Source organism: Rhinolophus ferrumequinum, chromosome 3 (genome assembly GCF_004115265.2).
Source record: "Rhinolophus ferrumequinum isolate MPI-CBG mRhiFer1 chromosome 3, mRhiFer1_v1.p, whole genome shotgun sequence".
Classification (NCBI taxonomy): Eukaryota; Metazoa; Chordata; class Mammalia; order Chiroptera; family Rhinolophidae; genus Rhinolophus; species Rhinolophus ferrumequinum.
Window position 1 is genome coordinate 13,312,403 of NC_046286.1, and position 121,896 is coordinate 13,434,298.

The 121,896-nt window shown below is 52.6% G+C and overlaps 3 protein-coding genes across 12 annotated transcripts; 2 read left to right on the forward strand and 1 right to left on the reverse strand.

Annotated features, from left to right (window-relative positions):
• Positions 1–55,881: 55,881 nt before the first annotated feature.
• Positions 55,882–69,126, reverse strand: MRPL14 (mitochondrial ribosomal protein L14). Of its 4 annotated transcripts, XM_033095929.1 has the most exons (5): positions 67,838–67,941; positions 63,506–63,652; positions 63,278–63,379; positions 59,515–59,606; positions 55,882–56,392 (listed from the first exon to the last, which is right to left on the reverse strand). In XM_033095929.1, the coding sequence occupies exons 4-5, from the start codon at positions 59,583–59,585 to the stop codon at positions 56,026–56,028; spliced, it is 438 nt and encodes a 145-aa protein (XP_032951820.1). In that variant the 5' UTR covers positions 59,586–59,606; positions 63,278–63,379; positions 63,506–63,652; positions 67,838–67,941; the 3' UTR covers positions 55,882–56,025. The 4 variants fall into 4 exon arrangements, with proteins under 4 accessions (XP_032951820.1, XP_032951814.1, XP_032951798.1 ...); XM_033095923.1 differs by lacking the exon at positions 63,278–63,379; XM_033095907.1 differs by lacking the exons at positions 63,278–63,379; positions 63,506–63,652; positions 67,838–67,941 and adding an exon at positions 68,547–69,126.
• On the forward strand, positions 67,407–92,434 carry TMEM63B (transmembrane protein 63B). Of its 7 annotated transcripts, none has more exons than XM_033095859.1 (25): positions 67,407–67,571; positions 73,732–73,914; positions 74,157–74,236; positions 74,464–74,502; positions 75,480–75,570; positions 77,041–77,078; positions 78,135–78,277; positions 78,363–78,414; positions 79,228–79,336; positions 79,946–80,016; positions 83,133–83,213; positions 83,681–83,804; positions 84,367–84,500; positions 84,639–84,776; positions 84,920–85,073; positions 86,303–86,409; positions 86,665–86,751; positions 86,949–87,014; positions 88,258–88,420; positions 88,956–89,061; positions 89,996–90,163; positions 90,416–90,531; positions 90,715–90,795; positions 91,064–91,251; positions 91,835–92,434. In XM_033095859.1, exons 2-25 carry the CDS (start codon positions 73,756–73,758, stop codon positions 92,334–92,336), a joined length of 2,997 nt encoding a protein of 998 aa, XP_032951750.1. In that variant the 5' UTR covers positions 67,407–67,571; positions 73,732–73,755; the 3' UTR covers positions 92,337–92,434. The 7 variants fall into 7 exon arrangements, with proteins under 7 accessions (XP_032951750.1, XP_032951732.1, XP_032951767.1 ...); XM_033095841.1 differs by lacking the exon at positions 67,407–67,571 and adding an exon at positions 68,038–68,181; XM_033095876.1 differs by lacking the exon at positions 67,407–67,571 and adding an exon at positions 68,038–68,181 and having other exon boundaries at positions 91,923–92,143.
• Positions 92,435–102,070: 9,636 nt separating this feature from the next.
• CAPN11 (calpain 11) lies at positions 102,071–112,806 on the forward strand. Its single transcript, XM_033102746.1, has 21 exons — positions 102,071–102,307; positions 102,679–102,748; positions 104,462–104,580; positions 105,399–105,532; positions 105,727–105,895; positions 107,319–107,402; positions 107,501–107,586; positions 107,813–107,887; positions 108,036–108,196; positions 108,386–108,555; positions 109,843–109,854; positions 110,100–110,311; positions 110,608–110,647; positions 110,751–110,816; positions 110,901–110,958; positions 111,074–111,138; positions 111,420–111,488; positions 111,693–111,771; positions 111,851–111,967; positions 112,445–112,503; positions 112,600–112,806. The coding sequence occupies exons 1-21, from the start codon at positions 102,080–102,082 to the stop codon at positions 112,624–112,626; spliced, it is 2,100 nt and encodes a 699-aa protein (XP_032958637.1). The 5' UTR covers positions 102,071–102,079; the 3' UTR covers positions 112,627–112,806.
• Positions 112,807–121,896: the final 9,090 nt, after the last annotated feature.

Below are 121,896 nucleotides of genomic sequence, written 5' to 3' on the forward strand. Positions count from 1 at the left end.
TGAACCCTCAAGGTTCCAAAGCTGTCCAGTAGTCCATGGTAAAGAAGGGAAAATGCATCTCCCCCTTCCATTCCCCTCTGAGAGAATCCAAAAACAGAGCTACTCGTGCCTGGAATTTTGTACAAGTTTAGGAGACAACGTGCAGTGGATATGGTGGACTGGCTGTCAACATCCCTTCTACACTTTGCTACGTGCCTTCCTAGACTGCGGAGACAGGGAACGTTTCTTTAAAACTACATTTCCCAGTATCCATTGCTACTAGGATTCAACATTTAGATTCAGATTTAGTCAATCAGATGCATTTGCGTGAGATCTGGAAGGCTGCGCTTCTGCAGCTCCTGCTGCTTTCTGGGAACAAGAGGGAGGGACAGCATGTGTTTTATCGTTGTTGCTATTGTCGTTTTGCTGCAATGCTGGCAGAGGGGGTCAAGAAGTGAGTACCAGGACATCCATGTACTAGTGTGGATCACAGCAGGTGCAGTGTGGAACAGGGAGCCATAGCAGCTTCCCGATCACAGTTCTGCATATGGTCCCAGAGCTGGTGACCTCATGATTGCCAAAGAGGCCGCAGCTCCTTTGGTGGCGGAGTTCTGCAGTGTGGTTTTGAGAGCTGTTCCTGAAAGCTCAACCTCAAGCCTGAGGAAGCAGTGCACAGAGGCCACTGGTCTTGACCCTCCCAATAGTTCTGTAGCCATTTCATCCTCGGTCATTCCTCCCATTCCAGCTCACCAGAGTGGGCTCTGTCCTCTGTGATGGAATCCTGATACATAGGGCATTGCATTCCACTCCCAGCTCGCTCACTCGCTCTCTCTCTCTGTCTCCCAAATATGATTCTACCAGAGAGTTACCGTGTTTCCCCCAGATAAGACCAGGTCTTATATTAATTTTTGCTCCAAAAGATGCATGAGGGCTTATGTTCAGGGAATGTCCTCCTGAAAAACCATGTTAGGGCTTATTTTCCGGTGAGGTCTTATTTTCGCGGAAACACGGTAGGTCAGCGCAAGTCGACCGACAGTCACCACTTGGCTTGCAACTGCCCTGCCCTTTGACAGTGAAGCACTGTCACTTGGCCAAGATTGTCTCCCACCTTTGGATGAGTTTTCTTCGAGAGTTTCCTTAGACCTTCGTGCAGGCCTGAATCCCAGTCCAGGGTGGGAAATAGATTTTCATTTCATCTGTCAACTCTGATCAATTAGCAGTGATGGCCTGGCCCAGTGTGTGACGGAAAAGTGTGAGGCTGCTTCAGGACTCAGAAGGAGAGAGCTCCATGATCTGCTAGTGATGCCTGCAGTGGTGCAGAAGTGGACAATGGCAATGTGCATGCCGTGTAGTTGCTCACATATCTGAGGGAAGAATGAATGAAGGTGCTTTCTGCTTAAGCTAGACTAGGGTCTGTTCAGCCCCGGAAATAGCCCCGGAGCCCACCCCACAGTTTCCCAGACCTACTGCCACCTCACACGTTCCCGAGACTACCCACTGATTTCCCCAACTCATTTCTTCATTGACCCATTTTACCAACAATTCCTATGGCTTCCCGATTCCTTTCCCCAACTTAATCCCTCTCCAGGGGTTAACTGTAAAATCACAGCCCCACCCAGGCTCCAGTGTTCACACTAGCTCTCACGCTTACCAGGGCTCTGACCTCAGGAAAGAGCTGGAGCTGAAATGGGCTAATTCTTTGAACTGAAAGTAAGTGCACATCTCCTCCAGGAAGAGCCGTAACCTCTGGTCTCCCCAAAGTCCCTCCCTCATGCATTCCTGTGCCCCATCAGTGCTGGGCACTCGGGAAGTGCTCGATAAACCCATGGATCAATGAAAGAATACACAGATTGCTAGGGAGTGACCTCACCAACCACAGGCTTCCCTTTTCCCATCCTTGCCTCCTCCCCATTCCCGTACTCAACTACCTTTGTTGACACTGACATATGGCCTCCCAAATCTCCAGGAAGCCCGAATGCAATAGGGCACTGCATCCTATCTGAGTCACCACTGAACCCAAATCCAGCCTGCTGCAGAAGCTAGCTGCTGTGGGACAGAAAATTGTGCCCTTCAGGAGCCACCAGCCTCCCCCTTTGAGGGAAGGGAGGCAGGGTAGAGGTTGGGGTGGGTGGTAAGTCATTTTCCAGGGAGGAAAATAGCCCCGGAGGCCACCCCCCCACCCCACAGCATCCCACTCTGCGCTCTTGCTCACCAGCCACACTGGTTCCACTAAAGGGAAACAGATGGTGTGGGGAATCGAGGTGTCGTCGTGGGCTCTGGCCCTCATTAAGGCTAAGGGTGGGAACACTGAGTGTTTACCGGGTTGTGAACAGCAGCTCAATGGGAGCCAGTGTCCTCAAGCACACGGCCCCTGAGGACTGAGGAAGCAGTGGACAGAGGCCACGGGTCAAGGTGGAGCCCAGATGGAAGATCCTCACCTGTCCCTGATCACTGGGCTCTGAGCAGAGGCAACCTGGGGCAGGCGGAGCCCAGCAATAGCTCCGGGGGAGGTGGGTTCCGGTCGCTCACAGCTGGAAAAGGTGAACATTGACCTGGGAGTTGGGGAAGGGGAAGCAGGGTGGAGGGTGTCAACCCAGGGAAGAGTGGGCAGGGCTGCTGGAATCGGGGAGCCCCCGAGATGTGGGAAGGAACCTGCCTCTTCCCACCAGGCACCAGAGCCCCACGCAGACAACCCAGCCCCAGAATCCCCCACAGGGGAGAGAAGGAAAGGCAAGTCCATCCCTCTCCCCGGGGCCCCATGCCACAGAGAGGCAGTGGTTGATCCAGGCTGCCTGAGTTCAAGCCCCAACCCTGCCAATCATTGGCTGTGTGCACTTGGCAGCTTCCTGAATCCCTCCGTGCCCCCAGTATCCACATCTGTAAAATGGAATAACATTTCCTCATGAGAATTGCGTGAGTTAATGGACTCAGAACAGTGCCTAGCACACAGTGCTGTTTGGTTTAGGTTATTATTTCTAAGGTGAGAATCCCTGTGAACTGGGTGGGGGGTTCTCTCTCACGCTTCCCACTGACCGCCCAGCAGCCTCTGGGGAGCTTCCCCTCACGCATCCATTTTCCCAACTCAGAATCCCCTTCCTCACCCTACCAGGCTCCCCAAGCAGTGGGAGGGACAAGGGGCCCCAACGCTGCCCAGAGAGTGAATGAACCGGCTGCATTTGAAGACAGGCTGGGTAAATAACGAGGATGAGTACTGTTTATCAGGCACCTGCTGTGTGCCAGGCCTGATGCTGGTGCTTTACCTGTACTTGTCCATTTAGTCTTCAAGGTAGGTCTTGTGGTCCCACTATTCACATAACAACACCAAGGCCTCGAGAGGAAGTGTCCAAAACCACCCAGAGAGCAAGAGGAGGAGCTGGGATCAGGACTCAAGACTTCCTGCCTCCAGAATCAGAGCTCTCCCCTCAGAAGTGGAGCAGGATCCTCTGCCACTGACGTCACAAACACTGAGGGACTTTTAAAAAGGCACACTCCTCAGATCCTATCAGACATAAAGAATCAGAGTCTCTGTGACTAGGACCCAAGGGCCTATATTTAAACACAATAGTTGCCCCGGCTTTGGACCTCCTCCTGCCCAGAGCAGCCCCTATCTCAGACAGTGGGACTCCATAAAAGGAAAGAGGTGACAGAGTTTAACCATCTGCACTGATTATTTCTGGGGGTCGGGGGTGCAAGCATCTCTGCTTCTATACCCCCTATAATCCCAGGTCCCATCTCTCTCTGTCTCTCTTTCTCTCTCCCTCTCTCTCTCGGAATTGGGGTCTAAACAGGCAGAGAGGCACAAAAGAGAGCAAGACAGCATGTCTCCAGCAGGTCCTGGTGTGAGAGGTCCAAAGCATGGGGGGTGAGAGGAGAAACAGGATCATTGGGCCACCTTCTCTGTCCACTGTGGAGGTGCAAGTGGGGTGGAGAGGGGACTGACACCCTGGACAGTGTCCAGGAGCCACATCGTCTCAGGGGGGAGGACTAGCTCTGTGGGGGGGGTTCTTTTAGACTGGCCCCTCTGCCTGCAGCACAATGGAACCCTCTCCCCACTCTGACATCTCCCCCCAAAGCCGGACATGATGGGAGAGTCGCCTCAGGCTCTCTGTGCTGCGGGGGCAGCAGACGCTGGTCTTCAGTGAGAAGTGGAAAGCGATCAGCACACATCACATCACACTTGGCACAGCCCCCATTGGTGGGCACCATGCCACTGTGCAGGCCAGCCAACTCCCTGCAGAACCTTTGTCAGTGGAGGAGGGGCTGTCAGGGGGGTCAGCACCCATCAGGAGTGACCCACCCCCAGGAAGCCCCCTGACCACCACCCCCAACTCCCAGGCCCTGCCTTCCCTGGGCCCAGTTTGTAATTCTTTTTATATTTTTGTGCGGCCATTTGCTTTCAGTCTCTCCTTCTCCAGGCTCTATGAGAGCAGGACTGAGTCTGCAGTCTGCCAGTGTGTCCTGAGCACCTGGCACATTTGTTGAATGAATGAATGAATGAATGACTTGATTGAAAGCTCCACATTGCTGTCCGTACCCTTGCCCCTAAGACAGAACCGATAGGTGCTCTGTGCTCAGACTTGGCAGGATGGTAAAGTAAAAAAGAGCCCTTCTTGCCAGAGCTGGGAGCTCAAGGTCAACCCCAGAGCAATTCCAAAATAGTTAATCAAGGTAGACTTCCTGGTGGAGGTGGGCAGGGAGCAGGGGGTTCCATTCTCACATCTTTCTTCCTATTTATCACCTCTTTCCGGTGGGAACTCCCAGAAGGCAGAGGTCATGTCTGGGTCTCAGGGACATCCCTAGCACATCACCATTGGAGCCGTGCGCACGTGGCCTGCTCCACTGTCAACTGCCAGCTGTGACTCACAACTTACAAGCCTTTCCTCTTGGCTAGAGATGAGGGAGCAGATATTAGTAGATATTACAGTAACATTACTAACCGCATGTTATGGCCGTGACCATGCTTACGTGCAGAGCGCCCTCCCCGACCCCAAGGCCAAAGCAATGACCTCATCCTAAGGGGTCAGCAGCAAGCAAGCACCATCCATCCCAAAGCCCAGGGGATGGCTTGAATGGGCCTGGTCTGCCTGAGAAGCCCAGAGTGTGGTCCCTTCCCCTCAGAGCTGGTTGCACACCCTATCCCCTTCCCCCAAGCAGCGTAGCTGGGGTAGGGGTTCAGTCACTGCTGCCCCGCCCCCACTAGGGTGAGCAAAACGGAGAAAGGGGAAGTGGTGAAGGTGGACGATCCCTGCCCTTCCTCCCTGCTGGGAGCCACCACCAGGATGCTTATGCTGGGGAAAGTGGCGTGTGAGGATGTGGCTACAGTGGTCAGCTCGTGGCACCAGCAGAAATCCCCAAGCCCGTCAGTGGACCCTGTTCAGACATGTTCACTGACCATGGCACTGAGTAAGTGCTGAGGAGACACCTGCAGACTGAGGTCACACCCTTGCCTGCCCTCTCCTCCCAGACAGGCCACTCCTGGAACCCAGACAATTCCAGATCCTCTTATGAGACCCTGAGAGTGCCCAGCACATCCATTCCTACAGGAAAGGCTCAATAGGAAAGAAAGGAACACACAGGAACTGGGCTCATAGCCCAGCTGGGTGCTCCTAGAAAAGTTACTCAACCTCTCTGGGCATCAATTTCCTCAACTGTAAAATGAGATGAAGACTAGATGCCTCCTGGGCTGCCATGAAAATAAATGAGTGCAGTGTCATAAAGCTACAGTGGGCGGACAACAGCCAATGGCAGCCACTCTTGGCATTGTGCTGCTGCCATTAACAGTTCAGTACCACGGAAGAACTGAGGCTTCAGAGAAGGTAAAGAACTAGGGTGCTTGAGGAAGGCAGTTGGGAAGGCCCCACCTACCCTCCGCCAATTGCAAACTAAAGGGAACAAGGTGCTTGTGGCACACATGGTCTCCAAACATCCATTCATCCCTTCTTCCCCAGTTTTCAGCCAGACCCTATGATAGAAAGACCTTATTGACAAGCTTTCCTTGCAGCTAAGGGTGCCTGGGTGACTGCGTGCACCAATGAGATGTAAGCAGTGTGTGATTTCCAGGAAGTTTCCTTCAAGGGAAGAGGTATGTCGTTCTTCAGCCCTTTCTTCCTCCTTCCTGCTGGCTGGAGCTCCAGCAGCCATCTTGAGCAATGATGTGACCTTGGACATGGCAACTAGACCCAGCAGATCAATAAGAAAGAAGGAGGCTGAGTCTCTGACAGCATGTAGCTGTCAAACCAGCCCAGGAATATTTACCTCCAGACTTCAAATACACAAGCAAAAAAATGCAGGTCTATCTTGTATAAACCAAACTTAACTCTGATATAGGCCCCTCGAGACTTCTGTATGGCTGGGTGGGGTGGGACAGATAGGTCCCTGGAAAAGAAGACATCCTCTGGAGAAACACTTCCTTCTGCATACCCTGCTGGGAAGACTTAACTCCGGGGGGAGCTGGGGATGGATGGATGGATGAAAAAAAAAGGAAAGAAGAAGGGGAGTCTCAGATAAATGGGTGAGATGAGAAGAGATATCCCGAAGGAAGGAAATAGCCTGGGAAAAGGCTTCAGCCAACAGCCAGCAGCCTGGGAAGGGTAGGGAGAGCAGGCTGGCTGACCAGACCCACTGTCCACGTCCAACTCTTGGCTTCCCCATTTCCTGCCTCACTACTCAAGGCAGATGTGAAGTGATTTATAAAACCCACAACATCAGCCTGGCATTACGCCACTACTGCCCCCAGTCCCTCTCTGTGCCTGACATTCCTCACCTGTGAAGTGGGGCTAACAATGGACGCCACCTCCCCTGGTTGTCATGAGGATTCAGGGAGCCAACCCCTGCGATGTGTTCTCACAGCGTATGGCACACTGCAAGTGCTCAGGAAACCATCCGAGTCCGTCAGTGCTAATGTTAAAATCCTGCCCTGGGGTGTAAGGAACAAAGAGATGCCATCGCCTGGCCTGTGGTGCAAGTTTAGGGACAGAGCTCTGGGATCCTCACCCCAGATCATCAGCATCAAGCCCGTGGGTCTCTAAAGTTCAAGTGGCGTTAACTCCCTGGGAAAGCCACACCTTCTACTCCATAGGGTCCCCAGAGCAGAGGATGACAGTAGTGGAGAGACCTGGTAGGGTGGGGGTGACCAAGGTGTAGCCTGCTGTCCCACTGCAGTCAGGCCAGGCCCTCAGCAGGTCCACGTTTGGTCACAAGAAGCTGGCGAGAGGCCAGACAGGGCAGCAGAGGCCACGTGGAGGGCAAACACAGGCCCGAGAGGGACGGGAAAGGATTTGGCCTGTCCTGCCTGGGGAAAGGAAGGCAAGGCTCAGGGTTCACCTCAGTGTTATCTTTAGCAATCAGATGAGCTAATGGACAGGGATGCCCTTCCTGAAAGTCCCCAGAGAAAGCGGCAGGGGGGTAGGGGGTACATTATGAGCAAGACCACTGTTAAAGATAAGAAGGGACTTTATGAGGGGAACTGAGGGCTGTACCGTCTCCTTAGAACAGCAAATGAAGAAAACTGATTTTATGTTAGAGTTACCATGATCCCAGGTGGTCTAAGGGGGAGTTCTGGCTGCCCACGAGAAGAGCTTTGATATAGAGGAGCTGTGGACAGAGTCAGGAATAACAGGGTCCTGCAATCCTAAATGCAACCTCCAACCAGTGGCTATACCTCTGAGCCTCTCTGCTCTCACCTCTGCAGAATTAGACCAGGACAAAGTAACGACTCTGGGCGTGGGTCTGGGGCTCACACAGAGGTGAGTTTAAAGCCACCTTGGACAAAATTACCTAATTGCTCTGTGCCTTTGTTTATTCTTCTGTTTAAAAAAACAAAAGCAAAAAACAAATAGAGCTGGGCTCAGAGGGCTTCTGGGAAGATTAATTCAGTGGCTGCCAGCTAAGCGCCTGGCACCCAGGACAAGCTCCATAAATATTCTCTAGTGAGCTGCTATTTTTTTTTCCTGTCTGGGAAGGAATAGGACTGCAAGTGTCTCTTTCAGTTCTTTTCCAGCCTAGAATTCTTTGATTCCACAATCCTGTGGTCCCCCAGTGCGGACTCTGGGGTCTGAGGACTGGGGATGACGTGACGGTACAGCTGTGCCCACGTCGCCCCAGCCCAGCACCTGACAGCTCCACCTGCAGCCACATCATTTTACTTCCACAAGTGGGCTTCGCCCTGCCCATCACGTACCCCTCGCCCCGTGGCAGCCCCGTGGCAGCCCCATGGCAGCCCCGTGGCCACAGGTGGCACTGCCAGCCTCTCTGCACCATGCCCTCACCTGGAGTCAGAGCAGCACGAGCCCTTCGGCTGATGTTCTCACACCTATGGTCCCCTGACAATGTCACATGCTGTGGAAGTTGGCAGGACCAGAGGGGTCACAGATGCCAACACAAACACCATTCCTTTGGAGGGAGAAGGGCCCATGGGGTTATTTTTAACCTGTTGATCAGAGGCCACAGCTCTGGCCCTGGGTGGCCGAGGGCTGGGGGCTCTGAGGAGTGCAGTGAGCTGTCAGCCGCACCGCACTGATTCCCAAGGGCATCAAGCTACAGAGGCCCCGCCCCTCACCTCACGTTGATGTCTGAGAAGGGGACAGGGAGACACAGAGAAGCACATGCCCCATCGGGTCCACTGGTCTCAGCTGGGGTTGAGCTCAGCCAGGAACAGCAAGGGTACCGTAAATCACAGAATACTGAATATGGAGACTGGTCTTCTCCAGTCCCTGTATTGTACAGCTCAGGAAACTGAGACCTGAGAGAGAAGGCCCAAGGTCATATCACAGGTCAGTAACAGCTCCCTGCCCCCTTGTCCACCTGCAGACCTGAAATCGGACATGGATATTTCAATAACTCTCCAAGGCCACATGGAGGGGGTCACCTCGCCCCAGCCCCGTGCCCAGTGGACCCCCTTTCCTCTGCCTTCTTCTTCTCAGTCTGGCCTACCCTGGTGTACTGAGCTCCTGACAACCCCAAGATGAGGCCCCCAGGCCCTGGCTCCCATAGCAAGGACTTCCCAGGTGCCCAAGCAGTGCCCCCTGGAGACCAACAGCAGCATTGGCCAGTGCAGCAGGCAGCGCCATAATGGCTGGAGGCCCAGGGGAGGACGTGCAGGCCAGGGCGTGCCTGCGTGGGGGGAGCAGGACCGAGCTTCAGCCAAGAGCCTGCTGTCGGCTGCTGCTGAGCCTGAGTTTGCCAAAAGGGGGGCAGCGGGCCGACAATGAATGGACCCCATAGCCCAGCCTCCCGGCCTTGGCCCCTTGAGCTGGGCAGGGAGCTGACAGCTGAAGCAGCCGCCTCCGCGGGCCCCTCACGTAGTCCACGTCCTGCCTGCTGGGTGGCCCTTATCACCCGGTACGTGCCAGGAGCCCACATGCCCAGACTCTGCAGTGGAGAGGGGACTAGAATCCTGAGATGGATGAGATCAGTGGGGAGTAAGGCTTTCTGCTCCTCCCCAACCCCCAAAGAGGGGCCTGAGCAGGTCATGTGTACGCCTTGGGGAGTATCCAATCCCCAGAGACTTTAGCCCCATCTTGCCAAGTTCCAACTCTCTACTACTCTTCTCCTCTTGGACTGAGGGGATTGGGGTGGGAGAGAAGAAAGGCCCGACAACTTTGTATAATTACTCTGGGTCACCAGCTCACAAATATCGATTATGCTTCAATATACGGTAATAAGTAGTATTACATTGTACCCATATAATACATGGGGAAAGAGGGGAACAGAGAGGTTGTGTAACTTACCCACAACCACACAGCTGGTAGGGACAGAGTCAGGATTCAAACCCAGGCAGGCCGAGTCAAGAACCAAACCTCTCCCCAACAGCACACAGCAGGAGCAGGACTGGGACTGGGCAATGCTCAGCCTCCTACGCCATGGGAACTATGGATGGTGGGGTCTGACAGACATGGGCTCAAGACTGAGAACTTCTTGCTCTAGGCCGAGTGAAGTCCCTCTTGGGTCCAATGTCTCCTTGTCTATAAAATGAGCACAGTGACATTGTGAAAAATTGCAGTAGCCGGTGCCTCACTTGTGGAAGGTGCCACTACCCTTCACCATCAAGTGCTTAGAACGTCCGCTCTCTGGCTGGTTGGACCCACCATTCAGGTGTCCATTCCCTCAGGCCAAACCCACAGGGCAGCTCCATTCTCTGGCACTCGGGCTCTGCTGCAAATCCCCAGCATGCATCAGCCAGGTAGCCCTGATGGCACGGCTGGCTCAGCTCGAGAACTGTTGTTTAAACCCTCCATGAGCACTGGGTTCCCCATGTTCTCTCCTCAGGAACACGAGCTCCTCAGTGCCTGCAGTGGGGCCGAGGAGAACGGGCTGAGGGCAAAGGCCACATGTCCCTCATCAAATTAGAGGGTCTGAAGGAAGACGGGAAAGGTGACAGCACACAAGTGTGCAGAGCTCACTCAAGCAGGCGCTCCCTCAGACATGGAAACCCCAAGCTGGGGCTCCCTGAGAGCAGAAGCTGAGCAAGCCACGCTGTCTGGGCTGGGCAACTTGGCTGGGCACACGGGCACAAGTCCCAGTCTGCTTCCCAGGGGCAGTGTGACCCTGAGCAGTTCCCTCAACATTTCTGGGCCCTGATTTCCTCACGTGTCAAATGGAGAATGGAGATCGCATTCCCTATCTATATCCTAGGCTGGTGAAGATAAAGGGAAGTCACATGGGTAACACACCCCCTCCTCATGATCTCTGCTGGTGGATTAGGACTAAGGGGGGGGCGGGGAGCAGGAAGGGGACCAGCCTGATCAGGAGGACAGAGGAGAGGGCAGAGTCATCAGAGAAAGGGAAGCAGAGGGGTTTCCCCACCATGATGTGGGGTCTAGTTGGGGGGTGAAACGCCGAGAGGGTTGAGTCACCAGCCATGTCAAAGATGATGGGAATCTGCTGCCTTCCCAGCCACGGGGAGGGAGGTGACCACAGAAGGGACCAACAAGACACACAGGGAAGCCTCAAGGAATGGGGAGGTGGCTGAACAAGATAAGGAAGGGAACTGCAGCAGACCCGTAGTAGCTCCAGGGACTCTGGAGGAAGCAGCCTGAGGGAGGCAGAACCAGCCCTGCCCCCGCAGGAACCCCGGGGTTAAGGGGACACACAGCCCTGCCCCTAGCGAGCCCCAGTCTGACAGGGAGAGAAAAGTGGTCGTCAGCCCTCAGGGGATCCCGACCTGACAGGGAAGTTGTATTGACATCTGCCTTAGGGAAGTTATAGTGTGACAGACGTAGCCTCTGTTCTCAGGGAGGCTAAGTCTTCGCCTCGGTTCTCACCTCCTCAGGACCCACCCCCATGGTGGGAGAGGACTCCTCACGGTAGCTCCCTACAGAAAATCCTTGGTTGAGCCTGGCCGGGGATCTCCCCCAGAAGTGCGTTCTGAGAGACTGTAAGATAGAGTGGAGGGAGACAGAAGTGCCGCCACATCCAGTCTGGGGGTGGCTGGGCTCGCTGCCCTGAGCAGCTGGGCCACATCTGGGTTCCAGACATCCACCTCTTGCTCCATGATTCATTCCAAGCAGAGACATGGGCTCCAAGCTGCACATGGTCTCCCACACACATGCGTGGCCCTAGCGCACAGGACAGGGCAGCCAGGACTGGGAGTCAGCAGACGCCCCTTCTTTTCCTGCCCCTAGAGCTTGTGTTGCCTCTCATACAGCCACTGCTGTCGGCCAGAGGGGGGTCCAGGCCACCCTTGAGTCACCATGACTCAGTCTCCCCACCTGGAGCCCGCACATTCAGGCTTCACAGGCTTTCTGCAGACACAGAGAGCTGGCTTGGAGTCAGCAGGGAGGAGGCGGCAGTGCCGGCCACGAGGGCTGAGGCTGCCCAGTCCTTCCGAGGAGAGGATGGGCTAGGGAGGGAAAAGAACATTCTGGGGGGGGAGGAAATAGGAGCACATGGCATTGCCTATGAACTGGTGACTCCCTGAGGGCAGGCTGGGTCACCCCTTCATGGAAATCACAGGCTGTGTCTTTCCCATCAGAATGGATCTGAACTGCATCTCCTTTCGCTCTAGAACGGGTGACTCACCCACATCTACATCATTGGGGTTTTCAGACTGGTTGGAGGCAGAGGGATCAACTTACCAACCGACTCCCATCCTGAGAGAGGACAATTACTCTCACTGATAAGGGCATCCTCCACGAGCAGCCCGCTCCCATCCACCCACTCACCGCTCTGGGTGGTCCCTCTCACAGGGTAGCCCCAGTCTTCCATGCTAAATCATCAGCTGGGCAGGGCGGGCCCACAGGACGTGCGCGCAGGGCCTGCCTGGGCCTGGTGGGGTGGGGTCCAGCTGTAAGGGCTAGCATTCTCTGGCATCATCATCTCATATCTGGCCACCCTAGATCCACAGCGAAGTGGGTCCAAACTCCATCAGCTCGTCCTTAACCTGTGCACTAGGACAGGGAGGCCACCTGCTTCAGGGGGTCACTGCAAGGAGGCAGCCCCCACCAGGCCTGGGAGTCACCACGTCCTTAATCACCTTTCCATACCAGGAGCAGGGCTCTCCCCAGCCTTCTCCCCCACCCCTCCCTGTCTCCTCCTCACCTCCCGCCTTTCTTTCAGGGAAATGAACCACAGGGCCATACAGCACTGGGGCTGGCATGGCCAGAGCCAAAACAGACTCCTAGGCCCTCCTGGTTCCACTGACAACCCCACCTCCAGGCTGGCAGGGTCGGAGAGTGTGCCTCCCCACCTACCACTAAGCATTGGGCGTCACCATGGCTGAGAGTGCCCTGAGATATCAAACCCACCGTGCAGATGTGGGAACTGAGGCTTGCGAATTTTGGGGAGCCAGGGTAGATCCAGTCCTAGAATAAGCCAGCCAGGCTTGTGGTCAGCACCCACTCATTCTGAGTCAGAGGAGCCCCTCTCCCAGTGAGACTGTGAGCTCCCTGAAGTCAGGGACTGGTCTCCAACTTCCTGAAAGGAGCTTGATAAATGCCCTGTTTCCCCAAAAATAAGATCTCGCCGGACCATCAGCTCTAATGCATCTTTTAGAGCAAAAATTAATATAAGACCTGGTCTTATTTTACTATAAGACCGGGTCTTACATAATATAATATAATACAATATAATATAATATAATACCTGATTCAGACAGGAAACCTCCAATCTCAACGTCGGGATCTCCTCATCAGTGTCTCCTGCCCGAGTACTAGAGAACCCACAGAAGTTCCAAAGATTCTCCCGATCCTCTCCCCACTTCCTGTGCTGGCTGCCGGGCCTCCTCACCTCTGGGTCTCTCCTGGGCCACAAGCGCGCGCGCACACACACACACACACACACACACACACACGGTTCCTGGCATCCCCGGATCCCTGTGCCTGGGGAGGAAAGGGTCTATAGTACACAGTAGATGTGCGTCCAGGCTAGAATGGGCCACCTGGAGAAGTCCCAGAGCCTTGTGCAGGAGCCCTCTCCCCCAAGCCGGCATAAGGGCTGCCAGAAGCCAGTGCGCCTTCCTCTGCCCCTGGGCCCCAGCCAGTTGGCTGTGCTAGGTCCTGCTTCGCCAGTACCCCCTCCCCTTTCAATCCTTCTATCATCCCTCTTTCAAGTACAGTCCTTGCTCCAGCCAGATGTCTGAGCACAGACTTGTCCCCTATCCTGCCAGTTTCTGCTCATCCTGCCCTCTCTCCCTCCTTTCCCCACAAGAGCCATCTCTCCCGAGGCCACTAGGTTCACCAGTCTCTGCAGAGCTCTGATCCAAGGGGCAATGAACGACCCAGCTTCCACTCCACCCAAACCGCTGTCCTATCTGTCCTACTGCCAACCTATGCCAACTCTTAAGGCGGCAAGTTCATTAGGTCTGCTTCCCATTGTGTGGGTGAGGACGTGGTCTCTCTCTTACCAGATGCCAAGACTTGCTGCAACCCAACCAACTCTGCAGCAGAAAGAGTTGTCATCAAGCCCAAGCCTCAAGTTCAACTCTGTAATCTTGAAGAGGGAGGCTCTCACAGAACCTGCCAGCTTCAATCTTTGTACCTACTTTACACACTTTTGGGGGCAGGTAGCTTTGTTTTTTACATTTTTTAAAATTGCAGTAAAATATACAGAACAGAAAATTCACCATCTTAATCATTTTTAAGTGCACATTTCAGTGGCATTAAGTAATTCGTGTTGTTGTGCAACCATCATGTCTATCCATCTCCAGAACTATTTTTATTTTTCCCCACTGAAACTCCGTACCCTTTAAACAAAAAACTCTTCATCCTCCCCTGCCCCCAACCCGTGACAACTACCATTCTACTTTCTGTTTCTATAAATTTGGTACGTCATTAAAGTGAAGTCATATGGTATTTGTCCTTTTATAACTGGCTGATTCACTCAGCATGATGTCTTCGAGGTTTGTCCACGTTGTAGCATATATCAGAATTTCCTTCCTCTTCAAGACTGAATAATATTCCCTCGCATGTATATACCACATTTTGTTTCTCGTTTTGGGTAACTTGTTTATCAACTACGTTTTTAGAATATGAAAGTAACAAATACTCAGGGTAAAAAGTCTGAAGTGTTCAGAAGTGAATAAAGTGAAAAATGAAAGTTCACCTCAGCCCCACCTCATTCTGCTCAGAGTGAATCTCTGAAATTTTCCAAGCAGAGGGCAGATAGATTTATATCCATTTTTTACACAAATAATGACATCCTCTTCACCAGTACTTCTGAAACGTGATGCATCATAGTCCCCTAGACTGAGCGTTAAAACAGACTGCTGGGCCTCAGCCCCAGGGTTCCTGACCCAGTTATTCTGAGGTCACCCAAGATTCTGGGTCTCTAACAGGCTCCATGGGATGCCCAGAGGGCATACCCTTTGTTGACCAGCAGCGTCTAAGCAAAGTCCTGCCGTTTGCTTTTCCTCTTAGTGAATCTCAAGGAGTAAAGATGAACATCACTCTTTTTAACCACTACATACTACTCTGTTCGGACACCCTATAACTTAGCTAATCAGTCCACCATTGATGGACTTGACATTGCTTCAAGTTTTTCAGATTTGGAAACAAAATTGCAAAGAACACACTTGTATGCATGATGTCAGACAATTACGTTGGTGAACTCATCCTAGAAAAGGTGCTACATCCCTCACTGCTGAATATCACTACAGTCACCTTTGAAGTACTCCCCTTGGGAAGCTATGCGCCGATGCCAGTGCCTGGTCCACCCTTCAAAGCAATTTTGGAACTCTTTTTCTGGAATGGCCATCAGAGCTGTCGTCATATTACCCTTGATGTCCTGAATGTCATCAAAATGTCTTCCTTTCAATATTTCCTTTATCTTCAGGTAAAGAAAGAGGTCATTGAGGGCCAGATCAGGTGAGTAGGGAGGGTGTTCCAATACAGTTATTTGTTTACTGGCTAAAAACTCCCTCACAGACAGTGCCGTGTGAGCTGGCGCATTGTCATGATGAAAGAGCCATGAATTATTGGGGAAAAGTTCAGGTCGTCTAACGTTTTCACACAGCCTTTTCAGCTCTTCCAAATAGTGAACTTGGTTAACTGTTTGTCCGGTTGGTACAAATTCATAATGAATAATCCCTCTGATATCCAAAAAATGTTAGCAACATCGTTGCAACAAGTTCATGAACTTGTCAGATCTCATATACTTTGAATACTTTGTCATATTTGTGACTGTATCTGTCACACATTTCTAGATATGGATCCCCTGAGCCAATAGTTTGTGAATTAATTCTTCTCATATATGTATACTGCCAACCCCCATCACAGCTGAAATTGTCTTCCCACCAACTCCAAGGATGCCTGTGTTCGCCAAGTAAGGGGTTGCCCACTTTAGTTGTCAGTCAGATCGGGGAAAAGAACACCTCCTAATTTCTTAATTTTGACTTCTTGCATTCAGACTGAGGTTGGGCATTTTCACCTGTTAGCCATGAGCTTTGCCCAATTTTCTATTTGCTTTTCTTTTCCTTACTAACTTCTAAGAACTCATTTGTCATATACATTGAAAGTATTTTTTCTGGTTTATTTGCCTTTAGATTTTAGGATATTGCATTTCTACGTAGCCAATTTTTTTAAAAAACTTTCCCTTTGTGATGCCTATGTTCAGTGTCATACTTTCCCCAATTCAAGAATATAAATTTAAAATTATTTTGTTAATGTTTTCTTCAGTAAGTTTATGATTTCCTTTTTACATTTAAATATTTTATCCATCTGGGACTTTTTTCAGAGTAAGAAATGAAGTGGAGAGCTGGCTTTATTCTTTTTTTAAACAGCTAGACAGTTGTTCAATTTGATCGAATAATTTATCTTTTCTCCGCTAATCTAAAATGTCATTTTATCATGTATTTATTAATAATTTTCATTTGTTCATGGGTGTGTGTCTGTACTCTATTCTGTTCCTTTGATCCATCCATCTGTTCTTATGCCAGAACCCAACTGTTTTATTACAACATTTTAGTAGCTTTATACAACATTTTAGTAGCTCTGGTCATCCCTGGTAATGCCCTTTGCAGAATTTTCCAAGCTCCTTTTTCATTTATTTCTCCAGATGAAATTTACTATAATTTGTCAAGTTCAAAAGATCTTGCTGTTTTTCACATCTTCTAACAGATGTGATCTTCTGGTTTCTCAGCGCATAGCAGAATACAAACAAGGTGAGAAGAATGAAGTGGGTGGTGGTCTGTCTGAGGCAGCAGAGTGATGGTAGTGAAAGGGACAGCTAATAGGGAGGGAGCTGATAAAGTGATGAAAAATTATGAAAAGTAGACACAAGAACTATGAAAATGTAGTCATAATGGCATGGGCCTTTAGTGTGGGGCCAAACAAAACCTTGGATTTTCACAGTATTACAACCAGGTTACACACTTGTAACCAGAACTCTGAGTCACAGAGACTCACATGTTCTATAAACTCTGATTAAGAAGGCAGGAAAGTGTGTAATGCCCACTAGTGATTTCCATCCAAAATATCTCTTTTTAAGGTCTTAGCTATTAATGTCTGGAAAACCAGTGGGAAATTGTCCATTCTTGGATGATGACAGAAGTATGACATAAACTGGTTTCTTTACAGTTTTCTCAAAACCCACCTCCAAATTCCAAGGAGCTGCCAGCTCTGGGATTTGAGTTCACTCTGTCAGTGGAAATACAGCTGAGGGAAATGCCCCCAGCCTTTCAGCCAGGCCAATAAGCTCTTGCTGAGCATCTGCCTCGGACACATGAGGCATGTTACCTGCAGACTACATTTTAATCCTCAGCAGCCCCACTAGGTTAACGCTGTGCTCCCAGAAGACAGGAAACTCGGGCTCAGAGAGATCAAACTTGGGCAAGTTCAAGTTAACACGTGACAAAGAACCCTCAGCCACCTTCGCCCCCCACCCATATGCCACTGACCAGTCACTTCCACTTCCAAAAGGCAACCACTTCTATTCAGACACCCCTTTGCAAGGCCCTGCACCTGCCTTACGCACAGCACGCACAGTGGGGAGATGCCTCATCCCACGCCTCTGAGTGGCAGGGAGGGTGGGTGAGTGGCAGTGACCCAGCGGCTAAACAGGGAGAGGGAATCAATCTTTCCAGCACCCAGTCATCATGAAGTGCCTACTACGCGCAAAGAACCGTGCTATTGGGGTGGAAGACGAAAAGGGGCCTGGGTAGAGGTGGGGCTAGCTACTGGGGGACAGAATGCCGTGGGAGAGCCTGGGAGCGGCGAGGGGCCTAACGCTGAACATCCCCCACCTCCGCGCGCAGAGAGCCGCGCGCTCCAGAGCTCGGCGCGCGCGCTTTGGGCCGGCACCGCTCGCGCACGCGCACCCGCGGCCGCTCCCCCGCCCGCGCGGCTCCGGCTCCCGCGCGCGCGCACTCGAGGCCTCCCTTGTGCGTCTCCTCCATTCGCTACGTGCAGAATGGTCCGTCGGCAGCAGCTGCAGCGCGGGGTGGGAGGGGGAGGAGGAGGGGAGGGGGAGGCGGCGCCCACGTCTGGAGGAGGGGACGCGGCCGGTCGGACGAGGGAGAGCTGGGGGAGAGGGGCTTGGGGAGAGCCCGGGTGGGCACAAGGCTCCCCCCTGCACTTCCCCCGTCGCCGTCGCTCCCTTCTGCAAGGCCATTACGGCCATTCCAATGTTCCTTGCCCGGGCGTCCTGGAACCTAGCCGACCGAGAGGGTTTTTCTCCGTGCTGTCCCCTCCCCAAAACGCAGAACCCAAACCCAAAAAGGAATCACTCCTGCCGACCCCTCTTCCCGTCCTGATCAAATTCCCAGGCTTCTGTGTGAGATGACCCAACAGGAAGCCCTACCCCACTCCACCTTTCCCGGGGTGGTGTTCCTGAGAGCTTCACTCTCCGTCTCTCTCTTGCCCACCTGGAGGAAATGGCATGGACAGGATGGACGCCACAGCCGATTTCCCAGCATTTCCACAAGGGGAAGGCCAGCATTTGGCCAGACGCACTCTGGACAGGGGAAAGGTTGAGTGACCCTGCAGAGCAGGCTGCTGCCCAGGGCCCCAGGGCCACATCCAAAGGGATGCATGTCCGAGGACCCTCCTACACTGGGATGAATTCACTGCGGTATGGGGCTGTGCCCTGTACACCTGTAAGCAAAGAGCTCCCCAGCAATGGAATGGTGAGAGGCCACCAAGGGGTGGATCTTATATCCCTGGAGGATCCCAAACACATCAGCTCCCCCATCCTGCCAGGAATCCAGCTGTGGCCCAGATGTCCACAGCAGCCCTTTCCACAGGGTGAGATCCCAGCTATTCCATGCAGCTTCTCCCAACCTTTCTCGCAAGGTCTGGGGAGGAAAGCTAGCGACAGCCAGTGCCCCTTTCCATTCTGCGGCTGGAAAGGGGTAGCTAGCTCCCTGGTCCTCTCCTTCCTGCCCCGGGTCACCTGGGTTCACCTCCCAGGCAGCCAAGGGGTTCAACCTGTGGTCTAACCTCTAGCCCTCTGCTGACAGGTTAAATCTAGATCCCGAGAAAGGAAGGCGTCCTGGGTCACATTCATTTCACACAAATAGACCCGTGAGCTTGGGCTTTGCACAGTGCCTGGATCCAGAAAAGTGGACTCTTGCCTTTTCCCTCCCTGGTGCCTCAGTGTTTGGGGCGGCGCCCTCTGCTGGCCACTGGGAATTGCAGGAAACAACAGAGTCCTGCAGATGCATTCAGCAAGGGTCTGGAGACAGGGACGAGAGGCAGAAAAACAAGTGAAAACTGGGAGCCCGCTGAGAGTTGGTGGCTAGCTGGCCAGAAATAAGGGAGGCATGCTGAAGCCTTCCTGAAGGTGGGAGTTTTCAGTAGGCCGAGGAGGGCAAACCAAGCTGGCAGATGGGGGCTCAGGACACCCCAGGGACAACCCTTCCTATTTGCAGAGCCCTGCCCCTGCCCTGGATGGCTCACACGCCCACTGACCCTGATGGCTGCTGTGCTGTGCTGGGTATCCTTGCACCAGCCTCTGTTGGAGTGGGGAGCTGGGAGGAACAGCCAGGCCTGGGAGCCCTGAATCTCCTGGTCATGGCCTGGCTCCTTGGGGCTGGGAGAGAAGGTGACCCCAGAGAGAAGCCTGCAATTAAGAAATCTCTGCCCCCCCATCCTCACCCCACATACCCAAGGATGGCCCAAGCCTAGGTTCTTGGCATGGTGGGGCTCAAGGTGGGGTAGGGGCCTGAGTCACAGCCTGGTGTGGTTCTGTGTCTCAGGAAAGGCCAGCTCCACCAGAGGTGAGACCCAGGTTAACAACCCTTCTCCCTGACTCCAGCCACCAGGCATCTTCCCAATCGTGTCTCACGCTCACGTCTCACACATGGCCAGGGCGGGTCCAAGGCAGTGTCAGCACAGGCAGGCCGTGCTAGCCCTCAGTGCCTTAGGGCCACCAAGGGGGCAGGAGGAAAAGAATGAAGGGGTTCTCACTGCTGCAGCAGGAGGAGCTCAGGTTCGAGAGAGGAGGGATCGGATGGAACCCGCAGGCATCTGGGGTCTCTCCTGGTGGGCCGGGTAACGGAGGCAGCAGGTGCCACCAAGGATCGGCAGCGTATAGAACCTGCCCCTCAAGTTGCTTCTCCTGAAGAGGGTTGCCTTCCGGGTCTCAGCATCTGCACAGGCCCCTCGCCAAGGTCTTACCTTCAAAGGCCGCCCTTGCTTCTGACCTTCACAGGCCCCCTAAGAACCCAAGTCCCCCAGACTCCAAGGAAGGCACAGGGCTGGCTGCCCGGACTACTCCCAAAAAGTACTCTCCTCACTGACTTGAGTAGATTCCACCTTACTGTACAGACCTCCCTGCCAGACCCAGCCAAGGTGAAGAGGACTCCCAGGGGCTGGGATTGAGGCCCAGGAGGGGATAGAGAGCAAGGCAGTTTAATTGGAGGTAATTAATTTAGTCTAAAAGCAATGGAGGAAGGGAGGGGAATAGGTTCTGTGGCTTAATAGGGCTTAAACCCTCACACTCTCTCCGGACCAAAGCTGAGCTGAGTGAACCCACCCACCCCGGAGACCCACTCTTTGTCCCCAGGTTAGAGCAAGGCCCAGACAGACTGGGGTGGCCCTGCAGGATAAAGCAGGTGCCCTGGGGTGGTGGAACAGGCTTTTGTGGTTAGGCAGGTGGAAACTGCCGTGAGGGAATGGGGAGGTGCAGGGGGTTCTGGGAGGGGGGAACTGGTTTCTCTCCTACACCTGTAGTCAGCCCTCTGGCCCTACATATCAACTGCAGATCAATATTCTAAAAAAAAATAAATGTTACCTTGTTGCTGATGGTGGTTAGGCTTAGGATGGTTTCTCTGTACTAAACTTATACAGACTTTTTTCCTTGTCATTATAACCTAAACAATACAGTATAACAACTATTTAGGTAGCATTTACGTTGTATTAGGTGTTATAAGTGATCTAGAGATGATTTAAAGTGTACAGGGAGGATGTGTCTACGTTTTATGCAAATACTATGCCGTTTTATGTAAGGGACTTGAGCATCCATGGATTTTGGTTTTTCCAGGGGTCTTGGAGCTAATCCCCCCCCTCAGAAACCCAGGACACCCAGAAACGACTGTACTTCCATCCTGCCCAAGGTTATTGTCACCCTCCCCCCAAAGTAGGGGTCCACCCCCTTCCTGTGGTCAGTGACCTCCCAGGGCTGCCGTCCTAAGGGAAACGGGGCCTGAAGGCTAACTTCATTTCCTCCTGCTTCGAGAACCCATTCCAAAAACCCGAGAAAGGGGCTCCAGAGGATAGAGACCCTGCAGGGCCCCAGGGGACGTGTGGTCGGCCCAACGTGTTGCCGGCTGGCGGTGTGGCGGGGACTGTGGCCGGGAACCTCCGGAGCCCCATCCGAAGCAGCTGACCGGCTGGCGGCTGGCCAGGTCGCAGCAGGGAGGCAGCAACGTGCGGCGCGGCATGTCGCGGGCGCAGTGCAGCGCAGGGAAAAGTGGGGGCGGGCCGGCGCGCTGCCCCACCCCCCACGCAGGCCCATTCATAAAATTCGCAGGCACTGCCCGGGCATGACAGCCTCGGTCTCCTAATTGCAAACTCATTAGGGAGTTTGCATCTCATTTGCATGGAAATTGTTTCCTGGCCCCAAACAGAGACACTCCCCCTTCTCTCAGCCCCCTCTGCCCTGCTCTATCCATCCACAGTCTGGGAGAGGACAGGGGGCATAGCTAGCTCTGCCTGCACCCTTTTCTGACCCGTCACCACCGCATCCCCCTGGTGAGGAGTGGGGGAGGGGTTGGCACAGCACCCACCGAGCTGAAAGCCGTGCCTGTGCCCGAGGTGAGCTGGCCCAGCCCCAGTGGCTACAAGCAAAGGGAGGCACCCGACAAGTCATTTGCCCCCTGGCCTGACCATGCCCAGGCAAGGGAGGAGGCAGACCACGGCGCAGTCACAGCAGCGGGTTGTACCTGGTAGCAGTAGGGCTGGTACTTGAGGCTGTTCGTGCCCAGCCTCACGTACATGCCCAGACACAGGCTGTGCCCCCACCCCCCACCCCCCTCACCCCACAGAACAAGTGCCCAGTGACTGCAGAAACAGACACCCAGTCACTGCACACAAAGGCACCCACACCGCCCGGCCATCATGGCTGCCGCCCTGGCAGCCACCCTGGGAGCAGACAGATGCCTTCACAAGCCATTTGGGCTTTCTCCAGCACCGTGCCATGTTTGGGGGGAAGGGGCTTCTCCTGAGACTTCTTTGAGTAAGGGGGCCTCTTAAAGGGGCTCCCTTCTATAACGCAGATGCCGCCTCTGGCCCCTCCTCTCTTGCAACCCACATTCATGGAGGCCCCCTAGGGCTGGGCCCTGCATGAGGACCTGCCCACACAAGGGGGACACAGGGTCTTCTAACCCAGGAGGGCCGCAGAGGAGGAAGTCCCCGAGGAGGGGCACTAAGTGCCTCCACAAGGCAGGCTCTGTCCTTCCCGCCCCAAATGTGTGTGGTAGGGGGTGTCATCCCCAGCTTCCAGGAGGGGGGAACATTTTAAACTATGGCAAATGCAATAGAACTACTTCAAGTACGTGAGATCAGATACAGGATATCAGGGACACGATATCCTGGTTCTGTACGTGCTGGGAGAGTATAAAAAGTAATCACAAAACGTTCAGCAGTAGGGTCTGAAAACCTGCGTCTTGTACAGGTCACCTGTGTCTCTCCCCACACAGGGCCCTGCTTGTGCCTCCTGCCTGCCCACACTCCCACCTACTGTCCCTGAAGTTTCTCCCTTCCACTGCAAGGGCAAGATGGGGTGGGCAAGAATGTTCTGGAACATGGACCACACATCCATCCTGAGGGGGGTTGAACTGAGTCCGCCCTCCCATCGCCTGGTGCACTTGGATATATGCATGTGTACAGGGGTGGAAGAGGAAAATATCAGGACATCTTTTTTTTTTTACCTCATCTTTTCTTTTTCCATTTAGTGGGAGTGTGTTTTATAAAGTAAACAATATTAAAATATGCTTCTATTACAGGCACATGCTCAAAAATTTTTTATTGCGGGGGGCATGATCAAAAAAACTTTTGGAAACCACTGGTCTAGCCTTTAGGTGAGACAGCTGACGGTTGTGGGTGGGGAATGGTTTGTCTCGTTCATCTTCGTATCTGTCCAGAGAAGTGGTCAGCTCAGAGCCTGGCAGAGGCAGGAAGAAGGGACAGTGTGGAAGGAACAAAGTCTACCCCTAGAACTGACAGATGAGGAAACTGAAATGACTGTGGGGTGGGGAGTTTGTTCAGAAGAGCACATGGACGGGTAGAGAGAGCCTCTCATTGCTGCTATGTCTGCAGCCTACCCGTTCCCAACATCCAGAATGCACTCAAACCCCATTTCCACCCACCCCAGGGTGCATAGCTTCCACCTCTGCCCACTGGCAGCATGGCCTGTCTGAGCTCCTCACTAGTTCCTGATTAGCAGAGCCAGGCAGGGTTGCCACCTGCTATATCCTCTCCCAACATAGTGGGAAGCCTATTGCATGTTTCCTATTCTAGAATGCTCTGGAAGTTAACCTGATGTAGAAGAAAGAATTTAGGCTCTAGACAGGCCTCAATCCTCGTCCAGCTGGGTAACCTTGGGCCCAACACATAACCAATATGAGCCTCTGTTTCCTCATCTGTAAGATGGGATTAATTATCGTACTTACTATACAAGGTTGTTGTGAATTTTGAATGGCCTACTGTGTGCACAGGGTCTGGCACATACCGTGTTTCCCTGAAAATAAGACCTAGCCAGACAATCAGCTCTAATGCGTCTTTTGGAGCAAAAATTAATATAAGACCCTGTCTTATATAAGACCCGGTAAGACCGGGTCTCATATTAATTTTTGCTCCAAAAGACGCATTAGAGCTGATTGTCCGGCTAGGTCTTATTTTCGGGGAAACACAGTAGTAGGTGTTCAATAAGATTCTTACACGCTACATGCAGCAGGTGCCCACAAAGAACCAGTTGAATTATGATTTGCCGTCAGCATGGGAAGGAGAATTCTGAAAGCAGACAAATGAACCATAGTAGATCACCTTCCTGAAAAAATTAGCAGCCACCCTAGCAGCCTTGGGCCTTTTCCAAGTCACTCACTCCTTGGAGGAGTGTCTTCCCCCTTTTTCCCATCGAGCTTTTTTCGTTTCTGCTCTGTCTTCATTTCAAGTATGAGCTGAGGGTGACACCTGGTGGCTATTCCTGGATCTGAAGGACCCGGACTAGTGACACCTTCCAAAAGGAAGGGCCTGAGGTCTGGTGGGAAAGGGAGCCATTCTTTCCAGCACTTTCCCTGAACCTCCCAACTCCCTCTAAGAGCCCAAGGAACCTCCAGGACGGCCACGCCCCACTCCACCTGGGAGAAGCTCCAGCCCTGAGGGCCGCACCTACCTGATGGGCAGGATAATGAAAGATGCCCTTGTTCAGACCCTGCCCTGGCCTAGGCAGAAGGCAGAGGCAAAAGGACAATGGCTACCCTCCTCCCAAGTGCTACTGGTGCCTTATACGCACTGTCTCATTCAATTATTATCACTAAGGCCTATTATCACAACAGGGAGACAAGGCACAGCAAGGTTAAGCAACTTGCTCAGGGTCACACAGCTCCGAAGTGTCCAAATAATGACATGAATGGAACACCCGGCAAGCGTCTGGGGGACAAAGGAAGTGTCCTCTCATGGGGCTAGAAGCCTTGTTCCAACCCAGCCTTGCCCAACTAATAGAGTGACCTCGCTCAAGGAGCTTCTGATGGCTGAGCATTAGTCTCCTCTAGGGCACTGTGGGGTGTTGGATAGAGCAGTGATTCTCAAAATGGCTGTCCGTGAGAATCACCTGGGAAGAATTTTTAAACTACAGATACTTGCCCCAGACCTGGCTGATGAAATTAAAATCAGTATGAGTGTGGTTGAGGTATGGGTATTTTTAAAACTCTTTCTAGGTGATTCTCCATGAAGCCAGGGTTGGGAAGGGGGCGTTTGGGAGTTTCCCATCCGCAGACTTCCCTGCCCTCCAGAGGTCAGCTCCTCAGGGCTCCCCTGGCCCTGAGGGCTCTCCATAGCAACCGCCCCTACATCCTCTAGCATTCCCTGGACATCTTAACTTGTCCACCATGACCCCAGGGACAAGCTGCCTCCCCACCCACCCTTGGGTCCCCCAGGGAGAACACTGGCCCTCAGCCCTTCCCAGAAGGGGTCCAGCAGGCCTGAGCCTCCTGAATCTCTGACCCCAGGCCCTGCCTCTGGGGTGGAGGCAGGGAAGGCCAAAGGGAGCTTAACCCCAACAGGATGGAGGTGCCATAATTAGGGTCAGGTGGTTGGCTCAGCCTGCGGAAATCCCCAGCTTAGTAGGGCTGGGGGGGATTCAGCCTGGGAGGGAGTTCAGAGCAGAAGTGAGGGGGCAGGCGAGCCCAGGCACGTGGAGATCCCAGGGCCTAGCCCCAGCCACCCCTTTAGAGGGCCCACTAGAAACCCAACAGAGTTCACCCCCACCCTGGGGGTCTGTGACCCCCAGGGAGGGAGAGAAGGACTAACCGGCCCCTCCACCCCAGGGGCCCTGCTGCTGCCTCAGCCTGGAGTGTGCCAGGATCACTGCCCCACCCTGGCCTTTGGCGGGAGGAGGACGGCACCAGTGGGAGCGAGCGTTCCCAGGGCAACGCAGGCTTCTCTCCCGCCTGTAATCCTCAGGCCTTGAGTGAGGGATCACTTTCCTCTGTGGAATGTAACACTGAGGGGACAAAATGGGGCAGAGAGACCTGGAGAGGGAGTGGACGCCAGGGAGTGAACTTTGCTGGGGATTCTTTCCAGCCCCCTCCAGGAGATGGCAGCTGCAAAGAGAGAAGCCATCCCCACCCCCAGCTCACCCCAGGGCACCAGATTTCCGGCTGGGCTGACCAGGTAGCTCCCAGCAGACCCCCACCCAGAGTCCTTACCCTGGGGGGTCTGGGTGATCACCTTTGCTAACCACTTATTTGCAGAGGAGGAAACGGGTTCTGAGAGATTAGAACTAGTCAAGGTCAGGCAGTGTCAGAACCACACCTAGAAGCCCCAGCTTCCCAAAAGACTCCCCAAGGGAGCCAACAAGAACTGAAACCTGAAGCCTCAGGAGTTCCCGTGCTTTCCTGGGCTGGAGCCCCTCTGCCCCCCAACGGGACGCTCCTCCCTCCCGTCCTACAGGGTCACGGACTGGGCATGATGCGGCAAGCAGAGGGCAAGAGCATCCTAGTCACAAGCCTGTGATGGCTGAGCCCTGGGGCCAGTCCAGAGGCTCCCACACTGAGATTCTATACCAAGTCCCCCGGGAAGACTTCTAGGCTGCTCCACAAAGGGTGGGCAGTACCCACACACGTACACCCAGCCTTGACTTCCCAAATGATATCCGCCCCTTTCCTGCCTCACGCCTGGCCCATCACATAGGTTCTGCTACCTGTGGGTTCTCCCCATAACTTGACCCCAGAACCCCTGAGGGCAGGACCATGTGGGCACAGAAGACACTGTGCTCAGCCCAGCACCAGCCACAGGGAGGCTTGGGAGCAAGAAGTTCTTAGAAAAGGTGTAGAGCTCAGTTCAAGTCACGGACCCTGGAAAGGACCAGCAGGGGGAAGTCACCTCAAATGTCATCTGGTCCAGCCCCCCAGGACTTCTCAGTGGGGAGCAGCCTTCTGCCTCAGCACCTGCATTGACGGACACCTCTTCATGTATTCATTCACTCATTCATTTATCCAGTGAACTTCCCCTCCAGTGAACTACTCAACCCATTTCAAGGGTACAGGCTAGATCCATAACAAGTGGAGTTGGGGTCCATCAGTCGGCCTTCCCGGGCCCGGCCCTGCACTCAGGGAAGTGAAAGATGCTGGCCAACAGCACAACTCACATTTATGCTGTACAGGGACATTTACACATAGTTTGCACACCCTGGGTTTCATTTTAGACTCATAGCAACCCTCCCAGGTGGTGTTGGCCCTCCTGGATGGAAGCTGAGGCTCAGAGAGGTGGAACAACTTTACAGCTGGAAAAGAGGTAGAACTGGGGCTTGGCCTGGGTCACTGCACTCCCAGCTGGCTTTACGTGCCCACCTCCAGCCCTCCACGAGCTGGGATTTCATGTGGAAAACAGGCTTTGCCGCGGGGGAACGAAAATGTGATTTTGACTACAATTATAAATATAATATCAATGTAGACAGGTCAGAGGCCTGCTGGGTCCCAGACACTGTGCTGAGTTTATTAAATGCAGGAGAGTTGAGTGTTAAACCCAGAGCTCCCACTACCGTCCTCTGGGCTGGGCCTGCAATGCCCTGGGCTAGCAGAGCAGGCATATGCAATCGTGCACACACACACAGCCCCAAGCTGGCATGAGTCCCTGCACGTCTCAGGAGATGGGGGTTTCCCAGCCCCCTCATTCCCCTCTGATAACCCAGCAGCTGCCAGCAGGATAGGCACGTACCCTTCAGGCTGGCCACGTCTGGCATGTGCCAGGCCAGCTGCAGCCAGCCCCACCCCCTGGGCCCTCCATGGCTGACCCTTCTCAACCTCAGGAAGGGTGGTGACTCCTTGGGATGTGAGGCCCAGAGCCCCCACCCAAGCCCCTCCTCAGAGCCAGTATACACTGCAGGGCTGGAGCTTAGTGAGGAGCCTCAGGGATCCCCCTGGCTTTTTGTGGGCACCCAGCCCCTGGTGCCTCCAGGGAGATACAGAGCAACAAGGCTTAGGAGGGGCCATCAGGGCTCCAGCAGGAAACGGGGCGATGTGAGGGGTGGCAGACGGGAAAGTCGGAGGGAATCTGGGAAAGGTGATGGTGTCCATGTGAGGTCACAGTTTGGAATCAAGAAGGAGGGAGAGGGCTTAGCCAAGGAGTGCTGACATGGCAGCTGGAATCTAGGAGAGGGAAAAGCCATGGGGGCATGGGAAGAGGCGACTAGGAAACGGACTCTGGAGCAGGCAAAGCTGGGATTAAATCCTTCTTCTGTCATGCATCAGCTGGGTGACCTTGGGTAGGTGGCTTACTCTCTCTGATCCCCTCGGTATCACCTGCAAAATGGGGATAACAGTAGTCCCCACCTCACAGACTGTGGGAAGTCAATGAGGTCATGGGTGTAGAACACCAAGCACAGTGCCCGCCACGCAGGACCTGCTCAACTCACCGGAGCTGTTATGTGGACAGTGCAGAAAGGCTCTGAGAGCAAACCCTGAAAACTAAGTCAAGCCTGCCCTGGGGCTGGTAAAGGGTTTACAGAACAGAGAGGCAGGGAGAGCCTGGGGCCATGGGCCCAGGACAACCTGTGCTCTATGCCTTTGTCCCAGGAAAGGTGTGAAGGGACAAAGAAGAGGGGAAGACAGCCACTGCTGCCACGCTGGCACCCTTCCTGGGGGTTCCAGAGGGTCCTTGGGGAGCTTCCCTCCACCCTATGCCCTCATCGTTCACACAAGGGGGCAGAGGTCCAGAGAAGAAAAGGGACTTGCTCAAGGTCACTCTGTGAGTGAGGACAAAAGGCACATCTGCCAGCCCCCAAGCCACCCTCCTCTTCCCTGCGATGCACCCTGGCCCCAGTCCAGAAGGAAAGCCAGGGGCAAAGACTCCTCAACTCCATGAAAAAGAAAAACCCAAAGAGACCTACAAACCACATTGGTGGGACTGCACATCATGGAGTACGATAAAACCGTTTGAAACATCAAGGCTGGTTGACTGGAAATGGATGTGACAAGCTCCACTTTTCTTCCCACTCGAGGTTTTCACTAAGGCCTTGCTGAGGCCTGCAGAATGCTCGTGCTTCCTGCAAAGCCCAGACCAGAGGCAACTCCTCTGGGAAGCCCTCCCTGACCAGCAATAGCCATGGTACAAGCTGGGTCCTGCAGTGCCCTTTCTTAGGCCTAGCCGCCTCCGTGGTCAGTGGACTTACTGTTTCCTCCCACCAAGCTAGAGTTTTTGAGGTCAGGGGCAGAGTCTTAGTCAAGTTAGAGACCCCAGGTCTGATACCACGATCCAACCTACTGCTCGTGTGTGTGGAATGAAAGAAGCCTGGCCAGTTGGACGCAGACCTGCTAGGAGCAAGGACACCCAATGGGTAGGCACAGGGCTCGGGATCAGCTGCTGTCCCGCCCTGGCCAGTCTCTCCCTCCCCCTTGCTTGTGCTCTGCGCTAAAAGCAAGTTCCTGGTGCAGGCTGTACCCTGTCCTGGACGCCTGGCATTTACCGAAAGGGCAGAGACAGTGAGAAGGGCCTCACCTGTGCCATCCACTCAGAAAGGAGCCGGTTGGCAGGCAGGAGGGAAAGGACTTAGGTTTCAAAGTGCTTGAAGAAGACAGAGTGATGGTGGATGCTCGCCATGTCAAAACTGACAAAGGATTAGTCTCTAGCCTAGAAGATACAAGGAACATCTGCTGAACAATAACAGGACAGCAACCTGACCCCTAAATGGACAAGGGATATGAACAGGCAGTTTAAAAAGACTCCAAAAGCTAACAAGCATGAGAAGAGGTGCTGAAAATCCAACTTACCGCTAGTAGATGGGCAAAAATGAGAAAGCTGGATAAAACCCAACGCTGACAGCGACGTGGGGACACACAAGCCAGGCAGCCACACGGTTTAGCCGTGCTTAGTGAAATGAAATACCAGTGTGTCCTGTGACCCAACAACTCCACTCCTGATTACATCCTGGAATCTCAGCCCGGTCCCCACCATCAAGGCAGGGGGGTCATGCAGCTCGCTCATGGTGGGTGGAGTGGGCAGAAATTTGTGGGGCTGCCCATCATGGAGTATGAGAAAGGAGTTTGAAGCAACAAGGCTAGATTTTTTTTAAAACACTGCTGAGAGGATATCTATCACACCATGATGACATTCACCAAATTAAAAAAAAAAAGTTTATAAAACAGTAATACCCATTTGCATGAAACATACAAACAGAAAAAAACTTGGCATCAAATACTGGGAGGAAAAGGGAAGGGTGTGGGAAGGGGATGAAAGGGAATAAACATATAAATAAAACAAGAAAGTCCAGTGATGCTGGAAAGCTTGCCATGAACTGAGTGAGACTAACTCTGCACCTGAAGGCCACAAAGGGTGACAGTCCCAGAGGACCTTGGCACAGGCTCACAGGTGGAGCCAGGAGCCACGTGCGTGAGGGTTAGAGCTAGGCTGACCTCAGAGGTCGCCTCCACTGGCAGGGGAAGGTCTTGGCCAAAGTCAATCTGCTGCACCCTTAGCCCCAACCAGCTCGCGCAGCCCTCGTGCCCTGGAAATGGAAGCAGAAGGAATCTTAAACCAGAGCATGGGACTTGCCTGAGCCGGATGCAAGGAGGAAATGAGAAGCACGTACTTGGCTTTGCAAGTCTCTATAATTAAGGGTGTTGTACTTTTTTTTTCCCTTTTCTTAAAGAAGAGTCTTTATCTCCAGACACATTCAGAAATATCTGTGAAATGACATGCTGTCTGAGGTGTGCTTCAAAATAATCTAAGGGTGGGGCCAGGGAAGAGAGGGTGGGGATTGATGAAACCCGATAGGCCACGAATGATAGCTGCTGAGTCTGGGAATGGGTGCATGGGGATTTATTATGTCTTGGTCTCTACTTAGGTGTATGTGTAAAACTTTCTAGAATAGAATCTTTACAAAGATCCCAGGAAGAAATTCTCCCATGTGAGGAGACGTCCCTGACCTCAGGAAGCCCCCACTCTGACAGGGGAGACGCAGCCCCCTGCCTTCTGTGTGGCCAAGGTCTCCGTTCTGCTGCATCTTCTCAGCCCACCCGGCTGGCCAGGGGCCACATGTGGGACAGAGGCCTGGTCCCAGCACGAAGGCCTGAGCCTCCGGATTTGACTCTTGTTGCTGAGGCCCAAGGGTTAAGCTCTGGACCCACATCTAAGCAAGTCTGCTTCCGGTTCCGGCACTACCTGCTCATGGCCCCAGCCTCCTCACCTTACAGCACACGTGCCTGGCACCGGGGAAACGCCCAGTGTATCCTGCTTCTATCAGCGGGAAAAAGTCTCCGCTCGCCCCGCCCCGCCCCGCCCCAGTCTCTCTGCTGCCTCTGCAGCCCTGTCTGTACAATGAGGAGCAGAATCACCGGTGAGTCTGAGGATTAAATGAGGCCATGTTTCGTAAATGCTTCTTCTGTCACAGGACCAGGGGAGGGAGCTGGCCAAGGTCACGCCGCCAGGTAGTGGCAGAGTTGGCTTCTTCACAGGTGTAGGACACTGAGCCAGCTGCTGACCCCCACACACCCCAGGAGGCCTGTGGGCTGGCAGACAGAGTGTCAAAGACCATGGTGGGACCCGCCCCTGCAGCCCCCAGTCCGACTCTCCTACATGGGCGAGATGCAAGCCAGGGGGAGGAGGGCTGAGGAAAGAGGGAGGCAGAAGCCTTCACCCTGCTCCCCAGGAACATAGAGGGGTCAGAGACATTTGTCCAAGAGAGTATGTCCAGACTCGGGCTTCTCAGGGGTGCTGGTGACTCCTAAGTCAGGAGTCCTAGCCTGGCCTGGGCTCTCCTTTCGTAATAGTAATAAGCACAGCCAGCACTTGTAGAGTTCCTGCTACAGCAGTGCCCCTTCCTCCGTGGTTTTGCTTTCTTCGGTTTCAATTAACCGCAGTCAAGCATGGTCCAAAAACATGCAGTGGAAAATTCCAGAAACAAACCATTCATGAGTTTTCCATTGAATGTCGTTCTGAGCAGGGTGCTGAAATCTTGCTGCTTCCCGCCCCCTCCCACCCGGGAGGTGAATCACCCCTTGGTCCCGCGTCTCCACGCTCCACACGATCCCTGCCCATTAGTCACAGTGGTTATCAGAGCATCTCAGAGCTGCTGTTCAAGACACCCTTATTGCTTCATTTAATAATGTCTCACTCGCGTAACTTGTATTACAGTATATTTATTATTCGATTTGATTATTAGTTATTATTGTTGTTTCCGACTGTGCCTAATTTATAAATGAAACTTTATCATCAGTAGGCATGGATCGGAAAAAACATAGCATATATAAGGTTCGGTACCCTCCCGTTTCAAGCATCCACTTGGGGTGTTGGAACGTATCCCCTGTGGATAAGGGGAGACTATGGACAAAGGAGCGTTCTATTTGCTTTATGATAGATTATCTCAAAAATGACAACTACAGCCCTAAGAGGCCACTGTTATTACTGTCCTCACTTTCCAGGTGGGGGGACGGAGGCACTGGGTGGGTAAGGAACTTTCCAAAAGTCACTCAGCTTATCAATAGTAGAGCTAGGATTTGATCCCAGGCCGTCTGCCATGAGTCTGTGCTCGTAACCACCCCAATACACTCTCGGAGAGCAACAGTCTGGCTTCTCCTGAGATTATACCTCTCATTTCTCAGGGGTCTGGTGCTTGTTGACAGTGAGGAGAGGGTGGTGAAACGGCTTTATCACAAAGGGGCACAGATCAATGGCCACACCTCCTTCCCCCGTGAGCCTGAGGAACCTACTCCCCACCTGCCCCCTGGGAGCTCCGATGGTGGGGAGACCAGGCAAGGCAGCAGCGGTTACCCTGTTTACACCACAACTCGTGGGATGAGGTCTTTACCTGGGGCAGCCTGCATCGGCACGTGGGCAGGACCTTCACTGATCTCTTGCTCAGGAAAACAGAGTGGAAGGGAAGTGAGCAGGCAGTGACAGTATCAGAAAGATGGGCTTGAAGTCACTCTTTTTTTCCTTCTAATTAAAATTTCACAAAGTTAACCAAAGTCAGTAACAAGTGACTTGTGAAGCCGCCTCACAATCAGTCATAGTGCAGAATCTCTGTCTTCTGTTGAATAGGAAGATCTGGAGCATCCTCCTCCCCTACCCCCTGAAATCTGTCCCTCTGAAGAGAAATGGCATGTGGTACAGTGCGCAGGAGCATGGTCTTTGGAAGCAGACATAGCCGGGGCTCAAGGTGAGTGCTGCCACTTCCGAGACCACATATTAGTTAACCTCTCCGGGCCTCAGTTTTCTCATCTGTAAAGTGGGGATAATACCACCCTCTCACAGACTTGTTACAAAGTTTAAATGAAGTAACGTATTCAAAGCATTCAGCCTGGGGCCTGGCACATAGTAGACATGCAACATTGGCTATTAGCAATTCTACTGCTGTCAGGCCCAGCCCCAACCAAGCTGTGAACTCCTTTGGGGAAGAAGATGCATCTTGTCTATCTTTGTCTTTCTCACCATTTTGCACAGGGCTTGGCACACGGTAGGTGCTCCGTGTCTTAGGTTGAGTTCCCCAGAAGCAGACCCTGAGATGGGGATTCCCAGAGGAGTGAGTTCCCGAGGGAGTTACTCCGGAGACATGAAGGGACTGGGGGGAAGCAGGACAGGAGAGGAAGCGGCAACAGGTGCAGGGGATGCCCTCAGCCTGTCCTGCAGGGGACTCAGTGTGAGTAACACCTCAGGGTTGTCACCATCGGAGGTTAGGGAGCTGGGACCTCACTGTCCTGCACCCCAGTCATTAGCTAAGGGCTACTTTGAGGGATAAACTCCCAGGCACTTATGCTGTGCTCCAGTAGCTGCAAGCAGTCGGCAGAGAGAGCACACACAGAAGGGAAGGCACACAGAGGGCAAGGAGCATGCACAGAAATAGAAAAGGGGTTTCAGGGGCTCTGCGACACTCCATAAATGTCTTCTGCGTTGAATGGAAATCAGTCCTGGCCCAGCCTCTGATGGGTCTGGTTCCCTGAGGAGAGCAGTGGGTGGGGCAGTGGAGGGGGTGTTCACTGCCAGGCAGAGGGGAGCAACTCCAACTTACTGGGCAGTCCCAGCTGGTCAGAGCCAGGAAGGTCCGTGGAGTGGCCAGCCTCTCCCCTAGCTGCGCAAGAGTGGGCTGGGCTGCCTGAGATGGTCTTGAGAACCCCATGACAGATGCTAAGTTCTTTACATGGTTGACTCATTTCATCTTCACAACAACCCCACGTGGTATCCTGATTGAGACATGAGGAAACTAAAGCAGTGGAGCGAGTGAGGGATCTGCTTGGGGGCCCCCCCAAAGAGTTAAGGACAAAGATGATCAATGTCACCAGTCATTTTAAAAATGCAAACAAAAACCACAATGGCATACCATTTCACACCCACTAGAAAGGCTATAAAAAGAAAAATAAGTGCTGGCAAGGAGGTGGAGAAATTGGAACCTTCATACACTGCTGGTGGAAATGTATAAGGATGCAGCTGCTGTGGAAAACAGTTTTCTGTTCCTCAGTAAGTTAAACATGGAGTTATCATATGATCCCACAATTCCACTGCTAGTATGTACCCAAAAAATTGAGAACAGGTATTCAGACAAAAGCTTGAACAGGAATGTTCATAGCAGAGCTATTTGCAACAGCTAAAAGGTAGAAACAACCTAAATGTCCACCAACTGATAAATAGGTAAGCAAAATGTGGCATATCCATGCGATGGAATATGACTCAGCCATCAAAAAGGAGTGACGTGCTGAGGCACGTTATAACATGGATGAACCTTGAAATCATCCTGCTGAAGAAAAGAAGCCAGTCACAAAAGATCATATGAAATGTGATTTATACGAAATGTGTATGAAATGTCCAAAATAGGCAGCTCCACAGAGACAGAAAGTAGATTAGTGATTGCCAGGGGCTGGGGGGAAGGAATAAGGAGTGCCTGCTTCGTGGGTACTGGGAGTAGACAGTGGTGATGGTTGCACAACACTGCGAATGCACTAAATGCTACTGAATTCAGTATACGCAGTGTAGTGAGTTATACACTTTTAAGTGGTTAAAATGATACATTTCACGTTACATATCTCTTACCACAATTTTCTACAAAGTTGGGAGTTTGTGTTTTTTTTAAGTGACTTAAGGGCAGAGCCTGAACCAGACCGGTTCTCAGACTTCCCTCCAGGGGCCTGAGAATGGCCGACACAGAGTCAGCCACATGGTTTTGGGATGGACAGAATGAATAAAACACAAGTCTACCAGACGCTGTGCTGCATAGATATGGGACTCTAGCTATTTTTAGACATTTGTGGGCCTTGGCCCACTGGAGAAACAAAACCTCTGGTCCTGAGTTCAGACAGACTTGGATGTCAGTGTTGGTGCCACCACTGACTGTGTGACCTGGGCCTCAGTTTCCTCATCTGGAAAACGGAGATAAGAAGCAGCAGCGCTCCATGTCTTTGGGAGAATTCAAGGAGTTAACGTACATGGAGAGCCCGAGCACAGGCCCTAACGCAGTGGGGCTCAGCCATGCTTGGTCCCTTTTCTCCCTCCTTTACCCACACACCCCCTTGATATTTTTTCACCTGGACAAACACCTTCCTGGAAGCTGTGCACACAGGGTCCCTGATGGAGCCTGCCCATGGGATATTTGTACTTTCAGAATTAAAAACGAGTTAACCCACAGAAAGCCTAAGTGATAGAGGGAAGCAAAACATTTCTGGATTCACCCAAGAAATATTTGGGATGGAGGGGCACTCCTTTGTCCCTTGGATGTCATACACTTAGGCAGCTGACTGCTTCTATACCACGTTCCTACACACACACACACACACACACACACACACACGCCCTAAGCCAATTCCCAGGAGCTCATCCCTGCCCATGTTCTCACCTGTCCACACCTCAAAATGTCAGTGTGAGAAAGCCTATCAACACTTTCTCGGGAAAGACTGACTAGTCTTTATTTCTTTTTTGGTATTACAATGTTCATTTTTTAGAATGTCATCATAAGAAATTGTTTTTCATTGTCCTGCCTGTACTTAACAAAATAAAATGCCAGCAACTCCTATATCAATTCCCAAAATGACTTTTTAAAATGTTATTGGTAAACCCTCAACTCCGAGGAGCATGGCTCTACCTGCCCGCCCCCCAAGCCTCCCTCTTCAGGCAGGGGGTGAATCCTGCCTCACTTGCTCAGGGGGTGGGTGGGGGATGGGGCCCTGGGGTCTGTCCCTGCCGGGGTGGCTCTCTTCAGGCCCTCCTTCTCGTCCCCATAGCAGTTAACTGATTCCAGGCTGGGCCATAGCCTGAAGGCCAGCGTCTGCATGCCAACAGGCTGATTCTCTCCTCCTGGCACAAGAGACCCATCCTCCAGCAGCAGAGTAGGTGACATAGAGCCATGGTATTCTCCCATTTACCAGACATCCAGTTTAGCTTAAGAAAGGACAAGCCATGTTCAGGGAACAATTTTCCTGCGAACCAAATGAGGCTTCATCAGACTATGTGGACCCCACTCCCCCTGAGCAACTCACGGCCCAAGCTCCCCTACTTGAGAGGGGCCCGTGGGCATCACGGGGATCTCCTGGCTTTCTCCAAGTCTCTCAGGTTAGACCCGACCATTCTAGGTCACCGTCCTGCCACCTAGGGTGATGCTGGCATGGCCAAGGCCTCTGTACTTCAGTCAGGAATGTACCCCCAAACTGCTCACTTAAAATCCTGTCTTTGGCTTGGAAGCAAAGTCACTGGCAGAGACCTGGGGCCTGCCTGGCACGCTCCCACTCTGGAGATGCCAGTCTCAGCCTGGCATGCACTAGAAGCCATTAGTTGACCATGAGGAGTGTGGGAGGGAGAAAAGGGAGAAAAACCAGGATGAGAGGGCAGGCAGCAAGCACAGAGGAAGGGCCCACTCTGGGCCAGGCCTAGCGCTCGGTGCTAAGAATCCAGGCATGAAAGGGAAGCAGCCCTTGCCCTGAGGGGCTCCTAGATGAGCAGGTAGAAGAGGTGAGTCCAGAACCTACACCGACCAAGTCTGTTCATCACCCGTAATCCCAGAGACAAGAACGCCATCCTCATGGAGCTGATAACCAAGTGAAAAAGTAGGAAAAGTGCCGGCTGGGGTAAGGCCTAGAGGAAAAGAAACAGAAGGGGAGACGAAGCAGAGGAGGCTGGTGAGTGGAGCATGGTTGCAGAGGGCCTCTGAGGAGATGACACTGGGCATAAGGTGGAGGAGGATGAGGAGAACGTTCTAGGTAGAAAGCAGTGAGTGCAAAGAACCAGGAAGCGAGAAGGCCTTAGCGTGTTCAAAGAAGAGCAGGGAGGCGGGCGTGACTGCAGTGTGGGAACCACGGGGATAGAGGAAGGCAAGGCCTTGCAGGCCGCGGTAAGGAATGTAGGTTGTATAAGAGCCTTATCCCCATTTAGCAGATAAGAACACCGAAACTCAGAGAGGTGACCTACTTTGCCCAAGGTCACACAGCTGGTGAGTGGCCAGGCTGAGATTCCACCACGCAATCTGACGGCAGAGCCTACATATTTTCGTCCCTCTACCCACTGAACAGGCACTGGACTGGCTGTCCCAAATGTGGTAAATGGTGACTGAGTAATGACAACAGATTTAAAGACAGGGGCAGGAGGTGGCCAGGGAAGTCTTTGTAGAGAAGCTCACAGCTGAATCGGGCCTTTACGGATGAGAAGGACGACTTACCAGGTGGAGAAGTGGGATGGGGAGAAAGTGCATTCAAAGCGAGGAGAGAGCAGAAGGGAAGGCAGAGATGGGGAGCACGTGGCCTGTCTGGGGGCTGAGAGGTGATGAGCTGCACGGTGTGGAAGGCACGGGAGACAGGTGTGAGAAGGCAGGCTGGGCCAGATGACAAGGGACCCGCCACGCCTATCAAGGATTTCTGAATTCACTCGCAGGCAAGGAGAAGCCAAGGAAGGTTCTCAAACAGGCTAAGCTATTCTGTGCTTTAGGAAGCTGCCTCTGGAGCAGGAGCCAGGAAAGGCTGAGGCTAGGGGGAAGGGATGGCTGAAATAAATGAGGAAAGGAGAGAGGAAAGCGGGAAGGGGTGAGTCATGTGTACAGAGGGAGGTGGGAAGATAGGGCGGGCCCCCCAGACCCAGAGATAACCAGCATGGCTGGTCCTCAACTCGGACAGTGGCTTGTTTATCTTGATCACACTTAACCTCACAACCAGGCTGGGGGGTATTTGAGAGCAGAGGAGCTCAGGAAGTAGACAAGGAGGTATTTTTGCAGACCCCAAGAATGGGGTGCCACAGCGCAGACCCCACCCTGCTCTACTCCACCCCTCTAGGCCCGGCCTAGGTCCCTGGTGCATTCTGAGGCGACAGCCCCAGGCCCTCCGCCAGCGACCGCCATCAGCCTAGGGCTGTCTGTTCATGCCCCACAACCCCCAGGCCCATCGTCTTCCCTCAGGGCCCTACCTCCCTTTATCTGGGGAGCATAAAAGGTGGGGTGTCAACTCCACATGACCAGGTAACTCTCAGATACTGATACCAGCCAACCCTTAACTGCCCTCACTCTGAGAGGGGCCCTGCTCTAAGTGCTTTATTTTTACTTATTTTATCTTCACGACGTCCCTACAGAGTAAATACTAATTTGTTCCAAGGAGGGGAAAATGTGGCACCAGGGACTTGCCCAAAGGATTTGAACCCTGGCGATCTGGTGCCAGGGTCTGGGTGTAGACTCTACTCTGTGTTGAGTCTCAGTTAGTCATTGTTCTCCTTTGGCTCTGAAGGTCTTTACTCTGATCTCTTCTCAACACTCTTTGCTGTCATGACAATGCCGCCAGATGCCCCGATTCCTGCCAGGAGTGAGGGCTGCTTGTGGAGACTTGGCCTCTGGGCCTCAGCCTCTGCCTTCTCAGGAACCACCTGCCTGCCTGCAACAGTGCGGGGTGGGGTCGGGGGGGGGGGTGGTGAGGAGCTTGCCCGATGTCAGAGGGCCCCTCTGGGGGAGGCAGGGCAAGCCCATCTGACCCTCCACACCCTGCACCAACCAGTATGGGGCCCGCCCAGACCTGGCAGCCTGCCCACAGCCAACCCCAGTGTGCTCTCACCCACCCCTCTGCTCCAGAGGCCCAGCTAGGCAGTGCCTGCTCAGGGTGCCCTGGCGCCAGGCGTGTACCAACGGAGACCCAGGGAGCTAGGAGCCCTTGTGCCCACTAGATGGCGAGATGTTCACAGAAGTGTGGGTTTGACCGTTGGGCCTCCCCTCTCACCAGAAGAGGGACTGAATTTTCACCACACACCCTTTGTATTTATCTCACTTTTATCTCCATTCCTCACCCCCACCCCACAGCCAATCATTTGTATGTGTTTTTGCAACACATGAGCATGCATTTTTCAGTTTCATACTTAGTGTTTGTAAAACCCGTCCATGTTGCTAACGGGCAGTTAGTCACTGTGAGCACACCATAAATTTATTTCCCCGCTCTGAGGGTGAAGGACGCCCAGGTTCCCTCCATATCCAGCTATGAGTGCCATTGCACAGGACCCCTGTGGCTCTGTCAGAGACCTTAGGGAGAGGAATTGCCAGGTCACAGGATGCGTGTCCACGTAATGTGATGTAACACCACCAGCCAGCTCTCCACTCACCCTGTCTTGGAGGGTTCCTGGGGAAAAGCCCACCGGCCTCCCGGGACAGCACAGACTGGCGTCCCTGCCAAATCCTTCCCACTTGGACAGAACAAGATGTCAAGAACATCTTGCAAGTATCAGACCTTAGGTCCTTGCTCTCCCCACCTTTACTGAGTGCTCACCGAGGTCACACTGGACCATTGAAAGCCCCTCATCTGTCTTCAAGAGTCTTTCTGGTGCCAAAGCCCATTCTTTCGCTCTTCTCCCTCCCATAAAATCAGCCTGGTTTCCTGCATTTTCCCAAGTTCTCCTCCTCCGCTCATTCCTTCCATGGGGTCAGTTTGCCGTTCCTAGCTATGGGTTCACAGGCAACTTATTTAGACTCTCCAAGGGGCCTTGTCTGTGATGTTCCTCCTGGCCTTTGCACACTGCCCTCTGTCTGACTCGGATGCCCTGCTTCCCACACATTCAAGTAGCTCAAGCTCCTCCTCCTCCAGGAAGGCATGTCAGATTGAACCAGACATGGTCCCAAAGTCTTAACCCCAGTGTCACCCAGCAAGAGCTCAAATATCGTTGGGGCTGAAATTTGAAATAACGATCATGGCTATGAGTCATTGAGCCCCTGCTATATGCTAGGAGTTCTGTTTTCCTATTTGATCCTCACAAGAGCCCTGGAAGGCAGACATCATCTTCCTATCTCACAGCTGAGGAAGTTGAGGCTCAGAGAGTTCAGCCTCAAGCCTCATGACCTCATAGTTCAAGCCTAATGACTTGCCCAAGGTCACAGGCAGGTAATTGTCAAGGTCAGGACTGAAATACCGTCTAACATGAAGGCTTTTCCCTACCCCACATCACCTCCTTCAGAATCCCTTTTTCCTCCCTCCTTCCCTCACTTACGCAGTACATGTTCTGCATTTAAAAATTAGTTTTAAGTGCTATATAAATAATACAAGGATATATTCTCCTTATAAAAAATTAAAGCACTGTAGAGAGGGCTGTGTCACCTGTGACCAGGACCTTCTACCCTCCCCAAAGTACCCCCATGTTATCAGTCCTGGATAGCATTCTAGCCCTTTACACATGCATTCACATATGTTTCTACATGTGTAGGAAACAAGCAATATTGTTGAGTGCTTTTATTTTGCATAAATGATGTGTGTATGTCATCAAAAGCATCTTCAACATGCTTTTTCCCACTCAACAACATGTCTGGGGAGTTATACCTATTTAGACCTATGCCATCCGATCTTGGACCTGCTCCGTTGCAGGCAAGGGCTTTGTTGATTGAACCAGCCCACTCCTGGTGGCCTTTCCATTTGTTTCCAGCTCTTGCTATTAAACATGGGGCTGAAATAAATGTACACAAATAGACCTCCTTTTGCACTGTGACATGTGTCCTGTGCAGGGCATGGACTGTCACCTCTTTGTGTCTGTCATATTGTTAAGCCTCGGGGACCTCAAACCCTGGACATTGTACCCAGTTATCTATGTGTGCCTCTGCATGTGTGGGCTCTGCTTGGAGAGGGTCCATAACCCTCACCAGGTTTCAGGTTTAGCTAATGTTAATGTTTGTGCAGGGTGTCCTGCGGGGTCTCAGCTCCCACTCCCCACATAAGAACGCAGGACATGGTGAGGACTAAAAGGAACGCCCACGGAGCCATAGATAGGGGAGTCATACCACTATAGTCTCGCTGGTGGCTGGGTTGGAGATACAGGAAGCAGGAGCCACATGATCCGCAACCTGCTTTTCTCTGCCAACCAACCTCACTTGCTAACTGCAATCCACCGTGCTAACTGCAATCCGCGCTTGCTAGCTCAGCCACCACCTTCTTGCTAGCCCCCATTTTCTGCTAGCGTAGCCACGGCAGTTATATTAGTGGCCAATGGCTCACTGGTTACAGCTGACGGCCAACTAGCCACAGCTGATGGCCATCCAATCACACTTGATGGCCATTTACTACCTGAGCCAGCACCTTTCCACGTGAGGCCGAGAGCCTGGAAACTGCACTCCTGGCTCTGTCCCCACAATTGTTATGTGCTCAGAAGACAAAGAGGGCAGCGTAAAGCCTCTTCCTCCCCCCGACCTCCCCGCCAGTGGTTTTGCCAACAAGGATTCCATGTAGGGCTGAGAGGACCTTTCAAGCCAGACCTAGGCCAAAATCCTGGCTCCATCCCTCACTGTGGGCAACTGAGCCTCAGTTTCCACTTCATAAAGTGAGGCGAGTAATGCCTGCTTCCTAGGTATGAAGAGTGAATGAAATCACCCGTGCAAACATCTAGCACACCAGCAAGTACTGCTACGTGTCCCTGTCCTTCACTTCCTTCACTCCTGGCCAAGCCCTTTAGTCAACAGAACCTTCTCCACGGCAGGCACCGAGGCTCATCCAGAATCTACCATCCACTTAGGCTCAGAGCCTAAATCTGCCATGGACAAACGGAGGAGCGATTGTGCTGTGAGCGGAATCCCCGCCCAGCCTCCCTGGGTCACACACCAGTGGGGTACTGGGAGCCCCAGGACAGGCCCTGCACCTAAAGAGGTCCTGCTCAGGGGCAGTGGGCCTTCATGTGAGTGTGAGTTTGTGCGTATGTGCGAGTATGTACAGATGTGTTGGGAGAAGCAGAGACCAAAGGGGGGCCAGGGTTTCCTGAGAGGCAGGAGCCCGGACCCCTTTCCTTGAGGAGTTTCCAGGATGGTGGAGCAAATATGCAGTCACCTCCTAGGCGCCAAGCACGGCTCCTGACCCTGGGGAACTCACAAGGGACGAAAACAAGACAGTTGGGTTCTAGCAATATTTCCAGGTGCCAGCATTGTGCCAAGTGCTGGAGACAGAAAAAGACGCATCTTTTCTTCCTCTTCTTTTGCCTTCTAGAGTCTGAAATGACATTCCTCTGCAGTTAGATATTAACTCCTCTGAAGAAAGACACGTAATTCAACAAGTACAACCCTGTGCGTGGCACTCAGGAACAGAAGTGTGTTCAAAACCCAGAGAGAGGCTAGGAGGGTGGAGTTAACTCTGTCCTGGGGCCACAAACGCACTGGGGGCGAAGCACTTCCCCCTGCCAGGCCCTGCTGACCCTGACCCAGGACGACCCAGCTACCTGCTCTCCTCCGCCACCCCACGTGGCCACTGAGCCTTGCTGGACAGACCCTATCCACTGTACAGACAGGGAAACAGGGGGGCTCAGCACCCCCAGGCACTGACAACCCTTTCTTCATCCAGGGTTCTCCCTCCCTCTGGCAGCCTAGCTCTGCCTTCTCCACACGGACCCTCAACAGACAGCCGCTCCCCCAAGGCCTTCAGGAGTGAACATCTTCAACATCCTGCCCCCCCATGGACCTCCCTGAGCACCCGGTGTGCTGCCCAGCTGGGCACGGAGGCTCCCTTTGCATGTTCAGGCTCCCCTGCTTCTCCCTCTGCTGGAACCTCCTTCCATCAGGCACCACGGCCTCCTCTCACCTCCAGCAGCACTGCAGGGCTAAGCACCCCAGCGCTGCCGTTTCCTGGCCCCGGGACCTTAGAGAGTTACTTATCCCCCCAGTCTGAGCTACGCTTCCCGCATCTGCAGTACAGAGCAAAACCCAGAGAGACCCACAGGGCCTACCTCCTAAGGCGTTGGGAAGACGAGATGGTATCTGCACGGAAAATGCTTAGAAGGATGCTGGCAGGCAGGCAGCGCTCACTAAATGAGATTACTGCTGCTCTAACCCACAGGAGACACCTACAATATCTGAAAGGGCACAAAGGCACCACGCAGTGATCTTCAGGTGATCAGAAATGCAGAATCCGGGGATGGCACCAAATGGTAGTTTACTTTCCCGAACATCAAATCATCCTTCAGTCCAAGTCAGAGGAACACTCAAATCCATCCCTCCTAGGGTCTCTGCCCACCTCCACCCAGGGTCCGGCTCTCCATCAGGCAATTTTGTTCCAAGATCCTTCCAGGGGTCAGCCTGGTCGGGCGTGGGCATCACTGGAGGGAAGACCTTCAGAGTGAAACACAGGCAGTGCTAGCGGGTCTTCTTGCGCTGCTAATATTGACCTCTGAGCACTTATCCCGTGTTGAAAGTTCAGCAATAACAGAAGTGAAACCAATGAACAGTAAAGTAGTAGTCAGTAAGAGTTTATTGCACACACACCAAAAAGACAGTTTGTAAACTGGGAGCGCTCAAACCAAAACAGAATGAGGCTCAGGAGTATATTGCTGTAAAGCAGCTCACATTGTGACCAGGCTCTAACTGCTTATTCTTCCTAGAGACTCGTTATAATATTAGAATGTTCTTAAAGGATAGGGAATTATTCAGTGGATACCTCTTCTCGACCTTGGGAAACATCTTCAATTTTGCTTGTGATTTCCAGAGGCATAAGCAAGAAATGACACAGGTCAAGTTAGTCTTGCAAAATAAGCTACATTAAGCTTTGCCTGAGTGACTCAACTGGTTTTGTCTACTCGGGATTTTCAAGGTTGGTTTCCATTTGTTTTTTATTTTAACACATGCTAACATCTTACCAAAGACCACCGTCGCAGCAAGGGGATGGAGACACATGTCTATAAAAAGATGCCCAGGTCTCTCTCAGGCTAAAACACACCTTATGTCACCCTCTAGCTATGGCCCACCTCTGTTCTTAAAGAAGTCCTTCACACTCCCAGTGACTGTCCCCTTGTGCCACCCCCTTCTCACCCCACTGTGGGCTGCCTCTGCCCACTTCGCCAATGACGGCCGTGTGCTCATATCACCCATTCTTCTGCAGACCTCACTTAAAGGGCCCGGCCACATCTGACCAGGCTGCCCACTTCTTCCTCAGGCTCACCTCCCTGCCTCTAGGACTCCGCTCCCCAGCCCTCCCCCCACCCCCCTGACCATCTCTTCTTGATCTCCTGCCCAACTTCCTCCTCCTCCACCCGCCTCTTAAACACCAGTGTTCTCCATCAACTCTCTGCCCTTGGCTTACGCTCCTCTCTCCCTCTCTCCTTAAGTGACCTCATGGTCAAGAACCGTTCCGTCCTGAGGCCTTTGAGATCTCCTACTCTGTTCTCTCCCCTGACATTGTGTTCAGTGTAGTCTCCTGTCCACAAACACAACTCAACAACCAGAAAAGAACTCCCTTCCTCTTCTCCGCTCCCCTCCCAGGATCCCCATGAGGAGCCGCACCAGCGCCCCAAGCCGGAAGACCAAGAAAGAAGGCACCCTGGCCTCCTTCCGCCTCCACTCATTCACCAGATCTGGCACATTCCACCTTTGGGGCAGTTTCACAATTAGGTGGCCTAGCAGCTTTAACACGCAAGGTGCAGGGTGCCTGGATGCATTTTATTTCAAGGACGTGGCCCTTAGGAGGGGCAGCTCCTGAGTGCCAGGGCAGGGCCGAGAAGCTGCCCAGGGCAGCTGAGGGCCCCATCCCAGGGATGCTGCAGGCACGGCCCCTCCCTCCTCAGCCCAGGCCCCACCAGCACCACCTGAGCTGGCCAAGCTTCCCTCCACGGCCTGCCCTGCCGGTTTCCCCATGTGCAGCTCTCCCCTCCCCACCCACCCTCCTTCACTGTTTCCCACCACACAGTCCCTCTGAAAACAAAGCTCACCCCTCAAAGCGTATCCCCACATAGCGTGGTTGTGCTAACTTGAATTTCTGGACCCCTGCCCTGTCTCCCAACCTGACTTTCCTCTATGCCAAGCTATCCAAACCTGCTAAATACCTATTTCCCCCCAAATATTTCTTGAACTGCCATCCTCCCTCCCTGCCTTGCCTTGCCCTCCTGTTCTCATCATCTCGTGAACTTACAGATTCCCTGCTGCTTGCCTGGCCCCTCACACCATCCCCTTAGAGGGCAACTCAGCACAACAGCTGGGCAGTCATGACAAATGCACATCTGGGATGAGAGCCCCTGGGCCTTTCATGGGAGGACAGTGACGAGATCTAAGTCTGGGCCCCTGGTGTGACCTCCACCTGCCTCCTCACTCACTGCCGCCCTCTAGGAACCCCAAACTGCGGGCAGGTCCCCGTACATCCCCCTGGCTGTCACCCTCTGGCTTTAGCTGGGATGAAAGGTGCTGGCACTTCCGACTGTCACTTGAGTAACTCTGACTAATTGTCCAGCTACCAGGCATCTCCTCAGGAAGCCTGACTCTCCCAGGCTCAGGGTGGCCATGCATACAGACACGCTGACACTTACCATAGAATGAACCGATTCTGTTACCTTCTGGGAGCTTCTTCAGGGCAGGAACCATATTTTGCCCAGCTGGGTCCACACAGTGTTTGTATTAGGTGGAGTCCGAGCACGTACAGGTGGGCCACTCAGTACAGTTAGGATGATTTAAGGAAGGTTTAACAAAGGGACTATTTGCAAAGGTGTGGGCCAGTGCAGTGGGTACTGCAGTGTCCTGGGGCCACGGCTCCTGGAAGGAGTGTGGTGACATAGGCTATTCCTGCAGGGAGAAAGCGAAAGCAGGAAGTGGGGGAAAGGCGGCCCTTCCAGGAGCAGTGATAAACACCCCAACACTTTTTTTCAAGCTCCCGCTGGTGCCTCCTACTGGCCACACCCAATCGGAGGCCAGAGAGCACGGGAGCCCCCAGTGCAGTCCATACAGTTCAGTCTCCTGGGCATGGAGCAGGGTGGAAAGGGGCAAGAGGGGTCCTGAAGAGCAAATTAAGATGTCAATCCGGGGGCTCAATAAATGTCAGTAGATCAGAATTTTTTTTTCTCTTCTTCTGCCTCCCTCCCCCGCTCACTCCCGCTCCCCGGTTCAAGCCGTTGTTTCTCAGTCTAGTTGTGTAGGACACAGCTCCCGGCCCATGCTGGTATTATGAGCCTTGCACTCCCCCCGGCTGAGGCAGTCGGTCAGCCGGCTGCTCACCGCCGCTCACACTGGCCACCAGCTGCTCCTGCCCGCGGCAGCTGAGTTGTTGTTCACAATCTTAGCTGTAGAGGGTGCAGCTCACTGGCCCATGTGGGAATCGAACCGGCTACCTCGGCATTAGGGGCAAGGCGTTCCAACCACCTGAGCCACCTGAATTTCACTGATGAGATGTCTGAGCAGGGTTGCACAGGATCAGTGAGCGACTCTCCAGGACAAAAGGACATTCCAAGCCAAACATATGCAAAGGCACAGCTGTGGGCTCAGCTTGGCTGGTGCTGGGCATGGAGGCAGCAGCAGAGCGGACAGGGTTGGAGAGACAAAGTGTGAGCAGAACAAACCCCATCACCACACTGGAGGAACCAGGTGAGCAGAGCTGTCTAGCTGGCCTCTACAGGACTTCCTTGGCCTGGGTTTTCCAGCTGAGGGATGGGTTTGGAGAAGCGGAAGCAGTCTGACATGGGGGCGGAGAAGGACACAAACAGTCAGCAAACATTGAGAGCCCACCCAGTACTGGTGCTGAGTGTTGTACAGAGAGCCGAGAGGAGGCGCCCCAGAGAACCCACAGTCGGCCTGGGCACACAGAGTGGAAGGCGGAGGCCCAGTTCTTTGGCCAGAGTAGATGCTCAAGCTGCAAGGGACAGGAAACAGTGCTGATCAATAAGGCAGGGAGCGTGCCTCCAACAGGAAGCACTGCCCTTGGCTGGCTGGAAGGAGCTGACCGAAGAGGCAAATGGAAGCAACTGTGAATATCTGCAGTGGTCATCCAACTGATGCTTCCGGAAGATGATTTTAATAGCTGAGGGACAGCATGTTACTGAGAATATTTCCACCACAGGTCAGTACAGCAGAAAAGAGCAGGAGGTATGAGGTCAGAAAGGCCTGACTTCAGATCCCAGCCTGCCACTTACTACACATCCCCTAACTCTTCTCAGCCGGGATTTCTCACTCAATCATTAGTCACAGCAGTGATCTCACGTCATCGTGAGCACTATTTGGAACAGAATGTGCAAAATGCCTAGTACCAAACTGGAACAAAGCAAGCCCTCAATATATTGGTTTGTATTCTCGGCTCCTACAACCATGTGCTACAGACGCCAGGCTGAAAGAGATGCGATGTCCACGTGGAGAGAGGCCTCTGGTGGGCAGCTGGATTGGCACAGGAACTCGGCAGCATGTGCCCAGGCTGGTCGGGCCCTGGGATGGAGGATGATCGCTTCTACCGCTGGCGAGTGGGCAGCGCTTTGTAAAAACTAAAAACGGACAGGGAAAAGCGGGACAAACCCAAAAGTGACTCTCAAGCTGTAAGACTTATAAGTAGGAAGGTTGTTGGTGCTACTGCTAGGACAGTCATGGATACAAGTGCAGAGGCAGAAGCCAAAGTTCTGAGAAAAGTGACTGGCCGCGCTGCCCCAGCCCTTGATGAGGAAGTGGCTGAGCCCAGCCTCCAGCCTTGACCCCAGCCTGACGTCTCATGTGGACCGCGTCCCTCCATCTGCACTCTGTGAGCCAAATGTCCCAGTCTGCTGGTGGCCTTGACTCTGTTGTGACTCTGTTAGTGCATTTCTCAACTCTTCAGTAAGCTGTAGCCCTTCTAAAATCCTCATTACCCCTCCAGCTTCAAGGCTCAAGGCAGGGCAATGGGCAGATAAACAGTGGTCAAGTGCGGTTTCATGGACTTCAGTGTGGGTTTCATTCCTGTACCTCTACAGCATTATTTAGGAATCAACAGTTTACTGTGACTCCCGATGCCCTGTCCCCACATACAAAAGGTCCCACCTAGTCTTACCGCCAGGGTTTCTCCCCCTTGGCACCATCAACACTGGGGGCTGGATGGTTCTTTCTTGTGGGGGCCTGTCCTCTAGGTCACAGCATATCTAGCAGCATCCCTAGTCGCTATCCACTAGGTGCCACCCCCAGTTGTGACAACCAACAATGTCTCCTCCAGACATTGCCAAACGCCCCAGTCGAGAACCGCTGCCTTATCCCTTGCACAGTTCTCTTTTCTCCTAAACATGGGGAAGATTTTAAAAACTCTACTTTAGTCCATTAGCACCCATGTTTATTCAACATCCTTCTGGGTGGGGAGGGTGGAGGAAACAAGATGGAGGAAGGTGGGAAATTTGTCAACAAGAAGTAACCAACAGCCTGGGCACTGAAGAACACTGAAGCCAATTTACGGTGACACACTGTCACCTTCCATCACATGCATCTCTTCCTATTTCCTTTCCACTCTTACTCCCTTTCTTTCTGGCCCCTGTGTAAGCGCAAGGACTGCTGATTGCTTCCAAGGACATCATTTAAACCCAATGAATGTGAGCCCAGGATTGAGCTGTTTCAGTTCACCTTACCCCTTCCATCCATCACACCTTCACCCAGCCTGAAGGGATTGCTGCCCTCTGAACCCCTGTAGAAAAAAATGCCTCATAACCCACCTGTAATTATTTTTTTTATCGTTGCCGGAAATTTTTGAAGGTACTACTATTTTTGTGATTGAAAGTAAGTTTAGGTGAGGATATCATATATTTGGAAAAGAAAGAAACCACGTTCCAGTTCAAGGTTCCCTTTTCATCCTGGCTAGTCCTGGACAGACATCAAAGGTATGGCCCAAAGCCACACCTCACCAGGGGTTCTCTCCAAGAAAGCACACATTGATTCTTTGACCATGAATGTGAACTGCAGTTTAACAGGGTTGTCGGTCTACGCCTGGCATGGAAAGGTATCCTATGAGCAGGAAACACTGGGCACCCAGCCAGTGTGAGCAAAATCCACTGGGTAAGGATCTATATGGAGATATGCAAGCCTGTCCAGCACCAGTTTTTGGAAATACTCTGTAAATGTCTTCACTTTTGCCAACTCCTATACTCGACATCTGTACATAGACTTCTCAATTGAAAATCCCAATTTGAACTTTGGAGACCTCAGTATTTTTTGTGCACCTACTGAGCACGAGGGCACAGCAGTGAACAAGACATTGGACCCTGCTCCTGAGCCCGAGGGGCTTGCCCAGTTGCAAAGGTGTGAAAGTGCTATGGTGGGGGGTGCCGGGCACAGCAGGGACCCCACAGAGGAATGAGAAGAACCCTGGGCCCAACTCCACTGAGTCCTTACTCAGTTTTCTCTCTATGAAATAAGGACCTCAGTCCTACCAACCATGCAGAGTTGTTGCCAAGGCTGGAGTCACAGAAGTTCAAGGCTGGAGGAAACCTTAGCAGTAGGCCTGAGGGGAGATCACAGAGGTGAGAGCATTTGGTAGAGTGAAAGCATTGCAGAGGGAGGGGTTTGCCAGCAGCGGTATTCAGGAACCACGGGGACCCCCAGGAGGGAGCAGCTGCTACTCAGGAGAAGAGGAGCAGTGAGGTGGGCTCCGAAGCTCTGGGACCCAGTGGGGAATGAAGGGGTCCGAGGGGAGGCTTCAGCCATCACAGCAGCACAAACGTCCTGCTCCTCCCCAGGCCATCACCGTCGCACCCCCAAACCCTGTCACCACACCTCGGGAAATCTCATGCTCGCCAGGGCCGCTAAGCTTCTCCCAATTCCTCACCAGCAACGCTCTTTTCCACCCTGACAGCCCGGGGTGGGTATGGCCCCATCCATGAGTGTTTTTCGGGAAGTTCATCATAGTTTGAAACTCAGTGGTGAAAATCAGTGCTCCGGTACACTTAAGAGAACTAGACTGGGGCCCTGAAAATCCGAATTCTCTTCTTGAATCTCCTACTTTCATCTGTGAAATTCGGGGACCTCCCCAGCCCCCAAGTCTACACGGTCACAGTGAAGGGTTCAAACCGTACCAGTTTTGTTTTGAAATAAACTCAAGCCGCAGGTGGCTTAGCTCGACATGCCTTTGCCGTGGTGCGACAGGCACCCTATGCGTTCCCATCCACGTCACCAAAGGGAAAACTCAAAGTACACGCTAGACAGCAGTGGTTACTTGGGAAACACAAAGTTCTCCTTTCCTTTAAAAATTCACCACAGACTTGAACATAAGTAATTTATTAACTCGCCATTTACTGCATACCTACTATGTGGCAGGTGCTACGAATGCAGAGTTAAAAGAAATACTATCGTCACGTTCTTGAACTGGAAGGAGGGAAGAATACACCCCAAGCCAGGGCGACGGGGAAAGGGGAGCTGCGGTGTGAAAGGCCGAGGCAGAAGCTAGAGCGGGGGCAGCAGTGAGTGAGTGGACGAGTGCAGGGCAGCCCCAGCCCGGCTCCTGCTCCCTGAACTATCCAGGCCTCCCACAGCCAGGGCAGAGCCCCAGGCTCAGGGGCCCCGCCTGAGCCCGGGCCAGCAGGACTACATTTCAATCACAGGCTTGGTTTTATCATCAGAATTTTAAAATAAAAAGGCAATGATTCCTTTTTATTTCATTTATCCCTAACATTACCTTGAAAATGTGCAACCTAAAAAAAAAATTGAAAGCATAGTACAATCACCACATACTCATTTAGGGTCATCACTTGATAATTTTTTGCAGACATCATGACACTTCACTTCTAAGTACTTCAGTATCAGGCTTTTAAAAAACAGAAATACATGAGCGTATAAAGGGAATGGGGAAGAGTAAAACTAATTGTTATAATATGTCACAAAACAAACATATATGTACAGGGTCTCTCTGCAAGCAGTTAAGTACCAGAAAACAATTTAATTAAGTATAAAGGGAAGCCTATTATAAGTATAAAGGAAATCTGTCTGCAGCAAAGGCTGTATAAAATAGAGAACTATATAACTCTCAGTTTGTATATTGTGGGAACCAGCATGGAAAACAAAATTCAGACAACCCTAAAATCTCATTTTAAGCAAAGGTTTCATTCTTCTTCACCAGCAAACCTTTAACCAGAGCTGGCAGCAAAATGATGAGCTAACTGTTGGCTAAGGACAGTGCCCGTGAGGTACATGGACAAGTGAAAACTCTGCTCCCTGGCCCATGTGTGCCAGACAGCAAGGGCACTGGGTTAGCCTGTGGGGATGGGGTGACACAGCCCACTCCCAGCCCAGGAAGTCCACCGGAGGACACGCAAAGCATCCTTGAAAATCTCAGCCGGTGGAAGAGGTCTCTCTTTCTCTCCCCTCCCCGCCCTCAGGTGGCACAAACCAGCAGGGAGCCAGCAGCAGGTGTGGGGAGCAGAGAGGGCAGCTCTAAGCACTCCCAATTGACCAAGAGTTGCCTCTATTTCACATGTAAATATTTGGCCAAAAATCAACTGCCAATCAAGGTTTCATAATATCCAAGGGCATCCCAATTATTCAAGAGCTCTTGTGAAATCCTTCAAATAAAATGTTTAAATCCACTTTCATTTTAAAAAAATGCTGTGATATGTCTTATCAGATAGCCTATCATATCGAGCAAATAACAACAGATTATCACTGTTCCTGGATCTGGCTGGAAACCACTGGCTTTAAAAAAATCATAAAGAAGATGGCTTGTGCCGAAAGTTGAGAAACAAACCGATGACCGCTTTGAGTCCAGGAAGCCCAAATACTTTGGAAAATTATTCATATTTGGCAAAACAATGCAGCAACAGTCCACAATGCTGAGAGGCACTGAACTGTGGTGTTTAACCGTCCTCCAGGTGGGAAAGAACAAAACAAAATCCTGCAACTTTGGGTTCAAGATCTAATTTCAAAATTAGAGAAAGGAAAAACACAAAAGCGGCTGGGACAGATTTGAATTTCAGTTAAGTATTTAATTCCAATATCATGCAATTTTGGTCACAAACAAGAATTCTCAAAGAACATGACAGAACGCAAGAAGCCAAACAAGGCAAGGAGAGGATGGAGCAGGGACCTCAGGGAGGTGTGCCGGCTGCGCCCCCGGCCCCTCCGCAGGCCCCAGCCTGGCCTCAGGGCGCGGTCCCCCGCCGAGGGAGGGGCTCCCCTCCCACTGACTTGGAAGGAGGCCTGCCTGAGATGACTGCTGCCTCGCAGTGCGCTCTCACTGCCCTCAGCTGCCCCGCTAAAGCCAGGCTGAGCTTGAGTTCCAGGAAGGAGCTGCCTGTCATCCAGGAAGTGGCCTGGCCACTCCTGCCAGAGGTGGTTGGCTTCTCACTGTTTTTCCAGGAGTGTTGATGGTGACAGGATGATCTCTGCACATTCTTTGGCCAGGTCTCCATGTACAGCCAAGGGCACGCCCTTCAAGGTTGCTAGGGAGAGGGCTACAATCAGAGCCATGCCTGGTCTACTGCAGAGGCACCCCACTGCTGGGTCCCACGTACCAGGCCTCCCACCCCCAAGGCTGTGGCCTGCCCGGTCACACAGTTAGCAGGACGGAACCCAGGTGTCCCGACCACACTACCCATCTACAGCCCTCTGCCACCGCAGTTCTTCAGCAGTGGCGTAGCAGAGGGAATCCAACCCTGGGTGGAGCTGGACATGGCAGCAGTCACTGTGATGATGTGTGTGAACCCAGAGAAATGCGGCTCTGGGACCCGTCAGGGGCAGCTTCTTTAGGGCATGAAGGGAAAAACACAAAAGCAAGTTTATACTCCTAGGGAAACAGAATCTGTGATTATAAATATTTCATGAGCAAAGAAAGCAGCACTGGCTGAGAGACTGGGGTGGGGAGGGTGGACAGCAAATTAGATCCCAGTTTGCAAAGTGATAGGGCAGCTGGAAAAGCAGCAAAGCTGAGGCTATTCTGGGCTGTGTGCTGCGAGGGCCTGCGTCACAAAAGGAGCGTGGGCTGTGGCCACCAGCTTTGTGGAAACCACAGCCTTCCAGCGGTCGGCAAGAACACCTTGGGAGGAGTGGCTGAGCCCAGGGATGGCCAGAGGAGGGGACAGCAAGGACAGTGATTGGAATGACTTGGATAAACCTCGACAGCTGGGAGCGGGGTGAGGGGATTCAGCAGAGCAGCCAATACCCTGCGAACTCATGACACTTTCTGCGGATTAAGGGGAAAGGGAGAAGTTAGCCCGGCCGCAGAAGGCAAGTGACCTGCACTTAGAGGGTCGCTCAGCTCAAGCTGCCCCGGTCAGACCCAAGGCCCAGCCCGAGCTGGTGGTGCCAGGCTGGAAATACCAATTCCACCTTTCCATTACCTCAGGACAGGGGTCTCTTCCTCCCACAGCCTTTGGGGAGCAGCCCAAAAACCCAAAAACCCGAAATGAAGAGCCTGCTGGAGACCAGCTGCTACAGTGGCGACACCACAGGCAAAGCAGGCCTGGTTTGGGCGATTCCTCTTCCTTGGCCACAGTCGCCACTGCAGCAGAGCATGTAGCCATAGATTCTACTGGCCCTTCCCGAGGTCAGATGCAGAGGGATACGAGCTCCGAAAATACCCAGAGGAGCCCTGGGGAGAAGTGCACTCCTCAACCGGGAAGACAGAAAACTAGAAGCTTTCACTTCCTTGCAATCAAGGCTGAGCAGGCAAGAGGCTCCAGGGTGTACCCACCGAACAGGGAAAATCGGATCCTTTTCCTCCAGGAGCACAGCCAGGGAGCACCAACTCAAGATGGCGAGGACTCACCCACCGCCAAGGACCCTGCAACGTAGGAAGACCTGAGCTGGAAGCTGCAGGATCTGGCTGAGACCAGCCTTACCATCTATTAGTTGGATGACCCTGAGAAATCACGTCACCTCTAAACCTTTGTGTCCTCATCTAAAAAGTGGGACCAGTGCCTGCCAAAGCTAAGGGCTGCGAGGAACACCAAGAATACGCGTGTACATAAATGCCTTCAAAATAGATACCAAGTGCTATTCCAGTTGAAGAGATTATTTATATCCGGCTACCTACTAGACATCTGTTGGTGTCTCAAAGGCACCTCCAATCAGATGCCCCCCGCTGCTTTTCCTCCCCCACTCCCAGGGCTCTCTCTCCGTACAGGCACGGAAGCCAGAAACCTAGGCCCCATCCTTGCCCCCCCCCAAACGCCCAGTCAATTGGACCTCCCAACTGTACCTTCTGAAGGTTTCCACTCCCTTCCATCACTACCACCCTAGGCCAACATGTCACCATCTTGCACATCACCTCCCACAAAGCCTGCACCAGCCATCCTAGCCCCCCCCAGCCCCTCTCCACAGAGCAAATCTAACCGTCTCCCCTCCCACCACGCCGACCTGCTTGCTAAATGCCCTACAAGTCTCCCAGTGCCCTCCAGACAAGGAAACCCCTTCCCGGGGCTCACGAGGCCCTGCAGTCGGGCCCTGCTCCTCCTCCTCCTCCCGCCTCACCCCACACCCTACACGCTCCCTCTGGCTCTCCCTGCTCCAGCCACACTGGCTTTTCCTCAAGTCCCTGGTACTTACCCCATTCCCTCCTGCCACTGGGATTTTGCACATTCCTGGAACTCCATCCCTCTACCGGGAACATTTTCCCTCCTCCCGCCTCTAGCTAATGCCTATCCATTTATTTTAACTATTATATAACGTACATAAAGTGCACTCAAGTACACAGCTCCATAATTAGTCGCAGATGTATGCACTCATGCATTTCCCAGCCAGATCTAGATTGAGAACAGTTCCAAGACCCGTAAGTTTCCCTCTTGCCTCTTCCATCTACACCCCTCCCCATCCCCAGGTAACCACTGTTCCGACTTCTATCACAACGCCTGTTCCTTCTCCAGAATGCAGCTGACACAACGCTTTCTGGGAAGCTGCCTCCAACCCCACAGAAAAGGTCTAACCCCTCTATCACAGGCACTTGTTCCACTTGGGGATTTGCATTTGATTAATGCCACGATTTGTGTCAATGTTCCCTAGGACACTAAGCTCCACGAGGACAAGGACCGTGTCTGCTGATGCTCACCTGCTTCCCAGTCCTGGCACATGCTCAGTAACGATATTAGAAAACAGCTAATACCTCTCGAGTGCTTATTATCACCAGGCGCTTATAGGTACTAACTCATTTAACTTCCACATCAACCCTATCAAGTACCATTATTATATCCCCATTTTACAGGTGAGAAAACTGAGGGACAGAGAAGTTAAATAACTTGCCCAAAGTCACTAGTAAGTGGTAAGGGGTGGAGTCAGGATAAGACCCCAGGCAGTCTGGATATAGAGCATGCTTTTTTTTTTTTTCAATTTTATTGGGGATTATTGGGGAACAGTGTGCTTCTCCAGGGCCCATCAGCTCCAAGTCGCTGTCCTTCAATCTAGTTGTGGAGGGCACAGCTCAGCTCCAAGTCCAGTCACTGTTTTCAATCCTTAGTTGCAGGGGGCGCAGCCCAGCATCCCATGTGGGAATTGAACCGGCAACCTTGTTGTTGAGAGCCCAGGCGTTAACCAACTGAGCCATCCAGCCGCCTACAGCATGCATTCTTAATCATGACGCTATGTACCGCTCAGAGGCCACTGGAATAGTTAATTAAGTGCCCAGGATATTGTGAACAAGTGAATTCATAGATGAAATTCCATGAAAAGAACTAAGGGAGACCCCAAACTCCCTAAGGATACCAACACATAAATGGAAGATAAACTGGCACTGAATCACCTGCACAGGCCCAAGATGAGGTCATCTGCAAAACTCAAGGGCTAGTTCATTTCCCCAGCAGTCAAGGGCGGCAGCTTTGTGCTCTGGGCACAGAGGAAGGCTTTGGTCCCCAGCAGAGGGTACTCCCCAGTAGAGAAAGGATTACTGTCTAGGAGCTGTCAGAGCCTAAGGGCAACGTTCCATTAAACCAGTTACTGTGCTCTTAGCCATGCGAGCCCAGTAATCTTCATAACCATTTAATATCTCAAGCCCTCTGACGCAGGGAGGGGATACTTTGGATGTGGGGGGCGGGGGAGGAGTTGGCCTGGTTAGAAGTGACAGATTCCACTGTACATTTACAAACAGGCATCTGGTCTGTACCTCCATTTTCCAGAGCCTAACACTCCTGGAGGAGCTCAGAGCCTACTCCATGCAAAGCCTGTCATCTTGTGTGACCACACATAGCCATTTCTAACTGCTTCAGTGCCACTGACCTCACAACCACATTCTGCAAAGCTCAGGAAGAAAACGTACGCGAAAATGTTTATTTCTCACAGGACACACAGTTTCCCAGCCACAGGCCCCCAGCTTCCCTTCGGCAAAGGCGCACTTCTCAGAACTGCTCCATTCGTGAGCCCCACTGCAGCCAACAGCCTGGGCTCTGCTCACACGAAGTTCTGAGCAATGGCCAGCACCTTGGAAAACTCGCCTTCCCTCTGGCGTAGGCTGGTGGGGATGGGTGTCTTAATTCGGGTCCCCACAGGGTTCCCATTGTCCTCAATGAGGACCACATTGTTGGAGTCGAACCTGGGGGTCATCCGGGGACCAGGCATTCGATGTCCCACAATGAGTGCCTTCTTCTTCTGTCCCTTGATGGCCAGCAGTATCCGGTCGCCCACCTTGCCCACCCCGTTCTTGTTATAGACGTGGATGCAACGAGGAGGGCGATGATATGGGGTGTTCCCCAGGGCACTGTTGTCCACCACACGCACCCGCGTCATCTTCTGAACTGCACTGAGGCTCCCGGCGGTGCTGGTGGGAGAGAATCAAGTTTGAGATCTGGATCTCTCTTGGTCAGGGTACAGAGGCCTCCGAGGGCAAGGTTTGGGAGACAGCACACGTGAGCAACAACATGCTGAACAGAGCACAACCCAGGGCCCCGACACACAGTCAGGTGCTGCTCAGGAGGACTTCTCTGTACCCAACAGTTTCCTTACAGCCAAAAGCTTCTGCTGCCAGGTCAAGATTGGGTTTGGACGGGTTTTAAAGAGAACACAATTTTCTGTTACAACAAACTTCGTGGCACCCTTAATTGAAAGCCTTTGGTTTTCAAAAGGACTCTGAGGATTAAGAGAATACCGTATGGGTCAGGCCTCACCCACTGCCTACCCTGCAAAACCTGCTCTCCCAGAATACACTGATTCCCAAAGTTTCTCATCTATGAGGTGTGATCAAACAATATGGTGTGATATTTTTATGTGACAGAAATTGCCATACCAGAGGTGATGTGTGACACAAAGTGTTGTCATGATGGAGAATGACTGATGGCACACTTTAAAACACACCTTCTCTCAACCGTAGCTCACACTCGACTGACTGCCCTGAACAAGTTGAAACTTGTCACACACTGTTACTAAGGTTCGACACGCCACTTCCCATATTGAAGATCCCTGCCTTTCCGTTGGATGGCACTCGGCAGCAGCAGTCTAGTTTGTGATAACAACAGAAATGCTCTGTGTCACACACATCGCTTCTGCTACGGCAATTCTGTCAAATAAAAACATTACAGTGTGTCCTCATCCACCTTATTCACCGGATCTGGCACCATGCGACTTCTGACTCTTCCCCAAAGCCAGAATGACCGTGAAAGGTAAACGTTTTGAATCGATTTGGGACATCAAGGCAGCCAAGACAGCGCAACTAAAGACACTCACAAAAGAGGACTTCCAGAACTGCTCCAGAAACTGGCAAGAACGATGGGATAAGTGTGTTCAAAGAGAGGGGGAATCTTTTGAGGGGAAGTAATGGCAATGTGTCTTTTACTGTAATAAATTCCCCCTCCCCCCCGCTTCCGCCTGCCCGTCTTCACTCCGGTTCAAGCCGTTGTTTCTCAGTCTAGTTGTGTAGGACACAGCTCCCTGGCCCATGCTGGTATCATGAGCCTTGTGCTCCTCCTGGCTGAGGCAGTCGGTTGCCAGTCGTTGGTCGGCCACTCACAGCAGCTCAGGCTGGCTGCCGGCCACTCACGCTGGCCATCGGCTGCTCATGGCAGCACAAGGTAGCCCACAGGAGCTCAGCAGCCTGTGGCAGCACTGAGAAGCCCACAGCAGCCCAGCTCCAGGGAGAGCTGTTGTTCACAGTCTCAGCTGTAGAGGGTGCAGCTCACTGGCCCATGTGGGAATCAAACCGGCGACCTCGGCGTTAGGAGCACGGGGCTCCAACCACCTGAGCCACCAGGCCAGCCCAATAAATTTTTTTTATTTAAACATTCACTGTAGTGTTTGATCACACGTCATACATGTTGCTGGGAACCAGAAGATATGAGTGAGTAGATTTGCTTAAGGGAGTCCCTTGACACAACAAAGCAGAACTAGAAATAAGTCAAAGTAATAATCTTTTGTTTTAATGCATTTTTTCCCATTAGAAAGAAATTATTTTTTTAAAGTGTCCTATTAAAGGCAGATAAACTATTCTTTAGCGATCTGCTGACAGTGGGATTTTGCTTTTCTTTATAGCACCTTAAGTGCTGGTGTTCTCCAGGGCAATCCCAGGTCCTCTCCTCTCATTCCGCACCGCTACTCTGGGCAATCTTATCTATTCCCGTTACTTCCAACTAGTAAATTCCATCTCTAGTCCCACGTCTCTCCTGTATCCTAGTCCTGTATTTCCACTCTCAACTCTCGACGTGTCCTAAAAATACAGCAAACACTGGATATCCCATGCTGAGCTCATTGCCGCCTCTTGTAATCCTCCTCCTGCAGCTGCATCCTATCGAGATGATGGCTTCTCCAGAAATTCCAGCTCCCAAGCCATACACATTTCTCTCCATCAACATCCACTGCTACCAGGTCCTCCTGACACCCCCGCCTAAGCACCTCTGTCCTCTCCCTCCGCCCCATCAACACTTCTGAATTCGGCAGCTCACTCTCTTGTACCACGACTGTTACACTGGTGTCTTCACTGATTGCCCGTGCACCTCACTCTACCAACCCGAGCGCTTTCTAGAATATAAAACCGAGGCTACCCCCCGGTTAGCATTGTCCAGTGGTTCCCCACAGTCTACACTGTCAGCAACCCGGCCACAATGTACGTACCTGCCTTCTGAGGCCCGACCACTCACACACCCACTCTGCCCCCGGCCGGGAACCCCTAGAGCTCTCCAGGCACGCCGTGCGCTCAGCCCTCCCTGGAGGCCTGGACAGGGCCTCCTCCCTCTTCTCTTCTGGGAAGGCTGCCTCCACTTCCCTTTCCTCCTCCTTCTCCTCCTCCATTAGCAGCTCTGGTCTCAGGCCTTCCACAGCACCATACAAACCTCTATTATTACACTTGTCACATTTTCTTAGAGTTATTTGTTTCCAAGTTTGCTCCCGTGGCCAACTGTGAGAACTCTTTCAGGGCAGGAAGCAATTCTTATTCATCTCTCTATGACCAATCCCAGGCACAGTGCTCAGCAAATGCTTGTGAAATGAGTGTACGAATGGGGCCGAAAGGCATGTTTGCCAACAGGAACGCAACCCATGCTCTCCCCCTGGCTTAGCATCTAAGAGGAGCTTGTCACACTTCTCTGATGCTGGAGTTTTTGGTGATAAGCACGTACTTTTTTAAAAAAATGATTCCCTTCTTAAAAGAGAAGGTTTTAATGCACTGGGGGTCGAGAGATGTCAGATTCACTACAAGTCTGGCAAGGGCTGCAAAGTTTCATCTTCTACCATCTGCCACTCCTATCCCTCCTCTTAGCAGCAATGTCACCTCCTAACCTGTGCCCTCACCTAACCGGACAACATTATGACACAGCTCCATCTGGTTCCTTTAGCCTCCCTGACCCCAGGCCCACGTCCTTGGGTTTCCACTCCCGTTCTAATCACCATAATATGCAGCCATGACGGGAGGTTTAAGACTCAAAGACAGCTTAAGGACTTCATGGGAAAAGTTACCTGAAACAGCGCTGGCTGAGTGCTCTGCTTCCATGGGTGAAAGGGCTCCAGAGCCCAGTAAAGGAAGCCATGGGATCCCACGAGGGCAAATCCTGCAGGAAAAAAGAGGGGGGAAAGGATTTATTTCTAAGTCTGTGCCCTTACTCAGAGCCAGTGTTTTGTTTTGTTTTAATAAAAGACTGTCGGGCACTTGCATGGGAGATGGCACTTCTCGCACAAGATCATTAGTCACTAAATATAAATCTTAGTGGTTAGAAGATACGCAGGTGATTAGCTGGAACTCCAGCTACAATTCTGCTGATTCATATTCGAACTGGGGTCAGGGAGCTGGAATGACCCACAGGAGTTCTCAGTTCTCGCTCTGAGGACTACAACAGCACAGAGAACCCTGCATCAGCTCCTCATTACCACAGGCAGGAGGAAACATGCGTCCTCTGGTACATACACGGCCGGTGACCCCCTTCCAAGCTCTCCAAGAGGACAACCTGCACACTGTATTGCCCTGGTCGACACTCGCGGCCTCCTGAAACCAGAACGTTTACTCCCTGAAAGAAAGCAGATTCTCTGAGCAACTTCCCAGGTTGTCTGTCACCAGAGCACCTTTCCCCCAGGTAAAAGCCGGAACACCTGCACAGATCCAGGCTAGCAAAGCGGAGCCAGAGGAGGCCTTGCCAAGCCACTGACCAAGGCCTCCATGTGAGTCAGTCTCCCAAACCACATTACACCTCAGGAACACGACCGACCCCAGACTAGAGCTAAAGGCGGGGTTTGGGAGAACACGTTGGAGAGAAAGAGCAAACAGGGGCCCAACACAGATGACTCCAGCTTGCCGTACCTCAACTCTGTGGCTCCCCAGGACCAACAAATACGGCAACCCTCCGTTTCCCGCAACACCTGGGAATGAGGTCGGGATGGGTTTAAGAAAAACCGACAGCCACCTGGTATTTCCAGCTGCAAAAAATGCTGTTATTCCAGCCAAATGTCTGGCTGCAAAGGGCCTCATTGGAGAGCTCTGCTGAGAAAGGCCTCTATCATTGTAGTATTTACACACAGCTTTGACTTGCGTAAGTTCAAAGCACCTCAGATAAGTTTCTGTTTAATAAGGATGGGGGGAAACTCACTGTTTACTTCCAAAGGAATATCTAGACACTTCAGAAATGTTTGTGAACTATAATAATTTAGCCTCAAATCACAAGGTTACTCTCCAGTGTTTTCCTTATGACAACACAGGAAGCATCGCCCAAAATGTAATTATGATCAGAAAATTAAATGCAAAAGAAGGCAGCTAACCTGTAGAATGACTACCATCTGATACACAGAACCTAAGACTATTAGACGAGGCCAGCTTTCCCTTCATAGCTAGGTAAGCCTAGACGAGGAACGCCGAGCGCTGGTTTTCACATCTGTAACACGGGGCTTCCCATCCACAACAGGTTCCCACAAGGTGGTCGGAGAGAAGCCGCTCCAACCACAGAGCACAGCGCCTCGCACTCAAAACCCATTAGCTGTCTTCATCATTGACGTCACCTAGTCACAACTCATTTCACAGATTAGGAAACTGAGATACAGAGAAATGAAGTGACTTCCTGTAAAGCCTCATCACTGGCCACGGGTAGAACCAGAAACAGAAGGAGATCCAGCTTCTGTCCCAGGCTTTCTCCACACTCTACAACCTCACTCTGCACCACAAAACTCACTTCACATGAGGGAGCTCAGGGTAAGCAGCAGCTGGAAGGGTCACCTGGTCGTCTTCTATTTCCTTTCTGAAAATATATTGAGTAGTTTTACTGGGTCAGGCACTCGACTAAGTCCTTCTACATTATCCTCTCCTTTAAGCCTCACAAAAACTCTATGAAACGGGCATTATTAGCCCCTTGTTATTCATGAGGAAATGAGGCCCAGAGGTGAGATAACGTCCCCAAGGTCACACAGCTGGGAGGGACAAAGCTGCAGTTTGAACCACGGTAGTGAACCCATGCTCCTAGCCTTAGGCAACAGTTAGCATGGTAACTTTAATTTAAATATTAATATTTTCCCAACTGTTAAATCATCCTTGCTCCACCAAGAATGCCGATACTGCGTGCACATTTTACTCATACCCAACTCCATGTCTGCTGAGCCAACTGAAATGTACGCGAACACCAGGTGGACAACATTCACTTTAATCCAGTTTAAGTTTTGAAGACGATCTGTAGTGTAGGTGGGTGAGAAGAGCTCCATACTCTGAGCAGTAACTGAAAATTGGCTTTAACAACAACAACAAAAAACCATAACTCTGAAAAGCACTCCTCTGGTCTAGGCTGCAGTGACCGCCAACCCCAGCCAAGCTTTCCCACCTGATGTGGGTGGGCACTTGCTCTCGCCCCCCAGGAGAGAAGAGGCTCCTCAGCAACTCCACAGAACCCTCAAGATTAGCCCAGCACCGCCCACATGTCCTCTCCTGAGAAGGTGACACCCTGCCTCTCCACACAGCCTTGTGGCCTCAGTAACACTCTTATGTTCGTCCAAGAACTGCAGCCATGCCTGGGGGCTTCCCAGAACTTTCCTGACTGGGATAAAACAAACCCCACCGAGCAAGGCACCTCCCCAAACTCTGCGGGGCCCTCTATGCAAAAACGCAAACCCGGCCTCCTCTCACACCTCGCTCACCAGCCGCGCCCCCAACCTACACCATCTCTGCCGGCTGACGCTGACCCGGTGGAAGCCTGTGAAAACTGCAGCCTCAGTTGGTACCCCTCCTGTAATGAGGACACCTGGGCACCCCGTGCCAAAGGAACTCTCATTGCTCCCACTTTCACTACCCAAATTCAAAAACGGAATAATTTACGTACCTTTTCTGAGACAAGGCTGATGATCTCCCTCAACCGGCTAGTTCTTGCCACTCACTATCCCAAACACAGAAACCACAGAAATCTCGAGAACCCGGCACCTGAACTCACTGCAGGAACTCAGGAATCCCAGACTCAGCTCATGAGGGTTATTTGTACCGCCCTCAAACGCAAGACTCACATGTTCCTGTCTCCAAGGAGCACTTCCATTTTCACAAGAAAGGAGCCGATTCAAAGCTCTTGGTGGATCTCCAGACCCAAAGGACGTAAGACATCAAATGCACAACAGTAAGCCTTCCTATGAACTTGAAAGCATGCACGCACACACACACACAACAAATATATTCACTTATTGTATATATATGTTCCTTATTTCTCAAAAATACCCAAAACACAACACACCTGTGGCCCCCTCCACTCCTACCCCAGCAATAGGCCCCAGCAGGTCCTCATAGAGTAGGAGCACAACAAACACTTGTTGAACACAACCAATGAGGGAGCCACCAGGACATCCCCCACGTACGGCTCCACACATACTGCAGAGCTCTCATCTATCTGGAACCAGGGCGTCACACACAAACGTGCTTTGGGAGAACCATGTGCTGGTCGTGGAAGGATTAGCCCAGGCTGTGTTTACAGGCCCCTGGAATCACTCCCCAGGCCTCCTGCCTACACTGCCCACTGTGGAAAAACACGTCATCCAACCACCAAATAACTGGCTTGAATCAGGGAAGAGTAATGGAGGCAGCAATTTCCTTCAAAGCAACTTTGATTGGCCTTGATGTTATTTCCTAGCATAAATCCACCCTGTAGACACAGAGTCTGATTCACTTCGGATGTAGTCTGTATATAATGTTTTGTTTCCACACTGATTCTCGTGTTTGCATGGAAAGTGACCCCAATGATATTTCCTCCTCTGTAACACTCTCACTCACAGGCCAGGTGTTCCGAAGATTCCAGTGCCAGAGATGGTTTTTAATGCCACTTCCTGGTCAGCACTGAGTGTTGCCCTCCAAGTTTAGAGTATGAATCACAACCTGGGGGAGCGGGGGGAGGAAGGAAGGGAGGGAAACGACTTCATACAAGCCAAGAGCCATGCTCATTTTCCATCCTGGTTTAACCTGAAGATCTCCGGTCGTTGTGGAGCCCAGGCAGAACTATACCTTTCCCGTGCACACAGGTGAGTGTTTCACTTGGCATCATCTCATAGATCCCACTGGAAGGACGCTGCACGAAGGCAGGGGCCGTGCCTGCCTGCAAGCTCAGGACGCAGAGCAGTCCCTGGCACACAAATGCAGCTCAGTGAGTAGCTGTTAAATGAATAAAATGAATCTGTAATTGCAATTCAGCCTCCAGCTCCAGAGGCTCCATGTTGGGGGGGGAGGGGTTCTTGGGCCCTTCTCCCAGGTTCCCAGAGACGTGAGGGAACCTCCTACACACTGAGAGCTCATTTTTAAGCTAATTTTAATACACCGAGACTGAGCTGAAAAAACAAATAGAAAGAGCCTACAGCGCTGATGCTTTGTGGAAAGCTGGAAAGTCTTATACCATTCCGGGAGCTTTGAGGATCATAGAAATAAATGTATTTACTATCACAGACCTAGACATAATTACACATTGTTTCCACACGAACAATTTCCACCCTTAGGTGCTGGCACCTTACATACATTTCAAATGCCTTTCAGGAGGAATGCGCTAATATAAAAAAAGAGACAAAACAAATGAAAAGTTCCACAGTCGCAAAGGAGTGCTTAAAGGACGTTCTGTTAGTAACAATAGGGGAAAGAAACACTAAGGGAAATTAAATGCAATGCCCAGCCACAGGCGTGAGGACCTACACATCTTTCCTAGTTAAAGCAGGAAAAAGCAGAGGCCTAGCAGCTTCAAGGAACCAAGAAAAGGAAATCCCAGGACCCCATGCTACCCTGCCATCTCCTGCAGGTATCACCCCAATCATTCTTGACCAATAAGTATTCATGTTGTTACTTCAAAACTCATTACTGTTTTGTTGTCCAAGGGATCCTCTTTCAGGAATTTTTTTTTAACCTCACACAAGTATAACATGTTACAAATTCTCAAAGTATTTTCACACAGACCATTTTCTTGGATGATTTCACTCCTGAGCACCCAATGGAAATACAAAGACAAATAACAAAGAGCAACAGTCTGCAAGAGGTTCAATCAGCTAAGCATTACAGATCGGTTCCGGGGCTCCATAGACTAAGTACCATTTTGCAGACTAGAAATGAAGTCCTAAATGATAAACAACTTGTTGACTTGTCCAAGGTTAGAAGGCTGTTTCTATTACATCCTGCACAATACCTGTGCAGCTGAGATTCTGCTTTAACCACTTCACCGGGGGAACTTCACCGGGGGAAAAAACACACCCCACGCAGGACAAGTATTCTTTCCTCTCTATGGAGCCTCTCACATACTCTTTAAAGACTCAGGAATTAAAAGCTGTCGTTTCAGTAAACACCTGCACTACATCCACCACAGCCTACGATAAAAGCTGAAGCTGATCTGAATCACCTGCCAAGGTGAGTCTTCCCCGCGTCACTATCAAGAAGCCGTATCCCTCAGTAGCACTATGGGCTGTTTCTGCCCTGGCTGCCATTCAGGACCCCATTTTGTGAATTTGATTCACAAAAGAAAAATGTTCCCAGGGCTTTTGCCCTATATTTGTTTATTTATTCACCTCATGCCCCACCTTGTTACGGAAGTATTTAAAGCAGTGGTTCTTAAATGCATCTGACAATTCTCAGTTATTCAAGCTGGTTTTTCAATGTGTACATTTTACCTAGTCTGGCTTTGCTCCCTCTCCATCTCCAGGTCACAAGTGTGCAAACACCTATAGTCCAGAACTGTTTGCAATAATCGGTATGGTTCAACTCAGAGAAACTGCCCAAAGCAAAGTTCAGTTCTATTTAATCGTGTTCATATTTCCTTCCCAGTACCACCTCTAGTGGGCCCGTGGCAAGGAGCCAGGCTTCTGGAGGACTGTCAGGTGGGCAGAAAGGCAGCGAAGGAAAGGAAGAGCTTCGGGGGGGTCCCTGGACTCAAACATGAAATGCTACTTATGGAGAGCCGTATCTCCTCCACCCCACGATCCCCTCTTCTCCTGCTAAGTCTGTGACCTTGGAATCAACTTCTGCAGGCCCCAAAGCCCTTAGGCCAAGCAGGGGTAATTGGGAAGAGCAAAGAGGCAAGGACGTGAACGTGCTTTTAGCTTCACTCCTGTAAGTGGTCGTTTTAAAGTGGGGAACCCCTTTCTGAATTAACCAGTAGGGACCCGATGTGCAGGAATAGCAGTGAGTTTCCCAAGCCTGACCGGGGACACCAGCCTCACTCCCTGATTCTCAGGGCAGCACTCTGAGAGTCTCTTTCAGACCAATCAGTCCTAACAGTGTTTTTCAGCTTAAAGTAGACATGGAAAAGTGCTCCCTCTCTTTTGTAAAGGCATAGATGATTTTTTTAAAGTTTTGACAGGGAGACCTTCCAACTCTGAGTTGTTTCCCTGGTGAATAATCAGCAATCGAGTACCTTTCTGAATAAGAGAGCATATTTCCTGACCCAGAGCAACATTTCTGAGATCTGAATCACAATCCTCCTTACATGCTGGTTGTCATTATTAATACACATGTAAAATCACAGTGTGAGCTACAACCCAAAACAAACCATCAGCCTTTAAAAAAGAAGGCTAAATCACAACCTGGTTTCTGAGACCCTCCAAAGCCCACACATGGTCATAAAAACTAAACAACAGGAAAATCCATCTGCTGTGGGTCCAGATGTTATAATCCACCATGACAGCAGTGGGACAAGATAGGCTTTAAGGACTCTTGCATCATCTAAGATTCTAGAAGCTGAGGACGAGTCTAAGTCATGTTCACTACCCAACAGAGTACACCTCCTGAAATATGGACTCCAGGGAAAGTTTTAACATTCATATTCAGGGCAATAATACATCTTTCTGGCCACTGTTCCTTCATGGATCCCACAGTATACTTAATTCTAGGCTCATTTCAGCCTTTCTGAAATGTTTCCTCTTCTCTGTCTGTTAACATGTGGTGACCCTAATTATGCACAGGCAAAAATAGGTCAAGAATTCACCACATGGTCAGATTCATAACTGTATTATTAAAAATCATAATACATAAGAAATGCCTTCAACTCAATATATATGTAAAAAGCTCCATAAGAAATACACATCCAAGAAGCTCTAAGGGGAAAATGAGCAATTCCAACCAAGACAAAGAATAACTAGAGCAAATCCTTTTTCATCTAAACTGCTTGCTCCTACCCAAAAACAACTCCCAGAATCCCAACCCACAAAGACACTTCCTTCCCACCAGGCAGTCTACCAAAGACAGTTCTTCCTAGGTAAGCCAACCTACTTCCTACCCCAACAAAATCCTTTTCTTCAATTGCACGTTTCCAAAGAGTGAAGAGTGAACCGTCTTCCTTCTTGGGCAGTATCCTCCCTGAAGAAAGGGACCCCCCTCTGTTCTTGACTGTGTGTTCCTGGTGTGCTAACTGCACCCTCGTGGACAGTTTTAACAAAGTGAAAACTCAGACTCAGGAAGGAAAGAGGGCAAACAGGAAGACCTAGGAGACCAATGTTCCGAACTTTTCTGGGACACAGAAACACGTTGTCTCACATCTCTTAACACACTCACACACGTGAGTATACGTGAAGCAAGTGCCAAGCAGTAATGCTTACCCTTACAAAGGATCATGCACTCTACTATCTTCGATTTCTTTGTTTTATAAACGATGGCTGTGATCCACTAAACTGATTTCCAACCCATGGGACTCAGTTTGAATGGAAGTTCAGTTCACCGTCTTTGTGGGGGTGACATACTCCTGTATCTATGTACGTGCGCGCGCATACACACACCCCACCCCACCCTCATCTTTCCCTGCTTAATCGCTGGCAGATGCAGCCTCTGGTGAAATGAGAAAAAACCGGGGAACCCCCTGAAGCGGGGGGGGGGGGAACCACTCATCGGCACGACAGTGAAAGCAACAGACTCACTCTTCACACCAGAAGCGCCTGACAAATAAGTCACAAAGTCATCTCCAGACCCAAGCTGGGAAGGGGAGGGAGGACAGCAGAAGCAGACACACTCGAGGAGCCGCGCCAGAGTGAGCGGCCGAGGCCGCCTCGCGAAAGCCTGACCGCAGGCGGCCCCGGTCCCGGCCGGCCCCACGTCCCTCCGCAGGCAGGTGAGCGCCGGCCGGGGGCGCGGGGGCGCAGAGGCCACGGGAGCCCCGCCGCTCGTGGGAGTGGGAGTGGGAGTGGGGGAGGGACGGGTCAGAGGCCTCCGCCCAGGTCGGGACCCCTCCCACTGCCCCGAAGAGTCCACTGTCCTCCCACTCGGGCCTTTCTTCATCCACCCTGGCAGTGCGCCTCCCCTACTGCAGGGGAGAAATGGAGAGGGGAAGTGGAGAGTTAGGAGCCGGACGCCCCCGCCCCCACCTCCACTCCATACCTCTCCCGCCGCCCTGGAATATCCCGCCGCGGGCCTCACAGGCCAAGCACCGCCTCCCCGCGAACCCCACGCGGCCTCTCCCCCTGCGCCTGCGCGCCGCACCCAGCTGGGCGCGCGGTGATCTGAGAGTGCGCGAGCGCCGTGCGTGTGCTGGCGTGGGGGGTGGGACCTGCTCGGCCCCGCCCCCTCTTACCCTCCCTCCTCCTGCTCCCCCTCCCCCGACACTGCCGCGGCCGCCGCAGGAGCCCGGAGCTCGAGCAGCCCTGCGAGTCCCTTTCCCCCTCCCCCAGCCCCGCCCCGCCCCAACCCGGGGCTCCGAGCCGGAGCCGAGTCTGCGCCTGGGGGTGAGTACGCGACCCTTCGCAAGCCTCATCTCTTTTCTTTGAGGATCCCACCGCTATCCAAAAGAAAACCCCCGGACTCAGCTGCGCGTCCCCTCCCTTCAACCTCCTGCGGGACCCAGAGGTGCCCGGGCCCGCGGGACCCAGTGGTGCCGCGCGCTGCCCCCATCCCGAACCATCCAGAGCCAAATGTGAGTCATCAGACCCCTGTCCCCACCCCTCCGGAGATCCCGAGGGGTGGGACCCCCGCCCCCAGCCCCCTAGAGCCACTCTTCTCCCACCTGCCTGGTCCAGGTGCGCGTCACCTCCGCGCCCCTCAGGGGTTCCAGCTGCGCCCCATCTGCCCGCCGCCGCTGTGGGGAACCTACCGCCGCCGCCCCCGCCTCCGAGTTTTGAATTCCAGGGTCGCCAAGTCCGATGGCCTCGTTCTCTTTTATATTTTCTCCTGCTCCCGGGGCCGAGTACCGCCGAAGCCCGCGCAGGGCAGGGGGTCGAGCTCGAGCAAGGGCAGGTTTCGTGGGTGCTGGCACGAGGCCGGCCGCTGTCCCCAGCCGGTCTGAGGACTGCTCGGCGGGCTGGGAAGGCGACTGGCCCCGGGAGCGTGTCCTCTTCTTGCGCCCCATACAGTGCAGTTCATTCATGAGCCGCCCGGGCCTGCGTTGGAGGGTACGGTGGGGAAAAGATTCAGCGGGGAACCGGGAATGGGGCAAAGGCCCTTTTGGGGGGAGGGGGCGCGTTTGTGCCTCCTGGCCTTCTTGACCACCTAGGGAAGACAGCCCCAAAGCTTTGGCGTCTTGTTCCCCAGAAGAGAAGGAAGCTTGGGAAGTGGAGAGGAGAGGTCAGAGGGGCGGGCTGCCCTTGGGGCTGTGTGCTGCCATCTGCCTGGGTCCCCTGGGCGGAGGTCTGGCCGCTCTGCACTCTACTTCCCAGGTGAGTTCTCTACCAGTACAACTCTCTAGCTTCATCCTGGGTCTGCAGCACCCTAGGAAGAATGAGGCTGTGCCCAATCCCTCCTGAGGAGGGGGCCCCCAGCGCTGCCTCCCAGGCACATGTGAAAAAGGGAGTGGGAGTGTCTACGAGGCTTCCAGCGGGGGTGTGCTGGCAGCTTGACTGTCCTCCCTGGCACCAGAGGGTCCAAGCTCTGGCATGCCCCAGGTGGCACATGCTGAGGCCTGCTGTTGGCTCACTCAACTCAGTCTTGGTCCATGGGTGGGTGGGTGGGGATGTGGCAAGGCAGAGGCAGGTGGTGGGTAGCTAAGAACCCCCTTTTGGACATCCTACAAGTTCCCTCCAATTATAACAGTCTTGTAGACCTTGGTTCCAATTCCAGCTCTGCTATTCTTTAAGCTGTGTGACCTTGACGACTTACCTTACCTGTCTGAACCTTAATTTCAATTAAAGGTGTGTTTACTATCACTTCCTTTCAAGATTTATCATGGGGATCAAACTAGACAACACAGGTAGAGACAGGCACCGTGCCTGGTAGTTGATCAATAACAGGTTATCTTCTCTGAACTTCTGACCCATCCTGGCATAGCCTCACCCTCCGGTACCCCCAACTCCCAGGCTGCTGCAGATGGATCAGGTATAATTGAAGAGTTTGGGAACATTCCCTGCCTGTGAGTAGCAGAGTCCCGAATGCAGTGTAAACCATTAGATCTAAACAGGAAGCCCATCCTGACTGAGGGGCTCTATCATATTAAATTCTATAGTTTCTTTTATTTTGATTTTTACCAGTTTTCCTCCACTAAACCAACCCCTTTTATTCCACACTTCATTAATAATAGTAGCTAATTTTTTGGGACCCATTATGTGCCTTGAACTGTATGAAGAGCTTTACATAAGTCATCTTGTTTAATCCTCCAAACCACACAACTGAATTATTAGCCCCGTTTACAGATGAAGGAACCGAGGCACAGGATGATGAAATAATTTGCCCAGTTCAGAAGCCAGATCTGTCTCATCCTAACCACAGGCTCTGTTGCCTGTCCCCTACACTTGCCTCAGAACCTAAAATTACAAACCCATGGCCCAAGTGTAGGGTCTGGGAGCTACAAGCAGGAGGCGAGGGAAGCCAAAGTAGAAAATAGGGTGTGGCATTTCTCCAGAGTGGTAGCTGGCAGCCCCCAGCTCCCTGGTGGAAGTGGCTCCTCTCTTGGCCCAGGCAGCAAAGTGCAGTGGTTAAGAGCATAGACTCCAGCCAGGCTGCTTAGGTCCATATCCAGTTCTACCACAGACTGGCTGTGTGACATTGGGCAAGTTTATACCCTCTCTGAACCTCACTGTCCTCCTAGGGTTATCTCGTGATGGGGAATAAATGAGTTAATATTTGTAAAGCCTTTAGCACAGTGCCTGGCACAGGATAAGAGTTAAATAAGTATTTGATAAGTGCATTCTTGTGCTACACTACTTTTATCCTCATTTGTAGATACATTTTTGCCTATCCCTCTGAAGTGTGTAGGCATAGAGCGAGGATATTAGTATCTATTACAGACTGGAAGACTGAGGCCCAGGTTACATAGGAACAGAGCTAGCCCCCATCTTCATCTCCTCCCATCAGACCACATCGCCTTCCTGTGATCCCTAAGTTAAACCTTCCCAGGTAACAATAAGAAAAAAAATTTGTAACTTATAATTCCCCCACCCCTACCGTGCACACACTTCTTAATGGTAACATACCAACCTTCAGTTAGCTAGAAATAAAACCCTCCATCACTCTATCTACACACTTCCAGCTAAAAGCCTCAGTGTCAGACTAGAGAAATTCCGAGATACAGCTGGCTCTGGCAACCCTGTGGAGTGGAGGAATTGCTTCCCCCTTCCCTGCTATCTACCCCCCCCAAACAAATTTCTGCCTCATTCTCTTCCCTCTCAGCTGCTCTCAGTGAGGGCTTTGAGAGCAGCTGCCCTTGGTGAAACTCAGCCCAGCAACCCCGCCCCCACAATTCAGAGCTTGGAGTAACCCTGTCAGCAAGCAGAGCCACCAGCCTGGCTCCACCCTTTACCTGCCCTCTGACCTCCTGCCAGTTGCCTCTCCGTGGGTCCACGAAAATGCGGATAGTGATCTGATCAAGCCTGCCCTGCTTTCCTCAGGGTGCAGGTGGGAAGATCAATGCAATTGTGGCGGGGAGAGTGCTTTGCAGCTGTTAAAGAGGAGGCAGCCGATGGACATGGTGATTCGACCCTCACCCACCCCACCGGGTCCACTTAATGTACAAGTTCCCAGGACGTCCCACCTTTCTTCCAAGCGGAGAGGATGGGAAAGGGGGTTGGTATTCCAGGGGCTTGTACCCATTCCATTGTGGCCTGGTGGAGCCTTGGAGTTGGGGAGAGAAGCAGGCAAGGAGTGGGAATGCGCTGTCTTGATTTCTGAAGTGCGTTGGAATTGGGAGTTAAGGGGGGCTAAGTTAGAGGCCCCCCAACTACCACAGACTCAAGATTCTTATAGCTATCTTTAACCTCCCCTGGTGCCCCAAGGTTCTGAATGCCTTATGTTTACATACCAAGGCTCCCAGACAAACCCACATACACACCCCCACTTAGAGACCAACAACTCACTTCATTTCTGTGGACTGCCATGCACACACGCGCATACACACATCAACATGCATTTACACACCTAAACACACACGTGCCCACAGTGTTCTAGTGTTCTTTAGCCAGAGAACATTTAATGAGCTTACATGAAGCTTCCATGATCTGCAGACCCTGTTCTGGGCACATGAGAAAACCATTGTGGTGCCCTGAAAAGTGTTCTAGGTTTAGAAAGAAGTTGACCTAGGTTTGAATCCTGGGTCCATCATTTTATTAACAGTGTGACTTTGGAAAAGTTACTTAACCTCTCTGAGACCCTGTGCCCTCATCTTAAAATGACAATGGCATCCAACTCAGGATTATTGAGGTTTAAATGAAATCATGTATTTATTATTCTTGAAACAGTGGGCACTCAATACATGGTGCCTGCTACGATTACTAAATTGGTGGGTTTTTAGTTTTTGTTTTTTAAGGCAGCTTGGGCTGGGAAGGAAGATGGAGGCATAACACACAGGGCAGTTCTTTAGTCTTCCTAACACAGGCTTTTCAGTGACTCCCTGGGACCAAGTGAAACACATAAACAACCCCAGCTTTCTCCTCAGTCTGAGAGCTGGTGCCTCTTGCCCAGCAGTTGAAGTGTTACCAAGGGGGGTTGGGGATTGGTGGACAGGAGAAACCCTCTGAGTCACCCCATGGGGCTGGGGGAACACTGGCTCCCAGAGTTGCAGTCACTGATTCTGGGTTTGTTGTTCTTTCTCTTTGTCTGGTTTCCTTTCTTCCCTGGAGACTCCCCTCCCCCAAAGGCAGAGCTTCGGTATAGTCAGCAGAGGGGGCCCCCAGGGGCCCTCCAGTAGGATAGGGGTGGGGCAGCGATGCCACAGCCACACTTCTCTGCCCTGGGAGCCTCCCCAGAGCCCTGCTTCACCCCATCCCCAGGCACTTCCAGAACCCAGGCATCTGGGCCGCCTGTCCCTTCCCTCCCTCTACCCACCCCATCCACATGGACCATCTGACCATTGAGGGCTAGACGACCCAGCAATAGCAAGAAACCGGCTAGAGGGCAGTACCCTGGTGGCAGGAGGCTTAGGCGGGCTAAGAGCCCCCCCCCCCCCTTCCTTTGCCAATGGAAGAGCTCGATGGAGAAACGACATTCCCAGCCTGCCCTGCTCCGGAGGCAGGAGTAGGGCACTCTGGGAGTTGTAGTCCTCAGACCACTCAGGTGATTTCTATGCAGAGATAATTGGAGAGAGGTGAGGAAGTCGGAGGAGAGAAAAGTATAGGTGCTGCTTTAGCAGAGGAAAAGGAATGAGGGTAAGCAGACGTGACTGGGTCCAGGCAAGTAAAGCAAATCCAGAAATCCTGCTTTTTAACTGACTTCCCATTCTGACCCTACTCTCAGACCCCTTACTCTGAAGCTGAACATGTTATCTTATTTTGAAGCCAATTATATTGGGGAGGTGATTAACAAAGTTGAAAACTCTAAGTAAATGGAAACATGCCATTTTTCTAATAGGGGTAGAAAGAAGATCAGGGTGAGGTAGCTGTCTCCTAACCCATCCATTTTGGCCCAGAGACCCCTCCTCTTAGCCTTGGATCCTCAGACTTACGACCCCTCCCCATTTTCCCTCAGGCTCAGCTCCACCCCCTGCCTGAGACTGGGAGAGACAGACTGTAAGTTTGGGGGGTGAGAGAGAGAGAGAGAGAGAATGAGAATACAGAGGTGGTGGGAGACAGACTCACAGACAGCTTCCACTTTAGAAAAACCCGTCTCCCCAGTCCAGATCTGGGCCGAGTTCCCCAGACCCAGGGTGGGGTCGCAGCCCGAGTGCCAGTGAAGGTAATTCCATGTGACTCAAACCTTCCCTCCCCAGGCCTTATCTCTGGAGGCCAGAGCTTCCACCCACCCAGGCAGCCCTGTGATCTGCAGCTGCCCTCACCGCCCCCTCCTCTCACCCACCATACCAAAGCCGTGAGGGGCACAGGGGCTTAGCCCAGCTGACCGCTCTGCCCTCTGCCCAGGAGGACCATGCGGCAGTAGCAGCCATGCTGCCCTTCATGCTGGCCACACTGGGCACCACGGCCCTCAACAACACCAACCCCAAGGACTACTGCTACAGTGCCCGCATCCGCAGCACCGTCCTGCAGGGCCTGCCCTTTGGAGGCGTCCCTACCGTGCTGGCTCTCGACTTCATGTGCTTCCTTGTGAGTGCCCCCGTGCCACCCCTCGCCCGCAGCTCTAACCACTCTCCCACCGGACCCTGACTCCCTAGGCTTCACTGCAGACGCGATCCCCATCGCCTAGCCCCAGCCTCTCCTCGCACCAGTCACCCAGGCCAGGGCCATCCCCTACTGAGACGAGATTCTGGCCCCTCTGCCCCTGCCCTCCTGGTGAGTCCTGGGGGTGAGTGGTCTCTCCACCGGCCAACCACTCCCTCTTCCCTCAGGCATTGCTGTTCTTATTCTCCATCCTCCGGAAGGTGGCCTGGGACTACGGGCGGCTGGCTTTGGTGACAGATGCAGACAGGTAAAGCTTTGGGACTCTTCTTCACCCCACACACGCACCTTGTTCCACACTCCTCAGGGATAGGGAAGAACCAGCCCTCTCTCATCCCCCTGTCTTGGGGGGATGAAGAGGGACCAGTCCCAGAGTGGCCATGGGGGGCAGGAGAGCCCGCAGGGGCCTTTGTTCCTTGTCAGTCCCCTGGGACCCTCCCTCCTACCCTGCTAACTTTGTCTGTTCTCTGTCCCCAGGCTTCGGCGGCAGGAAAGGGACCGAGTGGAACAGGAATAGTATGTGGGGCACCAGCCCCCTCATCCCCACTGAGCTGGCTTTCCCCTTTCTTCTTCTCTCATGCTTCTCTTCTCTTCCTGCCAAGTTGCTGGTTTCTCTTTGCAGTTTTCTCCTCTGCAGGCTCATGTTTCGGATTAACGCAGGCGGTGTGCTTTGCAGAGCAGGGGGCTCCCCAACTTGTCTCTGCCTCCCCCTTCCCCCATCTCTCTCTCTGGCTCTCTGCCTGGGAGAAGTCCCTCCCTGTGCTGCCTTCAGGGCGCTGTTAGCTGGAGTGGAGGGGCCGTCCTCCCAGAAAATCACAGTACACTCGCCCTGTTGGTCAGAGACAAGATTGGGCGTCCCCAGGGACTTCTTGTGCCCTAACAGCTAGTTCTTCATATTTCAGGCTTCCCTGCTCACTTCTTCTGGAGGCAGGGGAGGGGGGTGCTGCCCAAGGAGCCCCGAGTCGGGCCCTTTGTGTCACATCACGGTTTCTGTCTGTAGGACTGGTGTTGGAGTTGCGGCAGCTTCTGGGGTCAGAGAAAAGGGAGGGTAGGGGCGCATCTGGGAGACATGCCCCATCCCCTCTTACCACCACCCTTCTGGGGCTCTCCTCTTCCATCCCTTCCTTCCCCTTCCCCTTCCCCTTCCCCTGTACATAATATTGGATCTGTTGCCCCCGGTCCCCCGCTGGTCAGCTCCGGAACTGCAGGGAGGGTTCACATTCTTACTTCAACCTCCAGGGAGCGATGATGGAGACACCTTCTTCCCTTTCCCTGCTGCCTGTGTCTCTGCCCCCAGAGCCCCCTGAAGAAGGGAAGAGGCGCCGTTAAGGGAGGCAGGGAGAAGGCAGTCATTCCTCCTCGCTTCAGCCTCTCTGCTTTCTGTGCCTTGTCTGACCCCCGGAACTCTGGAGGGGAAGCCCACCCACTTCACCCCCGCTCCCCAGGGCCTTGGACTCACCAGGCTCTTTCATCTCTCATCTCCCCACCCCCAGTGTGGCCTCAGCTCTGCACGGGGACAGTCATGACCGGTATGAGCGTCTCACGTCTGTCTCCAGCTCCGTGGACTTTGACCAAAGAGACAATGTGAGTGCCCTCCCCGGGTTTCTTAGCCACCCTCTCCTCCTCCAGAGCAGGTGAGCTCAGCAGCCTCTAGCTTGCAGCGATACAGAGTCAGGGACCCGTGGCGTGTAGCCTTCTCCTCAGCAGGGACTGTGCTTGTCGGAGAAGCACAGGATAACCACCCAGACCCAGGACTCATGGCTCTGCCCTCCATGTCTGCCTCCCGACGAGCGCTAGCCTGATGGCTGTGATTTCAGACTTTGTTCCACCGTCGAGTTCTGTGCCTGCCTCTGTTGATTCATTCTATGGACCCCTTTTTCCTTATACATGGTCTTAGAAGTAGTAATGAACCTTCCACGCCACCTAGCAAAACATCCAGAATCCATTGTGTTGCTCAGAGGTCGCGGGGGTAGCCCCTGGCGGGCTGGGTGGGGCCGCTTGACCTGCTTGTGTATTGAAGCTGAGTGGCAGTCGCCGCGGTAGCAAGGCTTGTACCTGGTGATTCACAGCAGTCCCCAGACCCTCTTTCATGTCAGAAGCAGCACTCTGGTGTAACCTGCCTGGCCCCCTGTCATTCTGCCAGGGTGAGGGTCCTAGGCAGAAGTCTAATCTTTAGGCCCTAGGGTGGCCCTGGTCAGTCCGGCTTAGGCTGGGGGTCCCAGGGTGGCAGCTCCTGTAGCAGTTGTAGCAGAAGCCTGTCAGCTTCCTGAGCTGGACTCAGACTGGTAAGTGGCCAAGCAAAGATATCACCCCTGCCAGCCGGAGGCATCCATGTGGTCCCCAGACTCAGGTGATATTGACAACAAGTAGCATAGTCCTGCATCGGGGCCGGAGGGCACCTCTCCACCAGCCGGTGTTAAACCCGGACCCTCTGGTAGGAAGGTGGGGGAGGCTTCTCCCTGCCCAGCCCTCCCCCGTGTGTCTCCACCCTGCTCTGAGTGGGGTCTCTGCCTGAAGCCAGGCCTAGGGGCTTGCGGGTGGGAGATTGCAGCTCACAGTGACCCAGGGTTTTGGTCGTTCTGGGGTGCACTTGAAGATACGTGGCAGGAACCTGGGCAGTATGGCCCACCCCTCTGCTTTGGGCAGCCATGTTGCAAACTCTTATTAGCTACGGGTCTGGAGGTCCACACTGCTCTTCTTAGAACCCCAAATCACACACTCGTGGGAGTAGTGTGTGTCTCCACCCTGGCCCACACTACTGCAGGGCTGCCTCTGGTTCTGCTGCTCTGGCGGGTGTTTGAGGGGTCTGCAGCTCTGGGCATGAGAGTGTACAGAGAACCCCCTTCGGCCTCGGTCCTGTTCTTCTGCGAGGGCTGCCACCTTCCCTCTCCCCCTCTCTGGGGCGAGCTAGTTTTCTTGGGGGGTTGTAGTAGCTCCGCCAGGGTGAGCCACAGCCTGGGGTGATTATAAGAATGGAGTGGGTGGGACTTGAGGGGGAAGGGAGGTTGGGGCAGTGAGATAGGGGCTCCAGCTGATAGCCCTCTGTCCCCCCAGGGTTTCTGTTCCTGGCTGACAGCCATCTTCAGGATAAAGTAAGTGAACGGTCTTCAGGCTCTAAAGAAAGGAAGAAAAACAGAAACTTCAGAACCGGTCATCTCCCCACAAAATGCAGAGGCCAGCAGCTTTGAGGGCCTTAGCGCTCCTAGCCAGCCCAGCACCCTCCTCCCTGCTCCAGGAGGCCAGGCCTTGGGGACCTGGCCTCTGCTGGCCTCTGAACTGGCCTCACTTGACCCCCAACAGTCTCCTGTGTGCCCCCCTATGTGGGGGGGCCCACTCTGCCCACAGCTCTCCCTGCCCCTGCTACCCTATGAGAGCAGGAGCTGGAGCCCCCACCTCAGCCTCGTGCAGCCAGCGGGTGGGGGCAGCAGGCAGGCTGGGAGCAGCCAGCAGCAGCAGGCAGGAGCCAGTATCCAGCAGGCAGAAGTCAGGAGATCAAGCCAGAGTGCGACAGGCAGGCAGTGAGCGCTGAGAGGCAGGAAGATGGACAGGTCAGCACTGCCACTGCCCACGGCCCCCCAGGGCCCCTCCCCAAGTGTATCATGGATCCTGCTGCACCAGCACCCATAAGGTGCTGCTGCTTCCTGAATCCCGGCCTCAAACCCCCATCCAGCCTCTTGCTTCTCCCTCTTCCTGTCACCATTCCTCGTCCTCTTGCCTCGTCCTCACTCTTCCCATCTTCCTCTTCTCCTTTCCCTTTTCTCTCCATTCCTCATTTCTCTTCTCTCTCTCTCTCTCTCTCTCTCTCTCTCTCTCTCTCTCTCTCTCTCTCTCTGCAGTCTTCCTTGTTGTATTCCTCCCTGGCTCCTTCCTAACTTCCTTCCTATTCGCCTCCATCATTTCTCTCCTTATCTATTCTTCCCCTTTCCCTCCCCTTTTCCCTACATCCTCCTTTTTTTCCTTCCATTTCTCTCTCCCTCTCTTCTCCCTCCCTTCCCAGAAAATAGGGGACCGAGAGACCCCATTTCGACCCCGCACTGCTGGCAGATGGGAGAGGCTGGGGTGGTGGGTGGGGATGGGCGAAGGGCAGGCACATGGTGGCCCCTCTGCCGCCCTGGCTCCCACCTGATCCCTCCCCTGCCTCACCACAGGGATGACGAGATCCGGGACAAGTGTGGGGCCGACGCTGTGCACTACCTGTCCTTCCAGCGGCACATCATCGGGCTGCTGGTCGTCGTGGGCGTCCTCTCCGTAGGCATTGTGCTGCCTGTCAACTTCTCAGGGGACCTGCTGGGTCAGTGAGGGCCAGGGTGGCGGGGGTAGAGAGAGGGAACAGGCCCTGACCCCACCATCGTCCTCTCCCCTTTCTCACCCCCCAGAGAACAATGCCTACAGCTTCGGGAGAACCACCATTGCCAACTTGAAATCAGGGTAAGTTTGGGAAGCTGATCAGTGAGGCCAGGGTCTGTGCCCGAGTTCGGGCCCTGATGAGGAGGGTAGGAAAGCGGGAGTGTTCAGGGGACAGGTGGCTGAGGCTGCAGAGATGGCTCAGGGGCCCTGAGGGCTTGGGTTGGAGACAGGAGAGGTAGATCCCTGCTGAAAGAATAACCAGATTAAGAAGAGCAGGGCTCAGGTGGTTGGAGCGCCTGTGCTCCTAACGCCCAGGTCGCCTGTTGCCAGTTCAATTCCCACATGGGCCCATGAGCTGCGCCCTCTACAGCTAAGATTGTGAACAACAGCTCCCTGGAGCTGGGCTGCCCTGAGCAGCCGGAGCTTGGTGTAAGCTGTTGTAAGCTGCTGCGGGCTACCATGTGCCCCTGTGAGCTGGGGGGAGCGCAAGGCTCTTAATACCAGCAGGGGCCAGGGAGCTGTGTCCTACACAACTAGACTGAGAAACAGCGGCTTGAACCGGAGTGGGGAAGGGGGGTGAGGGAAGTGGGGAAGGGGGGCGAGGCAGAAGTAGGAGGGGGAAAAAGAGGAGGGTGCAACCTCTGGCAGGCGAGGCTGACTGGGGGCCGGCCGGTGGCGGGTAGGGCAGCCAGTGGGTAGGGTATGAAGACATGATCTTTTGAGACTTCAGTTGGGATGGAACAGCCTTAGGGATGTCTAGATGATGTGGAGTGTGGGGCCCGCCCTGTGGGGTGTCAGTGCCAGGGGTCCTCGACACTGGGAGGCTGGGTGAGGTAAGGGGTGTCTGAGTATGTCCCTAGTCCCCATGGCTTCCCTACGCTTTGCTCCTCCCAGGAACAACCTGCTATGGCTGCACACCTCCTTTGCCTTCCTGTACCTGCTGCTCACCGTCTACAGCATGCGTAGACACACCTCCAAGATGCGTTACAAGGAAGACGACCTGGTGAGTGGAGCAGAGCCCAGGGGCGCCGCACCCCCAACCTTCCTCCCTTCCCCCCAGGCCTCCCCTGCCTCAGCACTTCGGGGTGTCAGCCCCAGGGTCAGGCCAGCTGAGTTTGAATCCTGACCCAGCAGTTCAGGAGCCCTCATCTTGCAAGTTAGTTACTTCCTCAAGCCTCGGTTTCCTCATCTGTCAAATGAGATAACAGCAGTACCTCTCCCAAGGTTGCTGGGAAGGTAACGTGAGCGATGATGGGAAGGACGCCGGGCTGTGCCTGGCGCTTGGAAAATAGTTGTGATTGATGATATGGTAGTGAAGTTCCCTCCACTGCCACGCTCACTCACTAAGCAAGTAATGAATGCCCACTCTGCTGGGTGCCCGTGGCCTGAGGATCTGAGACTAGTACCCGACTCTTCCCCCACCCCGCATCCCTCAGGAGCAAGGGGCCAGATGGCTCTTTCCTTAGGCTTCCTGCTGATTTCTACTAGAAATTCTCTGGGACCTGGCTTATTCCTCAGGCCTCCTCCTACCCCGTCTGTTCCTCTCTGCTCGCCCGTTCCCCACACGCCCTCCCTGCATCCTCCGGCCCCTCTCACCTGCCTCTCACTCCAGGTGAAGCGGACTCTCTTCATCAACGGAATCTCCAAATATGCAGAGTCAGAAAAGATCAAGAAGCATTTTGAGTGAGTAGCCACTCCTACCCCCCAAGCCCAGGTGTCTGCGAACCCTGCTTTGCCTTTCAGCTCCCGAGACCCTCCTCACACACCTCTCCTCAGAGGTCTCACTGCAGTGGAGGTGGAGGTCAGACGAAGAATTCTCTGACTTCAGGGCAGGCTAGCAATTGGGCTGGGTGATAGGCCCCTCTAAGAATACGAGCGAAATACTTGCAATACTGGAGAAGAAATACTTGAAAAGTGAGTCCAGTCTGCCCTCACATACCCGCCCGCCCTCTTCTCCGGCTTGAACTGGGTCATGGGTTGGTGCCCCAGGGTCCATGGTGTGTGGCTTCTTCAAAAGTCTATGTGACATGCTGGAGCTTGTGTGCAGACTAGCAAGGAGAAGCTCCTTGGCTTTCAATGGATCATCAAGCAGCCCAGCAGAACGTGAGGCGCTGAGGCTTTTTCCACTCTGGAAGTCTTTCTTGGGGGGAAAGGAGAATATACACCCCAGGAGTGCCCGGTGGCCCGAATAGTCTGTGTCCGGGATTAGGGATCCTAGCGTTTATTCATCGGTCTACTCAGCAAACTTTCTCAAGTGCTGTGAGGCATAAGTCACCGTGGCGGGCCTTGGGACCGTAAAAGTACAGAAAAGATCACCAGAGTCTCAGAGGCTTCACAGTACAGAGGTCAGTTTTAGGAGCCAGTCCGGGCTCTGATCTGAGCTTGGCCTAAGGTTAGTGTGTGGTCAGAATTCGGAGTTGGCCAGTCGTCCTCATAAGGGACATTGGTGGCCTGGATCAGGGCTGTCTCTGGTCAGCGTTAGAAGTTTATGAGGTCTGCATCGACTGTCGGGTGGCCTGGACAGAGGTCAGGCATTGTTCGGGGTCAGGACAGCACTGGGGGTGATCAGATTCCAGACTCCTGTGAGACAGGAAAAGGACTGGTTTGTGATCAGTATTAGTGGACGAATACTCATTCATTCAACATTTGTTGGCCACCTTCTATAGTCCAGGTAGAAATCAATGAGGCACAGGCCCTGCCCTCATTATAATTGACAGAGCAGCAGTCAAAATGAGATCTAAGTTGTTTGATATGAGAGAACGACTTGGGGTCCTATCTGGAGTTCACGCTGTGCTCAGCACTAGGGGGCAGATTGGGTCAGGATTAAGGACAGTGTGTGCTCAGAATTCTAAGTGCCGTCTTAATATTGCTGTCCAATTGGAATCCGCTGTCAGCTTGCACTGACCAGTCCTTCAGTAACAAAATCCACTGAGCAGCTGCTCTGTGGCCACGCTGGAGCAGGCGCTGGGGAAATAGGAGTCAACAGAGAAAAAGCCCCTGCCTTCATCTGCTTACCTTCTAATGGGCCGAGGCCGACAAAAAGATGGGCTGATACTAGACACTGTGTCAGGTAGGGGTAGGTGCTAAGAAGAAAACCAAGGCAGGGGGAGGGACCGAGTGAAGGAGTCAGGAAGAGTGTTTGGATGGGATGGCGGTGGGGGCGGTACACTGACAGGGTGACGTGTGCGCAGAGACTTGCAGGCAGGGAGGGGGTGAACTCCACTAGCCAAGCATCCATTCATTCAGCACACATTTATTGTACACCTACTATGTGCGTCATACCAGGGAGACAAAGAAGAACCAAACCGGATGCTGTCTGTGGGGAGCTCACGGTCCAAGTTGTCTGTTTTGGGGATCAGTCTGTAGTTTCGTTTAGGAAACAGTCTGTGATTAAAATTGGTGGTTAGCCTGTAAGCAGGGTGTGGGAGACGGTGGTCCTAATTGGAGTTTTGGGGATCAGTGAGGTGAACATTACCGAACAGCCATTTCATTGACCCAATCATTGAGTTCATGTCTGTTGAGCACCCACTATGTGTAAGCTCTTGGCTCAGGCCTGGCTACATAGGGATGCACAAAAGGCAGCCTTGTCGTCATGGGGTTCCGGGGCAAGGTGACAGCACTGGGCTGGCCTTGTAGTCCAGGCCTGGGATGTGTCTGCATTGGAGGACTAACCCAGCAGAGTTAGGGAATATCCTGTGTGCAAAATCTGCGAGACTGTGTGGTGGGGCTAGGTGATTAGAGATTACAGGAGTCACGTGAGAATGAGGCCTCAGCCTGCCACAGAGGCGAGGCGCTTCCAAAGGGGAACCTTAAAATGATTTGAGCAAAAACAGTTCCGGGGGAACGTCTGTAGCCTCCTGGGAAGTGCATTTGAAGGACCCCATCCCAGATTTCTGTTTCCAAATTCTCATGGGTTTGTGCAGTCCATCATGTTACTTTAAAACCATATCTGTTTGATATGGTTTTAAACCATATTTAAAACCATAAAACCATATTGCCTGTTTGACACTTATCGGTCCTTCATTCATTTCTTTTTTTAAAAAAGATGGGGCTCAGTCTAGATTAGGGATTAGGATCAGGAAGCAGCGTGTAACCAAAACGTAAAAGGAACGGCTCCTGCACTCAGTCAGCAGGTATCCCTCAAGCCCTGCCACCTACCAGGTACTGAGTCAGGCATGGCCTATCTTTGGTCAGTCTCAAGTCAAGGTTGGGTCACTTTGGGGTCAGGTTAGAGGTCAGTCTTGGGTCTAGGTTATGGGTCAGTTTGGGTCAGGGTAAAGGATCAGTCTCTGTCCCAGGTTAGAGGTTAATCTCAGGTCAGGGTTCAGAATCAGTCTTTGGTTGGTCCAGGGGCAGGGTTCGTTCTGTAGGCTGGGCTGTGGCTTGGCTGGAGTCTGTCCATGGTCCAGACTAACTGTTGGACTGTACCCAGATCTGGGAACAGGTAAAGGGAACAACCCACGACTAGAAACAGTTTCTCTCAACTTCAAGTTGACAGCCCGGGACAAGAATCAGACCACAGGCGTGGCTTCCCCAGCACCATGCTGTGTGCACCCCCATCCCGGGCCACTGGCTCAGACTATGCTCACACGGTCCCCATGCCGCTGTGCACACACTCCCGTCACTCAGATAAGCATGAGGAGGAATGTCAAAGTTTCATTCTTGGGTGACTCTCATTTTTATAGCCTAGAAAAACAAAAGGGAGCTGCAGTTGGGGATGTGTGTCTTGGTGATGGGCTTAAGTGCGAAAGTTGGGGGCAGGTGATCCCTGCAGAAAATGACGGCGGACTGTGTTTCAGGGAGGCCTACCCCAACTGCACGGTTCTAGAAGCCCGCCCATGTTACAACGTGGCTCGTCTTATGTTCCTCGATGCAGAGAGGTAAGGGGGCCGGGGACGGAAGGGGGACGTGACACTAGCGGGCCCCCTGCCCATTGTGGAAGGTGTCTTGGCTGCCACAGAGTAGACTGGCTCCCCTTCCAGGTGTTTCTCAGGACATTTGGTTTTAATTCAACCTCTGGAGAGAGCAAAGCCTGGAGGTTAGACTTGGTTGCAAAAGGAAAGGGGCCCACCATCCCCGCCCTATCTGAGGACAGACCCTTCTTCAGCTACAGTATGAGAAATTGAAGCCAAACTATAAGAAGAATTTCTGGCTCTCAAGGGATGGGCAGGAAGACCCTGGGATGGGGACCTGTCTGAACCGTGCATCCTAAACAAACCCAAGAGCAGTATAGCTCCTGTCTCTGGGGCGTAGACTACATGACCCTTGAGTTGGGCTCCCTACCCATCCTCCCATCCAAGCCCAGCCCCAACTGGGCAGTGGGTGACTGGGCACCTGGGTCCCGCAGAAAGAAGGCCGAGCGGGGAAAGCTGTACTTCACAAACCTCCAGAGCAAGGAGAATGTCCCCACCATGATCAACCCCAAGCCCTGCGGCCACCTCTGCTGCTGCGTGGTTCGCGGCTGTGAGCAGGTATGGGGTGGGTTGGCCATGGGGTGTGCCCAGCCCTGGCTCAGACCTCAGGGCCCCAGTCCTGATGGTGTGGGGGGGGGGGGTTGGAAGGTCCTGGACAGACAAGTCACAAACACCCAAAGGTAAACAGACTCCCAGAGGAGGCAAGGCCAGGGCTGGGAGCAGGGCCAGGAGCAGGACGCAGCCCCTCCCTCAGAGGGTCCCCACCTATTCCTATATTCCTCGAAGTCCCATCCCCACTGTTGGGTTGTTCCATATCCCTATAGTAACCAAATTTTCCAACCCCAAATCAGAAGAGCTCAGCCAAAAGGACAGTGTTATGCTGTCTTTACTGCCTTTGTGGCTTTAGGCAAGTTTCTTGACTGCTCTGTGCCTCAGTTTCCTCATCTGTAAGATGGGGCTAATGGTACCTACCTCATAGGATTCTTGTGAGAGACAGAGAGAGCTTAAAGCACTGCCTGGCCTGTAGGAAGCTCCAGGTTAGTGTTGGCTGGTGCTGCAGGCCCCCGCCCAGCTCTCTGCCCAGAGCCTGCCTTGCCCCCCCTCCCCCCGCCCCGGGCAGGTGGAGGCCATCGAGTACTACACAAAGCTGGAACAGAAGCTGAAGGAGGACTACAAGCGGGAGAAGGAGAAGGTGAACGAGAAGCCTCTCGGCATGGCCTTTGTCACCTTCCACAACGAGACCATCACCGCCATGTGAGCCCCTGCCCGCCTGCCCACCCTGGCCTCGTCCCCTAGTCACCAGCTGTGGCTCCCGGGTCCCTGGGCTCACAGCCCGCTGATGGCAGTGGGGTCCCCAGCGGGGGCTGCAGTAACTGGTGTCCATCCCCTCAGCATCCTGAAGGACTTCAATGTGTGTAAGTGCCAGGGCTGCACCTGCCGTGGGGAACCGCGCTCCTCATCCTGCAGCGAGTCCCTGCACATCTCCAACTGGACCGTGTCCTATGCCCCTGACCCCCAAAACATCTACTGGTGAGCAAAGGGGGAGCGAGGGGCAGGCTCCGTGGGGTTTGGGTGGAGCCCAGTAGGTGGGGGGGGGGCGGGGAGGGCCTAGGTGTCACTGAGGACCACTCAGGTGTCTGGTCCCCGAGTGACCACCTCCCCTGCCATCCCAGGGAGCACCTGTCCATCCGCGGCTTCATCTGGTGGCTGCGCTGCCTGGTCATCAATGTCGTCCTCTTCATCCTCCTCTTCTTCCTCACCACCCCGGCCATCATCATCACCACCATGGACAAGTTCAACGTCACCAAGCCTGTGGAGTACCTCAACGTGAGGCCATACCCCACCCACCTCACCCCTCCAGGCTGTGTCGCAAGACGCAGAAACCAGGCCCTGAATCCCTCCTCCGGGGGAAAACCAGAACGCCCCCGCCCAGTCTGGCTCCTGTTCTACCTTCAGGCCGGCTCCACCAAGAAGCTCCCACAAGACCACGGGCCGCAAACCCTTCTGTGCACTTCTCTTGGACTCCCCACCTCCTTCCCCTACAAGAGGCTACCCTTGGGTGTGCACACACCTAGAGAGACACCCAGGGAAGAAAGAGGGCCCAGGCCCAGTCCTAACTGACCATGTGACCTCAGAATAGTCCCCTCTCGTCCCTCGCACTCCCCAACAGAAGAATGGAAGGCTCAGATGAGATCATTGGCTTCCAAACTTAGAGTCTGATGCTTTTATCAAAAGGAATCTGCCTTGAAACCCAATGTGGAAAAGCCCAGCTGTTCAGATGGCAGTAGAGTGGGGGCCATTTTGCCTGGTTTCTCCTCACCCCTCCTGCCACATACACAGTGTACCTCCTTAGCGCCTCAAAATTCGAAGAATGACAGTTTGAAAATCACTGTGTGATAATAGCATAATAGATAAGACCCAGACTCCCTGGGTTCAAATCCCCACCCCACTGCTCACTAGCTGGTTAAGCTGTTGAATCGCTTTGTGCCTCAATTTGCTCGTCTGTAAAATAGGATAATATGATTGTTGTGAGGAGGAATGCATGTAAAGTACATGATCAGTGCTTGGCACAGAGTAGGTGCTCAGCAAATGCTAACTAATACCGTGTTTCCCCGAAAATAAGACCTAGCCGGACCATCAGCTCTAATGCGTCTTTTGGAACAAAAATTAGTATAAGACCCGGTCTTATTTTACTGTAATATAAGACTGGGTCTTACATAATAAAAGACCGGGTCTTTTTACTATAATGTAATATAATATAATGTAATGTAATATAATATAATACTGGGTCTTATTTTAATTTTTGCTCCAAAAGACGCATTAGAGCTGATGGTCTGGCTAGGTCTTATTTTCGGAGAAACACAGTGTTATTCACCCTGGGGTAGTACATATGGCCCTGGCCCCCACCCTCAACCCTTGCCCTCAAGATGTTCTGGACTTTTGCAGGGGGTCCCGAGAGCCCTGAAGCCCAGGACTCAGTGGGGGAGGGGCAGGTAAGCAAAGTAAGCTGAGGCCAATAAAGTGCCCCCGCCTGACACTCCCCCCTCCCACTGCAGAACCCCATCATCACCCAGTTCTTCCCCACCCTGCTGCTGTGGTGCTTCTCAGCCCTGCTCCCCACCATCGTCTACTACTCTGCCTTCTTTGAAGCCCACTGGACACGGTGAGACCCCTTCACACACTGGCGCCTCGCTCGAGCCTCCTAGGGGTACACCGTGTCATTGGGCAGCCCTTTGCCATTCAGGCTTCCTGCTCCGGAGGGCCTAGAACTGGCAGGGAGGGGTGATGCCCGCATCCGCACCTTGGGAAGTGCTCCCTTTCCCAGGGGACCCTCCTGGGACACTGTATTGGCTGGGGGAGCAGAATGGGAGCTGGCCCACCTGATCTCTGCCCCTATGCCCTGTGCCCTGTGCCCCAGCTCCGGAGAGAACAGGACCACCATGCACAAGTGCTACACCTTCCTCATCTTCATGGTGCTGCTCCTGCCCTCGCTGGGACTGAGCAGGTAGGTTTTGGAGGAAGGGATAGAGGTGGAGGAGGTGGAGGAGGGGGAGGTGGCAAGAGGGGGGGAAAGAGCAGTTCAGGCTGCCACCTGCCCTACCAAGCCGAAGGCCCCATGTACAGGGGGGCATCCCCAGAGACTCTTGGCAGGGACTTCCCCTCCCCATTCCAGCCCCCCACCTTACCTCTCCTCCTCTCCAGTCTGGACCTCTTCTTCCGCTGGCTCTTTGACAAGAAATTCTTGGCTGAGGCAGCTATTCGGTTTGAGTGAGTGACTGGGGCCCCCAAGAGAAGAGACTGGATGGCGGGGGTGGGTATGCCTGAGAGACACTTCATTCCCCGTGGGAGGCTGCAGTAAAGCTCCCCAGCCCTTCTGCGGGGAGGCAGAGGGACTACATCAAGGGCTGGCATAATCATTCTGAAGGACACAGGATGTCTCAGGTATACCTGGGAGATGTCCCCAGGGTCTAGGTTGGAGCTGTCTCTCGGGAAACTTCTCTGGATTCCGAGGTCACCCTCAAGGTGTACTGGGGGCCCCCTTTCTGGGAGTTTCTATGAAGGCTCTAGGCTTGTGTTCTGGGATGAACTCTGGGGGTCTGGAACACCACTCGGGAGGTTTGGCTAGGAGTCTGTAGTGGAATCTTGGTCATACTGTGAGAATGACTTGGGAGTTCCTAGAGGTATCCCTGAGGGTCTCTGGAGCCCACACTTTTGAATATCTATGGGGGACTCTGGGGTTCACACTTTGGAGTGCTGGCAGGGCACAAGTTCTGGGAACACCTCTGAAGTTTCAGGCTCCTCTTCAGAGGTGTGACTGGAGTTCTTTCTGGTGCAACTTCTCTGAGAATCCCTGTGAAGGTGTCTTAGGGGGCATGTACCCCGGCTGAATACTGGGGTGCACGCTCTAGGAGTCTTGCACTGGGCCCTCAATGGTAACCTTGGATTCACACTCGGGGTGTCACAAGCATTGACAAATGTTCCTAGGCTCCCTCCTCTGAAGATTTCTGGGGGAGGGTCTCTGGAGCTTGTGTTCTGGAGGTGACGGAGGCTCCTACTCTGGGGAAACGGGGGGTTGAGTTAAGGTCTAAGGAAGGAAGCCTTCTGGACGTTCCTGTGGGTCATACCCTCCGGTCTTTGGAAGTCCCCTGGGGTTGTCTGAGGCGGTCTCCAGCAGTCATACCCTGAACACTGGCGGCCTTAGGGGTCTCCAGCACTCTCCATGAGTCTTTATGGAGCACAAGTTCTCAGGGTGCCTCTGGGCTCACACTGTCAGATCGTGTTTACGCATATTTGAGGGTTTGGGAGGTATCTATTGACACTCTGGTACCTGCCTTTGGGGTTTACATTCTGGGGGGACTGGGGCACAGGTGCTTGAGGGCTGAGCTGGGAGCTGACATGGGTGACCACAAGGCACGTTGGGGGTGAAAGTGTGGTGCGCTGTCATGCTGGCAGCGGGCAGGCAACCACCGAGTGCCCAAGAGGGCAGTGCTGGAGCACCTGGTGCCCGCAGGTGCGTGTTCCTGCCGGACAACGGCGCCTTCTTCGTGAACTACGTCATTGCTTCAGCCTTTATCGGCAACGCCATGGACCTGCTGCGCATCCCGGGTCTGCTCATGTACATGATCCGGCTCTGCCTGGCGCGCTCAGCCGCGGAGAGGCGCAACGTGAAGCGGGTACGGCCGCCTGGGCCGCAGCGGCCCGCACAGCGCCCCCTGGTGGGCCCAACCAGAAACAGCGGCAGCCTGCTAGGCTGTGGGGCCCAAGGGTGCTGGGACTTGGGGAGCCCAGTGCCATGGCCCCTTCCTGTCTGGGCCTCAGTTCTCCCATATGTACAGCGATGAGTCCACATAGGTACCCTGAAGGCCCTGGCCAGTTCTGACAGTCTAGTGTTCTGTGATGGGAGTTGGGGGCGGTCCGGGTCCCTACACCTAGGATCCCTGGGCCCTAACCCCACAGGAGGGCATCCCGTTCCCAAGCCCACCCCCTGCCGGCCCCTGATCCCTCAAAGGCCCCTCATGTCCTGTGACTACCCACCCTGAGCTCCTCCTCAGCACAGTCCCTCTTTCCGTCTGCTTTGCTCTTCCCTACCCTGGACGTGGGGTTCCTTTCCCGTGGCTTCTTTCCCGGCCCCTCCCCCGCCCCCCACCTTCCCTGCGCCCTGCAGTATGCCCTCTCCCTGAGCCACCCTCCTGCCCATCTCCCCCCCAGCATCAGGCCTACGAGTTCCAGTTTGGCGCAGCCTACGCCTGGATGATGTGCGTCTTCACGGTGGTCATGACCTACAGTATCACCTGCCCCATCATCGTGCCCTTCGGTAGGCACCGCCGCGCCGGGACCTGGGCCCTGCTCGGGGGGACCCAGGACCTCCCCGGCTCCACTCTAGTAAGGCAGGCCACCCCGAGTGGACAGGGCCTCGGCTGGGAGGCCGGCCCCTCGGGCCTCCCGCCCGGTCCCTGGCTCAGTCTGGGGTCTGGTCTGGGGGGAGGAGGGGAAAAGCCATCTCAGCCCAGGCTGGACCCCTGAGCAAGTCATGCCGACATGGCTGTACTCGCCCACACCAGAGCTTTCACTCCACTGGATATACCAGGACATACATCACTTACCCACTGAGGTGATCACACACACGCTCTGCTACCCAGGATCCAAGGGCACACTTGTACACAGCCCTATAAACTCAGGAGAGACCTTTGGATTGCAGGGTGGGGTCGGGTCCTTGCCACTCATGGAGATGCCCTGCTATAGCTGAGCTATGTGACTTAGGCAAGTCCCTCTACCTTCGGAAATTTGGCAGTTTCTCTTCAATCCTTGCCCCCACTAGTGGTCTCTATATTCCCCCTGAAAACATCCCAACCTCTTAACCACCCTCCCTGGTTATTGAAGGCTCCAGACTCCCAAACTAACCTCCTTGTCCTTGTTTGAAAGCTCCTATTCCCTCAGCCTCCAGGAAAATAGAACTTACCACTTAATTTATACTCATGTTTAGGAATGGGTAGAAAAAGCGGTATGGGTTTTAAGGGATGCTCACTGACGCACGTGAATAGATTTCTAATAGAATTGCTAGTGAGGGGCTACAGAATCGAGGGGTTGCAGCAGAGGAAGCTGTGGTTCTCTGGTCCTGCTGGGGGCTGGGGCAGGAGAAGGGAGGCCAGCCCTTCAGCGACCTCAGGAGCACTGGGACAACCTGTGACAGACACGTGGAAGTCGGGCGGCACTGGTTCCGAAGTCAGGGCCCATGTGGCTTCCCCCAGGGCTCATGTACATGCTGCTGAAGCACCTGGTAGACAGGTACAATCTCTACTACGCCTACCTGCCGGCCAAGCTGGACAAGAAGATTCACTCGGGGGCTGTGAACCAGGTGGTGGCCGCACCCATCCTCTGCCTCTTCTGGCTGCTTTTCTTCTCCACCATGCGCACGGGTGAGGGGCCCCTCTCAGGGTGTGGGGGGTGGGGGCAGAGAGGACTTCCTCCAGAGTCCAAACAGAGCAGGCACACCCCACCCCCCCCCCGGCGGTGAAGGGGGAAGTCTGTGATGGCTGGGGGCCACAGACAAGGTGACTGGGAGAGGCCACGGCACATGAAGTGTGGGACTGCAGAAGGTAGTACAGTGGGCCTCAGAGGGGAGCCCAGAGAAGTAGCAGCCCCACTTTGTGTCCCCTCCCCCACACCAGGGTTCCTCGCCCCCACGTCCATGTTCACGTTCGTCGTCCTGGTTATCACCATCGTCATCTGTCTCTGCCACGTCTGCTTCGGACACTTCAAATACCTCAGTGCCCACAACTACAAGGTGTGGGGCAAGGGGGCGTGGGGGGTGGCTGAGGGCAGAAGCTCCAGAGGGTACAGCAGGCCAGGGAGATGGTTGGGACCTGAGGGCAGGGGCAACAGGGATGCCAAAAGGGTGTGGGGTCACGATCGCAGCTGAGGGCAAGGGCATTACCCCCACCCCCTGACTCATTCTGGGCCCCTCAAGATTGAGCACACAGAGACAGATGCTGTGGACCCCAGAAGCAATGGACGGCCCCCCACTGCTGCCACTGTCCCCAAATCTGCGGTGAGTGCTCTGAGCCGTCGCTGAGGGTGGGAGGGGCCTCTGAGACTCAGTCCCAAAACTGGGTGTCCCATTATCCTCCAGAAACAAGCCTGTTCCCGACCCCAGGGACTGGGGAATGGGCAGGGAGAGACCTGGCTTCACTGGGGGCTGCCCACCTCCCCTGGGCAGAGGCGACTGCCCCTCCCCCGTAGGTCCTGTGACTCCTCATCACCTCCGCCCCACAAAGGGCAGCTGTCTATCCTCACGTCCCACTCCTCTTCCCCTTCAGAAATACATCGCTCAGGTGCTGCAGGACTCAGAGGGGGACGGGGATGCGGATGGGGTTCCTGGGAGCTCGGCGGACGAGCCCCCATCGTCCTCATCTCAAGATGAGGAACTGCTGATGCCGCCTGATGGCCTCACGGACACAGACTTCCAGTCTTGCGAGGACAGCCTCATAGAGAATGAGATTCACCAGTAAGGGGAGGGAGGGGCCCTGGAGGCCACGCCCTGCCCCACCCCACCCGCCCCCCACGGACACTAAAAAACGCTAATAATTTATTAGATCTAAAGTCCCTCCCCATCCCCTGCTTTCATTAAGGTATTTAAACCTGGAGGTTTCGCCACTCCCCCCACTGTGGAGGGAGGGAGGGAACCCCCTAACCTCAGTGAGGAGAGCCCCGAGCAGGACCCGGGGCAGAGGGGTATGGACACAGTTTCCCCAGATCAGTGCCCCCCAGGCTAGTAGCATGGTCAGGAAAGGGTTAATGAGAGCCAAGAGGGGTACCTGGTGCCGTGGCTGGAGACCTGGAGGGGCTTGCTGATCAGGGCAGCCCCCCCAGTTCGTTCCTCCCTCTAAAGTCCCCCTGGGATCTGGCACTCCAGGGAAGTGGAGCCTCCAGCCCCAATGGGTTGCATGAGAGGGGAGGGGTGCTGAGTGGGAGGAAGAGTCAGGCCTGAGCCAGGGGGGTGACCTGGGGTGGGGGGTGGGCATGGCTGACACTGGAAAATGGGTTTTTGCACTGTTTGGTTTTTTTTTTTTTTTCCTTTAAAATAAAAGTGGGAAGAAAAGCTCTGAGGCAGGTGTCTGGTTTGTGCTGCTGCCCTGGACTCCCCTGGGGTCCAGCCACCTTTCTGTGGGTCTGCAGGATCTCTGGGAAGAGGTCTGCTGTGGTCATGTTGCCCCTCCGCCCCCCAACCTACCCCTGCATCTGCCAGCTCTGCCACCACCCACTGCCCTGAGGAAACTCTGGGACCACTCAAACCAAGGGACGGGGACCCAGGCCCACACTGAATCCCTGAGAGCCACACGAACAGGACAGAGATTCAGGAGAGAAAGACCGTGCAAAGCCACAAGTTCCACACTGGTCCAAGAAGGCTTCCTGGAGGAGGAAGATCCCAGGACAGCTGCTTCCAGAAAACAACTTGTCAGGCTGCTCTGGAGGGAGAAGAGGCAAGAAAATGGGGCTGCAGCAGTTGACAAAATTGCATCGTCATTATTTGTTGTCATTGTTCTACAATGTACTGAGTGCTTATTATGTGCCTGGGATTATGCTAAATGACTTCTGTATGCTTTAAAGAATTTCCTCAGAGAGTTTGCTCAGGTCAGGTGTGTGTTTGCTGTGAGGATTACGTGAAATAAATATGTCAAGTGCTCCCTTGGCCCAGATCCTGGCACGTGGTAAGTACCCAGTAAATGTCAACTATAATTAATACTATGATCATTAATAGGCCCTACAAAGCAGGTGTGGTTTTCCTTTTTGTGCATGAGGACACAGGCTCAGGGAGGGTATAAGGTTTGCCCAAGGTTATCAGCTTGGGATGGGTCTTAAAAGGTCCTGCTGAGTAGCTCTGTGAGCTGGCCCCCAGCCTGTCTGTCCCTTCCCCTTCAGAAGTGTCCAAGGCCCTCCCCAAAGAGCCCCATCCCTGCCCTCAGGTCAACTCTGACCCATCCTCGGAGACCCAACACAAAGTCACCTTCTCTAAGAAGTTTCCTGTGATGGCTCCAGCCCACCCTCCAGAGGCCCACAGGATGTGCTGTGTGCAGCAGGGGCCAGGACACCCGGACCTCAGGTCTGCCTCTGTCACTAACTCGCTGTGCAACCCGGGAAATTCACCTTTCCCTTCTGGACCTATTTCCTCATCGGTGTGACCAGGTGACCTGTAAGGCCCTGGGGCATCCACCCACCACCCACCAGCAGACCCCAAAAATAAGAGAGTCACAGAACACCCAAAGGGGAAAAGAGCCTGGAGGAGGAGAAACAGGTACCATAGATGCCTGCAGACTGTCAGCTAGAAACACCTGCAGTGGGGACAGCAAACTCAGCACAAAGCCTGATAAAAACTGCCCAGGTGCCACCAAGGGGCAGGAAGCAAATGGTGCCTGAAGTGTGAGATGCCACCTGCACTACAAACGCAGCTTGGAGGGCCAGTGTTTCCTGGTGGTTGGCTGTGGGCGGAGGGCGGCCTCAGCCTTCATATGTAGATCAGGTCTGCAGACTTGGGAAATGTGGTGTCCCCAAGTCCAGGGCTGCAGGAGCTGCCAGGGCAAGGGTGGGGGAGTAGAGTACCAGCCAGTGGGTGGACAGAAATTGGCTATTTCGAACAAGGATCTCACACAGCAGGCCCCTGACGCCCCAAACAGCCGTCTCACCCTTGATCCTCCATCGAACCCTCCTGAGCACCTACTGTGTGCTAGACCTTGAGCTGGGTGCTGATGACACAGTGAGGACCAAGGCTGCCCCCTAGGCACCCACAGCCCAGTGGGCAGGAACAGACAGATTCAAGCATTTGTTAGGTCCAGCGCTGTTCTCAGCACTTTCCGAGTTGACTGAACCCTCACAGAAGCCTTGTCCCAAGTTCGTAGCTGTGAAACCTGAGGCACGCAGTGGTGAGGTCCCTCGCCCCAGCTGACACAGCTTGTACCCAGTGGGGTAGGACAAGGGTGAAAAAATCTTTTGATGTTATGAGACCCCAAAGGTAAGACATCTTGCCTCATTCAAACTTTTTACTGTTCAGCTGAGAAAATTGACATCCAAAGACGAGGAGTGACAAGGACCCACAATCCTTCCCCAGGGTCATTGGGTTAAACCAGAATCACTCCCATCACCTCCTCTGAAGCTGGGATTGGGGGTGGGGCAGTGAGATGACCCCCTCATCAGCTCAAACAGAAAAGTCCAGAAGGCCAAGTGAGGCTGAGGAACTGGGGGGAGGGGCAAGGACTGAGGGGGGCGAGGATGCCAGGTCAGGGCTGGCTGGTATTGTCTGCGGAGGCTGAGGCCACTAGGGAGATGTCCTGGGGCCAGGGACCCGGCTTCTGAAGGCTCTAGATCAATTAATCAGACACAAGCAGAGGAAGGGAAAAAACAGTTGTGTTCAGGAGACTGACCATCTAGAAATGACCACTGGTTTTGACTAGTGTGGCACTAAGCAGGGTCCTGGAGGATAGGCTTTAAGAAGCAGCCAGGCGCAGTTTTGAACTGAGAAGCGTGTCTCGTGAAGGCCCCTTGGGCCTCCTAAAGCCTGTTTCTATTTGGGCAGGCCGACGCACTATTGCCAGTTGCCTAGCAAGACCCATCGTCGGTCTCCACAACATGGTCTAGACAGACCTCAGGCTGGGCCTCTGGTCAGCTTAGACCCCTTGGTTCCTCAGTGCCCGGCATGCTCCCCTTCCCGCGGGAGAGGGTCTCCCCTAACCCCACCTCACAGGGTCTTCTGGAAGGGCCTGAGCTCAAAGCAAGGTCTGAGTGTTTCCAGCTGTGAGGCCCCAGGTACTCCCCAAATAGCACATGAAGCGAAGGCCTCAGGGAGAGCCTCTCAGGGTGGGAGGCTATAGTAGAGGGGAACGCCTGAGCTCCCCCCAACCCTGCCTGATGCGTCTTCACCGGCAGAGCCCAAGTCAGCAGGGGGAATTACAACACGGCCATTCGACAGACATTTTCTGAACAGGGATTGAGTATCCAGCTCTGTGCTGGGTGCTTCAAAGGATCCAAGGGGTGCAGTGGTGGAATCGCGGAAGGGAGAGGAAAGCCACGGGGAGACCCAAAGTGTACCTCACTTGCTCTCCTTACGGCTGGGGCTAGCAGAAGATAATCCATAGGAGCTGAGGCTTTAGGTTCAAATCCCAGCTGTGTGACTTTGGAGAATTCCTGCTGTCCTTTACACACAAAGTACTTCTGACACCAAATGCATGGGCTTTTCCCACACCAACCAATTCTCCAGACCTCCAGAACCAGCTGGGTGTCCTACAATCCAAGTCAGCCCTGACACTGTCTACCTGGAGAGAGCGTCACATCCCACAGGTGAAGGGCTCAGTCAGATGCCAATCACAAGTCCTAGGTAGTCAGTCACCTGTACATTTGACAGACCAGCTATAAGCAGGGGTTCCCACAATCCCCTTCTTAGATTCAGTAATTTGTTATGTATGACAGCTCACAGAACTCGGGGACACTCTTAGTTACATTTACCAGTTTATTGTAAAGATACGATAAAGGGTGCAGGTGAAGAGCCAGATGAAGAAGTACACAAGGTGAGGTCCAGAAGGAACCACAGAGCTTCTGTCCCTGTGGAAATGAAATGTGCCACCCTCCTGGCATGTGGATGTGTTCACAGACCCAGAAACTCTCTGAACCTGGTATTTTAGGGGGTTTTATGGAGGCTTCATCACGTAGGCATGGTGGATTATTGACTCCATCTCCAGTCCCTTTCCCTTCCCTGGAGTATAAACGTTGCGGCTAAGAGTTCCAAGCTTCTAGTCCTGGCTTGGACGCCACCCAGGAGGCCTCCAAGAATCACCTCATTAGAACAGAAGATGCTCCTAGCCCTTAGGAAATCCCCAGAAATTTCAGAGCTCTGTGTCAGGAACCGGGGGCAGAGACCAAATAGATATGGCTTATCATGTCACCTCTGGACTTCACTTTTCTAAAGTGGGACCAATGAGGGGCAGGTGGGTGACTCAGTTGGTTAGAGCGCAAGCTCTGGGCAATGGGGCTACCGGTTCGATTCCCACAGGGGCGAACTGTGCCCTCCGCAACTAGAATGAAGTCAATGAGCTGCCGCTGAGCTGCCGGATGGCTCACTTGGTTGGAGCGCGTCCTCTCAACCACAAGGTTGCTGGTTCGACTCCCTCAGGGGATGGTGGGCTGTGCCCCCTGCAACTACCAACAGCAACTAGAATGGACCTGGAGCTGAGCTGCACCTTCCACAACTAAGAGTGAAAGGACAGCAACTTGACTTGGAAAAGTCCCGGAAGTACACACTGTTCCCCAATAAAGTCCTGTTCCCCTAAAACAAATGTTTTTTAAAAAAATGGGACTAATGATACCATGTCCTCGAGCTGTTTTAAGGATTAAAGACATGGAAAGTTCTCAGCTCAGTGTTTGGTACATAATAAAGGCTTAATAAACTGTAATTGATATTCTTGTAAATGAGGAAATTGAAACCCAGAAGAGGGGGCAGGGAGGACTTGCCCACGGTCTGCTTAGAATAAGGCTCTGGATTCCACTCAGTTGTCTGAGCAGCTGCTCTGTACCCAACGCACCAGCTGGCAGGGCTGAGGGGCCCAGGATGACCCTACAGTCCCCGTCCTCAACGGCCCTACATTCTGTCCTATAAACCTGAGCTACCAGGCAGACTTCCCAGCTCGGAGTTCACCCTTTCTCCTGAGAGGCACGACCCTCAGGCCAGTGGCCTAATCATGCCAAGGAGAGTGTTATGGGTTGAACTGTGTCCCCCCAAAAAGATATGGTAAAGTGCTTGCCCCCAGTACCTCAGCATGTGACCTTATTTGGAAGTAATTAGTTAACATGAGATCATGCTGGAATAAGGGGGGAGTGTGTGTGTGTGTGTGTGTGTGTCTTTGTAAGAAGAAGAAAGGGACACAGAACGCCCCATGTGAAGACACAGAGACACAGACAGAATGCTGTTGTCAGTAGGAAAGTAGCTTTTGGAGATGAGGAGGCTTTCAGGATAAAATAAAACGTCAGGTTGGGGTGTCAGGGAGAGCCCCTGCCTGGAAGCCTTGTGCTGAAGGAGAGGGACTCCGACACGTCCTGATTGGCTATACAGTGAGGACAGCCAGCCTGGAGGAAGCCACCTGGGGTGGGGGTGCTGAGTCTCCCAACTCTGCAGGGAGATGGCCCTCAGGCTGGTGGGTGGGGACTGGGCAGAGAGAAAGGGGCTACATTACTGACAGTGCCCGCCTGTGGGGGACAAGTGGGAAGGAGAAGAGAAGAGGCAGCTGTTAAAATGTGCCACCGACCTAGGAATCCCACTGCAAGTGGAGAGTTCTGGGTGGGGGTGGGGATCTTCCTACCCCTCCCCCCAGAACCTTCAACTGTCAAACAGCGTACTAGCCACCAGAAAACTGTACTCTGCAGGTAGGCGCTGATGGGGGCTTGTCCCACTCCTGTACCAGGACCTCCCCCCACAAAAGGGCCTTTGTCCCCTTGAGGGTGACTCTTCCATCAGACTGGATGCTATCTAGGAGCAGGAGCTGAGCCTTCTCCTCAGACATTTGGGAAAGAACAGGCTGCTGGTGTTCAGACCACAGGAGCCTTTCCCCCTCCTCTCCACTGAGAGGTTGGAGTCGGGAGAAGTGAGGGATGGGTTATCCCACTGTCACAGCGCCTTGGCGAAAAGGCTTGCCTGAAGGAGGTCCCAGCAGAGTTAGAGAAATAAAGCTCCGGGAACAGAGAGAACCTCTCCCCAGGCCCCTCGGTGCAGAAAGCCCAGATCTTAAGAAGGCTGCAGGAACAGGTTACATATGCAGGCCGGGACCAGACCTCAGGACCTGCGGGAGGCAGCCCTGAGGGGAAAGGAGGGGCTGGCAGAGCTGAGTTGTTCTGTGGGGTGGGAAGTAAGTGGACAGAGGCAGCTGACTGCAGCCGGCGAGGGGCTCAGCCCTGCTCCTCAGCCGGCCGAGCAGGGCAGCTGGCTTCTGCTATAGGGGCACCCTAGACCCAGCCTCCTGGCTGCTTGGACCTCACATCTGCCTGAGCCCTGGAAATATAGGCCTAGCCCTAGTAGAAGACCCCAACCCAGTCCCGGCTCTTCAGAAGTTTCCTCAAACTGAACATTCTAGACAACATCTTCATTTCCTCCCAGCTCTGGAAATTTAACTGTCCATAAATGTACAGGTCCTTTCTGATGGGGCAGGGTGGGGGTTAGGGGGCTGCCCCTAGCCTCAGAGATGACTCCCAGTCTACTGGGGAAGACAGGATGTGCACCAGGGACAGAAAGCTTCCTATCCATTCCTGCTCTGGCCATCTGCCTGTTCTCTCCTCAGCCAGCCTTATCTGTCTGTCTCAGCTTGCCCCTGCCCACGTGACAGGGGCTGGGGCCTGTCTCCCTCTCTGGAAACATAGTGTTGATAACTACGGTGGAGTATGTGCGTGTGATTGTGTGAGTCCCCCTGCCAATTGGCTGAGTAACAAGCTCACACCCAGCGGCCTAGATATGCAGGATCTCAGGCAGGTTTTGGAATCAGGACGGTGAGCAATGGCTCCTTGGGCTGGGTGGTGACCAGCGGACGGAGGGCCCCAGGGAAATGTGGGACGTGAACTTTAACCTTCATCGCCTTGCCTGCCCTCTGACGTTCTCTTGGCACCAGCACCTTCTGGGGTCCTTCCAGACCCCCAAGAGAGCTCTGCACACTCACTCCCGGGGACAGGCCGGTCACAGAGCAGTTCCCCTCACCATCTGGGCGCCCTTAACCCAGGTTTTTCAACCTCGACACTCTTGCCATTTGGGGCAGGATAATTGTTTGTTGTAGGAGCTGTCCTATGCACCATAGGATGTTCAGCGGCTGTCCTGACCTCCCACCACGAGGTGCCAGTAGCACCCTTCACCCCACTCCCCAGTTATGACAACAAAAACTGGCTCTAGACATCGCCAAGCGTACCCTGGGGCATGATCATGGTCATCCCCAGTTGGGAACCCCTGACCCAATTTCTCAGGGCGGGCCCTGCGTTGCAGCTGGGTCAGACGGCAGTCATTCCTGCCCTGCCAGCCACACGGGGGAAAGGACCGGGCGATGACACAGAGTTCTCGGTTCTCCTCCCTCTCGGGGATGTTCTTCACCCTCGTCCCTGGGCCCTCTTCATCTGAAGGGGTCTCCCTAGCTTTTCCACTGGCTCTTAGGGCAAAGAAATAAGCCACACACACACACTCCACAGACACAGACACACACACTCCACAGACACACAAACACTCCACAGACACATACACACACACTCCACAGACACACACACACACACACACACCACAGACACACACATTCCACAGACACACAAACACTCCACAGACACACACACACTCCACAGACACACAAACACTCACAGACACACAAACACTCACAGACACAGACACACACACTCCACAGACACACACACACACACCACAGACACACACATTCCACAGACACACAAACACTCCACAGACACACACACACTCCACAGACACACACACTCCAGACACACACACACAACACACACACACTCCACAGACACACACACACTCCACACACACGCGTGTGCACACACACACACACACACTCCAGACACACACACACCACACAGACACACACACTCCACAGACACACACACACCACAGACACACTCCTTTATTCCTTTCCCCCTACTCGGAGGGAGTGGGAAGGAGCTTCATCAACCATTTCTAAGAGAAGCCCAGAGCGTTTGGGTTGGAAGAGAGAGGGTGGAAGGAAAAGGAGGGGGAAGAAATCCCAGCTTCCGACTTCACTCACCCTTTTCCCTGCCCCCCAAACCCCAGCTCTTCCAGAACCAGGAACTCATGGTGCACCCCATCCTCCAGGGAGCGGGGTGAGCTCAGAGCAGAGAAAGGAGGTAGTCATTCCCCCAGAACTCCCTGATTATCCCAGCCTCGGTGGCCTCTTTCCCTGGCACCTTCTCCCTGTCTCTGTGGCCGCGGAGCTGACCCTGAGGAAGGTCAGCCTGGGCAGGGTCCTCTCAGAGCTCCACACAGGGGACTGTTCACTTCTGACTCCTCAGTGCCCAGCACAGAATAAATGCTCCCAAAGGGTGGCTGAGATGAGCTGGGGCTGGCTCCTAGGAGCTCAAACCTAGTGACAGAGAAAAACAAGCCCACAGATGTTCCCAATATGTTAAGTGTGTTTGCTGCTTTCCTGATGATCATGAAGCCCTTGAAGGAGGAGTGGGCAGGAGGCCATGTGATCCTAGCAAGAGCTCAACACATATTATTAGTCAACCAGCCAGGTCAGTGGGGAGAAGGCAACCAACAGTTGCAGTGCTCCTGCTAAACTCCAGTCTTTTTCATGTATGTTGTATCATTTAATCCCGAAACACCCTTCAAGGTAGGGTATAGCAGCCTCTTTATATAGATGAGAAAACCAAGGCTCAGAGACCTAAAGCAACTTGCCCCATGTCACACAGCTACTCACTCTGGCTTGGTGCAGCCCAGGGCACTAGGTCTGCTAAAGAGGAATCGGCTGCCTCCCTGACCCAACTTATCTACCCTCAGTTGCCCCTCTCAGCTGAGGGGAAGTGGTTTAACAAAAACCACCTAGAGGCTGGAATAAAACTGAGGAAGGGACGGACCACTCACCCTTCTCTCCAGCACAGTCTCTGGCCCTGCACCAAGGCTCCCTCCCAGTAAGACAGCGAGTGTGATGGGTGAGAGCATGCACCAGTCTGCCTAGGTGTGATCCTCCCTGCCTCTGCTGCCTGCCAGGTGTGCGGCCTCGAGGAAGGTCGCACAGTTCTCCCTCTGTAGCAGGGGCCTCAGTTTCTCCCTCTGTAGCAGGGAGACAATAACAGCAAACCTAACCAAGAGGGTGTCGTGAGGATTCAATGAGTTAATACACATAAAGTGTTTAGAACCATGCCACGCATGTGCTGAGTTTTCAAACGCTGTTGACTCTTACTTTTATAAATGCTACGTAAGTGCTAGTTATTTTTCTAACGAAGGGAGGATTCCTAATATCTTCTCATCACAAGCGACAGGCTGTGTGGAAGAAGCAAAGGACAGAATCCCAAGTCTTTCTCCAGCAAACTCACCCTAATCCTTATGACCAGTAAGTGGGGCTGGGCGTCTCCAGGCCTCAGGACCCCGAGGGGACCCCAAAGAGACCCTTATCCTCTGGCCAGGACCTCTGCCCATCGCCCATACCAGTGCCCTGGATTCCCTGGGTTAAGCTGAGCCCTTTTTGGTCCCCAGGCACGGCCTGTTGGCAGTGCTGGGTTAGAGTTTGCAAGTCCCACCATTTACTGGGCACCTGCTCAACGGTGTGGGGGGATCTCTCCGATGGAACAGAGGGTCCCGTGGATGAGCCACACACCCAGCTACCCCTTCACAGGATCATTATTGAGCCCTCTTCCTGTGAAGGAGCTAAGGTGCACACCCTTCCTCCTTTCCAGGAGCTGCCAGGGAACAGCATTCAAAACATTCATTGAGCACCTGCTATGTGCTCTATACAACAGCAAACAAAATGTGCAAAACTCCCTGTCCTCATGATCTTTCAATCTAGTAAGGGAGGAAAATAATAAAACATATAGCACATCGGGGACTAGAGTGAGACAGAGAGTTGGGGGGCCGGGCAGGGCAGGAGAGAGAAAATGTGGATTTGCAAACTACAGTGCAAGGCAAGGCATTCGTTCATTCATTCATCCATCCACCAAAAGCTTTTCTGAGCCCCTGCTGGGCCAGGCACTGTGTATTCCTCATTTTTTTTGTCCATTCATCAGCGGATGGCGTTTGGGGTTTTTTCTCATTTTTTGGCCATTTTAAATAATGCTGCTATGAACATTTGTGTGCAACGGTTTTTTTTGTTTGGTTGGTTGTTTTTTGTTTTGTTTTGTTTTGTTTTTTTTGTGTGTGTGTGTGTGCAAGGTTTTGAATGGACATACATTGTCATATCTCTTGGCTATATACCTGGGAGTAGAATTGCTAGTTTACATAGTAACTTTCTGTTTAACTGTTTGAGGAACTGCCAGACTGTCTTCCAAAGTGTCTGCACCTTTGTACACACCCACCAGAAGTATAGGAGGCTTCCAATTTCTCCACATCCTCACCAACACTTGTTATTATTAGTCCTTGATTAGAGCCAAAATAGTGAGTGTGAGGTAGTTTATCACTATGGCCTTGGTTTGCACTTGTCTGGTGTCTAAAGATGTTGAACAGTTTCTCATGTGATTAGTGGTCATTTGTGTATCTTCTTTAGAAAAATATCTATTCAGATCCTTTGCCTATTTTTTTATTGGGTGATTTGTCTTTTTATGATTAAGTGGAGACCATGTTCACCGAGAAGGGAATGGCGGCTCATATAAGCCAGAACCGACTCAAGGCCCAGGGCGTGGGCCAACACCACAAGGCCCGGAACTACAGTAACCAGAGCTTCGAGGAGCTGCAAGCACTCTGTCTGAGGAAGGGGGAACTGTTCCAGGACCCCATATTCCCTGCCGAACCCACTTCACTGGGCTTCAAGGAACTGGGCCCCAACTCCAAAAAAGTGCAGAACATCTTCTGGAAGCGGCCCACGGTGGGTACCGGGAGGGAAGGCGTGGACTCCTGGGGTGAGGGGAGGATTGTGGTGATGCCCAAGTCACTTCGATAATTTCCAGTCCCCCATAGCCCTATCCTGGCCTTGGCACTAAGCTGCCCCTCCGTCAGGGCTGGGGACAGTTCTGGACATGCTTAAGCAAAACATCTCAGGTAACCCCTGGGAAAGTTCCTTACCAACCTTTGCCATTCCAACCTGCACTTGTAACAACCTGGTCCTGCACTCTCTCCCCTCCCTTATCCATGTTTTCCCCTAGAACTTGGAGGTGGGCATCATTCCCCAGGAAAGGTGGGAAGGAGATTGGGGAGGGAGGTCCTGGGCTCCCTCAAACCTTTATTCGTTCCTTGCAGGAAATCACAAGCGATCCTCACTTCATTATGGATGAGATCACCACGACCGACATTTGCCAGGGGATACTTGGTGAGTGGGGAGCAGAAAGCCGGTCTCCACTGGGGGTGGGCAGGGGTGAATTGGGGCAGAGGGCTGAGGTGGGGGGCAGAATGCCAAAGTGTCTTTGAAGGCTGGGGACCTGGGACCCCTAGCTTCAGCATCCCCTTCTGAGGAGATGGTAGTGAGAGTGTCAGGTGGGTCTTTCTGCTCCCCCCCTAATCTGGATTCCACCCCCACCTGCTGCAATCTAAGTTTGGGAGTAAGCTGGGGTGATATATTAGTTATCGACCACTACACAGTAAGTTACCCCAAGACTTCAGTGCCTTCAAGAAACAACAAATGTGACATCGTCTCACAGTTTCTGTGGGCAGGAATCCGGAAGCAGCACAACCGGACGGTCTGGCTCAGGGTCTCAGGAGGCTGCAGCCTACTCAGGGCTGCAGTCACCGGAAGGTTTGGTGGGAGCTGGAAGATTCACTTCTAGGGGTGTGCTCACATAGCAGGAGGAGGCCCGAGCGTCCACACCACACAGTAGCTGGCTGTTCCCAGAGTGAGCCAAGAGAGAACAAGGCGGAAGCCATACTGCCTTTCCCACCTAGTCTCAGAACGCACACCCACACACACACCCACACACACTCACACCTCACACATACACACACGGTAAAGAAACCTCCACCACATTCAACTTGTTAGAAGCAAGCACAAAACCTGGCCCACACTCAAGGGGAGGAAAAGGAGGGGAGGCATGTCAAAGAACTTGACGTAGGAGTGTTTTAAAGCCACTGCAGGTGCCAGAACTTCCTCTGTCTCAGGCATCAAATAAAGAGGCATTGGATCCCCTCCGCCTACTCTCCCACTGGCTCCTATGGGCAGTCCCCAGAGATATCTTCCTCCCTAAACCTGGTCCTATTCCACGGTTTCCTCCAAACCCCTCATTGCCTCTTTAGGAAAAAGGCCAGGATGGGCTGAATTCTGTCGCCTATGCGGCAGAGAAGAGGGCAAGGTGTGGGCATGGCAGAGGCCAAGGAGAGCTTAGTTCCCACAGCTGCCGCTGAGGCTCACTAGGCTGGAGAGCCCTGGGCTGGATATCAGAGGAGGTGCCCTTAACCTTCCTTTCCTCCCTCCTGCCTCCCTCCTGCATATCTCAGGCCTCCAGAGGCCAGAGGAGCTTTCCCAGTCCCCTCAGCCTCAGCCTGGCTCAAAGTCCTCACACCAGGCACCACCTGCCCCACAGCCCCAGCCCGTGGGGTCTGAGATCCCCAAGAGAGAGATGGTAACAGATGACCTCAGACCAGGCATACTGCCCCTGAGCCCCTTGGGTCGCCAATAGTATGCGGGTGATATCAGGGAGAGACAGCTTGATTTTTACACCAGTGTAATCATGAGGTACAGGTGGGGGGCATGGGGGAAGGTGACCGGGTTTGTGGAAGGGATGAGAGACAACTGGCTCCCTCCCAAAGAAAGCAAGTTCCAGAGTGAGGAGCAAGACCAAGGCCAAAAATTCCTCCCCCCCAAACCCCCAAACAAAAGCATCTGGCTCTGCTTTGTAAATCCCTCGCCTGACAGAAACGGTAGAGAGGCTTACCCCCTCCGCAGGGCCTGTCCCTTCAGCCCTCCTTCTCCATACTTGCTTCTGTAGCAGGAGGTCCTGCCAGGGAGGGGCTGCTCCTCAAGGGCTTGGATTCTGGGACCTACATACATAAGGGAGTGCTCAGCGGGGGGAGCCCCTGACTGTCTTTCCAGGGGACTGCTGGCTTCTGGCTGCCATTGGTTCCCTTACCACATGCCCCAAACTGCTGTACCGCGTGGTACCCAAGGAGCAGAGCTTCCAGAAAAACTATGCTGGAATCTTCCATTTTCAGGTGAAGGGTGATCTGTGGGGTGCATGGTGGCGGGGACAGAGGGAGGGAGAGAGACAATTAGTATGTGCTTTGAAGTTTACCTTTTTTCTTTTTGGAAAATGACATTTATTAGGGTGGGGTTTTGCCTATTATCAGAGAAATATCTGCTCAGTAAAGAAATCACTAAAAATCTGTTCACCACTTTTTTAAACCCGCTCCCAAAATAATTGTTATCGGTCTGTGGCTCTCCTTCTCCTTCTTTCTCCTTCTCCTTCTCGTTCTCGTTCTTCTTCTCCTTCTCTGCTTCCTCCTTCTCCTCTCTCTTTCTCTCTCTCTCAGTACACACACACACACACGTACATATACATGTGTGTGTGTATGTGATTTTGGGAGTCTGTGTCACATAAGTTTTGCAATCTGCTCTTTCAATTTAGGGACATGTGGATGAATTCCCCATATCATAAAATATTTCTGAGAATCACAGGGGTTTTTAAGACCTCAGAAATCCTAAAGTCCAGCCAAAGTCAAAAGATGGGTGGGGTCCCTCTGGAGGCCATGGCAGGACCTGGAAATGAGGTGGGGGTGCGGTGTATGCTTTCCATTGCCTTTCACTGTCTGTTCAGCCTTTCTGGAGCGTGGGCTCTGTAACACTGGTGTGTCACTGAACGTGGCCACCAGGAGGCGTTCGTGTAACAGACTTCTCACACAAGGAGAGTGTGTGTGTGTGTGTGTGTGTGTGTGTGTGTGTGTGTGTGTGTGTTATATGCATGTGCTTGGAGGGGGGTCCTGGGGCAGACAGATGCCCCATGCCCCGCTGAGGTCCACCTTGCTGCCTACAGATTTGGCAATTTGGGCAGTGGGTGGACGTGGTGGTGGATGACCGGCTGCCCACAAAGAATGGCAAACTGGTGTTCGTGCACTCAGGCGAGGGCACTGAGTTCTGGAGTGCCCTGCTGGAGAAAGCATATGCCAAGTGAGTGACCTGAGCCAAGGAACTGGATTTGCCTCCAAACCTGCCCCACCAGTTGGCAGATATGGGGGCAGCTGGAATCAAGGGAAGGGGCAGGGGGTAGGCAGGGCATCTTTCCCTTCCCTCACCACACCCTTTGATGTCCAAGCTCACATCTCTATCCCAGAGTCCGAACAGTGCTCTCTCTGTGCCCACAGGCTGAGCGGGTCCTATGAAGCACTGTCAGGGGGCAACACGGTAGAGGGCTTTGAGGACTTCACAGGGGGTGTGACCCATAACTTCCAACTCCAGAGGCCCCCTAAGAACATGCTGCGAATACTTAGGAAGGCCACACATCGATCCTCTCTCATGGGCTGCTCCATCGAAGTAAGCCATGCTTGGTCCTGCCTCAGGGCCTTTGCACCTGCTGTTGCTGTCACCAGAAGGTTCTTTCCCCAGATACCTGCATAGATAGCTCCTTCTCATTCACGTTTCAATTCAAATGTCCCTTCCTCAGACTAGTCTTCCCCGCCTTCCAATCTAAATTAGCTACTGTCTACTTTGAAATTATGATGTGAAACTGCCTTACTTATCTATGTATTTATTCATAGCCTTTGTTCTCCAGACAGTTTTCACATTCCATGAGGCAGTGACTGTTTTATTCACTGCTGGATCCTGAAACTTAGCATGGTGCCTGGTATGCAATAGATACCCAACAAATATTTGTTCAAATAAATAAGTGAACCTAGAGTGCTACCGTATGACCTGGCGATTGCAATCTTGGGCATTTAATCTTGGGGGATGAAGACTTATGTCCACACAAAAGCCAGAACATATCAGCTTTATTTGTAATAGCCAGAAACTGGAAACAACCTAGATGTCCTTCAAAGGGTGAATAGTTCCACTGTGGTGCACACACTCAGCAATTAAAAAAAAAAAAATGAACTATTGACACACGTAACAACTTGGGAAAATCTTAAGGGAATTATGCTGAATCAAAAAAAAAGCCAATCCCTGGCAGCCTGTTAGCTCAGTTGGTTAGAGCCTGGTGCTCTTAGCAGCAGGGTTGCCGATTTGATCCCCACATGGGCCACTGTGAGCTGCGCCCTCCACAACGAAATTGAAATAACTACTTGACTTGGAGCTGATGGGTCCTGGAAAAACACACTTAAATAAATAAAAGTTTTTTTAAAATGGGGGCGGGGGAGGGAGGAAAGTATTCAAGCACTTTTGCTTATGACTAGCAAAATGACTTAAAAAAAAATCACTTAAAGAAAAAAAAAGCCAATCCTTAAAGGTTCTGTATTATATGATTCCATTTACATGACAGTCTTGAAATGACAAAATGAAAAAACAGGAAGCGTATTAGTGGTTGTCGGAGGTGAGGGAGGAGGGAAATAAGAAAGAGGTAGGTGTGGCCATAAAAGGACAACACAAGGGCTGCCTGTGGGCATGGACATCTGTACCCTGACTATGGTGGGGGGTACACAGACTTACCCATGTGATAAAACCGCACAGAACACACACACACTAGTAAAAGTGGGGAAGTCTGGAAAAGATTGATAGATTGCATCCACGCCAACACCCTGCTTTTGATATTGTACTAGTCTTTGCACAAAGGGGGGCCCTGGATATGGGGTGCACGGGATCGCTCTGCAGTATGTTTTACAATTGCATGTAAGTCTACAATGATTTGAAAATACAACGTTTCATCTTAAAGAAATGAGCCCGTAGCGTCCTCCCCTCTGGTCAGGCGTCGCAATCCTTCTGACCAGGTCCTGAATTCCTCTCCTTCCTCTCTGTTCTGTAGATCACCAGCGACAGTGACTTGGAATCCGTGACCCCGAGGAAGCTGGTGAGAGGACACGCTTACTCAGTGACTGGACTTCAGGATGTGAGTCTGACAGCTGCCCCCTGCCCTGAGAGGCATGTGAAGCAAGAGAACTTCCTCCCGCCCCCTTGCTCCTGACCTTTACGGCACACCCCACCCAGGTCTGGTACCGAGGCAAGATGGAAACTCTGATTCGGGTCCGGAATCCCTGGGGCCGGATTGAGTGGAATGGAGCCTGGAGTGACAAGTAGGTGCCCCTGCCCAGGTGAGAGGCAGAGCACAGGGCAGGCCCATGAGCCAGGCCGTGCCACAGAGGGACCCAGGGGTGTACCAGGTTGCATTCCTCCCCTCTAGATTCTCCAGCTGACCCAGGAACCCCTGTAGGCAGGTATTCAGGGGTGAGGGAATGTCTTGGGGAGAAAGGAGGTGCCTCCTGACCTACAGCCCCTCCCCCCCACTTGTCTCTGCTCTAGTGCCAGTGAGTGGGAAGAGGTGTCCCCCGGCATCCAGAAGCAGCTGCTGCACAAGAGGGAGGATGGGGAGTTCTGGTCAGTGTGGCTTGGGTGGGCTTCCTTCTCCCCCCACACCCCATCCCCCCTCCCCTACCCCCACCCTCCCACCTGTGCCTTGGATGTGGAGGCTCCTGGGAAGGGGTGTGCCGCTGAGGGGCGCGAGCACCCACGCCCTGCATCACAGGATGTCCTACCAAGATTTCCTGAAGAACTTCACATCCCTGGAGATCTGCAGCCTGATGCCGGATGCGCTCTCTGGGGACTACAAGAGCTGCTGGCACACCACCTTCTACGAGGGCAGCTGGCGGAAGGGCAGCACAGCGGGGGGCTGCAGGAACCACCCTGGTGGGTGAGGGGATTGAGAGGGCAGGGCGCCTGGGATGGGCCACTGACTCACCACACAACCCTGTTTGGGGAGTCAGTGTCCATGATGGGGTCAGGGGCCATTGGGCTCTGCAGGGGAGGCAGGCTTGTGGCTGGGACGCCGGTGCACCCTGGGAAGGGCTGAGTCATCCTGACCCACTTCCTCCACAGACACATTCTGGACCAACCCCCAGTTTAAGATCTCTCTCCCCGAGGAGGACGATGACCTAGAGGATGAAGAAGCCGTCTGCACCTGCCTGGTAGCCCTGATGCAGAAGAACTGGCGGCAGGCACGGTCCCACGGAGGCCAGCTGCAGACCATTGGCTTTGTCATCTACACGGTGGGCGCGCCAGCTGACCCCTCAGCCACTCTTGCTCCTTCTCCTGGCCTCACCCCCGGGGCCACTGCCCACTCGGGAGCGGCACCCTCTCCAACAGGCTCCACAGCCCTGGCTCTTTCTTAATTAGTGCATTGTGCTTTTGAGACAGGCCCGCAGTTTGCTTTTAACAGACTTTTTAATCTAAAACACGTAGGTAACACTTCCTTTGTGCCAGGCATCGGTCCAAGGGCCTTGTGAATAGTAACGCCTTTTCTAAAAGAGATTGAGAGCCAGAGAGGTGCGGTCACTTGCTCAAGCTCACGCAGGCAGGGGTCAGGAGCAGAGCCTGTGTCCTGATTCCCAGACACTCCGAGATTTCTGCACAAGCCCCCACCACCAAGCCTCCCCCCAGATGTCCCGCCAAGAACCTGGACTCCAGCGGCCAAGAGAAATCCCCGACAAGTATTTCCCAAACCATGCTTTGCAAAATCCTAGAAATAGCCGTTTGTTCATTCTCTTCTATATTCAACGAGTATTTATGGAACAGCTACTGTGTGCTGGGACCCAGTCCAGTCTCCGGGAGGTCAATAGTGAACAAAACAGATACAAGCCGGGCACTTCTCCTAGGCCATGAGTCCCCCAGGCTAACTTAACAGACACGCTTCAAAACATTTGCAAGGTTAGATGCACTCCTGGGAAAGGCTGTGTTCTTTCCCCGCCACAGAGCTCTCCAGTGCCATCAGCATATTAACGGTTCTGGTCATTCCCTCAGGACAGCAATCTATGTATCTTGGTTTCACTCTCCTTTCTACAAAGGTAATTGTGCTCAATCCTCAATTTCATAATCCCCTATTAGATGGCTTCCTGCAGGGTATGAGCGTCTCATGGAAATGCTCATGTGTAGGAAAGTGCTCTCCTAGATTTTCACCCCAGCTCTTTTCTTTTTTTTTTTTTTACCCCGCCCCCACTTTTCATTTTTGAGCAATGTGAAATGGGGCACGGTACCTCACCTTTTCGGGAGTCTGTTTCCTGTCCTTAACCTGCAGTGGTAAAAATCTCCCCCTGGCAAAACACTGTGTAAACTGTACTTTGCTGCCCAAAGCTGAGGAATGATTAATTCTAGGACTTTTAGCTGTCAGAGCCCACACCCCACCCCACCCCGTCACCAGTGTCCCAGTGCCTTAATACACCCCCGCCCAACACACACACACACACACACACACACACACACACACACACACACTATGGACATTACAGGCCTGAGCCCCTTCTCCATCCTGGTGATCCTCCTCTCTCTTCCCTTCCCAGGTTCCAAAGGAGGTACAGAGACGTTGGAGTTGATCGTGGCCCGGATCCCTGTGCATGGGAAAAGGGTGGAATTTGGCAAAGGGCTCTGGGGGCCCCTTGGTTAGGATTCCAGCCCCCTTAGGCCCTGGGTGGGAGTCGGAGAAAGAAGAGCCCACACCGGGGTTACCTGCCAGCTGGGCGATGTCCAGTCAGTTTGGGGGTCCCTCTCTCCCAGCCGTCCCAGGCCAGCCTTGAACCCACCTGCAGGGCACATGTAGTTGCAGAACATCCAGAATATCCACCTGAAGAAGGACTTCTTCACGAAGTATCAGGACAATGGCTTCTCAGAGATCTTCACCAACACGCGGGAGGTGAGCAGCCATCTCCAGCTGCCACCAGGGGAATATATCATCATTCCCTCCACCTTTGAGCCACACAGGGATGTTGACTTCCTGCTTCGGGTCTTCACAGAGAAGCACAGCGAATCCTGGTGAGGGGCCCCTCCTCGTTGCTCCAAGGTCACCTGCCCAAGAGCTATAAGATACCAAACTCAGGGAGCAGTCTTCTGGTCCTCCCCTACCCTATCCCTGTTTTACAGTCAGGGAAACTGACGCATGAGGAGGGGAAGTCCCAGTTAGTAGCAGAGCCAGAACCAGAACCCAGATGCCATGGGGCCTTTTCTAGATTGCTTCAGATATATGACATGACAAACCCCCTAACCACCCCACTGAAATCCCTGTCTCTCTGACCTCTGGGAACCCCTGAGCTTCATTCACTTTTGCCCAGGGAAATGGATGAAGCCAACTGTGCTGAGCTACTCCAGGAGGTGAGAGAAGGCTCTGGGGTTGGGGAATCGGAGGGAGCCTCTGGGGGCGGAGGTGTAAAGGGACTTCCTGGCCTGGGGCCGATCCCCACTCCTTTCCCTCCAGGAGAACATCTCTGAGGATGATATCGAGGAAGATTTCAAATATTTGTTTGAGATGGTGGCAGGAGAGGTGAGAGGTTGAGAGCTGGGCGGGGAAAGGAGGTGGCCGGGAGCGGAAGGGGCCAGAGCAGGGCTTTACGGTCCCCCTGCCTAGGGCCAGGAGATAGGCGTGTACGAGCTACAAAGGCTGCTCAACAAGGTGACCTTCAAACGTGAGTGTTCCAGCCCTGCTGCTCACAGCTTTCCCCCCCTGCCTTCACCGCTCCGCTGCCCCCACTCTCCCCCACTCATCCCTTCTCTTGCTCCTGCCTCTTCCCTCCCTCACAGTCAGTAACCTTAAGAGCAAGGGCTTCAGCCTGGACGTGTGTCGCGGCATGATCAACATCTTGGATGTATCTTCCTGTCCAGTGGGTGGTCCTGTCTAGTGTTCTCCGCCCCTGTCCCCCTACCCCTCCGCCTGGCCGAGGGTGTCACCTCTCTGGCCAGCCATGCCCTCCTTCCTGACGGGGAGTAGACTCGCGGGCAGCAAAAGACGCCAGGTTTTCTGGCTGTTACCATAGTTACCAGCCAGCACCGCGTGGTCTTGTCCCCCTACCCTGTGAGTCCCTCTGCCTCCCTGCCCCCACAATGACCCCTCACTCCTCCTCTGATATCCTTGACCACGCCCCCCCAGAAAGATGGCTCTGGCAAACTGGGGCTCCTGGAGTTCCAGATCCTATGGAAAAAAATCAAGAAATGGACGGTAACGGGCTTCGGGGAAAGGGGGCAGTTCCTGTGGGTGAGACAGGGAGGTGCTCAAGAGGGATGGGGATTAGTGAGGATGAAGCTAGAACTGGAGCCCCTGACCCCCCCCCGCCCCCCCCCCCACACGAACAGGGTCTGTTGTTTCATTATTTCAACCGCCATGCTATGTGTATGGCCCTACCTCATCTCTGTGTTCCTTCAGGACATCTTCCTAGAGTGTGACCAGGACAGCTCAGGCACCTTGAACTCCTATGAGATGCGCTTGGCAATTGAGAAAGCAGGTGGCCAGGGGTCTGGAGGAGGGGTCGGCAGTGGTCAGAGGGCTAGACTGTTCCCCCTCCACACTCCTCTCTCTCCCAGGCATCAAGGTGACTAACAAGGTGACGCAGGTGATGGTGGCCAGGTATGCAAATGAGAACATGATCATGGATTTTGACAGCTTCATCAGTTGTTTCCTGAGGCTGAAGGCCATGTTCAGTGAGTCAGGCATCTGCCCACTCTCCATCCCAGGCGGGGGACCCCTGGCCTTCTCCTACACACCCGCATGAGGAGCTCTGCTCTAGAACCACTCCCCCTTATAGGATTCAGATAATCTGGGTTCAAACCCTAACTCCACCACTTGCTGGCTCTGTGCCTTGAGTAAGTCACTTTATCTCTCTGTGCCTCTGTTGCCTCGCCTATGAAATGGAGGTAATAATAGTCACGCCCCCATGAGATGGAGGCACAGATTAAATGAGTTAGTATATGGATAGCACTCAGAACTCGGCTTGGATCATAGCAACTTTCTGAGTTGTTGTCACTAATCCCCTGCGTGGTGGGAGGTGGAGGGTTTAGCTGGGGAGCAGCAAGGGACAGCCTCTAACACCCCCTGACACCCTCCCTGGTTGGGAGTGGCTCTTTCAGACCACTGACTCAGCTCTCAACCCCACCTACCTTGATTCCTCCCCAAAACAGCATACTTTCTAACCATGGACCCCAAGAATACTGGCCACATTCACTTGAACCTGAACCAGGTACATAGACGGGAGCTTACCACACCCTCACCCAGGGCTCTCTCCAGCCATCCTGCCCCACCCCACCTCTTCCATCTGCTGCTTCTCTCCCCACAGTGGCTGCAAATAACCATGTGGGGCTAGAGGGGCTTCAGGAGCCTGGCTCACTACCACCACCACCACCACCCGCCCACTGGGGGTTCTGCCCCAGGGGGGCGAGTACTCTTTGCAGCTCTCAGCTCTGCAGTCTCTGCTGACAGAATGGGCTCCAGTAGCAGCACTTGGGCCCAGATGCCATGCTTACTCTAGCAGTGAACCTCCATGCCCACCTTCCCAGCTCAAAGTGTTTCTCTTTTTCCCCAGCCAGGCTTCTGGTGGCTGGATTTACCCCCATAGTCTCTCTCCCTCTCTGAGTCTATTTTATTAAAGATTAAATGACACCTCCCCAGTTCCCCTGGCTGGGGAGGCTCTCCACACTTTCTGTCCTGCCCACACCTGCCTGCTGACCACCCTGCCTGGCATGGCCTCTCTCTCCTCTTTCTCACTCAGGGGCATTATTATAATAAACAGCACATGGCACTGGCTTCTGTGTCTCTATGTTTCTATGCCAGGAAAAGACTGGTGGGGGTGGAAGTCACTTCCCCGGCACAGGGGTGGAAGGGTGGAAGGGGTGGGAGTGGGGGGTGGGTCCCAGTAGTTATCAGGATGGTACTATCCCACCTCCAGGGAGCAGTTAGACATTTGTGGTTGTCACAAAAGCTAGAGGGAGCTGTTGGCATTTATGGGCAATGCCGGGGATGCTAAAGGCACGTCCCTATGAACTGTACAGAGCAGAGCCATGGAGCAGCGTCCGAGGGGAGGGCTGAGCCAGGGCCCAGCCAAGCTCCCCCACTGTAGCTGAACAAAGTTAGAGGTCCACAGGGCCCTGAGCCGCCGCCTCTGGCCATTCAAAACGGGGTCTCCAGAGGTGGCACTGCAAGTGTCTTAAAGGTCAAAAATTCAACAGCTGCAAAAGCCAACAGATTAGATATGAACTGACCCTCCTGGGTGTGACGCTGGGAGAGGGGTGAGGATTGTGTTACAGGTGAATTCACTCCTGCCTTGAGGTGTTCATATTCAAATAGTTATTATTGTCAGAACATTGCTCCTGCCAAACTAGTGCCCTCACAGGAAGCATCCAGGGATTCTCAGTCCACCAGGTCTTGACCTTGGAGTCTCTGCCAGCCGCTCCCAGCCCCCCAGCCCCCAGCCTCCTGCTGCAGTGCAAAGTTGGAGACTACCCGCCACAGCTCCTCACCAGCACTCCTCCCGTCCCTCCCATCCTTCCTGATCTCTCCATGGCTTCCAGAGCTCTGGTCTCTCTGACCCGGACACTGGGGCATGCGAGTTTTTCAGCCTCTTGGATAGGAACGGCCTCCACATTTCCTTCAATTAGGGAGCTGTCAACCCCCTAAATGACTAACTCCTTCCTGATCTGTGTACATTTCCTGCATCCCAGGATAACTGACTTCATGTTTCCTCCTACAGCAATTGCTAAAGGCTCCCGTCCATTTGTACTGACTCACCCACCTCTCTTATGCTTAGTTGGGGGGTGGCATTCCAATTTCCCTTGATCTTGAGACTAACTGCATGAGCCCTGCCCCTACTCCTTTGTGACTTCAAAGATTAAACCGAGTCTGCCGCATGCTCCTTCCATCACCACCCCCGCCACCTCCTGAGGAACCATTTCTCTCTGGCCCTACCACCCCCTCTCCCTTCCTCTCCCATCAAGGTCATACTGTGTTAAGAAGCCTATTTTTTTTCTTTTAAGGAGGACGCAGCTCACAGTGGCCCGTGCGGGGATCGAACTGGCAACCTTGGTGTTATTAGCACCACATTCTAACCAACTGAGCCAACCAGTCACCCCAAGAAGCCTCTTAATGACTGATTCCTCCACCCCTATCTTTTGCCACCTTTTCTCCAAAGAGCTGCTCTCTAAGGAGTGAAGGTCCCCAGGGGCGGGGTCAGGGATCACGTGGGGAGGCCTGAAAACTAAGAGGTCCTTTGAGCTTTGGAGAGGTCCTGGGTAGTCCCAGTTGGTTCTGGGGAGCCCAATCCTTGCTCCTAGCCCCAGCAAGAGATGCTGCTGACTTCTGGCTGGGTGACCTTGGACAAGTTATTTTCCTTCTCTAACAGAGAACAGAGTCCTTTTTCTCATCTGTCAATTCGGGGTGACAGTGCCTACCTCAGAGGGGTGTCGTGGGGACACCTGAGGCAGTGAACGTGACGCAGTGTGCTCCGTGCTCGGCACGCAGTGAGCATTCCATAGGTGGTAAGCTCGTGATTGCCACACTCAGGTTCCAGCAAAGCCCATATATAGTTTGTGTGCCAAACAACTCAAGGGGGAGTCATTTCATGTAGTTTATGTGAGTGGCACCTTCAGAGTTTTACCACATGGCTGCCCTGCAATAGAGACGTGAAATGGAGTAGCATTCATTTACTAAATACAGAGGGTGCCAAAAAAAAAACACGTATATACATTTTAAGAAAGGAAAACTGTATTAAAATTGTAATACTACTCAATATATACCAATAACAAAAGGTGAACACAAGTCACGTTTGACGTCTGCAATGACAGGAGGTGCTCAAAGTGGTTACCATCAGCGTCCAGACACTTCTGATGACGGTGAACTACGCCTTGAGCAACGTTGACCAAAGTGTCCACTTGTAGACATTGTTTTTGCACCCCTGGTATATCTAATTAACACATGCTTTCAACACGTATGCAAATATGCGTCACATTTCTCCACATCCAAAATCTAAAAATTCCCCTCCAGCTACAACCCAGCCTGACTGCTCCCTTCTCCTGTCTGCCAAATCTGGTCTCTGCACCCCACATCATTCACCATTTCTACAGCCCCTTCTGACTCAACCCCAGTTCAACTTCAAGTGCCTCCTTGCCCACCCTAATGCCCTAGGAGGCTGTTCTCACTATGTCCTTGCTATCTCCCAAGCGTGCGTAACCACACACTCTGCTCTTCTTCTCTGGGTCTCGGCATCGATAATTTCCTGTGTTCAGAGTGCTGCGTGGTGGAGGCCTACTGGGGAAGGGCACTAAACCACGCTGCCTGCACCCTGCACAACTCATGCTGGGTTGTGCCAACTCGATTGAGGCCACGTGGCAATCTAGATTTCATCTCTTGATTAACTGTCATTCTCCACAGCTTTTGCCCCGGCTTCCTCCAGAACCTTCTCCACCGCCTCGAATTTTACTATAAAGACCACATCAGAGGAACAGCCTCAACTCGACTTCTCCCGTTCCACAGAAGACATCTATAGCTTCATCCTCTGATCTCTGAAAAAATGGTGTTTAATATGTGCTAGAAATTTTGCCACTTGCAACAACATGGATGGAACTTGAGGGCCTTGTGCTGAGTGAAATAAGTCAGAGAAAGACAAATGCCATATGATCTCACTTGTATGTGAAATAAAAATAAAAATAAAAACCTCATATACACACACAGAGCAAATTGGTGGCTGCCAGAGGCAGCGGTTGCGGAGTGGTCGAAATGGGCGAATGTGGTCAAAAGGTACAGACTTCCAGTTATAAAATAAATAAAGTCATGGAGGTGTAATATACAACTTGGTGACTACAGCTGACAATACTCTACTGCATATTTGAAAGTTCCTAAGAGAGTAGATCTGAAAAGTCCTCATCACAGGAAAAAAAATGTGTTACTATGTATGATGGTGGATAGCAACTAGACTTATTGTGGTGATCATTTCTCAATACACAGAAACACAGACTCATTATGTTGTACACCTGAAACTAATATAATGCTATCTGTCAATTATATCTCAATAAAAAATAAAATGTGCTAGGAAAACCATGGACAACGATGCCACAGTTAGAAGCAATGGAATAGATGTCACACAGCAACAGCTTTATAGCCTGAAAACATGCTGAGTAGAAAACAGTAAAGCAGGGCCAGCCAGGCGGCTCAGGTGGTTGGAGCACCGTGCTCCTCACGGCCACATCAGGCTGCACCCTACTTTTTTCACTTAAAAAATATATATCTTGGGAAAACTCCAGATAAGCAAGGGGAAAAGGTTAGAATGATCCATGTGGTAATAGATTAGATTTGGAAATATCAATATGAATTCATGTTTAGCTTAATATAGATAGAGATAGTTATGGGGATGTAATGCACAGCATGGTGACTATAGTTGACAATACTGTTACTGCATATTTGAAAGTTGCTAAGAGAGTAGATTTCAGCAATTTTATAGTTATAGATATGTGTATATACAGGGATTAGTATACATGCATGCATTTCCTTACTCTTAGCTGAGAGGGCCCAAAACCAACAACACCCCACTAGCAATGAACACACCTAGTGCTCAGTACTTTGTTTTTAATATCATTCTCCAATAAGTAGAACCGGGGCTCCTTGGAAAAATGTCTGATTCTAGGACTGGGGCAGGAAATATACAAGATGAGCCTGGGGGCATCTTTTAGTGCCAGAAAGTAAGGAAGTGCTCCAAGAAATAGCAAAACACAATGATGGAAGTATGTCAAAAGTAGAGCATAATTCTCCATCCCCTAAGCGTGGGCTGACTTCCTTCCAAAGAGGACAGTATGGAAAGCGAGAGAAAAGAATAACTTCCTAGTAGAGAAACATGACAAACGCTAGTTCAGGGAGGTGATGAAAGTGAACAGAAATAATGACGTCATGCTCATACAATGTACCCTTGATATGATGTGATGAGACCGGCATTTTATCTCCGTGGTTTCCTTCTCCAAACCTCCAGTCTAATCATGAGAAAAACATCAGACAAATCCCACTTGAAGGACATTTTACAAAACACCTGACCAATACTCCTCAAAACTGTCCAAGTCATCAAAAACAAGGAAAATCTGAGAAACTGTCAGAGCCAAGAAGAGCCTAAGGAGATAAGACAACTAAGTGTGGTGTCTCCTGGATGGGATCCTGGCACAGAAAAGGGACATTCCGTAAAAACTAAGGAAATCTGAATGAAGTATGGACTCCAGTTAATACTAATATGTCAATATCACTATTGGTTCTTTCCTTATAACAAATACACTTTATTAAGGTAAGATATTAATTATAGGAGAAATTGGGTGTGGGATATACAGAAATTCTCGGTATTGTCTTAATAACTTTTCTGTAAATGTAACACTATTCTAAAATAAATAGTTTATTTTTTTAAAGTAATTAAAATATATACCTTGAACATATTTTTCTCTTAGTACATAGAGAGCTCCGTTATGATTTTTTTTTTAATTTTTTATTGGGGAATATCAGGGAACAGTGTGTTTCTCCAGGGCCCATCAGCTCCAAGTCGCTGTCCTTCAATCTAGTTGTGGAGGGCGCAGCTCAGCTCCAAGTCCAGTCGCTGTTTCAATCTTAGTTGCAGGGGGCGCAGCCCACCATCCCATGGGGGAATTGAACCGGCAACCTTGTTGTTGAGAGCTCGCACTCTAACCAACTGAGCCATCTGGCCACCCCTCTGTTATGATTTTTTTATAAGTACATAGTAGTGAAGTTTCTACTGCAGTGAAGTTTCATCATTTACTTATTAGTTCTTTATTGAGGGTTGTTTTCAATCTTTCATTATTATAAACAATGCTATAATGAATAAACTATACATATGCCATTTTATACAGGGCAAATATTTCTATAGAATAAATTTATAAAAGTGGGATATTGAGCTGAAGAGTACATATATATCAGTAATTCAGATAAATATCAAATTCTCCTCCATAAAGGTCATACCAATTTATATTCCCACCAGAAATACAAGAGAGTATATATTTTCCTACAGTCTCATCAATAGGTGTGTGGTCAAACTTTTGCATATTTCTAATCCGATAGAAGAAAAATGTTTTCTCAGTGTCCTTGTAGTTTGTATTTCTCTTATTGCAAGTGAAGCTGATCAAATATCCATGTTTTGCTTGCATTTTGTTTCCTGTGAGCTGTCTCTTTATAGTCTTTGCCCATTTTTATACAGGCTTTCTGTGTTTTTCCCTCTAAAATTCTAGGAGATATTTTTTTAGGAAGATTTGAACTTTGCATAGAGGTGGCAAATATTTTTCTTTGCTTGTTATTTGTCTTTTTGAAACAGGTTAGTTAGTATGACATCAGGCAGTTAAAAACTCCTTGGTAAACTAAGCAAAAGCAAAACAAAACCAGAATACAAGGCAACTGTCCCAGGACAACCATGCCAGAACAAAAAATACCCTCAATCATACTCTGGGACAATTGGGTTTGTTTCACTGGTCTCCCTCCAAGCTAAGCAGTAAAGCTAGTCTGGGAAACATTGTATCCATGGGCCCCCACATCCCAACACCCCGTCCCAGGTAAAAATACAGGTATATAAACACAAGCTTTTTGCCTTAGCCAGTGGGCATCCCAGCTTCCGGTACCCCCTCCCACTCAGGAGCTGTAACTCTTTGCTTGCTGTAATAAACTATCTTCCTGTGCAACTTTTTGCCTTTCCCTGGTCCGTGTATCCATTCTTTGGCTCCACAAGACTAGGAACCCCCGGCATTCACTAAGCAACAAATCCTGCATCATTTGGGGGCTCCGGGATCTGGGAGAGGTAAATATGATCTGTGCTTGTCTACTTGCCCACTTATGGGCTTTTATTATTTTTGTCTCTTTCTCTTGCCACACAAATATTGGGCCTCCGTCAGCCAGTTAAAAGTGAATAGCATGGCTGCCAACCTTAAGATTCGAAGGACAGGCTTTGCAGAAAGGCTCCGGTCAATCCCCCCTGCCGCCAAGCTGGAGGAACATTGGCCAGAGTCTGACTGCCTTTCCTCTTGCTTTCTCTCTTGTGAGAAGGGGAGCCCAAAAATGGAGCAAGGTAGGGGTGAATGGCTCTTGGCAGCAATTGAGGGGCTCTGGCACGGCTACTCTGCGATGGGTCCCAAAGGCTCCCTGGGTCTTCCCCTGGCCCAACTGCCTGGAAGGGTACCATCCAGAGGTCTCCCTCCCCCTCTCAGCTGCTTTCTCCTCCACCTCTGCTGTTTTTTTCTCCTTTCTGCGAGGAAGCTAAATACTGGCGCGTGGCCACGACTGTGGGCCTTTGCAGACAACTGAGGGACCCTGGCTGTGGCTATTCTGTGGTGGGTCCCAAAGATCTCTCTGGTTCCTTCCCAGGCCAACCGCCCATAAGGGTGCCTCCGTCTGTACTGCTGGAATAACTCCTCCGTCTATACTGCTCTTTTCATCCTGTCACCATCTCTCCTCAGCTTTTAAAACACTGGTCCAGGGTCTCTCCCCTGTGAAATTTCCTCAACACATTCCACCAGCCTCAAAACACCTTAAGGTAAAAACATGGATCTTTGTCTCTATAGGACATCCCTTGTTGCTCAGAATAAAATTTTTCTGGCATTTAGCTCACCCTCTTATATCCTTTTATTGGGATCTCCTTCAAGTTTAAAGCGCAGCTGGAAGTGTCCTGATACACACCCCAAATCTCTCTTGTTGTTTTTGCAACCTTCCTAATAAAACAAAGAGTTAACAGAAGTTAACAGTTACCAGCTTGTAAGCTGGTAGGATGGAACAAACAAAAAGTTAACAGAAGTAAGCTTATGGGCTAACAGAAACGAGCTAAACATTAACTGCTGGGCCCTAACTCCCTTGGCCAGCACAGCACCTACAAGCTGACAAGCACCTTGCATTCATCATAGGTGGAAACAAAATAGTTCCCAATCTCAAGACAACCCCCTACACCTTTTTGTTTTGACCACATGCCTTCTTTACAAGCCTTAAGTATATATTCCCTCCTGAAACATCTTTATTTAAAAGGCCACTATTATATTAATCGTGCCATCACTTTTTGTAACGCCCAAAGTTGGGGCATACACCCCTCTACCTTAAAACATCTTATTTCAGCCACAGCCTTTACTGGCCTGTGGGCCAGTACCAGACATTCAGGCGGGGACACACACACACACACACACACACACACACACACAAACGGATTTGGGTAGGCGCTCACCGAAGTACAAGTACTGGCTGGGCTGCCCAGGTAAGTGCGAATAATCCTGGCACGCAGTGTCTCTCCACCTGCCTCGGAACCGGTCGGTCGTGGTCACTTGGTGCCCATGGCCCACCTGTCTAGGGGACGCCCTAGAGCAAATTGTGGAAAATGAATTGCAAAGGGACTCCTTTCTGTTCTTCCTCCCTTCCAGATGGGCAATCAGCCCTCACGCGCCTTCACCCCCCTGAATTGCATCTTGAAACATTGGGACAAATTTAATCCTCAAACTTTAAAAAAGCGGAGTCGGGTTTTCTTTTGCTCCAAGATTTGGCCTCAACACAAGTTGAAAAATGGGAAAACTTGGCCTCCAAGGAAAGTACAAACTATAATACTATCATGCAGTTAAATCTATTTTGTAGGTCCGAAGGCAAATGGACAAAAGTTCCTTATGTACCCGCTTTTTTCGCCCTAAGGAACAACCCAAATCTCTATAAAAAATGTAAAGTTGACTCGGCTCTTTTGGCCATGATCTCTTGCCTCCCTCCTCCTAGGGAGACTCTTTTTGAGGGGACTCTTCCTAAGAAAACCCCTCCTAAGGAGACTCCTCCAAAGGGACCCCCAGCAGGATCCTCCTTTTCTGAGGGCCCATTTAATGAACACCCAGTCAAGGGATCACCCCAAAGCTCTATACCCTACTCTTTCTCTGGGGTAGGAAGCTGGTTCCTACCCCAGCTCTGTCTTGTTGCCCTCCATATCCGGGACCTTCTGTACGAAGGAGCTCCCAATTAAGAACAAATCTCCTTCCCGTACAGGAAATGCCAGGAGAATTTGGGCCTGTCATGGTTCAAGTCCCTTTCTTCCTACAGGATCTCAAACAAATAAAGGGGGACCTAGGGAAGTGGCCATGGGCATTCCCTTCTCCAGTGGCCAGACCGTCCACAATGGTGGCAGTCAGACTTTCCTCGGGTACCCTGTTGAGCTGGGGTTTGTAAGGCAGCCGCTAATACCTTCGCCTAAATAACCCTAACAAATATATAGAAGCCTTCCAAAACCTCACTCAGGTCTTTAACTTTTCTTGGAAGAACGTTACGTTACTTTTAAATCAGACTCTCCCTAACTCTGAAAAGCAGGCAGCTTTACAAGCAGCCAAAAAATTTGAAACTAATCAGTTCCTAACATATCATAATAAACAAACAGAACGAGACCCCACTCTAAAGCCTTTCCCTACAGGAAAACAAGCAATACCTACTGCAAATCCACAATGGGATCCTAACACAGCCATGGGAAACTGGCCAAAAAAAAAAACATTTTCTGGCATGCATTTTAAAAGGTCTAAAAAACACGAGGACTAAGCCCATCAATTATTCAAAACTATCTACCATTAGCCAAAATTCGGGAAAAAAGTCCCTCAGCTTTTTAAGA

Excerpts from the sequence above, each read along its gene's own strand:
- MRPL14 (XM_033095907.1), bottom strand. The coding sequence starts at position 68,819 with ATGAATGAACTGCACTGTATGGGGCGCAAGAAGAGGACACGCTCCCGG. Across the intron at positions 59,607-68,546 it reads CGGAGGCGGGGGCGGCGGCG|GATTTGCCCTCGTGGGATCC; the intron begins GTAGGTTCCCCA and ends TTTTTCCTGCAG. Across the intron at positions 56,393-59,514 it reads CTCAGCCAGCGCTGTTTCAG|CACCGCCGGGAGCCTCAGTG; the intron begins GTAACTTTTCCC and ends CTCTCCCACCAG.
- TMEM63B (XM_033095859.1), top strand. The coding sequence starts at position 73,756 with ATGCTGCCCTTCATGCTGGCCACACTGGGCACCACGGCCCTCAACAAC. Across the intron at positions 80,017-83,132 it reads AAGATCAAGAAGCATTTTGA|GGAGGCCTACCCCAACTGCA; the intron begins GTGAGTAGCCAC and ends ACTGTGTTTCAG. Across the intron at positions 84,501-84,638 it reads AACGAGACCATCACCGCCAT|CATCCTGAAGGACTTCAATG; the intron begins GTGAGCCCCTGC and ends CCATCCCCTCAG.
- CAPN11 (XM_033102746.1), top strand. The coding sequence starts at position 102,080 with ATGGCGGCTCATATAAGCCAGAACCGACTCAAGGCCCAGGGCGTGGGC. Across the intron at positions 102,749-104,461 it reads CATTTGCCAGGGGATACTTG|GGGACTGCTGGCTTCTGGCT; the intron begins GTGAGTGGGGAG and ends CTGTCTTTCCAG. Across the intron at positions 107,888-108,035 it reads AGGGAGGATGGGGAGTTCTG|GATGTCCTACCAAGATTTCC; the intron begins GTCAGTGTGGCT and ends CCTGCATCACAG.